The 144179-nt window shown below is 46.4% G+C and overlaps 4 protein-coding genes across 5 annotated transcripts in view; 3 read left to right on the plus strand and 1 right to left on the minus strand.

The window, feature by feature from the left end:
* Nucleotides 1-14538, plus strand: part of caln1 (calneuron 1) — a 159120-nt gene extending 144582 nt beyond the window's left edge. The window contains exons 6-7 of one of the 2 annotated variants that reach the window (XR_008810504.1): nucleotides 10920-11101; nucleotides 14460-14538. Coding sequence is in view for 1 of the 2 variants with exons in the window: in XM_056283212.1 (XP_056139187.1) it covers nucleotides 10920-11047 (128 nt within the window). In the remaining variant the exon portion in view is untranslated. Of the gene's footprint in view, nucleotides 1-10919; nucleotides 11144-14459 lie in introns of those variants that run through there. The other variant, XM_056283212.1, reaches the window with a different exon arrangement.
* Nucleotides 14539-34168: 19630 nt separating this feature from the next.
* Nucleotides 34169-74922, minus strand: galnt17 (polypeptide N-acetylgalactosaminyltransferase 17). Its single transcript, XM_056283725.1, has 11 exons — nucleotides 74676-74922; nucleotides 71252-71435; nucleotides 67879-68045; nucleotides 54858-55032; nucleotides 53648-53845; nucleotides 50775-50892; nucleotides 45763-45948; nucleotides 44793-44930; nucleotides 40704-40799; nucleotides 35459-35617; nucleotides 34169-34303 (listed from the first exon to the last, which is right to left on the minus strand). Exons 1-11 carry the CDS (start codon nucleotides 74920-74922, stop codon nucleotides 34169-34171), a joined length of 1803 nt encoding a protein of 600 aa, XP_056139700.1.
* A 32821-nt stretch (nucleotides 74923-107743) lies between these two features.
* On the plus strand, nucleotides 107744-125981 carry flot2b (flotillin 2b). The gene is made up of 11 exons (XM_056283166.1): nucleotides 107744-107893; nucleotides 111696-111777; nucleotides 114543-114633; nucleotides 115168-115291; nucleotides 115562-115680; nucleotides 118030-118143; nucleotides 119018-119137; nucleotides 119348-119562; nucleotides 120514-120697; nucleotides 121316-121465; nucleotides 123596-125981. The coding sequence occupies exons 1-11, from the start codon at nucleotides 107845-107847 to the stop codon at nucleotides 123632-123634; spliced, it is 1287 nt and encodes a 428-aa protein (XP_056139141.1). The 5' UTR covers nucleotides 107744-107844; the 3' UTR covers nucleotides 123635-125981.
* A 3382-nt stretch (nucleotides 125982-129363) lies between these two features.
* On the plus strand, nucleotides 129364-131613 carry fam222bb (family with sequence similarity 222 member Bb). Its single transcript, XM_056283732.1, has 2 exons — nucleotides 129364-129445; nucleotides 129563-131613. The coding sequence occupies exons 1-2, from the start codon at nucleotides 129364-129366 to the stop codon at nucleotides 131611-131613; spliced, it is 2133 nt and encodes a 710-aa protein (XP_056139707.1).
* Nucleotides 131614-144179: the final 12566 nt, after the last annotated feature.

Consider the following 144179-nt stretch of genomic DNA (forward strand, 5'->3'; position numbering starts at 1 on the left):
GAGACACCCTGGACAGGCCACCAGGCCATCACAGGGCCGAAACACACACGCACACACACTCACAGCTAGGGACACACACACACACACACACACACACACACACACACACATACATATATATATATTTAAATATATACATATATACACACATTCTGTAAAGGAAGGAAACAAACCCCCCCCTTTTCGTTTTTTTTTCCCCCTCAATTTTCCCTTTTTCCTGTACTTTAACTTACTTATTTTGTGTATGTTAAAAAAAAACTGACTATCCGAATCTCAATATAATCCCTAACCAATGAACAAATACCCAAATACTCAGACATTCGGGTCCAGCCTTACTCCGTTCACTCGCTCTCGCTTCCACTCGGGGGGGGGGGGGGGGGCACACCTGTGGGTTGGTATTTGAGCGTGCTCATCAAGAGTCACGGCTCACCAGCTGATTTATCGATCGAGGACGTTGACAGCGACGGGAGTCAGTTGATCACCCGTTAGAGGAAATATGCGTGACTCGCAAAAAAAAAAATGTCCGTCCTAGATTCACCAACTGAGCGACAGAGTTACTTCAGATCTTTTCCCGTTCTGATCCACGGGATGTGTTGAATGTTAACACGTCGATACGTCTCACACGGGTGAATTATACCTTCTTAGTGATGCGACCAGACTTTGGTGCAAGTTTGATCCGCGGTAGTTTATTTATTTATTTATTTATTTACTAAAAAGATAACGCTGCGTCTGTGAACCAGACCAAAACGTGTTTGGCTGATGACTTAAGAGGAGTCCAAACTGAAGAGCAAATAAAGCTTTGCCACACAAAATGGCTCTCACAGTCCTGCAGCCTGCTCAGTATTCAGCCCCAGTTCTTCCCAGGGAAATGGACCTGTCACACAACCACATTGTTATTGTTCTCACGAAACCGCTTCATTGGGAAATGATTCAACGAGCAAAGGCTTTTGTTTTTCTTTGTTCACAGTGTTGAACTTCGCTCCAAACACGCTGCCAACACCAGGCGACGCAGGTTCCATGTTTGAGTGCGAGGCTGTCAGAAAAATATCCATATGTTGACATGATCAGAGGTTATCCATAGCTGTGGTGGTCACATGCACACTATTTTTTGCACCCCCCCCCCCTTTTTTTCTCCCCAATTGCACCTGGCCAATTACCCCACTCTTCCAAGCCGTCCCGGTCGTTGCTCCACCCCCTCTGCCAATCCGGGGAGGGCTGCAGACTACCACATGCCTCCTCCGATACATGTGGAGTCGCCAGCCGCTTCCTTTCACCTGACAGTGAGGAGTTTCATCAGGGGGACGTAGCGCGTGGGAGGATCACGCTATTTCTCCCCAGTCTCCCCCCCGAACAGACGCCCCGACCGACCAGAAGAGGCGCTAGTGCGGTGACCAGGACACACACCCACATCCGGTTTCCCACCAGCAGACACAGCCAGTTCTGTCTGTAGGGACGCCCGACCAAGCTGGAGGTAACATGGGGATTCGAACCGGCGATCCCCAGGTTGGTAGTCAACGTAATAGACCGCCACACCACCTGGATGCCCTATGAAAAGGTTTTAACTACTCCTCTGTAAGCAATTGAAATTTCGGTTGGTTTGGGCCTGTTTATTCTGATTGAGGTTTCTTCCTATTTTTTATCCCTGTTAAAGGCTTTTTTTTTTTAAGGGAGTTGTTACTTATCCAATGCGAGGGTCTAAGAACAGGATGTTGAGTTGCTGTAAAGCCCTTTGGGAGAAATTTATAATTTGTGATATTGGGCTACACAAATAAAATCGACTTGGCTCCGTTTGGACTTTTAAACAGATTATAATCGGAATATTAGCTTCCATTGAAACGTGGCTCGTGACAGCATGTGACAGTGAGCGATGGCAAATTTTCATTCTGGTCAAGTTTTATTGTTCAGCATGACAGCTTGCTTATCAGGGAATTTGACTTGTATACTGGGGAGATGTTCCTGTGACAAATCCTTCTCAAGTAAGAGGGACAAGAGTGAATAGCTAAATATAGAGAGCAGTGCACTGTGGCAGCTGTTAGTCACACCATCTCGGATTGATTAATTAAAGATTTGATTTCTGGCATGTTGAAATTTTTAAGATTTCATATACTGTGGATGACAGAGTCACAGGACTAGCATTACAACTTTATATATGACAAAAAGAAACTTCGGAAGCAGAGCAGCTTCAGATATTAGAGCGTGCTCGCACTGTTCTGGTCACGTTTATGATGGTGACTAATGTAACGGAGTTAAAAAAAAACGCCCTTAATTAATTTCTTTATTTCTAATTAGCATTGTTGAATTTATTTATAATTTAACTTGTCCAGGGTGTTTCCCCGCCTTCCACCCTATGACTGCTAGGAGAGCCTCCAGTATCCCACGACCCTAATTAGGATAAGCGGCTTGGAAACTGGATGGAACTGGATTTAAATATTTGTGAATTTTATCTTATTGAGTTATTGTTTTAATTTACGGTTATTAATATTCCCTGCGGAAATGATGTTACTTCATGTCCCTCCTTCTGTACCTCTTGTGCTTCCGTAGCTTCCGCCTTCCCCTCACAGTGCCGTATTGCACTGATGAGGAGCAGAGGTGCAGAAGAGATACCAGAAGTGTGTTGTGTTTGTCTTCTGCAGAGCCAGTAAATGCTGAAAAACGGTCGTTGAGAGTTGCCTCCTTCTATCCCCTGTCCACATCCACTACACTGGTGCCGAGACCCGTTCGAAATCGTTACCATAAGCACCATGGACCAGATCCATCCAGGGCAACAGCATCCGCCAGCCCCGAAGGTCCACAAGAGGCCACCTGCCACACGAGCCACACCTGAATGTGCTCAGTAATCCAGGAATCAATACCCGCAGTCAAAAGCCCATTCACACACACACACGGTTCATCATGCTGTTCCATTGCTTATGGCCTCACCTTGCTGATATATTGAAGTAACAAAAGGCATTTTATTTTTCCCCCTACTTTAGTCGGAGTCAGGAATCAATACAGCACAGAGATGAAAAACAAAAAAAGGAGAAAGAATCTAATCGCTGATTCATCTACGCTGACTAGGCAGTGCTTCGCCACTGAACAAACTGCGAGGATAGATTCTGTGGGAGGACGTGTGTGTGTGTGTGTGTGTGTGTGTGTGTGTGTGTGTGTGTGTGTGTGTGTGTGTGTGTGTGTGTGTGTGTGTGTGTGTGGTGTAAGACTCGTCACGGGAGTGCAGCCGGCTGCCAAGTTAAATCGCTCTCTGATGTGCATGAAAATCAGCTGTGATCCATGAACGTCCCAGCTCTGATGCATCTTCTCTAAAATGAAGTTGGTGTCCTGCCGCGGATTCCTCATTTCTCTCGTTTGTGTCCGGCGTGCTGTGAATTTTGACATTTGTGTGTTTCTGATTGTATGTGTGTGTGTGTGTGTGCGCGCGCCTCGTTGGCAAACATCACACCCTTCTGTTGAAATGCTCTTAAAGTGTGCATTAGCATGTATGATTAAAGGTTTGTGGCACGGTGGTGCAGTGGGTAGCGCAGTCGCCTCACTGCAAGAGGGTTCTGGGTTTGAACCCCGGGGTAGTCCCACCTTGGGGGTTGTCCTGGGTCGTCCTCTGTGTGAAGTTTGCGTGTTCTCCCCGTGTCTGCATGGGTTTCCTTCAGGAGCTCCAGTTTCCTCCCACAGTCCAAAGACACGTAGGTCAGGTGAATCGGCCGTACTAAATTGTCCCTAGGTGTGAATGTATGTGTGTGTGTGTGTGTATGTCGGCCCTGTGTGATGGCCTGGCAGCCTGTCCAGGGTGTCTCTCCCGACTGCTGCCCAGTGACTGCTGGGATAGGCTCCAGCATCCCTGAGAACAGGATGAGCGGTTCGGATAATGGATGGATGGATGGATGGATTAAAGGTTTGCAGCATAGAGGCCGGTGCAGTTCGCTCACTCTACCAAACCCTTTCATGAATCAACAAAAAACTATTTTAGTATATTCAGGGTCCTTAGAAAATCAAAATGAATTTTGCAGTTAGACGTGGTTCTTCAATGGGGCTTGTGTGTGTGTGTGTGTGTGTGTGTTGTTGCTGAGTCACGCCATGTACTGAGAGTAAAATGCATGGACCTCAGATCTCCTCTTATCTCATCACATACAGCAGCAGCATCTGGACACATGGGACTTCAGGCACTACGATGCTTGACTCCAAAGAGCCAGAGCCCTGAATTATAAAGGACCAATCTGTGTCCGTCTGTCTGCCTGCCAGCCTGTCTGTCCATCTGTGTTTCTTTCTATTTATCTATCTAGATGATGTAACTGGTTCAGTAGGAGGGCAGGGAGACAGACACACAGACAGACAGGTAGACACACAGACAGACAGGTAGACAGACAGACAGACAGACACACAGACAGACAGGTAGGTAGATAGATAGACAGACAGACAGACAGACAGACAGACAGATAGACAGATAGATAGATAGATAGATGGACGGACGGACGGACGGACGGACGGACGGACGGATAGATAGATAGATAGATAGATAGATAGATAGATAGATAGATAGATAGATAGATAGATAGATAGATAGAAAGCTAAATAGATAGACAGACAGACAGACAGACAGATAGATAGATAGATAGATAGATAGATAGATAGATAGATAGATAGATAGATAGATAGATAGATAGATAGATAGATAGATAGATAGATAGATAGATAGATAGAAAGCTAGATAGATAGATGGACAGACGGACAGATAGATAGATAGATAGATAGATAGATAGATAGATAGATAGATAGATAGATAGATAGATAGATAGATAGATAGATAGATAGATAGATACTGTGGCGAGCCTGCGTGGAAGGAGTCGAGAGGCAGAGATATGTTTTTAATCACAACTCCCATGACCCATACACACCGGCCAGAACTGACAACAACATAACAACGTTCCCCCCCGATGTCGCAACTGCCCACATCAGTCTAAGTCACGGTCCCAAGGTCGGTCAGTCAGTAACAGTCCTCTACCCAGTCCGAGTCAAACCCCCAAACAAACAACACAATAACCAAAACATGAACACAACATGTACACATAAATCAACTCTACACCAACAGTCCCAAGAGCCCTTGCGCTCCCCCAGCGCAGAGCTACCGACAGTCGGAGCAACCGCCTCCCCCAGTCGCTACATAACCCCCACCTGAGGTGTCCGTCGTCCACGACGACCCCACTATGCAATACATAGTCCCTCAAATGTCCAGGGTGTTGCTGCTGGCAAACAGTCCACCCGAAACACTGTGTGTTGTATGCCCTCTTCTGCCAAACTCCGGAACCGGCCCAGGCCCAGCGGGTACAGGAGTGGCAGCAGTGCACGTGCAATGCCACGTCTCGTCGACAGCCAGGCCAGTAGAACCACCCCTGGAGGCAGTGGAGGGTCTTGGTGTTCCCATAGTGCCCCACCACCACCGACCCATGACCCATCTGGAAAACCTGAGGACTTGGCACACAGGGCACCAATAGCTCCATAAGGCCACTTCCTCATCCGGGAGCTTGCCACCTCCAATACGTCAACCCACCGTGGAGCTCAAAGTGGCCCATTGAGAGTGGTAGGCCTTTACCTCGGGCCCCAGCGCTGACACCTCTGTCCACTCGGGGTGCCGCCTTGTCTCAGTTGCTGTGTGGTCAACTGGAACCACCTCTCCTCGTTGCTGGCGGTCTGGATGGCCGCCACCATCAGCGTCATCTGACCCCGTTCTTCCCACTGCTGGCAGCAGCGGCACTCCAGTGCCACACGGGGCTCTGAGCCTGCTGTGCGGCAGCTACTCTGCAACTGGCTCGCCGGTCCCTGAGCCAACTCCTCCCCCAGCCAGGCCGGAGTGCCATGGTCTTCATGCCGAGGGGGATGGTTGCTTCTGACATGTTAACACGGGCTCCCCAGCGGGTCAGCAGGTCCAGGCCAATGATGCACACAGGTCTTGGATGTTGGTGAGCCAGAACTCGTGTGCTAGCTCCTGGTGTCCAGCCTGGACTTGCGGTGGCTTCTTCCCTCTCATCCCAGCCTTCTCTCCTATCCTGTCATCAGCTGGGCATTGGCTGATGACCATGCCACCAAGAGTGGGCCGGTGGTACCCCGGAGGATGCCAGGTCACACCAGGGAACTGGCAGACCCTGTGTCTACCAGTGCCCAGCAGGATCAACTGTCAAGTTGGCAGTCCAGATATAGTCCTTTGGTGTGACCTAGGTGGTCAACCAGCGTGCATCAAACTTGAAGGGGGGCTGGAGACTGGATTGGCGGTCCCCTCACTAGGCCACTCCGCCGTCGCTTCCCTGCTAGCTGGGTGACTCTGGCTTTCGGTGCTGGTGCTGGGCAGTTGCGGGCTATGTGACCAGGCTCATCACACCGGTAACAGTGGTCAGTCAGCCGGGGTGGATGTCACCTGGATGTTGGAGGCCATTGCTGAGACTGCTGTGGTGGAAGCCAAACTTGGTTGACCTGTTCTACCTCTTCCTCGTCATTGTCGTTGGCCAGCCTGACGTTTGGTTAGAGAGTGGAGGGGCCTTCTGGTGGGTAAGCCACATAGAGAGTACCACCTTAGCCCGTTAAGCTTCACAGAGAGTCTCACTGAGTAATTGAGGCATGGTGAGGCGAACATGCTGGCACAACCGCTCCGATCTGAGCCCCCGCAGGAAAGCGTGAAGGGCCAGCTCCTCTTGAGTGGCTGTGTCGAACTGTGGGAAACCATGTTGGGCATGTAGCTGCACATCTGCAGCAATGGTACCCAGGCTCTCTCCCTCTTGGTGGCGGCTGGCTAGCTGCTCCCTGCTCTGGCCAGTGAAGAGTCGTGACCCGAATCGCCTCTCCAGCACAATGTTTCGGGCTTGGCAGTCCCGCTGCTCCACTGGGGCTAGGTCGAGGAACACCTGCAAAGCCTTTCCCTCCAACGCCAGAGCCAGGTGTATGGCAGCTTCCTTGTTGCTCCATCCACTGTGCCATGCCACTAACTGGACTTGCAAGAGGTACAGCTCTAGCTGTGTCATCCTGTTGAACTTGGGCAGCTTGACTAGCATTCCATGCACAGCATCCCTCCCAGTCGCTAGGGGGCGGTCGGTGGCAGTGGGCAGCAGGCGTTCCCCTGTATTGGCCCTCCTGGCCTCTAGGGGGCGGTTGGTGACTGAGGGCAGCAGGCGTTCCCCTGTATTGGCCCTCCTAGCCTCTAGGGGGCGGTTGGTGACTGAGGGCAGCAGGCGTTCCCCTGTATTGGCCCTCCTGGCCTCTAGGAGGCGGTCGGTGGCAGCGGGCAGCAGGCGTTCCCCTGTATTGGCCCTCCTGGCCTCTAGGAGGCGGTGGGGCCACGGTGCACTGGAGCCATGGGCTGGAAAACTTCCATCTCTGGCAGGCTCCGTCTTTTGCCATGCCAAGTTTTCCAAGCACCAACAGGTCTGCACAAGGTCCCGCTGCAGTCTCTTGATGTCTCCCTCCATTCAGTCAGCTCAATCCCACTTCTCACGCCAATGTGGCGAGCCTACGTGGAAGAAGAGATCTCTTTTTAACCACAGCTCCCATGCCCCATACATCGCATGACCCCAAGAGTACTCTTTTATTTACACATCAGCCAGAACTGATAACAACATAACGAGCCCCCCCCCCCCGATGTTGCAACTGGTGACATCAGTGTAAGTCACAGTCCTAAGGTCAGTCAGTCAGTAACAGTCATCTACCCAGTCCGAGTCTAACCCCCAAACAAAGAACACACTAAGCAAAACATAAACACAACATTTAAAACATAAATCATAACAATTTCAACTCTACACCAACAGTCCCATGTGCCCCCGCGCTCCCCCAGCACGGAGCCGCCGACAGTCAGAGCGACAGCTTCCCCCGGTCACTACAATACTATGATACGGTGTGGAGACTCACTCACAAATGCTACCAAGTCTTAAGCTCCATGTGGATTCTTCTGTCAATTACATAACAATTCTAAACTGGTGTCACCTTCCAGCTAGCTAAATATCACTTTTTGCTGTACATTAAAGCCAGAAATGGCATCTCACAACCAGAGACTGCCAACTCAGAAGACACTGCTCGATGCCTCGGCCCTGCACGGCAGATGTTAGCAGTTGTTGTCTATGTCCCACTTTTCACATTGCATTCACTTTGAACAGCAGTCAGGAAGCATTTGTGATGACTTGGGTGCTTGCAGAATTGAAAGCTAAAAATGGAATGAGTGAGGGAGTGAGCCGTCTACCCAGAATTGTATACCTGCGGGTTTTTGGCCCCGGTCCCCCTAATTATCATGGCCCCCGTAACCCCCCCCCCCCCCCCCCGTCTCAGCCATACACAGTCTGCAGACCAGCTCCAGGGAGGCAGAGAGTTGCTGACTTACCAGTCCACAGCTCACAGTGGAGCTTGATTGAGCCAGAGTGATCTCATGTTGAGAGCCTGTGAGTGTGTGTGTGTGTGTGTGTGTGTGTGTGTGTGTGTGTGTGTGTGTGTGTGTGTGCGAAGGTAGATACATGCATAAATGTTGACTTGTGTTTTCCATGAGACTGTGCGTGGGGGAAGGCAGGGCTGTTTGTTTCCCATGCACATTCTGGTGTGTGTGTCCATATCTGTGTGATTGCGTGCACGCTCATGACAGTTTCCTCAAGAGGAGACGAGACGAGAGACTTTATTCGTCTTACAGCTCCACACTGGAACACACACACATCCATGCGGGGAGTGATGGCCGAAGAAATGTTCCTCCTGCAGTTTTCCCATCGTGCCGTCCTTCCTCCAGGGGCAGCCGGGAACCGTGGGCAGGCCTTTCCTTCAGCGCCCAGGGACCAATTCCAGGTGGACATCCATGTCGTGGTCAAGGACAGGACAGGAGAGTGTTCTGCATGTTTTTTATTGGAGTTCTTGGAGGAAACCCATGTGAGCAGGAGGAGAACATGCCAACTCCACACAGCGAGGCCCCTAGTGTACAGATAACCCACCTGAGCACAGGGAGAACATGCGGAGTACACACAGATAGCCCCTGCACACCAGCAGGCCTGGGGAGAACACGCAACTCCCCCAGTGCCCCCGCCGCCCCAGGCAGGAAACAACCCAGGACCTTCTTGCTGTGAGGCAGCAGTGCAAGCACCACACCACATAAGTGTCTCAAGTGTCTCAAGCCCTTATGTAAGTGAGCACATTTCGCTGTGTTCTCGTGTTTGTACTTGTTTTTGTTTTTTAGCCACGTCTTTCCCCATAAAGCACAACCCGAGTATGTGTGATGTGTGCGACAGGCCCAGCTTTAAACCTAAAACGATTTGTATGATACAGCACTTGGGTGATGAATTATAGATGAGCTGACTCTCCTTATTTGCAGGAGAAGAACGAGTTTTCCGTATCTATGGTGAAGAATAGGAATGGAAACTGAGAGAGTAAGAAACAGATGTTTGAAAACCATTTTGATCCTGTTATTTTTAAGGTAGTATTGCAGCGCGCTCCTCAGAATGCAGCACTTAAGGCCCGTTTACGGTCTGGCAATTTACGATTGTCCATCAGCGTCACCACAAGTCACCAGTGCACATCACCACCACCGCTCCGCTGTGGTTTCAGATGCTGCTGCTGAATAAAAAGTAGAAACACATGAGCTACAGTAGACCGTGTCGACCAAGTTCATTCATTTGCTCTGCAGACATGGAGGCGAACAAACGGGAGATGAATATGCTTTTTTGTGCATTTGTGACCTTAACATGAGCCCCTCGTGTGAAGATGGATGATGTGCAGAGCATGAACGGAACTGCAGCACAAAAACTGACCTATTTTTTATTGGATCAGTCTGGTGTAGCTGGTCCACAGCAAACAGGTACGGGAACAATAGGGTGGTGTTCATTGGATTTTCGACAACTGTATGAGCCCCCATTAATAAACAGACGATGGGGTGATTGTAATAGGAACATTCTGGAATGTTGTAATGGCAATTGAACAAGCGTTTCGGGTCAAAGTTCAGTCAAACTCAAATCTCGTACTGGGTGCATTGACCATAGCAACAATGACAGGTGGCTCATCGTTTAAAAGTGTTAGTAGGGGGCGTCCGGGTGGCGTAGCGGTCTATTCCGTTGCCTAGCAACACGGGGATCACCAGTTCGAATTCCCAGTGTTACCTCCAGCTCGGTCGGGCGTCCCTACAGACACAGTTGGCCGTGTCTGCGGGTGGGAAGCCGGATGTGGGTATGTGTCCTGGTCGCTGCACTAGCGCCTCCTCTGGTCGGTCGGTTGGGGTGCCCTGTTCAGGGAGGGAGGGGGAACTGGGGGGAATAGCGTGATCCTCCCACGTGCTACGTCCCCCTGGTGAAACTCCTCACTGTCAGGTGAAAAGAAGCGGCTGGTGACTCCTCATGTATCAGAGGAGGCATGTGGTAGTCTGCAGCCCTCCCCGGATCGGCAGAGGGGGTGGGGAAGCGAACGGGACGGCTCAGAAGAGTGGGGTAATTGGCCAAGTACAATTGAGGAGAAAAGGGGGGGAAAATCCCTCCCCAAAAAAAAGTATGAGTTAAAAGTCGTTGTGACTGACCATTAAATGTAATTATCACTGGTGGCAACGATCATAAAACATCAAACATCAAACTGACCTTGGACTTTTCATTCTGAAGCCACCAGATTGTCCGTGTTGCTGGTCTGTGGTCATCATTGTGGTCATCATTGTGGTCATCATTGTGGTCATCATTGTGGTCATCATTGTCGTTGTCGCTTTCCAGTGACGTACAGCTCCTTCTTCCCATCAGCCAGGCTTCTGATGGGAGCCGTCATTTCTGCCTAGCAACGCCGGGTCTCACCCGCTGATAGGCCGAGTCTGTGTTGGTCACAGGAAGTAGCACTTCTCAGAGCGCACGACAGAAACTGCCAAACCCTCCACCTGCCACCGGTTTGACCTTTTTAACCCTCCCTTTTGTTCCCCCTCCCCTTTTTTTCCCCCTCTCACTTTCCAGTGCACCCTTCCAAGAAGAACCGTCAGACATGCGTGAGGAAGAGCCTCATCTGCGCCTTCGCCATGGCCTTCATCATCAGCGTCATGCTCATCGCGGCCAATCAGATGCTGCGAAATGGCATGGAGTAGCTGCGCCCACTGTGAGCGGAGGGATAAAGCCAACCTGCATGTGCATGCCAGTTGGTGAGGTCACATCCCTGTTTATATGAAAAGAACTACAAATGATATCCCTCCACCCAACACCACCCCCCCACCTGACCAATAAGATCAAAGTATTTTGTTTTTTTGTTTCTTCTTTTGGACTGAGTGATACTCTCCACCTGCGTCCAATGAAACAAATGAGCCAGCACGAGGGGTCACGCGAGACTCCTCCCCCTTTACTCTGACAGGGACACTCAAGGGCTGACTTTACATGTTTAAACAGATTAAAAAAACAAAACAAAAACTCTGTCGTCTCTGTTTCCCTGATGCAATAACAGAAGCTGAAACCACAGGTACAGGAGTTCAGGACGCCTCAATTCCCCACTTTTCCACCTCCGGTAGGCGAGTTGTGTGTGTGTGTGTGTGTGTGTGTGTGTGTGTGTGTGTGTGTGTGGCCACAGTGCTGCCAACTTCAGACAAGTGGACAAGGGGGGATGGTAATTTGCCAAGGGGCCACAGTCCCAGATAATGAGTAAGAACCGGAAGAAGAGAATTGATCCTCTCATTATGGTTCCCTGAAGGGGGCAGTAGAGATCCCCTTCACTCACACCGGTGGCTCGGCTTGTGTCAGAACCGTAGACTGGACATCGCCCGGTGGTTTCTGAAGGGCCGTTTCGAAGCCTAAAGTTGGCTTTACGCTTGCCACCATATTGTCAGTTGTTGGGGCCAGAAAATCCAAAATTGGGCAATGGGGGTGGAGCACGGGTGGGACCTCGGCGGCCGCCAGGTTGACAGACCTGTCAATCAAGGCAAACACACCCAACATGCCAATTTTTTAATCCCTAATATCTTAACGGACAAATAATTTTTAGAAAAAAAAGTTATTGACTTTGTAATTGCAGGACATTTGCAACGTCCCCGAGGGTCGCCGCCTGGTCAGAAGGCCCTGCCCGTTAGCTCCGGAGACCCCCTATGATGCCACCATAACCATTTCTGACCATATTATTATGAATCTTAACCCCCACCCCGACCGTGGTCCTAACCTTAACTTTTTTTGTTTTTTATTTTTTTCTCCCCAGTTGTCCTTGGCCAATTACCCCACTGTTCCGAGCCGTCCCGGTCGCTGCTCCGCCCCCCTCTGCCAATCCGGGGAGGGCTGCAGACTACCATGTGCCTCCTCCGATACACGTGGAGTCGCCAGCCGCTTCGTTTCACCTGACAGACAGGAGTTTCACCAGGGGGACGCAGCCCGTGGGAGGATCACGCCATTTCCCCCAGTTCCCCCGACCGACCAGAGGAGGCGCTAGTGCAGCGACCAGGACACATAACCCACATCCGGCTTCCCACCCGCAGACACGGCCAATGGTGTCTGTAGGGACGCCCGACCGAGCCGGAAGTAACACGGGGTCCCGACCCGGCAATTTCCGTGTTGGTAGGCAACGGAGTAGACCGCCACGCTACCCGGATTAACCATCTGAACCAAATCCTAAACCTTACCCTCACCTGGCTGAAATGGCGTTCAGATAGTGTGTGGTAGGCCTGATGTGAGCCGCAGTGCGACCCCGCCATCCTTCCCGTTTCACATCGTGGCGTCTGCGGGCTGATGTTCAGCGTTCTTGACCGGCCGTGTGAAGGAGTGTGCCACGTGATAGCTGCGGGCGGTAATTTCCGGTTATCTAACGCCCATGAATATTAATATCTCCGTGGGGACCGCGCGCATCGTTAATATTCTGCAGCGTGTGTGGGTTTCACACAGCCCCGCGCCTCTTCGGCTGAACGTCCCAGATTTACACTCATAGGGGGCGTCCGGGTGGCACGGTGTTGCCTACCAACACGGGGATCGCCGGTTCGAATCCCCGTGTTGCCTCCGGCTTGGTCGGGCGTCTCTACAGACACAACTGGCCGTGTCTGCGGGTGGGGAGCCGGATGTGGGTATGTGTCCTGGTCGCTGCACTAGCGCCTCCTCTGGTCGGTCGGTTGGGGCGCCTATTCAGGGGGGAGGGGGGACTGGGGGGAACAGCGTGATCCTCCCACGTGCTACGTCCCCCTGGTGAAACTCCTCACTGTCAGGTGAAAAGAAGCGGCTGGTGACTCCACATGTATGGGAGGAGGCATGTGGTGGTCTGCAGCCCTCCCCGGATCAGCAGAGGGGGGTGGAGCAGCGCCTGGGGCGGCTCAGAAGAGTGGGGTAATTAGCCAGATACAATTGGAGAGAAATAAAGGGGGAGGGGGGGGTCCAGGAAAAAACAATAGACGCTCAAATTGCTGAACCTCTAAAAATTTCGACCCCCCCCCCACACACACACACACAGAGATGTCACTGAGGAGGCGTCTTCTTCTCGCAGGACATCAAGTCCACATTGTTTTCCATGCAAAGGTCGTCCTGAACTCCTCCACCGACTCTCCTTTCTAACACGCCAGACACCCGCGGGGTCTCCGAGGGTGGATGAAAAAGAAAAAAAGAAAAAAAAAACAGATCACCCACCCATGCTATCTACTGTACTGCATGCAACAGAGGTCAGTGTCGTCTGTAAATAACGTGTCCCATGTCTTTAGTGTGTAAGCGTGTTGAAGATGTACAGTCTGCCTGTATGTGCATGGTACTCTCTGCTCAAACCGGGTCAGAGGTCAAAAGGAGGTGCAAAAAAAAAAACGATACAAAAAAAGGTTGCTTCACAGCAAAATAAATGAATAAATAACATGAAAACGCGCACACACACACACACACACACACACACACACGCATACACACACACACACAGAGTCAGGACTGCCCCTTTTCTGTGTCGCCCTCCACCCTCTGGCCAAAGCCATACGATGTGCAGAGATGGACCCACACAACACAACATGAACGCTTTCTCTGTTCGCACCTGGAAACACACGCCATCAAACAGGCATTTTGTGTGAGGGGCGGGGTGTGGGGGGAGGGGGTGTGGGGGGGGTCAGGAACCATGTTTGCTCTACAGATTTTGGGGTGATCCTTTGGATGTTATTCCTTCTTTTGGTCATTGCACTATACCCCCTCATCCATAAAATATGGAGAGAGAAAAAACAAATGTCGACAGAGGTTATAAGTTTGTGCAAGATCGCCATCTAGGGGTCAAATTGGGAACTCGTAGAAACTCTCCATCAAGGTACATCTGTACTTGTAATTTTGTTCTCACTGTTATCGTGTTATGATTGGTGTGTGTCTCTCTGTCTGAGCACTGCTGGGTTGTGTTATCGAGCAGGATTGTCGTGGCATTACAAACACAATGTCGGGCTGATGTTAACGAAATGTTGAAAGGCACGAGGGTTTTTAGCTCATCTGTATGGGTGGGATTTGGGATTTGATGTACCAGCATAGTTGGTAAGGCAGCACTTGTATTTGAACACACATTTAAACAACCTGTGTTTATAGGAGTAGATCTCTCGCCCGTGGCAGAAAGAGAACACACAACTCCCTTTGACTTGTCAACGTTTTCATTCAGAGACTTGGGAAAAGGAGCAAGACTCGGGAGAATGCACACCGCAATGCTGTCTTCAATACCTTGTAGGTCACACTGGTAACTATATTTGTCTTTATTTTATTTTAAGTCCACCACCTCACCGTTATCGGTGGAAAGATGTCCACCTGATTTCCAGCAAATCCTCTGTTGTGATACTCTGGTTAAGTGGCAAAGCATCGCACCACTGATTTGTTCTCAGAGAACTCGTTTTGTAAGACTCGGGGACTGACAGTCGCGAGGCCGTCCCTCCCTCTTCAGTACGGATGCATGTCTTCATCACTGCATATCGGCTTGAAATAAGGGTGGAGAGACACGACACGTCTCTCCAGTAGCGTGGTGGTCGACTCCTGCAGTGTTGTTGTTGAATATCTTTTGTGTACATAGCTGGTAGGAAAACATAGCTGGTAGGAAAACATAGCTCGGCAAGCACACAACCTCGCATGTACAACATTTAAACGTGTAGACTAGAGGGCGAGACTTTCAGTTGTAATATTTATGGCAGGCTAAGTAATTAAGAATCTGTAAATAGTGAGATCTGTACAAAAGTAAATGGATAAAGCATTGATGCAATAAAACCGGTTTTTTTTAAACTGCTGTTTGTTTTGTTTGTTTTTTCTCCTCCCACTTTCCTTTTGTCGAGCCGCAGGTCTCGTCATCGATGGAGAACTGATTTCCGGCCCTCCGCTGTTCTCCCATTCTCTGGTTTGGTCTTTTTCAGCTGTGGTTAGTCTTGAAGCGTCTCGCTGACATAGTTCCCCAGAGCAACTTGAACTTAATGAGACAGCAGAAGGTCGGGGGGGGGTCCCGGGGGGGGGGTCCCCAGGTCATATCCTGTCCATTGACACTGAAGGAACTGAATCTTTGATATTCTGGTTGCAGTGTAATTTCTTTAGGGCACCCAGTGAATATCCCACCCCCGCTCCCCTTTTCTTCCGATTGTACTTGGCCAATTACTCCACTCTTCCGAGCCGTCCCGGTCGCTGCTCCACCCCCTCTGCTGATCCGGGGAGGGCTGCAGACTACCACATGCCTCCTGCGATACAGTCACTTCAATTCAATTCAAAACTTGATTGCAGACTCAGGGTCCATAACAGACAAAGACAAATAGGTAAAAGACAAACCCCAGACAATACACAGAGTAAACACAATAAAATAACACCGATGGAACAAGTCAGTGTCTTATAAGAAGGCAGCTACACCAGTGGTCCCACTGCCCGGATTGGTAGTGTGTGGCAGTGAGTCTTACATTAGTTAAACTCCTGACGATTACATCTTTAGAGTCATTGAACCGACAAATAAATGTATAAATGAGATTTCTTAGAAGAGCCTGAAAGGTGCTGACTCCTGCAGCCACAAACATTCCACTTGCACTACACCATCTGGGTCTTTTTAGCAGTATTTTCATAGCATCATTATAAGCTAAGCTTTATAAGCTTTTTTGTAGTTTGACCACAGGGGGCAGTATAGAGTGGTGTACAATATATAGTTTGACCACAGGTGTGCAGTATAAAGTGGTGTACAATATGTAGTTTGACCACAGGGGGCAGTATAAAGTGGTGTACAATATGTAGTTTGACCACAGGGGGCAGTATAAAGTGGTGTACAATATGTAGTTTGACCACAGGGGGCAGTATAAAGTGGTGTACAATATGTAGTTTGACCACCGGGGGCAGTATAAAGCGGTGTACAATATGTAGTTTGACCACAGGAGGCAGTATAAAGTGGTGTACAATATGTAGTTTGACCACAGGGGGCAGTATAAAGTGGTGTACAATATGTAGTTTGACCACAGGGGGCAGTATAAAGTGGTGTACAATATGTAGTTTGACCACCGGGGGCAGTATAAAGCGGTGTACAATATGTAGTTTGACCACAGGGGGCAGTATAAAGTGGTGTACAATATGTAGTTTGACCACCGGGGGCAGTATAAAGCGGTGTACAATATGTAGTTTGACCACAGGAGGCAGTATAAAGTGGTGTACAATATGCTCTGAACAGAGACATCTTCACACTAACTGAACACAGAGCAAACTTGCGTGACAGTGTTTGCTTGTGCGTACATCACGCGGCGTTGCCTATAAATATCATCGTCTGTCATTTGGTCGGTAATATAATGTCCCAGATATTTCCCCTTCTCACATACCCCCAAGATTATTATCAGCCAATTTAAACTCAGGATATTTTAGATGATGGGCCTCTTTGGTTCTGCAGATCATGACAACACTCTTACTAGCAGTGTATTTGATGCCGTGCTGCACACCACACACACAACATATATGAAGGAGCTGCTGGGGACCAGAGACCAGCGCCCGGCCTGCCCTTGCCGTCTGCATCTGGGTCCTGTCCTGCCCTCGCCGTGTGGAGCGGAGCTGGAAACCCACGCGTCTCTGACTGGTACATGTTCGAGTACCGCTACTTTAAGTGTTTATTGTATCTCCCCATTGTTTATAATTTGCCTTTTATTTTGTCTTGTTGCCCTTCAATTGTACTTCAGACCTCCCCTGTTTTGTAAGCCTCTGGTAATATGTCGAAGTCTTTTGTCATCTCAATAAAGATAATGTGAAAAACATAGATATTAAAAACTAAAGAATCCCACCACAGTAAAAAGCTCCATAGTTTTCACAACATATTTATCCCCCCCCCCCAAATGTTTCTACTTGCCTTTTATTTCAGAGGTAGTTGAGAAGTTATTCTAAAACAATTGCCTATATTGAAACCTCACCCTGAAATTCACTTGGATGTGTTTGTCTGCCAGTTTGTGTTACTTATTTTGCCTCAGTGACGAGCCCTCATCAAATAATCTGAAATCACATCAGCGCCACAACACGGCGGTGCGAGCTGCTGAGGTTGGGCCCACAGTGATGGAAAGATGTGCAGCCTTTTAACAGTAAACAGGCACGTACCACATCCAAAATGTGATATACACCAGCCTTGTAGTCAAGATCACCCAAGACCAAGTCCAGATTTAGTCTTTAGGGGTTAAGTCCAAGACTTTAAGGCAGCGAGTCCAAGTCAGTACTAATGGAGCCAAACCTTGTGTAAAGAAAGGCATCAGAACAGCTCAAGTTCAGTTAAACACCAGGGCTGTAACTGTAGTAGTAGTAGTAGTAGTAGTAGTAGGGCCATACTCTGTATTTTTTGTAAATCAGTCGAGAGGGGTGTTCAAATAACACATTTTGGTGTGTAGAACACAAATCTGAAGACTTGTTAAAATTCTGATAACCCTAACCTACATCAATTTGCATTTGATTATTATTACATTTTTGATTATTTTGCTATTTTTCGGGAAGAAAGAGACTAGGTTTTGGAGGGGGGAGGGCTTTTATTTTGATGTGGTTTTTAAAAAAATTAGCTTCTTGTTGGGATGGCAGTTGTAGCCATCTTGTTGCTGAAAACTGCATGTTGGGGAGGTTGGGAATCCTTATCCACCCGTCTTCTCTTCTCTTCTTGTGGGCATTGCCAGTCAGTACGTTTTGATTAGGAACCTGAGGAACAAATAGATAATAATCCATCCATCCATTATCCAAACTGCTTATCCTAATTTAGGGTCACAGGATGCTGGAGTTTATCTCAGCAGTCATTGGGCGGCAGGTGGGGAGACACCCTGGACAGACCGCCAGGCCATCACTGGGCTGACACAGTCACACCTGGGGACAATTTAGTATGGCCGGTTCACCTGACCTACATGTCTTTGGACTGAGGGAGGAAACCGGAGCCCCCGGAGGAAACCCACGCAGACATGGGGAGAACATGCAAACTCCACACACAGGACAACCCGGGATGACCCCCAAGGTTGGACAACCCCGGGGTTCGAGCCCAGGACCTTCTTGCTGTGAGGCGACCACGCTAATCACTGCGCCACCATGCCATAGATAATAATATTAGACATAAATTACCTTGTTTTATATTAGCTATATTTGTTAATTGATTTGTGTACTTGCCTTTTACCTATATATTTACCTATCCAAAAAAAAAAAACAAGCAAACAAAAAACATGCATGTTAGGGTTAATACTCCTGTCTGTGCCCCTGACCAAAGAAATGGGAAGAAGTAACTGGAGTTGGGCCCCAGGTGCTGCATGGCGGCTTCCCGCTGCTCCTAGCCACACAGCTAGGATGGGTTAAATGCAGAGAGTAAATCTCATGACTAATAAAGAGTATTCTGTTACTAGCCTGAGTTACCTGTGAAGGACAATAGGGACCTGTGAAGGGATTCTTTTATTATTTCAGTGTGAAGTTGTTGAAAAAAAATGGTTCAAGTCAGAACAAGGACGAAGTCAAGTTCTCATTTGAGTAATCTTGTTGGCACTGGGCGGGATCTGTTGGTGTCCGAACTGCCAACTGTGAGGGATATCCTGAGGTATGGCATCTACTTGAGGGAGCAAAGTGAAGATGACAGGAGGAACTACCCAGTAGACCAGATGGTGGGTGACATCTACCCTGGTCTGATTTGTCAGTGGAGCAAAGCTAATGCTCTTTTCAAGCCACCTGTTAGCAATAAAAAGGTTACCATCATGTCCAAGCTCAAGGAGGTCTGGAATCAGGCAGTAAAGTTTTCTCTTGAGAAAGGCAAACTTGATTCCAAAGAGAGGTTCATCGTCAAGTTAGACAAGTTATTTGATATTTTGACTTGCAAGTGTCAGATTACCAGTTGTGGGGCAGGAGGCTGTGAGTGTGAGGGCTGTGTGATCCAAGCCCACATTAACTGTTCCTGCAGTTAATCAACACTATGGCTATAAAATTGTCTGTAAAGTCAGGGATGGAGTGCTTCCTGCAAGGCTGGCTCTGTTGGAGATTGGACCAGTAAACCACAGCTGCTGGCTCACCAACACGAACAGACTTCTCAGGCTCTGGGTATCAAAGCGTGGACTTAAAGGAAAGAATCTGAAGAATCTGCAAGTCATTGTGGAATTCATCATTGAAGTATATTATCCATGTTGGTTCAACGTGAAGGTCAAGCACTCCTGGATTGAAGGGCCTAGGGCCTAGCACATCTTGTTTCAGCCGAACTGCCTCAAGTCCCAGAGGAAGGAGGTGCTGGACCTTGTGATGTCGACTGTGAGAAGATCTGCTCAGTGTGCCCACGGTGAAGCCATCCTCCAAACACTGCTGTGCTCTGAGGATCAAAAGGAGAGGAACAGGGGGTGGAGAGAATCCTGGCCATCATGGGAGAGGGGGACCCAGACACTCAACTGTGGGACTCCTCTGTCAGGACACCTGACATCAATTGTGATGCTTCCAGCATTGGCGACTTGATCAGCTGGTCAGAAGGTGTGTCAGAGCCACCTCTCACCTGCTCCCTAAGCACCTCAGAGGTGAAGAACTTCATCAACACCCTCATGGAGGTGTTCAACTGGCCTTGCCGCACACACACATTGAGAGGGTTGTTAAAATAATGGTGACTGAGGCTTCTGCTAAGTACTTCTCACAGGAAAAGCAGGATGGTGGGATCAGGGCTCAGGAGAACAGCAGGAGGCTGATGTCCAAGAATGACTCAAAGCAGGACTTGTGCAAACTGGCAAAGTCATGATACAATTACAAAGATTGATCTTTGTAATTGTATCCAGTGATATACATGCAGTTCACATGTTAATACATATTTAAATGTGATTTGGCTTTGTCAATATAAATGATTTCCCTTATATATTTTAATACCTTATAAATGGGTTCGAAATGGTAAGATTGGCAATTTAGAAATACAAAATGATGTAGGTTAGAGTTATCCTATCCAAAAAATAAACTCATATTTGAATTCCCCATAAAAACACATAATTTAGACATCCCACATGTCAGAATTTCCTTCAGATTCATGTTGGCACCTGAGTATGACCCGCCCTACTGTAGTAGTCTGCCATCATACTAAAAGTCAAAATTTCACCACACTGTAGTATTTATTTAGACTTTTGTTTTTACTGCACCAAGGAAGAAATGTTTCAGATGTCAGTTTTTCAGGGATTAATTAAATTAATGATAATATAAAAGAAACAAATTAGATTAGACTGCACTTTATTGGTCTCTTGAGGAGTTTGACATTCATTTCAGAAATCCTAAAAAGTAAATAAATGTCTTGGGCTCAACTGGTTTTACTATCACAAGTATGTGCTGTCGGAGAATTAAGTCAAGTCCGAGTCATTCCGCTGTCAAGTCTGAGACGAGACCTTCGAAATGCGGACTCAAGCCCGAGTCCATACTTGAGTACTACATCCGCCATCAGACTGCATGAATTCAGCTCGATTATGAAGGTCGGGAACGACGACCAGGCGTCTTTACTTTGTGTGGAGCGAAACACTCCCCGACGAGAAGTCTCTGGCGCGTCAGAATGTTTTGTATTTTCCCGCCCAGTCTTGACACGTGTTCCTTGACGTTGACCAATAGGATGACGGCGTGCTCTCCGGCGCGCATACGTAAACACGGCAGAGGAAGCGACGCGGCTGTCAGGCGGGACCAGGAAGCCGAGGAGAGGTTCGTTGAACAGTGGCGGCAGTACCCCTGAAGGCCTTCTGGACATTTCCTCTCGGGAGGACCACGACGGAGTCAGAAGAGACAGGCTAAATGTTGGCAAGAAATAACGGAGGAACTTCAGCAAGCCGGTGAGTAGCTGGTTAATCTATGCTAGGTTAGCATTCCCCAGTAGCGCTAGCCGCAACAGCGTTCTCAGTCGGGTTTTCTTTCTTTTTCGTTTCGGAACACGAGACCGCCAGCATCGCACGCAGCGTTTCTGTAGCCATGATTGACAGTGTCTCGACCCTCCTCCCTGACGACCTATGAACTCGCACAAGCTCGAGAAAAGCAGCATAGGATGATTGGTCGGGGTCAGGGCCGGCCCGTGGGTCTGCTGGGCCCTAGGCGAGATCCTGAAAATGCCCCCACCGCCAGGCGAGCTCTCGACCCCCCCCCCAAACTAATACTACAAATAAGATCGCACAGGCAACAATGATATTACTTATTTATTAATAGTGCTATAATGTACTATATTGTACAACATGTATGTATACTTGTATACTGAACTTTTTTGTTAATGTATACCTGCAAACTTTGTCAAAATAAAATAAAAAAAAATTGGTCACAAAAAAATAGTACTACAACGTATATTTGGCAGTATAACCCACAGTAGTTCCCAGTATATTTCTCAGTATAGCTCACTCAGTATATTTCTCAGTATAAATCACAGTATATCTCTCAGTATATTTCTCAGTATAACTCGCAGTATATTTCTCAGTATATCTCACAGTATAACTCACAGTATATTTCTCAGTATAAGTCACAGTATATTTCCCAGTATAACTCACAGTATATCTCTCAGTATCAATCACAGTATATTTCCCAGTATATCTCTCAGTATAACTCACAGTATATTTTTCAGTATATCTCAGTATAACTCACAGTATATTTCTCAGTATAAGTCACAGTATATTTCCCAGTATATCTCAGTATAACTCACAGTATATTTCTCAGTATATCTCTCAGTATAACTCACAGTATATTTCTCAGTATATCTCTCAGTATAACTCGCAGTATATTTCTCAGTTAACTCACAGTATATCTCTCAGTATATTTCTCAGTTAACTCACAGTATATCTCTCAGTATAAATCACAGTATATTTCTCAGTATAACTCACAATATACTTCTCAGTATAACTCACAGTACATTTCTCTGCTCGCAGACAGTGCAGTTCTCAGTAGTTACCAGTACAGCTCACAGTAGAGTATCTTTTAGATTTTGACTGCATATCTTTTAGATCTTGACTCTACGTGACTTCACAGCAGCAAAATCATTGATTACATCATTGCATGTTATTCTCTCACGTATTTTATGATTCACACTGAGAATTGCAAGGCCAGTGAGGCACTCCTGGGACATTGTGGGTCATAAGTACATTTTAATTAGTTTTAGCTTCGAAAAGTTTCTCTCCGCACTGGCAACAGTTACTGGTAGAGTTAATGCTATACGAAGAGCTGTCCAGAGATGAGATTGGGGTAAACCCCTTTCAAATGCTGGGTGTGAATGAATGAGAGGAAGTCCAGCAGGGACATATTGGGAGAAGGCAACTGTGGTAAGCTTCTAAACTCCTGGGCTAGCTCCCTACCATTGATGTCATGATCACAATTTGTTGTTAGAGCAGCACTAAGTGTCTCAGACTGAGTTGACAGTTCATCCTTTGTCAGATTAGTAAAGTTTTTCAGCACACTGAACTTGTCTTTCACCTCAGACAGACAGACAAACCTTTCCCCAATAGACGATTTGGCCGCATCTACAACAGTGTTAAAGAATGTCACCTCTAACCTCTTTAAGCCATCACAGATTTCTTTAGCTGTTGCTTGAGCTGCTGTGAAACCAGTGACTCTGTAGTCTTTAAGGGATCTCTGTGTGTCCCTGAGCAGATCAACAGCTACTGAAACTGCATTTCAGATGACTGCATAAGTTTGCTGACATGCTGGATCTTTACTAGAATGTCATACCACACAACCAAGCAAACAGAAAAATTATATGAGCTCACCTCTTCTGCCAAAGACTGAGCTTCAATCCGGATGTTTCCATCAGTGGCCTTATCCCTCACCTCCAAGAGGGCCTCCCTTACCTCTGCAGCCTCATAGCATAGAGCCGCTACACTTTTGATTCTGCTCTCCCACCTAGTTTCTGCCCAGGACTTCACACTAATTGGAACATGTTTTTTCAGGATTGCCCATCTCTGAACACTTGCTGAAAAAAAGGACATAGATCTTTTGGAGGTATCCAAAGTAGCTAACTGCATCTGTGGACGCTTTGGCTGCATCAGAAACAACTAAGTTCAGGGTATGTGCCCCACAAGGCACAAAAAAGGCTCAGGGATTGACTTCTAAGAGTCTGGCCTGTACACCCTTGTGTTTCCCACGAATGTTCGTTCCATTATCGTAAGCCTGACCCCTGCAGTCATAAAATGGGAGATTGTGTTCATTTAACTTTTTGAGTATGAGGTTTGCCAAACTTTCACCAGTGCTTTTGTCTGCCACAAGAAAACCAATGAAATGTTCCTTGATCCCTGGCATGTCATTGAAACCGACTATTCGAATTATTGCAGACATTTGTTCTTGGTGGCTTAAATCTGGGGTGCAATCTAATATGATTGAGAAGTATTTGGCTGCTTTGATTTCGGTCACAATTTCTTCCATTACTTTGCTACTCATTGCTGCAATTAGTTCATTCTGAACAGTTTTACCCATGTAATGTGGATGATATCCAACTGCACTTTGCACCCTTGCTATATGTTGCTGTATTACAGGATCAAACTTGGCAAGAAGTTCCCTCTCTTTCAAAAAATACCATTGTCTGGCTGGTACAATGCGTCACTTGATCATCTTGAAGCGAGGTTTCTCTGTGCTAGAGATTGGATAATGGCCACTAAACGAGTAAGAACATCCCTCCAGTGCCTCTTCTCAGCCTCTAGTAGTAACATTTCCTGCCTGTCTATAGTCGTCCCCCTTTTGAGATGCAACTCTAACTCCATCCAGGCTGCCATATGCTTGGTGTGTTCAGGAGAGCTCTCATGGGTTTTCAAGATAGGTTGTGTATTCTTCCAATCACTTACCCCCCATTTGACTAAATTATACTCTTTTGGAGAAAACAATTTGCAGCAAAAACAAAAAAGTGCATTGCTTTGGGGGGAATAAGTTAACTAGCTTTTACTCATTTTCTCACCATTTACCAATGTTCTAAAGACGTAGTGGTGGTGGCATGCTCTGCTATCTTCTCTTTTGGAGAAAGTGTAGTCAGATTTAGGCTGTAGTGGACCTCTGCTTACAAGATCAGTTCTTACTGTGTCTGATAAGACAGAGGGCCAGTCAGCTGGGTCAGAAGGTGGAGCTTGGCTGGCAGCTGGGACAGGAGGTGGGTGGGTGAGGTCTGTTTCAGGTACAGCCTGAGTAGAAGGACTTTCAAGCAGACATAAGAAAACACTATAAATATCCTGCAATGTCACACGTGACATGAAATAACACAGTGTAGACTATGAAACATTTTTCTCTTACCAGCAGTTGTAGGACAAACTTGAGTAGGACCTGAGTCAGGGTCCCCTTGAGTAGAAGGACCTGGGTCAGAGTCCTTTTGAGTAGAAGGACTTACAAGCAGACATATAAGACACTATAAATGTCCTGTAATGTCACATATGACATATAACAGTGTAGATTATGAAACATTATTTTTCTCTTACCAGCAGTAGTAGGACAAACTTCAGTAGAAGGACCTGGGTCAGGGTCCTTTTGAGTAGAAGGACCTTCAAGCATCATCATGTATGAGATACTATATACTAATAACCAGAAAACCTTTACCTAAAACGGACATACTGGATATCTGCAATGTCACACAAATAGCACAGTATTTTGAAACATTACTCACCAACAGCAGTAGTAGGAGACACTTGGGGAGGTGGCTGGGTTGTCACATCAGCTGGGGGTGGGGGCCCACTAAGAAATTTCAACAAAGCTCCAACAAGAATACAGAATTCTGGGTTAAAAATGAGCCCTATTTACTTACTTGCCAATGGCAGGTAAATTTAGTCATTGGCAAGTAAATTGAAGCACTAGGTAAAATTTTTGTCTTAAAATAACAGCTTCAAAATTATTTTGATGGAACACTGCCTTGTAATAGGGAGATTCAAGCCCCTTTCCTTCCCACTCACTCCCCCCAGTGCCTGGTTCTAGTATTTAACAGTATTTAACTTTCAGCCAATGGAAGTCAGTGGAGTGGAGTTTCACAAACATCCACTGGACGGCGCCAGTCCCCCTAAAATCACCTAAAATCGAGATGTTCTGTAGTGCTGTTTTAAGATCACTCGCCATTCTGTCTGGTTAAAAAAAAAAAAAGCAGCTTGGCTAGTTATGCTACTTAAATGGTCCATCACTGTTGCAGTTTATGAACCAAACAGGTACTTTGGCCTTGCTCTCTGTATCTCAGCTAAATTACCTAGCTAGCTAGCACTAGCCAGATATGAGGGGACAGAAAGTAGGCAGCCAGGCTTTTCAAAGTCCAGACTGCCGCTTGCAAGTCATCCTTGCGCAGGGGCCATGCTAATCTTCTCTAGCATAACTTGATTTCAGGCAAACAATGCCATTTCTCCTTAATAAATGATCCTTCCTGCAATATTTCTGCATACAGTTAATGTTACTTCTATTATTACTGCACACTGGGCTACTTGCTATAACTTAACTTAATATTGATGATGATGGATGGTAGCTAAATCTAGCTGGCTAGCTAGCTAACAACATTGCTGCTTAGCCACTTGTGCTAACCACTAACTAAATGATGAAATTCAAGGACATACATACCTCTACTTTTGGCTTTTTTTTCTTCATCTTCTTTTTTACGTTTTTTTTTTTTTGGGCGCCATAGGGATACTGCCTACCCGATATATTTGAGATGACCGTTGCATTGACAATCTAGCCCACCCAGCCCAGCCCACACCCTAGTCAGGTGACTGGTGAAATTAGGTGATTCGCCAGAAATTATTCCATCATCTTTGCAGACACCTCATTTCACCAGTCACTGTGTTTCTCTTGGACATTGGGCAACGCGGCAATTATTATTTGTAAAATAAATAAATAATAATAATCTTAACCCTTTCGGGGCCCTAGGCGACCGCCTATTTCGCCTGTAGGATGGGCCGGCTATGGTCGAGGTCATTCAGTCTCCCGGCCAAGACACATCAGGAATGTATGGTACATGATTGCCTAATCTGACATGGTGACTATTGTGAAAGACAAAAATATTAGACGTGTCCGTGTCCACCAGGTAAACATGTTCTCACGCTGACTGCCAGGGCCATGAGTCGCCACAGTACTGCCTTTTGGAAAGAGTCAAACGTAGAGCTTTCAGCCACATGACAGACTTGTGTCAGGCTCCAGCTTTCACAGAAAATTAAACAAAAGGAAAAGAAAACTACCAAAAGTGTCATTGGGCATACTGAGATGACACGTGGCCCCGCTGTCACAATCATGTAGTTCAGTTTCGGGATACAGAGCAGTCTCACCAACTGGCCTCCACTGAGAGAGATAAGATGTTCATTTTTTTAGTGCCGAGAATGGGTTTTGTTATCTGCTACCGGTGGTGATGGATAGTTACTGTCGCTGTGGAATCCATGACTGATCTGATTTTAAATGAAAAAAAATGGCGACAAACGCTGCGGGGTCATGCTAACCCTCAATTTAGTCTTAATAATGTTATTTTTTACCATAGCTAAAAAAAATTTTTGTTTATTTAATAATGAACGATGTGGCTGGTGTGACAGAGGAAGATGTAGACGACAGGAAGAAATGGAAACGGATGATCCGCTGTGGTGACCCCTAACGGGAGCAGCCAAAAGTAGTAGTAGTAGTAGATAGTCAGAGTATTCATAGGATTCAAATGCTGGAATCTGTTTACAGTTAGACATTTTTCTACGTATGTCCAAGTATTCCTTTCGCCTACGGACTACTCGCAATGAAATTCTTAAATTTGAAGTAAAGCGATCCACCTGGTATTCCTTTGAGGTTAAAAACTGTGTAATCTGCCAACCGTCCTTCTCACCATAAGTACTATACATGTACAAATAAACTTATGTACAAAAAATAACATTTCAACACGTCCCAGTTAAGTAGGCTGCCCACAGGCTAAAAACAGCTCTGCCAGGGCCCTTGTTTAAATGACTGACAGGCAGTCTTTGTGTTAGCATGCAGTTGAAGTCCTCCGGTGTGTAAATCCTCTGTCTCTGTGAGGAGGCAGCTTGGTATACACTTGGTATATACGTCATAAAAATAAAGAGTTTATAAGTGGTCACTAATTACTATTAATGTTGAGAACTCATCTATCAGTGTGTTAGAAATAAGATGTTGCCAATGAAATATGCCAATGAACGTATTGGCTCAGCTGGAGGAAACACGGGGATTCAAACTGGTGAGCCCCGTGTTGGTAGGCAATGGAATAGACCGCTACATTACCCGGGTGCCCCTGACTTGTATTTTTAATTGGTCTATCAACCAGTGTGAAGTAGCAGCATGCTTCAAGTCTGCAGTAATAATTCCTGTTCCTAAGAAGCCCATTATTAGCTATTTAAATACAGGCCCGTTGCCTTAACATCTGTTACAATGAAAGTGAGCGTATAGTATGTAAACATCTGTCCAGTATTGTGCTACATCCCATCAGTTTGCATGCAGGTCCAATAGGTAAGTGGATGATGCAGTATCTCTCTGTCTCCACTCTATCTTTCAGCATCTAGAGACGCCTGCCTCCTAGTCTTCGGTACTGTTCATTGATTATAGCTCAGCTTTTGATACAATAATACCCACAAGGGTGTATAACAAACGTATGCAGCTAGGTTTCCATCAGTCTCTTTGTCTCTGAGTCTTGGACTTCTTACTGGGCAGAACACAGGTTGTCAAATTCAAAAATAGATTTTCAAACTCGTTGACCATTAGCACAGGTGCCCCTCAGGGGTGTGTCCTCTCACCTCTGCTCTACTCATTATACACCAGAACTGTATTTCACATTCTGACTCTGTAAAAGTTTGCTGGTGATACAACACTGGTGGGGGACTAATTTCCTGTAATGATGAGACAGTTTATCGAAAGGAGGTCCCCTCTCTTGTCAGCTGGTGTAGCAAATAGCAATCTGGAACTGAACACCAACAAAACAAAAGAACTTGTGGTTGACTTCTGTAAAAATCAGGGAGAGCTACTACCACTGGCCATTAACAACAAGGTGGCAGAGAGAGTGGATCATTTAAAATTCCTTGGAACTACAATCACCTCCTCCCTGAAATGGGAAGACGACTTTACCACCATCCAAAAGAAGGCTCACCAAAGACAATTCTTTCTAAGGCAGCTTAGGAACGTTGGAGTGTCAAGGGTTGCAATGTTACAGTTCTACAGAGCTGTGACAGAAAGTGCTCATTTTCTCAATAACTATATGGTATGGCAATTCTAAAGCCCATGAGAAAAACTGTTGGACAGAGTCGTGGGCACAGCTTCAAAAATAATTGCCTGTGAACTCCCTACCGTTTCTGAATTGTACCATATTTTGCATTCAGGGGAAAAGTTTTTAAAAAATGAAATGACTCTTCACACCCTGCCAAGCCCCTATTCAATCATCTCCCTTCACGTAAAAGACTCCATAGTGTCAAGATCAGGGGCCTCATGTATCAATTATTACTATGGGCAAATTTGTTCTTAAACTCCCATGGAAATTTTTAGCCCTAAAGATTTCCTGACAGCCACTTCAAAGTGTGATGGTTATTTGTAATTCGCTTCCTCCTAACATCTGTTGTCTACCTCTTGCAACGAGCAATCACCCAGGCCTGCAAAGACATCAGTGTTGGCTAATCAGTGTCTAAATTCAGGGGTTACCCAGGTTCTGCACTGGTCTCTGAGACAAACCTCAGGGCTAAAAAATCCCATGGGTGTGTAAGAACAAATCTGCCCATAGTAACAATTGATACTTGAGGCCCCAGCGCTTCTACAATAGCACTTACCCCGCAGCAGTCTGCACCCTAAATGCATCACTGATTTTACAGATATAGTCTCCTAAGCACATGCACTTTAAGGGCATAGGAAATATGGTTGCTTTAACTGAATTATAATTGTAATAGTATGCTTTTGTGGACAGTCCTTGTATGTAGTGTGAGGTTATGTTTACTGTTATCTTTGAGCACACCGATACAAATTCCAACTCAACAGCAAAGTTGATATGGGATAAATTATTGAATCTTAGCTAACTAAAATGGAGGGATTCTCTGTCTGTCTGTCCTTCGATTTCCTCGGCAAACCGTTCATCCGGTCGACTTTACGCTTGGCAGGTGCGCCGTGGGTCTGGATAGTTTCATGCTTGTTTGTATTGCCACCTGTCCCTTAAAACAGTGGTTCTCAACCTTTTTGGGGTCCTGGACCCCCTGCGTATTTTTGATCTACCCTGAGGACCCCTCCACCTGATCTTGGGGGAGGGGGGGTTGCAATTTGATAGAAACAGTAGAAACTGCATTTTAAATTGCATTATAGCATTTATTCACTCTTTGGGGCAAAAATAAGAGCTTTCAGTTGTAACTTAGATATAGTTAACAAAACAGAGTTCTTATGCAGTAACTTTCAGATATATGTAACAAAACAGAATATGTATTCAGTAACTTTCAGTGATTGCTGGGATAGGCTCCAGCATCCCCGTGACCCTGAGAGCAGGATAAGCGGTTCGGATAATGGATGGATGGATGATGCGTTCCTTGCTGAACCGATACGGAGTGCGATTTGTTCCATGTTCTCACAACCAGAGAAGGGAGAAATATGCAGGCAGTCTCTCCGTATTTCTTCCTTCTCTGGCACCTGAAAATTGCGGCAGCTTACCAGAGCAGTTTCCCCGGGTAAGTCCTAAAGTTGTAGATTTATTTTTAAATCAAATAATACAATTTTGTTAAGAAATAAAAGACAGTACTACATTGTACACTTTTACAATAGTACATTACGTTCATTGAATTTATTTTGTGTGTTGCTTTTGTTTGCCGATAAAGCTCTTAACAGACATTATGTAGCTACATGTGTGTTTTCAACCTTTTCCATTGAGGTGGGGGTCATGGAGCCTGGGTAGGCGGTGGTGGGGGCTGAGATGGGACAAGGTTAAGTGTCCCTCATTTTTCTGAGCTAAAGGAGGCAACCCTACTGACGGGGTTCCCCATATGTGTCTCCGAGGCACCTCTGGCTTGCATGTAGGGTGACCAGATGCCAACAAACCTAATGTGAGACAAATAGTGTGTTTGTGTGGGACAATGCGCAACACATATAGACATAGCCCATACTTTAATATGGACTCCATAAGCATACTGCCTGCATTTAGTTTATGATGTTCTTTTTGACATCTGATGTGTTCATCAAAAAAGCACCGTGGCAACTCTTCATCATGTAGCAGGCCTGAAAGAGAGGGTGGGAGTGGGCGTCTTTAACTTATGTGTTAAACTAAAACAGTATTGCCTTTTTGCTACATGTTTTGATGCTTCCATTTGAGCTCCATGGTTTTAGAAGCACGGAGCGTGATGGAAGAGTTAAAAAGTGCAGAAACCTGTGTCAGGTCACATGGCAAAAAGTTTTTAGTTTGATGCTAAAATATATGTACTTCAACCAAAATATGAATTTTCAGATTTGAATACATAGGGAACGGAAGCCACAGAATGAAACAAAAACCTCAAAAGCACAAAAGAAAACCGACCCCCCCCCCTTTAAGAGTAGCTCCTTTGTTTTGTTTCTGTATTCTTTATTTCCTTTGTTTTATGAATATCTGTTGTTTGTCGGTTGGTTTATTTGATTTGTTTGGTTTTTTTCCAAAGGGTGGCACGGTGCCGCAATGGTTAGCGTGGTCGCCTCACAGCAAGAAGGTCCTGGGTTCGAGTCCCGAGGCAGTCCAGTCTTGGTGGGGCGTCCCAGGTCGTCCTCTGTGTGGAGTTTGCATACTCTCCCCGTGTCTCCGTGGGTTTCCTCCGGGGGCTCCAGTTTCCTCCCACAGTCTAAAGACATGCAGGTCAGATGACTCGGCTGTACTAAATTGCCCCTAGGTATGAATGTGTGTGTGTGTGTGTGTGTGTGTGTGTGTGTGTGTGTGTGTCTGCCCTGTGATGGCCTGGCGGCCTGTCCAGGGTGTCTCTCCGCCTGCCGCCCAATGACTGCTGGGATAGGCTCCAGCATCCCCTAGAGCAGGATAAGCGGTTCAGATAATGGATGGATGGATGGATGTTTTTTCAAATGATGTAAACGTCTCATGATCATACATTGTTTGCAACAATAACATGTACAGTGCATCCGGAAAGTATTCACACCCCTTCACTTTCCCCACATTTTGTTATACTACAGCCTTATTCCAAAATGGATTAAATTCCTTTTTTTCTCATCAATCTACACACAATACCCCATAATGACAAAGCGAAAAAGGTTTTGTAGAAATTTTTGCAAATTTATTAAAAATAAAAAACAAATATTGCATGTACATAAGTATTCACACCCTTTACTCAATACTTGGTTGAGGCACGCTTGGCAGCGATTACAGCCTCAAGTCTTCTTGGGTATGAAGCTACAAGCTTGGCACACCTATATTTGGGGTATTTCTCCCAGTCTTCTCTGTAGAGCCTCTCGAGCTCTGTAAGGTTAGATGGGGAGCGTCGCTGCACAGCTATTTTCAGGTCTTTCCAGAGATGTTCAGTGGGGTTCAAGTCTGGGCTCTGGCTGGGCCACTCAAGGACATTCACAGACTTGTCCTGAAGCCACTCCTTCGTTGTCATGTTGAAAGGTAAACCTTCGCCCCAGTCTGAGGTCCTGAGCGCTCTGGAGCAGGTTTTCATCAAGGATCTCTCTGTACTTTGCTCCATTCATCTTTCCCTCGATCCTGACTAGTCTCCCAGTTCCTGCCGCTGAAAAACATCCCCACAGCATGATGCTGCCACCACCATGCTTCACTATAGGGATGATATTAGCAAGGTGATGAGAGGTGCCTGGTTTCCTCCAGACGTGACGTTTGGCATTCAGGCCAAAGAGTTCAATCTTGGTTTAATCAGACCAGAGAATCTTGTTTCTCATGGTCTGAGAGTCCTTTAGGTGCTTTCTGGCAAACTCCCAAGAAGACTGTCATGTGCCTTTTACTGAGCAGAGGCTTCCGTCTGGCCACTCTACCATAAAGGCCTGATTGGTGGAGTGCTGCAGAGATGGTTGTCCTTCTGGAAGGTTCTCCCATCTCCACAGAGGAACGCTGGAGCTCTGTCAGAGTGACCATCGGGTTCTTGGTCACCTCCCTGACCAAGGCCCTTCTCCCCCGATTGCTCAGTTTGGCTGGGCGGCCAGCTCTAGGAAGAGTCCTGGTGGATCCAAACTTCTTCCATTTACGAATGATGTAGACATTTTTTGTACCCTTCCCCAGATCTGTGCCTCGATACAATCCTGTCTCGGAGGTCCAGAGACAATTCCTTTGACTTCATGGCTTGGTTTCTGCTCTGACATGCACTGTCAACAGTGGGACCTTATATAGACAGGTGTGTGCCTTTCCAAATCATGTCCAATTGATTGAATTTACTACGGGTGGACTCCAATCAAGCTGTGGAAACAGGATGAACCTGAGCTCAATTTTGAATGTCATAGCAAAGGGTGTGAATACTTATGTACATGCAATATTTCAGTGTTTTATTTTTAATAAATTTGCAAAAATTTCTACAAAACCTTTTTCACTTTGTCATTATGGGGTATTGTGTGTAGATTGATGAGAAAAAAAAATAATTTAATCCATTTCGGAATAAGGCTGTAACATAACTAAATGTGGGGAAAGTGAAGGGGTGTGAATACTTTCCGGATGCACTGTACATATACACATACAAATAACATCCACAACAACACAAACAACACCAACCAACCAGTTTATTCGAAGACAAACTTGGGAAAAAAATATAACCCGTAACACTGAATTATTGGACTACAGGACATCGGATACACCTCAGTACACTGACAACACTGGCCTTCAGTGTTGACTCCATCGTCAGATTTCAGTTTTTTCTTTCCCTTTCCATTCACCGTCTCCAGTTTCACTTTTGAGTCGCAGCCCATCAGCAGCATTTCCCAGTACAAATCCACTAGTTCTACATCATCGCCAACGCCTTGAACGAAAAGGTTCCCCATGTCTGTACTAACAATCATGCTACTACAATACATGTATTGCATTTGATGCTACAGAATCCTTTAGAAATAAAAAAAAGTCATTGCACAAACAGACAGACGGATGAGTTCCACAACACTTTAAACTGTAATTTAGCCTCATTGCTTCTCTATCTGGGAAATACGCCCCCTTTGTCTCCAAAAGGGTCATCGGATGGTTTACAGAATCTAATAAAAATAGAAATTTTATTCAAATATTCCTTATTTTAAGATTTTTTTTAATCTTTGTTGATCATCCCCCTTTAATAATGACTGTTTGCATCTTTCAAAAATTATTAACATGAAATTGCCCCTTTCCTTATCAGTGCAATACAATTTGTGTATTTGGGTGTATATATGTATGTACGGGGGGCTGAGAACAATAGATGTTACCTACAGTAAATTAATTACCAATTAATTTCTGACCAGTGCAAATGACTGAAATTCCAGTTTACGCATATTTTATTTCCCCCCACACGTCTTCATAAAAAACTATCATGATAAAATGCCACAGAGTGAAGTGAACCAGGTAAAATGGTAAAATATTTTCTTCACATGACAGACGATACCTGACAGAAGACTTTGTGTTTTGGTGAATTGAATCCCTGTCCATATACACCAACAGTGGATGTCACACGAGGCCACGGACACGCCACATGGGACGGGTGGTCAAATCAGGAGGGACAGAGGAGGTTCTCACCACATGCTTCCGCTGCTCAAATCCCTTGTTCAGATTTTAAATTTAAAAAGAAAAAAGACTTCCAAGGTGCTTCTCTAGCTGCGGCCTTCCTCCTGTCCAGTGAGGCTTTCTCTCCAGCCATCTTTCATTTCCCCCCTCCCCCACACACCTCCTCTTCCCTTTGCTTGAAAAGGTGTTGACATCAGCGCCTCCCTCATCCCGTCTCCGAAAGCGGAGCGATTGCACCTGCGCCCACCTGTCGCCGGTCCTGGTGGATTGACGGGGCCTCCTATTGCTTCATGGTGTTCTTGATGGTCCATCTCTGTCCGGTGCAGGGCTGGAGGACCAGCAGGTGACCGAAGTAAACGTTGGCCGGCACCACCTCCAGACAGCGCCCCGTGGCTCGGTTTATAATTGGTTCGTTCTGGAGGGCAGATTGAGGGAGAAGGTTTTGGTTTTTAAAGAGCAACTACACCTGATAGCTGGGTGAGGTGTCCTAATGAGCTAGCATTGACAAAACCTTTGAATGTAGTCAATGCTATCATTGCCACACCCAAATTAAATGGACCCATCATTAATTGTATTAGCTATAGCTATGTCTATCCTGCTATAATTACATCGTTTGCTCCTAAGATCAGCCCAGCACTCATAGATGTTTTTCCAACTTTAAGTGCCTGCTGCACACTACAGGATAATTGGCCCAATTTTAGGCCCAATTTGAACCATTTGAGAATTGGGGGGGGGGTGGTCCCGATTAAAAACCAATTGTCTCCCCAGATGATCCTCTAATGTGAGGTATTTAAGATTCAACGTTTAGCCTCCCGATGTCCTCACAAGCCAGTCGGAAACGTGTGATTTTACACCTGGAAATCCAACAGTGTGATGGCAACAACAATGGAATCTCGAGCAGGAACCCACAACCTCCAATGAGAGCCAAACTATATGGGAAGTGGAAATTTCTGCAGAAGAAGATGGATACAGTGTTGTCTTAGAAGACGACGTAGCTCCATCATATATAGGTCGTAGAAGAAGACTATGGAAAAATGGTTCAAATCAATAACTTAATTTTGCAGGATTTTACAAGTAATTTAGGAAACATTGGTTGGGAAAATTTGTTAACGCTAGACTAATGAGTACAAATTATTAGTGATCGGCTTTGGAGAAGGTGTATTTCCTTTTGAGAGGAGCTGCTAATGACCCTTGTTGAAATCCAGCAATTCAGCTAAGCTAGCCCAGCTTAGCTGAGGCATGTCATGCAATGTACCCTCAAACTACATGCACAGACATAAAAAAAAAAGTATCAAGAGTTTATCAGACTCTAAGAAACACAGTAAAATCCCCGGAAACTGAAATATCCCTTTAAGAGGCGTTCTCAATTCAATTCTGTTGTGAATGGCACACAGCCCTGATTCTTAGGTAGTCTTAGTAGAGGTTCTCAGTAACTATTAGCTTCTACTTGTGGAATGTGTCATTGTGTCCATTGTGTTTTCTGTGGGAGCATCCCCGTAAGTTGAATTTCTTTATGTGAAAACTCCCTTGGTGAACAACTGAGCTCAACTCGACTGAACTCGGCCCTCACCTGAGAGAAGTGCCACGTCTTCTGCTTGACGGGCACTTTGTCGCAGTTGAGGAGTTGAGGAAAGCTGCTGACTTGGTCGTCCACTACACAGCGTGTGTCCTCGCCCGTACTGCCAAGAGGCCCCAGGAACAACTGGCCCTCTTTGGTGTATCGCCCTAACTGGGAGAGGACAGACGGAAAGACATTCAACATTACAATTTATGAAAAATATGGGGCGTCTTTCAGTGTGCCATTTTCAGATTTAAGCTTCTTTTTTTTTTCTTTTGAAGGAAAAAAATTACCTTGCAGGTGTGGAAGCTAAACTAGCTTTGGAACATACTGGAACGTCGAACTTAAAATAATATGGTTGATATGTTTAGTTCCCGTTTGGTGGGAACGTCTTTACTCAAAAAACGATTATGGTTTGTTTCATTCTACTTTACATTTTGGGGACATCATGGAAGCGAATTTATCACCTTTCTGAACATTATTTCTCTATATGTTGTGGGGACAACTCTCCATTAGCTGCCATGATACGGAGCAGTCTTGTGTGTCTCTCTGAAAGTTGTGTCGCTGAAGTTGTGTTTGACAAAGATGCCACTTGCAGTCAAATCATTCATCTGTACACTTACTTCCTGGTCTGCCAATAGGCTGCATTGTATAAGAAAATGCAAATATTAATACAGCTGTGTAATGTAGCGTTAATATTCACATGTTTGCATTTACTTGCATCTTGACTTGTGTGTGTGTGTGTACGATTTTCCACGTGGTGTAATAATATGGCTGTGGCTTTAATGTGTTAAATAATTATCATTACTAGCCAGCTGGTTGAGAGGCACGTCTGCCAGCCTGTCTGGAGAAAAATGGAAATGGTGTTTGCAGAATTACTAAAAATTTTGTTCGCCCTCAGATGTCCTTCTAATAGCACTGTCTTCTTCTGTCCTGCTCTGGAGGGTTAGGTTGTGCTGTAATGTATTGGTGACAGTGCCGAGATCCGGGGCTTGTTTATTTTAGCACTCAGAGATCCAAGTGATAGAAGTTAAAAATACTTCATCGTTTATCAGAAGTTGCGAAGCCAAAAGAGCCGTGACCAGCACTTCCCACAAAGCATCTGTTCATCTGTTTTGCACTAATAGCTTTAATGAAAAAAGAGCAGCCTGGTGGACCCCGGGGCTACGCAGCGAACATTAGCTGACTCAAAGTTTTCAGTATAGGAAGGAAGTGCAACAGTGAATTTTATTTTATCCTGGTGGCAGAACTCGGTCTCAGAGGGGTTGTAGCCATGAGTTAGCACAAAAAAGAAGATTGCTGTCACTATGGAACACACTTTGATGAGTGTGTCATTTAATGAAGGTTTTTATAATGCTATGGTTTTCAAACTATGGGGCTGGGACCCACAAATGTGTAGCAGCAGAGGGTCAGGTAGGTCAAAGGACGTCAACAATAAACGCAGTTTGTTTGGATACAGAGGGGAAAAATGGCCCATTTTTCTTTTTTTTTTGCAATCAGATCTTCTATTATTTAGATAAAAAAGGGAAGAAAGCGTTTATTTTCAAACTGTTTTGGGGGAGGGGGATTTTTCCTCCTTTTTTCTCCCCAATTGTACACAGTCTCTGCTACACCCCCTCTGCAGAGCCGGGGAGGGCTACAGACTACCACATGTCTCCTGCGATACATGTGGAGTCGCCAGCCGCTTCTTGTCACCTGACAGTGAGGAGTGTCACCAGGGGGACATAGCGCATGGGAGGATCATGCTATCTCCCCCCAGTTCCCCCTCCCCCCTGAACAGGCGCCCCGACCGACCAGAGGTGGCGCTAGTGCAGCGACCAGGACACATACCCACATCCGGCTTCCCACCTGCAGACACGGCCAATTGTGTCTGTAGGGATGCCCGAACAAGCCGGAGGTAACATGGGGATTCAAACCAGCGATCCCCCGTGTTGGTGGGCAACAGAATAGACTGCTATGCTACCCGGACGCCCCTTATTTTCACACTTTTTTGAGTCAGTGCAAACAATGAAGTGATTTAATTGTATTCCGAAAATCACTACATTACTGTTTAATGCTGTCTGGTTAATTTGATAATGACCGGGTCATGACTGAAGGCTGAAAAGGGGAAACTGTATTGATGCACTGCGCAGAGAGAATTGTTAATTATCTTGCTTTTTGACAGGTATTGAGACTCTACTGCTTGTTTTACTGATCCCTGGCATCGCCACAAATGGGTCACGACTTGAAAAAGATGGGGAGGCCCTGTTCTGATATCGCTTTAACACACAAAACCCATGTATCCATCCATCCTTTATCCAACCACTTATCCTGCTCTCAGGGTCGCGGGGGTGCTGGAGCCTATCCCAGCAGTCATTGGGCGGCAGGTGGGAAGACACCCTGGACAGGCCACCAGGCCATCACAGAAAACATGGGCTAATGAGCACCAGTTCAACCTGTGTTTTTAACCTTTCATACAACACAATTATCACAGATCAAAACTGGGTTGTGCCATTCACCAAGACCCGGGTCTGCAACTAAAGTTCCAAACAAATCACCGCTAATCAAGATGGTTGCATTTTGACGTCTTGTAATAAGCTAGTGTACGTCATACTAGTCATCTCCGATCATAACCGATGAGATTCCTTGTTTGAAACCCACATGGAGTAAACCCATGATCCCCCTTTCACACCAAAGCTGAGTGGTGTCAGAGCCGCATGAAACTTGGGTCATGACCGGTGTTGCAGACTGGGACTGGATGACCCATGTTGAGCCATTCACACCAGGGCAAACACTGTGTCGTTTCGATGTGAAAGAGGTGTAAGAGCAACAGGGAAACTTTCAGGACAACGGACAGCGATACTGACCAGAGACAGTGAAGCCAGGACGTAGTACGATGGCTTTCAAACTGTGGCTCATGACCCACAAATGGGTCGCAGAAGGGAGCCAGGGTGGTCAGGGGATGTCCACACTAAATACAATTTCTTTGGAGACAGAGAAAAAAAATGCATGCAATCAGGCACGTGGGAAGATGTTTTAAGTAGGGGGGCTGCCAACTAAAACGAAAAGTATTGTGGCGAGCCAGTGTGGAAGAATGAGTCAAGAGGCAGAGATCTCTTTTTAATCCACCACTCCCGTGCCCCCATACACCGCACGACCCCGAGAGTGCTCTTTAATTAACACCGGCCAGAACGGACCAGAACTGACAACAACGAAACGAGCCCCCCCATGTACCAAGTGGCGACATCAGTCCCAGTCACGGTTCTACAGTCAGTAAACGGTCTCCTACTTAGTCTGAGTCGACCCCCCCAAAACAGCAACACATTAATAACTACAACATGAACATCACATCATTAAAACACAATTTTAAATCTAACATTAACAGTCCCATCAGCCATTGTGCTCCCCCAGCACAGAACTGCCGACAGTCAGAGCAACCGCCTCCCTCCCTTGATCCGGCAAGGGTAGAGAATTATAGACCTATTTCCAAACTTTCTTTCTTATCCAGAATCCTTGAACAAATTGTTGCAGACCAAATCCTGCAGCTGACTGAGGCTCATAACATTTTTGATAAATTTCAGTCCGGCTTTTGTCACAAGTATAGTACCGAGACTGCATTACTAAGAGTGTCCAACGACGTTCTTATGCATGCTGATAAAGGTGAATACTCTATTCTTATTCTCCTAGATTTAACTGCTGCCTTTGATACCATCTTACTTGATAGGTTGGAGAACTGGGTTGGCATTTCCGGTACAGCGTTAAATTGGTTTCGCTCTTATCTGACAAATAGATATTTTTATGTTTCTATTAACAATCAATGTTTCTATTAACAATCTTGTATCCTCGCCTGCGTGGAGTCCCCTAGGGGTCTGTTCTTGGGCCAATCCTCTTTCCTTATACATGCTTCCTCTGGGTCATTTGTTTCATCACTTTCAAGACATGTCATACCACTGTTATGCCAATGATACTCAGATCTATTTCTCTGCCAAACCCAATAACCTGAATCAACTGTCCTCCCCCCATGATTGCTTAGCTGCCACCAAAGACTGGATGTCCCTAAATTTCCTCCATCTAAACCCAGACAAAACTGAAGTTCTCTTAATTGGTCCTGAGAACTTTGCCACTGCACTTGATCAGTTTATTGGTCCACTTCATTCAAACATCAAACCTACCGCTAAAAGTCTTTGACCAGAAAATGTCTTTCAATCGTTTCGCTTTTTAGCTTGGTCTGTTACTCCCAATGCCATGTTTTTATAATAATTCAATTTATTTTATGTATTCATTCATTTTTTGTGTATGGAGTGTAAAGCTCTTTACAGCTTTGCTTGCTTGCTCCCCCGGTTGCTACAGTATGACGTCATGGTTTTGATTGTAAGGTGCGTGTGTAGCAGATTTGGAGTGGGGTGTTTACTCACTTTATTATTAAAAATGTACGCTCCGCACAGCCCCGCCCACTGTTTAAAATAAAGGTACGTTTTTGTTTTTGCATTTGTGCGTTAGGAAAAGTTAGGCATACTGTTGGGTCTAAGATGTTACACAGCCACCTGCCACTAGGGGGCCACTAAACTTTCCCTGTGCACTTCATTAAAAAGAAGGGGCTTGTGTCTTTTTTGCCCCGTCTAGCTTAGTTTTCATTATATCTCTTACTTTTCATTATATCTCTTATTTTTAATTATATCTCTCTTAGTTTTCATTATATCGCAGTTTTAATTATATCTCTCTTACTTTTCATTATATCTCTCTTACTTTTCATTATATCTCTTAGTTTTCATTATATCTCTTAGTTTTCATTATATCTCTCTTACTTTTCATTATATCTATCTTACTTTTCATTATATCTCTCTTACTTTTCATTATATCTCTCTTAGTTTTCATTATATCTCTCTTACTTTTCATTATATCTCTTGGCATACTTTTACTGCACTACTACCCTTCAAAGGTTTGAATTTGGACCCTTGAGTTTGCAGGCTGCCAGAAAACATTTTTGTTGTTGTTGTTTTTTTTGGCAAATCAGTGTGTGATGTTTTGCTTAACAGGAGCCATACTGGAAATAGTTGTTTGGCTATGCTAGAGCGGTTTTATTACTGTCCCAGGAGGGATTGTTTCTTTTAAGCTCTGTTGTTTGACTGTACCCTGGCAAGCAGGCAGATTCCTAATGGACTTTCTATTTTAACTGTCATCTTCCACTTTTTTTTTTTCAATTTCAACAAAGCCCTTAGGCCGGTGAGCTATTTACCAACAAGACAATAAGCTAAATAAAGGGATTTTTGTGCTTTACCTGAGGACCCCAGCCGTGGCAGGGGTGGAGCGTGGCCGTGTGATTCTCCTTCATACCCTGATCCATACAGAGGTGGCTCACTTTAGTGTTCCGGATCTACAGAGTAAAAGAGTATTTGTCAGTCACCCGAACGCAAAAACAGGATCACCAAACAAGAACTTAAGGGGCATCCAAGCAGCGTAGCGGTCTATTCGATTGCCTACCGACATGGGGATCGCTGGTTCGAATCCCCATGTTACCTCCGGCTTGGTCGGGCGTTCCTACAGACACAATTGGCCGTGTCTGCGGGTGGGAAGCCGGATATGGGTATGTGTCCTGGTCGCTGTACTAGCGCCTCCTCTAGTCGGTTGGGGCACCTGTTCGGGGGGGTAGCGTGATCCTGCCATGCACTACATCCCCCTGGTGAAACTCCTCACCGTCAGTTGAAAAGAAGCAGCTGGTCACTCCACATGTACCGGAGGAGGCATGTGGTAGTCTGCAGCCCTCCTGGATCGGCCAAGGGGGTGGAGCAGCGACCGGGACGGCTCGGAAGAGGGGGGTAATTGGACGGGTACAATTGATAATTGGGGACAGAAAAAAAAAGGTGTGTGTGGGGGGGGGGGTTTAAAAAGAAAAAAGAAAACAAGAACTTGCAAACTTGCACAAGGCTTGTTGACAAAGATCTGGGAAGCAACTCCACTAGAGATGGTGTCATTACAGATGGTATCAGAATCAGAACCAGAATCAGAATCCACAGTTTTAAGGCAGCATGGCTGCAGCTGAATGCAGACGTTTGGGAACAGTGTGGTGTTCAGTAATAAGTCAGGACAGGTACGACTAAATCGGTGCTTTTTAGACATTTGCATCTACACCGGGCATCACAGGTGCAGTATAGTGACGGGCAAACTGACTCATGGAAACTAAGACACGTGTGCTGCAATGAAACGAAAAATATCAGTATCGGTGTCGAATTGATGTCATCAAAAATTTATATTATTGGTCTTCTGAAGAAAAACTAAATATTGTGCATCCTTACTTTGTTCTATTCTAGCATTATCGTTATTACAATCGATGCAAGCTTGACTCCGATGCTTTTCATGGAATGTCAGAAGAAGTGGAGACGACTGACAAGCACCTGAGTGGTGGATCATCGTGTCAATCATTGTTTTCTTATTAAGCTGGTCTCCATATTGTCAACAAGAAACCACTAGATTCTACTGTGATGGATAATTACAGGTTAAGAGATACTACTACTACTTTCGGCTTCTCCCGTTAGGGGGCGCCACAGCGGATCATCCGTTTCCATCTCTTCCTGTCCTCTGCATCTCCCTCTGTCACACCAGCCACCTGCATGTCCTCCCTCACCACATCCATAAACCTCCTCTTTGGCCTTCCTCTTCTCCTCTTCCCTGGCAGCTCCATATTCAGCATCCTTCTCCCAATATACCCAGCATCTCTCCTCTACACATGTCCAAACCATCTCAATCTTGTCTCTCTTGCTTTGTCTCCAAACTGTCCAACCTGAGCAGTCCCTCTAATATACTCGTTCCTAATCCTGTCCTTCTTCGTCACTCCCAATGAAAATCTTAGCATCTTCAGCTCTGCCACCTCCAGTTGCGCCTCCTGTCTTTTCATCAGTGCCACTGTCTCCAAACCATATAACATAGCTGGTCTCACAACCATCTTGTAAACCTTCCCTTTAACTCTTGCTGGTACCCTTCTGTCACAAATCACTCCTGACACTCTTCTCCACCCTGCCTGCACTCTCTTCTTCACCTCTCTCCTGCACTCCCTGTTACTTTGGACAGTTGACCCCAAGTATTTAAACTCATACCTTCGTCACCTCCACTCATTGCATCCTGACCATTCCACTGTCCTCCCTCTCATTCATGCATAGGTATTCCATCTTGCTCCTACTGACTTGCATTCCTCTTCTCTCCAGTGCATACCTCCACCTCTCCAGGCTCTCCTCAACCTGCCCCATACTCTCACTACAGATCACAATGTCATCCGCAAACATCATAGTCCACGGAGCCTCCTGCCTGATCTCGTCCGTCAACCTGAAGCTTGAGAGATAATTCACCAGGTATTCTTCAGACACACACACACACACACTCTCACGGTCACACTCTCACCATCTGTGTGAGAACAGTTCAGTTTGGTTCAAAAGTCCTTTTTTCACTTGAAAACACAAAAGGTTTGCTGACAAACCAAAAGCAAGAGACTCAGCTGAACAGAGGACGAGAGGGAACGTGTGTGACCGACGTGGGTTTTTCATCGCACACAAACAAAATGACCATGTGTTGTTGTTTTGCATTTATATGCCTTTGCAAAAGAGAGCAGGAAACAGGCAGTCTCCCAGATACTAAAACATAATGATAACAACAAATCCATGCAATAAAACCACACGCTTCCCTCTCAATGACACACTCCTGTCTCCATCTCGCTCCTCCAGTCCATTACAGTCCAATCCAAAGTATTTATTGCCCAATCCGATCCGATCCAATTCAAAGTATTTACTGTAGAACCACTCAACTGGCAGGTACAGATAAAGAGCGTCGACAAGCAACCATGAACAAACGAACAACCTCAGACCACTCAGAACAGAAACATTATCAGTATTTATCAGGGTCGTCCTTATTTCCTTCATTTCCTTTACCTAATAGATAACCATTTAATGCTATCTATATCATTCTCCTCATTGATAAATATATATATATATATATATCAACACGGATACAGGAATAAAGATGTTAATACATAGCAGTACAGGCCTGTTTCGTGCAGCTCGCACTCATCAGCTGCTAATGTGTTTACACGAAGTATCATACAGCTTAGTTTGCCCAGTGTCACGCCCCTAACTTCGGTTGGACAGCGACCAATCAGATGGGGAAACATTCAAACTACGTGCAACAGCCAGTGGGGTAGGTACTTATGATGCACAGCAACCAGTGGAGGGGTAGAAAACATTACAACCAATGGGACTGGGGTTTGTTTTGAAGAGCATTTAGGGGCCAGGGCACTGTTGAAATGGCCTACATTAAAAATATAACAAGGTACTTTATGTGAATTATATATTGGGGTGGTGTTGGGGCACAGTTGGAAGGCCAGGCAGTTAAAATATATAAAAAAAAATTTTTTTACATTTTAATAAATGTCATATGTGCATCATCTAATGGGGGAGGGAGAATAATAAAGACGGAGATTTTTTTTCGGTGTCTACAACTGGTGGCCAATTCGTTTCTATTATTCAAGGTGGACATAACAGGTCTGCAAATAATAAAATACTTTTCTGCCAAGCACAGGTTAAAAGATGCAACCTGTGCTTGGCAGAAAAGTATTTTATTATTTGCAGACCTGTTATGTCCACCTTGAATAATAGAAACGAATTGGCCACCAGTTGTAGACACCGAAAAAAAATATCTCCTTTGTAACGATAAGTAAAACGTCTTTATTATCCCCCCCCCTTAGATGATACACATATGACATTTATTAGAATTTTTTAAAATACTTTTTTTTTAAAATATTTGAACTGCCCGTCCTTCCAGCTGTGCCCCAACACCACCCCAATATATAATTCACATAAAGTACCTTGTTATATTTTTAATGTAGGCCATTTCAACAGTGCCATGGCCCCTAAATGCTCTTCAAAACAAACCCAAGTCCCATTGGTTGTAATGTTTTCTACCCCTCCATTGGTTGCTGTGCATCATAAGTACCTACCCCACTGGCTGTTGCACGTAGTTTGAATGTTTCCCCATCTGATTGGTCGCTGTCCAACCGAAGTTAGGGGCGTGACACTGGGCAAACTAAGCTGTATGATACTTCGTGTAAACACATTAGCAGCTGATGAGTGCGAGCCGCACGAAACAGGCCTGTACTGCTATGTATTAAAATCTTTTTTCCTGTATCTGTGTTGATATTCCACTCATTAGTTGAGCACTTATAACACCGTTGACAGTTTCGGAAAAAAACGTTATATATATATATATATATATATATATATATATATATATATATATATATATATATATAACACACACATGTAATTAAAAACCCAAGCAGCCAGACTTCAAAATCAGTTCCCTTTTGTGCGACATGCAGGCTCACCTCTCCATAGAAGAGTGTGTTGTTGTACCTCCTCATCTCTGGATAGACGTTATCCAGGTACCACTCGAAGCTCTTACACTGCAGGCTCTTCCTCAGCGCCACCCGCTGAGAGATATCCCCGTAGTCGATACCATGGTTCTGCAAGTTTTTACACAATAGGGTTGTATGTTGGCGAGGATTTGGTGACACGATGCGTGTCACGATACAAATGTCACGGTTCAGTCTAATGTGACATGTTATGAAAACACAAACACAGCAAGATTTTGTAATATTTCATCGAAGTTTCAGAGAACTGTCATAAAGAAAACGTCTCCATATGCATAAAACCAGAGTAATCGGAGCCATCGCTAGTGTGGCACTGGCAATGCTTGCTGTTGTTGAGGTTCTGTGCAGCCCCGTCCCAGATAGCAAAATTGCTTTGGCCTGGACCCGTCCCACACCCGACACTTTCATCTGGCCCACGTACCGCGTGGAATGATGGCACTTGGGCGGTCCGCTCCTGTTTGCCAGATCTGGGCCAGAACCAAGCCATAACAATGCCAAATATTTGTTTTGTGATATTTTGGCGATATTCACCATCTACCACACGGGCCACTTCAGGGTCACATCCAGATTACATGTTGCCGAGAGCACCGCATCTTTGCCAAAAAAGGCCCACATTTGATTTGGCACATTTGGACCATATTTGCTATAATACATGTGGGCCACTTCAGGCTCACATCCATTTTGTCAGGGCCAGAAGAAGGCCATCAGTGCCTGAAGTAGCCCACATCTTGATGCTATCTGGGGTTATAATACTGCACCTGCTCCCTAGTGGTCATTGATATGAACTACACAATGTCGTAGTAGCACTATCACGTCTCTCTGGGTCTCTCTACGTCTCTTTATGAATCTCCAGTCTTTTCTGTATTTCAGAAACAAGAAGCACATTGAGTCATGCAATTCTGTTTCCCCAGCAGCCCTCGTTCACCTCCATTGGGATGTTCCAGGCCAGGTAGACGTTGGACTTGTACTCGTCCATCCATACCTCAGCCACACGCAGGGCATTTCGGCGGGTGTGGAACGCTATGTTGCTGTGGTAGGGTTTCTTCATGCGTGCAATATGAGCCACCCTGGAGCAAGGCAGAACCTCCATGCTGCCCCCACACAACCACACCTGCAAGCAGGGAAAGAGGGAATACAAAGGCTTTAAATAGAACATGTTAAAGGATGATTCCGGTTTTTTTTGTGTGTTTTTTTTTTACAACCTGGGTGTTATTTTCGTAATTTTTTGCCATCGTGCATATCAGCTCTGAAAAAATCTAACTCACCGCCTTCATCTTAAACACGGGACCACCGCTACTTTACAAGTTGTCCTAAAGACAACAGTGTTACCAAAACAACCAACACGATGTGATCTTTACGATATAATCGATGATGAAATATAGGATAATTTATGATATGATACATGTGACAAACGAATGTCGAGTAAACGACTCTTATTAACGAAAATTATCGAATGTCATTTTTAATGCATTCATCAAGCTTCTTTGCCAATGTGTGAATTAATCGCTCAGTGCTCAAGCGTCTCAGGGCCTTCAGGCTAGCATTGTCAATGTTAGGTGTAGTGCCTCCTCTGACTACTGGAAGGATTTGCTGGAAGTCTCCACAAAGCATCATTGGAATGCATCTTTAGCAAATACATCAGATTTTTTACTTGGTTTTTCAAATATTTTTCGAACTGTGCAATCCTTGGAAAGTGCTGATTCTAAAGATACCTTTCTTTTTGTTCTACAATGAGTATTTCTGGAGTTTTAAGTGAACATACAAACATACACTCTCGCTTTATGTATATAGATGATCGTTTAAGTTAGTTTGTGTTGTGTGTGAAGACTGTGTGACTGAAGAGGTCTCAGAAAAAATCATTAATTTACTCAAAAACCCATCTCAAAATTCACCAACTAAAAACACTCAAGATATGTCTGAACAGACAGCCAAGATGGCAACACACACTGAGGATATCCTAGCTAAAGTGGCTACGGAGCATCTCAGCCATTCTTGGAAAATCTGGCAAAAGGCATGACATGAGATATAGAGTGGAATTTTTGAACGACACCGTTAACAAATTTGGGAATCACAAAGGCCGGCCGGAGGATGACAAAGCTAAATGGAGCCCGGTGGTGGTGAAGCAAAACAAACTGCTGCGGGAAAGTTTATCCACGCTGGAGGGTTATTCCCGGTGCCAGAATATTCGGATATCTGGTGTCGAGCAGGGAATGGAGGGTCAAGATTTTGATGGCTTTCTCAAAACACTATTACATGAGAGCATGGAGATAACTGCAGATGGCTGGCATTAAGCGGATGGGATTCATGGCATGGGCTCAGCTCCGAATGACAACTCCAGGCTGAGACACATCATCATTTGGTTCCTGCAAGATACTGCAAAGTCTGCAGTGCTGGGAGCAGCAGAGAAAGAGGAAACAGGTGATGTGGAGAAATGACAGGATCTATTTTTTTCCAAGACTGTGCCCAGGATATATACAGGAGAAGAAGTGTGGAAGGAAGACGAATGATGAGGTGAGGCTGATGCTGCCAAAACATAAGATTGAATATGCTCTGCGATGCGAGGCCATAATGACCTTCGCACTGAGCAAGCAGTGATACGAATTCTCCAACCCAGGAGAAGTGGAAAACTTTCTCGGCCGCATGGGAGCAGTGAATGAAGCACAGGCTGAGTTGAGAGGAACTCGCGCTGACAGCGAGGATTGACACGGTTGCTAGTGACTGGAAATGGCTGATGTGTTTTGGATTACGGCAATGACTGACTGTTTGTTTGGTTTCGAGAGCACAAGCAGAAAAGACGGCCAGGACATAAAGCATGAATCTACAGGACTGCTTCTGTCGAGTGGAAGCACCAGCTATAAACTGCAACCAATGGACTTTTTATTTTTCATTCTGTCTTGCTAGACACAACAGGCTGGCTGGCTGGGTAAGTTAAGAAGTTGTTCCTCTTCATTGCAGGATAATAGGACTACATATACTTTTATTTATGACATGACATGCGAGTTCATACTTATCGGTAGGCTATCTCGTAGTTTTCTGTAATTTCTCATGTTTTCCACCAGTATGTGTATAGTAGGCTAGGTGAGGACGACAATAGCCTACACCATACAGGGGATGTTAACTGGTGCTCTCTAGCTGGTTTAATAATATTAATGGATTACATTTATATGGCACTTTTCTAGACACCCAAAGTGCTTAAGTGTACAGCACCTAGTATTCCCAAGCGGTCTCTCATCCAAGTACTAACCAGGCCCAACCCTGCTTGGCTTCCAAGATCGGGTGTTATCAGGGTGGTTATTCCTTTGTACTGTTTCTGAAAGCAGGAGTATATCAGCCATCATGTAGGGACTCTGGGAAATTAATGATCTATCAGCACAAAGGTGAAATGGTATGCGATCATTAAGTGATGTGTAAATGAGAGAGATTGAGCTGGTCAACCACTTATCCCGCTCTCAGGGTCGCGGCGATGCTGGAGCCTATCCAAGCAGTCATTGAGCGACAGGCGGGGAGACACCCTGGACAGGCCGCCAGTCCATCACAGGGCCTACACACACACATATTCACACCTAGGGACAATTTCGTATGGCCAATTCACCTGACCTTGGACTGGCGGCCTGTCCAGGGTGTCTCCCCGCCTGCCGCCCAATGACTGCTTGGATAGGCTCCAGCATCCCCGCGACTCTGAGAGCAGGATAAGCGGTTTGGATAATGGATGGACGATTCACCTGACCTACATGTCTTTGGACTGTGGGAGGAAACCGGAGCACCCAGAGGAAACCCACACAGACATGTGGAGAACATGCAAACTACACACAGAGGACGACCCGGGACGATCCCGAAGGTTGGACTACCCCGGGGCTCAAACCCAGGACTTTCTTGCTGTGAGCCGACCACACTAACCACTGCGCCGACTTTATTAATCCCTGTGGGGAAATTATGCTCTGTATTTAACCCATCCTAGCTGTGTAGCTGGTAGCAGTGGGCAGCCGCAGTGCAGCACACAGGGACCAACCCCAGTTCGTTGTGCCAGGCCTCGGTCAGGGGCACAGACAGCAGTATTAACTCTCACATGCATATCTTTTTGATGGTTGAGGAAACCGGAGCACCCAGAGAAAACCCACCGCAGACGGGGGGAATATGCAATCTCCACACAGAGGACGGCCTGGGATGACCCCAAGTTTGGACAACCCCAGGGTTTGAACCTAGCACCTTCTTGCTCTGAGGCAACAGCACTAACCACTGGGCCACCATGCCGCCCAATGAAAAGGATCTGAACGAAAATGAGAAGGAAAAGGAATCTGCTAAATGAAAAGATATTATGTTATTATGTTTTCCTCTAGAAAAAGAGGGGTGGTTATTCTTGTAAAGAAAAACATGGATCTTCAGGTACTGAATCACTTCTCACATAAAGAGGGTAGGGTGGGTGGTTCCAGATGTTATAATGGAAGGTCAAAGACTGACTGTAGCTAATATATATGGCCCAAACTCAGTATCCCCAGACTTTTTTTTTTTTACAAAGTCTAATGTAAAATTATATAATGTAAAATTAATTCATAACCGATTTGCACGATGGTTAAAACTATGAAAATAAAGATCCAGAATTATCCTTTAATAGGGAATAAATGCTGATCTTTTTACAGACCCAAATAGATATGTATAAATAAAACAATCCCAACTACTACTTAAACAAATAAGAACTGTATTGGACTTCTACTTTGATAATGATATCATGATTAATGATAAAGGAGAATATGCTTCTTCAGAAATTACAAAATGTCCTAAACACAAATGGTGAACTGAAAGTTAATTATCCCAACAAGTCCTCCAACCCATATGACCACAGAGGTCGTTTGTCCTCTAATACGACCCGCATGAGCTTTTCCTAAATTAGCGGCCCTACCGGCGGCAGGAGATACGCCACAGATACTTTTCGCCTCTGTGCATTGTGGGTTTTTAAAACAATTTGAGAACAGAATATGTAGACAGTGTGTGTGTGTGTGTGTGTGTGTTGTTTCACAGTCACAGTAAAAACCTGAGTGTTCATTCCATTTGTACACACTCGGAGTTAATAAACACCCAGGAGGTTAAATTAACACTCAGGATAGTAACTAAGATTGCTCCTGGCAGTATGTTTACCTAGGAATAACGTTATAAGAGCAAACTTAACATTAGCCACAATTCAGAAAGTCGGCTAGCATGGACATTATGACCGCTATGTGACATTAAACTTTGCTTTTATTAATGTTCGTTCTCGCGATAATTTATGGCAGGAGATCGCTTATTGTTACATGGAAAGTGATGTATTGTAATGACCACAGTTAAGTAGACTTGCTAGCCCTTGGCTAACGGGTCGGACCCGTTAGTCGACTGGTTAACGCTGTCGCCCGTGGCGCGAGAGATCCGGGTTCGCATCCTGGCTGCGGCGGTTCCCGGGTCGTATGGCTACCCCCCCCCGCCCCCCCGAATTCGCTACAGTATAACTACGGAGGACTGCGAGGAAGTAGCTTAAAACGTAACTGTAGGTCGTAATAAGCTGCTTGTACAAACGACCTACAGGGTCGTTTTTTAGGTGGAGGACCGTCTCTGTAAAGACATACTACTGAAAACAAAAGTGCTTAACAGCAATACCAGTTTGTTTGCTGTTGTGCACAGTCAACAAAGTGATCACACCTTTATCACAAAACAGCACCGATACAAAAGAAGAGGAGACATCTACCAAGAGCAGAATCCATCTCCCAGCTACCAGAGCATAAAATACCCAGAACCTCCTTCTGTCTGACCTATTTATCTCCATTGACCTCCTCTCAGCTGCACAGCGAGAGCCAGTCCTCCAGGACTGCTAATGGGGCCTCATCTATCTAGTGGTGCTACACTATGCTAGCTGCTGCCCCACTTTCATCAACGGGGGGGTGGGGGGTGGGGGTCGGGTGACACACAAACCCTGATCCCAAGTTCGATGTTCTCCCCTCCGTAGACATCCATGCCGGAGTCGAGGAGCCCCAGTTCTCCAAAGTAGTCCCGGTTGACCACGAACGAGCAGCCAATCATGGCGGGAGTCCTGTCACCAGGGAAATACCACAACAATGAGACGAGAGGAAAATTCTGTTTCGGTGTGTGTGTGTGTGTGGATGCGCATGAGTGTTTTGAGTGTACAGATATGAACATGAACCCTTATTTGTGCGATTGCCCTTGTGACAGAGATTCCCTGGTTTACTTCAGCAAGCAGCGGCTATACAGGCGGTCCCCTGTTGCTGCCACAGCAGCGCCTGCATGTCGTCGTTTGTCTGACAGATCATTACAGTCAGTGTCAGGGGCGGAGCACAAAATTCTGGGCCCTATACATAAGCAGTCTCAGTGGGCCCCTTTCCTCTTTTGTCTCTCACGCATCACTTTTTTTAGTTCTAGCACACTGTATATATACACACATATATATATATATATATATATATATACACACACATACTATATACAACATTGGAGAATGGCTACAGATGAGCGTAGTGGAGGTGGGGAGAGCTGCAATGGATAGGGAACGGTGGAAGAGACTCCATAGGTTACGGAACTGATGATGATGATGATGATGATGATGACGACGACACTGTACGTTATTCTTTTCTTTTCTGGAACCCAGATTTTGCTTTCTTTGGGAAAGACCTGACTCTGTGCTTGTGCTTGTGCTTGTGCTTGTATCAGCGGTCACTCGCAACAGGACTAGATGAGTCGCACTGAGGGATGGTCATGAGGGGCGGACTAAACCATTTTGCACCTTTTGTAAGGGGTGAGGGGCCTCCGAGAGGGGTGAGAGGGGCCTCAGAGAGCCTACACTATTTTCTTTAAGTCCCTCAACCGATGTATTGAGCCAATTTTAACTGAAGTTATGACACCAATTAGTTAGAAATAAAAATTTGCAAACCAAAACAAACTTTTAATTCCAGGCTCCCCGAGCCCCCCCCCCCCCAAATCCCTTCTTGGCCCTAGTAGGTCCTTCTCCCCCCCCCACCCCCCACTACGATGCCACTGGTCATTGTGTTTAGTGGTGCTGCTCTGTTTGCTTTACAAAAAGATTGCCCAGAACAACAATCCCTGCTGAAAGCAAAGACTCGGCACATTCGGGTTTTTGTTTTGCCGCGAAACACAAAACGAGGTTTTGTGAGGTTCTGCTGCCATTAGTGGCGTCTGGGTTTTTTTTGGGGGGGGGATTCCCCCCTTTTCTCCCCAATTGTCAATTGTATCTGGCCAATTACCCCACTCTTCGAAGCCGTCCCGGTCACTGCTCCACCCTCTCTGCTGATCCGGGGAGGGCTGCAGACTACCACATGCCTCCTCCGATACATGTGGAGTCGCCAGCTGCTTCTTTTCACCTGACAGTGAGGAGTTTCACCAGGGGGACGTAGTGCATGGGAGGATCACGTTATTCCCCCCAGTTCCCCCTCCCCCCTTAACAGGCGCCCCGACCGACCAGAGGAGACACTAGTGCAGCGACCAGGACACATACCCACATCCGGCTTCCCACCCGCAGACACGGCCAGTTGTGTCTGTAGGGACGCCCGACCAAGCCGGAGGTAACACGGGGATTCGAACCGGCGATCCCCGTGTTGGTAGGCAACGGAATAGACCGCCACGCCACCTGGACGCCCCCTAATGGTGTCTGATTTTTTGAGTCCAAAATGTGTGTATGAATGAGTATCAGTGTGTGTGTGTGTGTGTGACTGACTGACAGAGGCTATCAAACTGACTGACCTCAAGTGAATATAAAAAAAAAAACTTTCTGCAGTACTGAGTACATTTTATCTCATTATTTCCATCCATCTTTGCTACTGCAAAACTTCATAATGCTCATCAACATGTTGTGATAGAAACGTGACTGCTGATGTTTACATTTACACTGACAGCACTCAGAACACGACCTTTCCATAGGTCATTCTTCAATTTGGGGCACTTTTGGCTTTTGAAAATTTTTAAAAATAAATGTCTTTAAAATCTGTTTTTTTCTTTTTCAGAAGCGCTATTAAGTGGTGTGGGACAAATATCTTAGCATAGATTTGATCGTCCTACAAAGTAAGTTTGATACTATGATGCTTTTTTCAAAGTTGTAACAGCAAAATGATGGTAATGACACGTGATGGTAACGACAATTTTCACGTTTTGGAGAAAAACTTGGCTAAGTGTTAGACTCGCTAAGCTAACTTGTTAGCTAGCATACGATGTACAATGAATATACGTGAATAAAGTGAAATTTCTTATTTCTGAACTAAAATGCTCAGTTAGTAACTTGTCTGGTAATGACGCCTAATAAACATACTCTCAGACCAGGACGTATCAGTCTTCACATTGCTGATATTTGTGGACATGAAAAAGCCATGCTTCTTCCATGACTGCTCATGCACCTCTGGCACTTCTCGTTTCCGTGGCAACCACATTGTTGTTTGAAAAACGTTATTGCTATAAAATGTTGGGTGTGATGGTAATGACAGATGTATGAGGGACAGCGATATTTAACTATAAAAAATTTGCAAATTGCACGTATATATATAAACCATATGAATTTGAAATATGTCTTTTTACATTATTATGAGGAAATGCAATGTAAAGCTTTAATGAATTTAACAGTTTTTATTACTTTATTATAGAGGGGAAGTTAAAAAGTCTGGGTTGGGGACCAGCCCGAAACAGGGAATTTCTGGCACATTTGAATTTTCAACATACTGAAAAGGTATTAAAATGTCCTCATTGAGACACAAATCTTTTTTTCATAACACCAGCGGAGGACCAGAGGGTCCCGCCCTGTTCAGTCTAACAACGCTGCCACCTACCTGATGGGGGCAGAGGTGTCGCCCTCATCCCACCACTGCTTGAGAGGGTTGATGTACATGCACCAGAGCTCCCAGTTGTAGCCGTGGCCCGAGTTCTCGTAACGCTCCAGTTCGAACGTGTCGTGCTTGATGTTGTCGATGGAGGGCAGAATGACCCGCTTGTGGTCTTCTTTGATTCTGGTCAGAACCGGCTCAGCCCTGAGACACACACACATACACACTCTTGACTGTTCTGTTAAATGCAAACACACGGGCTCTTTAAGATTGTCTCCATCTCGCCGGCATCAGCGAGTCGGCTCCCCAAGTCGTGGCGGGATGTTAGTCATTCTGTTTGACGTGGTTCAAAGGGCGACCCTGGAGACGGCGTGCCTATTTATGCGGCGCCTGGAGAGCAGCGCTGCGTGTGCACTGTGGAGGCAGGGGCTCCGAAAATGGGGTCGGGGAGCGGCAGGGGTCCGCTTCCCCATGAAATGAAGACTAGTTTTCACTGCGTTCTGATTCTGTAGAAAGGATCTCTTTATAGGGGCGTCCGGGTGGCGTGGCGGTCTATTCTGTTGCCTACCAACACGGGGGATCGCCGGTTCGAATCCCCGTGTTACCTCCGGCTTGGTCGGGTGTCCCTACAGACACAATTGGCTGTGTCTGTGGGTTGGAAGCCGAATTTGGGTATGTGTCCTGGTCGCTGCACTAGCGCCTCCTCTGGTCGGTGGGGGCGTCTGTTCGGGGCGGGGGGGGGTAGCGTGATCCTCCCACGTGCTTCATCCCCCTGGTGAAACTCCTCACTGCCAGGTGAAAAGAAGCAGCTGGCGACACCACATGTATCGGAGGAGGCATGTGGTAGTCTGCAGCCCTCCCCGGATCGGCAGAGGGGGTGGAGCAGCACACGGGGGCAAGAGTGGGGGCAACTGGCCATGTATGATTGGGGAGAAAAAGGGGGAGGGGGCTTAAACAAAAAATATAAGATGAAGTTGGTAACACTCGTGTCCCTGTGCTGACGAAGGCTTCCGTAGCTGATGAATACGGGCACATCTTCATCTTTTTTCATGATATATTTCTGAGCGCCGCCATCTTTACTGAAGCTTCCCTTCTCTGACGACTTCGTCCTCGTTGGACAGCGAGGTGAGGACTGACAACATGGTACCTCATACACGCCGGGATGTCCCCTATAGCCATTTTGTTGAAATGGTCTATACTGACCCGTCTTACTCACCAGGACGGTGTGAACTCCACGTGGGCATCAAAGAAGCCCGTGACCTCGGCGCTGGCGACCTTCCAGCCCTCGATTCTGGCGCGGATCAGCCCCTCCCGGTTCTGGTTGCGGACGATCTTCACCAGGCCTGGGTAGCGCTTGTTCACGTACTCCTCCAGCGGGCCCTTCAGTTGCTCTGGGGAAGCACAGGGCAGAGGTTACGTCGTACACACACTCATGAAACTGTGTGTGTGTGTGTGTGTCTGTGTCAATTTGTGAGCTTTGCAACCCTTCATTAGTGGGTTTTCATACTTACACAACAATAAAGTGTCGCCAGTTATAACACAAGTACACAAACCAGTGGTTTCACACTCCTGGTAACCCACTCCTGCGGAGTTTCATATTGTGCCTTTAAGAGACATTTGGTGAATAACTCGAGATTTCTGAAGCAGTTCACAGTCTTTAAGAACAGTATATGGGGGGGGGGGGCGGCGTCCGGGTAGCGTAGCGGTCTATTCCGTTGCCTACCAACACGGGGATCGCCGGTTCGAATCCCCGTGTTACCTACAGACACAGTTGGCCATGTCTGCGGGTGGGAAGTCAGATGTGGGTATGTGTCCTGGTCGCTGCACTAGCGCCTCCTCTGGTCAGTCAAGGCGTCTGTTCGGGGGGGGGATAACGTGATCTTCCCAGTCGCTACGTCCCCCTGGTGAAACTCCTCACTGCCAGGTGAAAAGAAGCCGCTGGCGACCCCACATGTATGGGAGGAGGCACGTGGTAGTCTGCAGCCCTCCCCGGATCGGCGGAAGGGGTGGAGCAGAGACCGAGACGGCTTGGAGAGGGGGGGTAATTGGCCAGGAGCAATTGTGGAGAAAAAGGGGGAAAAATCCCCCCCCCCCAAAAAAAGAAAAAAGAAAGAACAGTATGTAGGTGGCGTGTGTTATGTGTGCAGTTACCCTCTTGTGTACAAACCTAGGTAGGGTATGTTGTTATGGGGGGGGGGGGTTACGGCCCTAGTGCCGTGTGTCTGTAATTTTGCCTCTCCAGGTAATGCCCCGCCTCTGGGGGAGCTGCTGGTTGAGCCCAGGTCCTCACCAGCTGGGGACATACCTCGGGAGAGAGACACCCAGCAGTGCCAGTGGGCCATTGTTGTTGTCAGCCAACTTGTTGTTGTTCTTGTTTGTTTCTTTTGGTTTGATCGGAGTTTGTTTTGGTAGCTAAGCCTGGGGAGGTAAGAGCCAGCATCCTCAGTGGCCTTCTCTTATTGTAGGTAGGGCGAGTTTTTGTTAATAAATCGGTTTGTTTTTACACCTGGTTCCACCTCCCTCCTTTCTTTTTTTTTATAAGTTTATTTCTAGTTTTCCCCCTTATCCCACCCGTTAACCCAATGGCATATGGCCGGAACTCTTGTGGAATAACTCCCCTGGCTCACGTTTCCACAGGAAGGAGATAGGCGTAACACCAGCTTCCCTCAAACTGGTGTCGGCTGCTCTCGCTAGTTTACACGTTGAAGCCTCCTTGCATGGACTGCATCACCTTCAGGCCGCGAAGGAGGCGTAGGGAGAATGCCCTCAGTCGCTTGGCTGCAGGCGCCCGGGTGGGCCAGAGGGGTCGCTGGAGAACGACGAGTCCCCCAACACTACACCGAGCTACACCCACTATCCCTCGGGTAAGGGTGGCCTAATGAATGCCTTACCCCGTGGATGCTCTGGCCGGGACCGGTTACGGCGAGTCTGGGATACGAACCTCCCAGCCACGTGACGAGCGGGTTGCAAGAACGGCGGGTTATGCCGCTCGGCCACCGGAGCGGCCCACCTCCCTCCTTTCTTATTCCCCCGGGGCACTTTCCTTTTCTTTGTTACTGCCCCTCATCCCCTGGACCGGCGGTTCTGCGCTGCGGGAGTGCAATGGCTGATGGGACTGTTCATGTTAGATTTAAAATTGTGTTTTAATGATGTGGTGTTTATGTTGTGGTTATTATTGTGTTGTTGTTTTGGGGGTTCGACTCTGACTAAGTAGGAGACCGTTTACTGACTGACTGACTGTAGGACCGTGACTGGACTGGGACTGATGTCACCACTTGGGACATGTGTGTGTGTGTGTTTGTGTGTGTGGGGGGGGGGGGGACTCATTACACTGTTGTCAGTTCTGATCCGTTCTGGCCGGTGTGAACGCCGGCTCGCCATGATTCTTTTCGTTTTAGTTTGCAGCCCCCTACTTAAAACATCTTCCCACGAACCTGCACACACACACACACACACACACACACACACACGCACTTACACACACAAACACACACACACACACACACACACATTTACATACAGATACACATGCATGTGCGCACACAGTCTCATAAATAGACTCATAGACAGCAAGGTAAACAAACACACACATACCTGCACAAACACACAAAGACAAATTCAGAGAGTCGAACAGATAAACACAATCCCCATGCCTCATTTCTCATGCCTCTGTCCATTCAAATGCAGGGAACATTTTAAGCAGTTTTTTTTAAAAAGTCTAAAAAAAAAGAAAAAAAAGGAAATGCAAATCAGTGTTTCAAGGTAATTAACGATCTCCTTGTGTACCAGCATGTGAACAGATGACGTCATCAAAAGAAACCTGACTTGAGGAGACTGTAAAATCTTTTTTAACACTACACGATAAATCTCGATTCTGTTAACGAGGCTATCATCGGTCAACTGTATCTGAAATACCATCACGGTTCCTCGAACACCTTGCCTTTAAACTCTGGTCCCACTCCCTTGGTCACTGCCATTAGCTACCCCCCACCCCCACCCCTGAGCCAACCCCCTAATTTCTCTCTTAGTTCTCTGGTTTTCTGACCCAGCTAGGTGCCATTTCACCTCCCGTTCTCCTCCTGGGTGATTTTAAGATCCACACTGATGACACCGAGTACAAATCTGTCATAAAATTCCTGGAACTGCTACAAAGCTTCAACTTCACGCAACCTGTCAACTTCCCTACTCATAGCCATGGTCACATGCTGGACTTGGTCTGATCCACTGGTCTCACAATACATCGACCCTCCAGCCTCGACCTCCATATCCCTGATCACCTGGCATCACCATGAACACTGACATCCCTATCTTCACCCCAAAAGTAAAATGCAAAATATCCTTCAGAAATCTCAAATCCATCTCCTCCTCTGCTCTTTCTGCCCGTCTTGCCAGTAAAACATCTGCATCCCCTCCTCCCGCTGTCTGATAATTCCCTCCAATCTTGTCAATTATTATAATGAAACACTCTCCTCCTGTCTCGATCAGCTGGTCCCCATCAAACCCAAAATAGTCTCATTCACATACTCAGCCCCCTGGTATACTCCTGGACTCCATCGAATGAATTCTCATAAGAGCCCGCTCAAAAGACTCACCAAGAAAACTGCTTTTAACAGTGCATCTCCAGGCCTACAAAGGCTACCATCAACAATATAATACAAAGCTCCCATCACAGCCCAGCCCAGCCCAGCTGCTACTCACACCTCATACACGCCACCAACCCCAAGGCTCTTTTCCACAATAAACAAACATCTCAAACCCCGTGACAATACCTCAAATTCCTTCACACCTTTCATTTCATTTTTCCAAACTAAAATTGACCATCTACAGCAATCTGACCACCTCCCCTGCCCTCTCCACCCCCCCCCCACCACCACCACTCAACCCTTTGTCTGAGTTCTTCCCTGTGTCCCAAATGAAGCTTTCCAACCTTACAGTAGGAATGAGAAGCTCCACTTGTTTTCTGGTTCACATCCATCCATTTTTGTTAAGGGCCATCTCCCAGCTATCTTCACCGAAATCATTAATGCCTCTTTCAGCTCTGGTTCAGTCCCCCATATATTGAAACTGACTGCTATCGCCCCCATCCTCAAAAAACCTGGACTAAACCGTGATATCATGACCAATTTCTGGTCCATCTCTAATCTCCCCCTTTCTTTCAAAAATACTGGAATGTGTTGATGCCTCCCAACTCAAAGCTCACCTCAGCTCCAACGACCTGTTCGAACCATTTCATCTGGTTTCTGCTCATAGCACAGCACAGAAACGGTCCTCCTTAAAGTCACCAACAACCTCCTCTCCTCAGACTACGGCCATTTCACCATTCTCATCCTTCTCCTCCCCGCTGCAGCTTTCGACACCATAAACCACACCATTATTCTCTCCTGCCTTGACTCTTCCCTCAACGTCACCGGTACTGCCCTCTGCTGGCTAAAGTCATATCTCACAAACAAACAACAGTTCATTAGCATCCACAACTGCATCTTCTTCACACTCCTCTGTCCCAAGGCATCCCCCAGGGTTCAGTGCTTGGTCCTGTCCTGTTCATCCTTTACATGCCCCCCCTTGGTAACATCATATATGTGTTCATGGTCTCCAATTCCACTGCTATGCCGATGATGTCCAGCTCTACAGCGCCACTAAATCTATCACTACAGCAACTCACTCCACTCTGACCTCTTTTCTGGCCTCACTGAAAATAAATCATGGATGCAAGCCAACTTTCTCAAACTAGATTGCGATAAATCTGACATGATCATCATCAGTACCAAATCACTAACCAAAACCATTCACGTCTGCCTCACCATCGATAACACCACTTTGCCTCCCTCCCCACACATCCACAACCTTGGAATCATTTTCAACAGCAAACTCTCCTTTGAACACCACTTCAATCAAATCACCAACACTGCCTTTTTCCACCTAAAAATATAGCTCGTCTCCGCCCATCACTCCCCTTCTCTGCTGCCAAAACTTTGATCCATCACATCCAGAACTGACTACTGCTACAGCATTCTTTGACGGCTCATCGTCCAAAGTCCTAAACAAACTCCAGTACATCCAGAACACTGCTGCTCGCCTGCTCACCCACGTCCGCTCCCACGACCACATCACCCCTGTCTTCCAGAACCTCCAATGGCTCCCTGTCCCACAACAGATCCAATTCAAAGTCCTTCTCCTCACTCACAAAGTCCTCCATAGCCAGGCCCCCACTTGCCTCACCAACCTGCTCCACTACCATACAGCCTTTGCTTCTCCAATGTCAACATCCTGTCTCCACCACACAGGACCACGCACCGGACCTGGGGCGACAGAGCCTTCTCCACAGCTGCCCACTCCCTCTGGATCCCCCTCCCCAAATACATCAGAGACTGCACCGATTAGTCTACTTTCAAATCACTAATCATCAAAACTCACCTTTTCAGAATTGATTTTAATGTGTGATTGTTGTGTGTTTTGTGTTTTTGGTGTGTTGCTTTTATGTTCATTTTAACTTATGTAAAGCGTATTTGAGTACTCTGAAAAGTATTCTATAAATAAAATGTGTTATTATGGGGTGTCTGGGTGGCGTGGTGGTCTATTCTGTTGCCAACCAACATGGGGATTGGCGGTTTGAATCCCCGTGTTACCTCCGGCTTGGTCGGACGTCCCTATAGACACAATTGGCCGTGTCTGTGGGTGGGAAGCTGGATGTGGGTATGTGTCCTGGTCGCTGCACTAGCGCCTCCTGTGGTTAGTCGGGGCACCTGTTCGGGGGGACAGCGGGATCCTCCCACACACTATGTCCCCCAGGTGAAACTCCTCACTGTCAGGTGAAAAGAAGCGGCTGGTGACTCCACATGTATGGGAGGAGGCATGTGGTAGTCTGCAGCCCTCCCCGGATCAACAGAGGGGGTGGAGCAGCGACCGGGACGGCTCCGAAGAGTGGGGTAATTGGCCGGATACAATTAGGGAGAAAATGTGTTATTATTGTTATTTATTATCAAACTAACACCAGGAGCACACACACACACGCGCAAACTAACACACACACAACCAGAAACATTGATAAATAGCAATGTAAACATACAATACAAGCAAAGAAAAGAAAAGCACACACAAAAATTGCAAAATGCACACACAAGTCAAACAAATGCACACATTTCACATGATTAAATTCAAACACTTAAACAACCACACTGCCTCGGCTGGTTGTATTTGTGTTGCCTTGGGTGTAGTAGTGTAACTCGCTGCAGAGCGAGAACATTACAGGACACTGGGCAGGATTCTCTCTCCCCCTCTCTCTCTCCCTCTCTCTCTCTCTCTCTCTCTCTCTCTCTCGCTCTCTCTCTCTCCCTCTCTGTCTCGCTCTCTCTCTCTCACTATACAAATAGAAGAAGTCAGGGGGTCGGAGTCTACTCTTGATATACGGTTATGACTCCGCCCTCCTGCCCTCCACACCATCGTTCATCCACATGAGCGCCGGGCCTCGATCGTGGCGCCGGACCCGGCCTTCGCCGTAGAGGCAGGTTGTCATATTGACAGGGACCGGCCACGTGTCCAACGACCGCCGCGTGAAATACATCCCAGTCGACAAACCACACGAAAATCCTGTGTGTGTGTGTGTGGGGGGGGTTATATATTTAGCTGTGTTACAGCACACACCAGAGGTCGCCTTCAGTAGACGAGAGTCTTTTGTGTCACATGGATGACGGGAGTCGGCCCTCTGAGCAACCTCAGCGGCTTGCCTTCACTCCAGCCTCCAGTCCATAACAGCGAGTTTGTCTGCTTAAATAAATGATGTGTCCTCTCCTACACAGGACAGTAGACCCTGGACACACGTCCTCCTCTGTGTTCAGCGATAAGTTAGTACGTTGGGTCAGGGCGTTAGCTTGTCGTCTATCTCGCACATTGTTGTGTCTTTGCTCGCTCTGGAGTGCGGCGCGAGGATTTCTACCTCACATCTCGTGGGTCCGTTCAAAACACATAATGGTTTTGTGCGCTTGCATGTATGGCGATCAAATATTTATAGGATGGCAAAAGGTTTGTGTTTTCAAAGCTATTTGTGCAATGTCGTAATTTAGTTGCATGTGCCCTGCATGAATATTGATCACGAAGAATGAATATAAGATGCATCACAACTGTAGACATAAATCATAAATGTGCAAGACCAGTAAAACACAAAAGCTAAGTGTTGGCGGCTGCCCGCTACTCCTAGCTACACGGCTGCCCACTGCTTCCACTGTGTGTGTGTGTGTGTGTGTGTGTGTGTGTGTGTGTGTGTTGGGATGTGTTAACGGCAGAGGATACATTTAAATTATTCAAATATTAGAATACATCTTATCTTATCTTGTCTTGTCTTGTCTTATCTGAATAGCAAAACTTTCACAGACTCTTCAGCCACCTCTCCGGGGTAGGACCGCGGTGGCAGCAAGCTAATTAGGGCACTCCAGACGTCCCTCTCCCCAGCAACGCCCTCCAGCTCCTCCTGGGGGATCCCAAGGCGTTCCCAGGCCAGATTGGACACGTAGTCCCTCCAGCCAGTTCTGGGTCTACCCCGGGGTCTCCTCCCAGTTGGCCGTGCCCGGTAAACCTCCAAAGGAAGGCACCCAGGAGGCATCCTGATCAGATGCCCGAACCACCTCAACTGGCTCCTTTCGACGCAAAGGGGCAGCGGCTCTACTCCGAGCTCCCTCCGGATGTCCGAGCTAGGGAGAGGAGCTCAGACATCCGGAGATTTTGGTCATCTCTCATTTAAATATATCAAATAATGAGCAAATATGTGGCTTCTACCAGGGCTCTGGTCCTCAGGAAAACCTACTACTGCTGGTTTTCTATACTGCCAAGTAATTCATTATAATTACCTGTTGAGCCAACGCCGGTTGCGTTAACCTTGAACTTTCTGTCATTTTACTGAAAGTGTTGATGGACAATTCCTAAGGCCATCCGTCATTTTGATGGCATCAACAGAAGGGTTCTGCTTCGTTGGCTTTTGGACAAAACTCTGACCTGTCCCTTACTTAGGGTGCAAATACACTGGAGTGGCGTGAATACTGTGAAATGTATGCAGATATAATATACTGTATCATACAACACTTGTACAGCTAATACAAGTGGCACAGTGCTTGCACTGCTGCCTCACAGCAAGAAGGTCACGGGTTCGTCTCCTGCCTGGGGCGGCGGTGGCACTGGGGGAGTTTGCATGTTCTCCCCAGGCCTGCTGGTATGCAGGGGGGCTGCTGTGCGTGTAAACTCTGCATGTCCTCCCTGTGCTCAGGTGGGTTATCTCTACAGTAGGAACCTTTCTGTGTAAACTCTGCATGTCCTCCCTGTGCTCAGGTGGGTTATCTCTACAGTAGGAACCTTTCTGTGTAAACTCTGCATGTCCTCCCTGTGCTCAGGTGGGTTATCTCTACAGTAGGAACCTTTCTGTGTAAACTCTGCATGTCCTCCCTGTGCTCAGGTGGGTTATCTCCACAGTAGGGGCCTTTCTGTGTGTACTCTGCATGTCCTCCCTGTGCTCAGGTGGGTTATCTCTACAGTAGGGGCCTTTCTGTGTGTACTCTGCATGTCCTCCCTGTGCTCAGGTGGGTTATCTCTACAGTAGGGGCCTTTCTGTGTAAACTCTGCATGTCCTCCCTGTGCTCAGGTGGGTTATCTCTACAGTAGGAGCCTTTCTGTGTACTCTGCATGTCCTCCCTGTGCTCAGGTGGGTTATCTCTACCTACAGTAGGGGCCTTTCTGTGTAAACTCTGCATGTCCTCCCTGTGCTCAGGTGGGTTATCTCTACAGTAGGAACCTTTCTGTGTAAACTCTGCATGTCCTCCCTGTGCTCAGGTGGGTTATCTCCACAGTAGGGGCCTTTCTGTGTGTACTCTGCATGTCCTCCCTGTGCTCAGGTGGGTTATCTCTACAGTAGGGGCCTTTCTGTGTACTCTGCATGTCCTCCCTGTGCTAAGGTGGGTTATCTCTACAGTAGGGGCCTTTCTGTGTACTCTGCATGTCCTCCCTGTGCTCAGGTGGGTTATCTCTACAGTAGGAGCCTTTCTGTGTAAACTCTGCATGTCCTCCCTGTGCTCAGGTGGGTTATCTCTACAGTAGGAACCTTTCTGTGTAAACTCTGCATGTCCTCCCTGTGCTCAGGTGGGTTATCTCTACAGTAGGAGCCTTTCTGTGTGTACTCTGCATGTCCTCCCTGTGCTCAGGTGGGTTATCTCTACAGTAGGAGCCTTTCTGTGTACTCTGCATGTCCTCCCTGTGCTCAGGTGGGTTATCTCTACAGTAGGGGCCTTTCTGTGTAAACTCTGCATGTCCTCCCTGTGCTCAGGTGGGTTATCTCTACAGTAGGAGCCTTTCTGTGTGTACTCTGCATGTCCTCCCTGTGCTCAGGTGGGTTATCTCTACAGTAGGAGCCTTTCTGTGTAAACTCTGCATGTCCTCCCTGTGCTCAGGTGGGTTATCTCTACAGTAGGAGCCTTTCTGTGTAAACTCTGCATGTCCTCCCTGTGCTCAGGTGGGTTATCTCTACAGTAGGCGCCTTTCTGTGTGTACTCTGCATGTCCTCCCTGTGCTCAGGTGGGTTATCTCTACAGTAGGGGCCTTTCTGTGTAAACTCTGCATGTCCTCCCTGTGCTCAGGTGGGTTATCTCTACAGTAGGAACCTTTCTGTGTAAACTCTGCATGTCCTCCCTGTGCTCAGGTGGGTTATCTCTACAGTAGGAACCTTTCTGTGTAAACTCTGCATGTCCTCCCTGTGCTCAGGTGGGTTATCTCTACAGTAGGAGCCTTTCTGTGTGTACTCTGCATGTCCTCCCTGTGCTCAGGTGGGTTATCTCTACAGTAGGGGCCTTTCTGTGTAAACTCTGCATGTCCTCCCTGTGCTCAGGTGGGTTATCTCTACAGTAGGGGCCTTTCTGTGTGTACTCTGCATGTCCTCCCTGTGCTCAGGTGGGTTATCTCTACAGTAGGGGCCTTTCTGTGTGTACTCTGCATGTCCTCCCTGTGCTCAGGTGGGTTATCTCTACAGTAGGGGCCTTTCTGTGTAAACTCTGCATGTCCTCCCTGTGCTCAGGTGGGTTATCTCTACAGTAGGCGCCTTTCTGTGTACTCTGCATGTCCTCCCTGTGCTCAGGTGGGTTATCTCTACAGTAGGAGCCTTTCTGTGTGTACTCTGCATGTCCTCCCTGTGCTCAGGTGGGTTATCTCTACAGTAGGGGCCTTTCTGTGTAAACTCTGCATGTCCTCCCTGTGCTCAGGTGGGTTGTCTCTACAGTAGGGGCCTTTCTGTGTACTCTGCATGTCCTCCCTGTGCTCAGGTGGGTTATCTCTACAGTAGGAGCCTTTCTGTGTAAACTCTGCATGTCCTCCCTGTGCTCAGGTGGGTTATCTCTACAGTAGGAACCTTTCTGTGTAAACTCTGCATGTTCTCCCTGTGCTCAGGTGGGTTATCTCTACAGTAGGGGCCTTTCTGTGTACTCTGCATGTCCTCCCTGTGCTCAGGTGGGTTATCTCTACAGTAGGAGCCTTTCTGTGTACTCTGCATGTTCTCCCTGTGCTCAGGTGGGTTATCTCTACAGTAGGAGCCTTTCTGTGTGTACTCTGCATGTCCTCCCTGTGCTCAGGTGGGTTATCTCTACAGTAGGGGCCTTTCTGTGTACTCTGCATGTCCTCCCTGTGCTCAGGTGGGTTATCTCTACCTACAGTAGGGGCCTTTCTGTGTAAACTCTGCATGTCCTCCCTGTGCTCAGGTGGGTTATCTCTACAGTAGGGGCCTTTCTGTGTGTACTCTGCATGTCCTCCCTGTGCTCAGGTGGGTTATCTCTACAGTAGGAACCTTTCTGTGTAAACTCTGCATGTCCTCCCTGTGCTCAGGTGGGTTATCTCTACAGTAGGGGCCTTTCTGTGTGTACTCTGCATGTCCTCCCTGTGCTCAGGTGGGTTATCTCTACAGTAGGGGCCTTTCTGTGTAAACTCTGCATGTCCTCCCTGTGCTCAGGTGGGTTATCTCTACAGTAGGAGCCTTTCTGTGTAAACTCTGCATGTCCTCCCTGTGCTCAGGTGGGTTATCTCTACAGTAGGGGCCTTTCTGTGTACTCTGCATGTTCTCCCCCTGCTCACACGGGTTTCCTACAACCTCAAAAAGATCCCAACTGGGCCTCCGGGTAGCGTAGCGGTCTATTCCATTGCCTACCAACACGGGGATCGCTGGTTCGAATCCCAGCGTTACCTCCGGCTTGGCCGGCTTGCCAGATGTGGGTACGTGCCCTGGTCGCTGCACTAGCGCCTCCTCTGGTTGGTCAGGGCGCCTGTTCAGGGGGGAGGGGGGACTGGGGGGGAATAGCGTGATCCTCCTATGCGCTGCGTCCTCCTGGTGAAACTCCTCACTGTCAGGTAAAAAGAGGCAGCTGGTGACTCCACCTGTATCGGAAGAGGCATGTGGTAGTCTGCAGCCCTCTCCAGATCAGCAGAGGGGGTGGAGCACGGAAAATAGGGTAATTGGCTGGATACAATTGTGGAGGGAAAAGGGAGGGGGGGAAGAACCCCGACTAAAAAAACAACAACAAAAAAACACGCAGAAAACTCTCCTGTCCTGTCCCTGACCATGACATGGATGTCCACCCGGAATTGGACCCGGGGCAATGAAGGAAAGGGCTGCCCACTGCTCCTGGCTGCCCCTGGAGGAAGGACAGCAGGATGGGAAAAATGCGGAAGGAACATTTCTTCAGCCATCACTCCCTGCATGTGTGTGTGTGTGTGTGTGTGTGTGTGTGTGTGTGTGTGTGTGTGTGTGTGTGTGTGTGTGTGTGTGTGTGTGTGTTCTAGAGTGTAGCTGTAGGACGAATAGCCTCTCTTCTCTTAAAGCATTAAAGCATTACCAAAACACAGCCGACATGGTGGGTAACTATCTTGCGGTCTATGTGAGCTTCCAGTAGGAATAAATTGCCATTTTTCTTAATCTTTCCATGACTTAACATTTTTTTGTTGAGCCTTTTGTGATATTGTAATAGACACACACACACAAACACAACACAAAATACAAGATGGGTAAGATGAAAACAAACATGATGGGTAAAAACTGAGCAGGACGGTATTTTTACAGCCCCCTCTGTGTGTCCCTGTGACAGATTATGATTAAATATAGCGTGCCCTCTGCCAGCCAGAGTCTGAAAAGTGCCTAAAACTCGAGCGTGGGGTCCTCAGGGATACCGTCTGAAAACCACTGACTTACAACTTCCTCCGTTAGTAGTCTGCATACCCGGGTCATAGAGAAGTTAATATTCATACGCCGGCTGCATAGTTGATACTATGTAGCCGAAGCAACACACTGACTCATTAGCAAGCCCGGTGACCGCTCAAAGCTTTAGCTTAGCGGCTAACTCTCCCTTCATAACCTTTTAATCCTGAGTACGAAGGGATAAACAAAAAAAGACAAGTGAATACTTTCTTTGGTAGGTGGTCATGCCCTGTGACGGCCTGGCGGCCTGTCCAGGGTGTCTCCCCGCCTGCCGCCCCGCGACCGCTGGGATCGGCTCCAGCAGGAGACCTGGTTTGGATAATGGATGGGAAGTGATCATTTTGGATTGTGTTGAGATCTTTTTTTTTTTTACCCCCCCTCCTTTTCCTTCCCAGTTGTACCTGGCCAATTACCCCAATTATCCCGGTCGCTGCTCCACCCCCTCTGCCGATCCGGGGAGGGCTGCAGACCACCACATGCCTCCTCTGATACATGTGGGGTCGCCAGCCGCTTCTTCTCACCTGACAGTGAGGAGTTTCGCCAGGGGGACGTAGCGCGTGGGAGGATCACGCTATTCCCCCCAGTTCCCCCTCCCCCCTGAACAGGCACCCTGACTGACCAGAGGAGGCGCTAGTGCAGCGACCAGGACACGTACCCACATCCGGCTTACCACCAACAGACATGGCCAATTGTGTCTGTAGGGAGGCCCGACCAAGCCAGAGGTAACACAGGGATTCAAACCGGCGATCCCCGTGTTGGTGGGTAACGGAATAGACCGCTATGCTACCCGGACGCCCGTGTGTTAAAATCCTTTCAGGCACACCTTAGAGTGGGTTATCCCTGAAGTATGTATTAGGTCTAGCCATGAGTATACAGAGAGCCAGCTGCCCTGCAGGTTTTTCAGTCTGCCTGGCTCTTATCTGTAGGTTAACAGCACCACAAATGACCCAAATCAACGAGGGAAACGACACATTCACCCTCCTCATCGGCGTTTCGGAGGAAGAGGAAGGCCTGACATCCGACTGACCGTCATCGCTGTTGTCGTCCACCAGGATGATCTCTTTGAGCAGGTGAGCCGGTGTGTGATTGACAGCCGAGTGCACCGAGCGGAGGATCACGGACAGCGCCTCGTTGACGAAGATGAAGATGAGGGAGATCTGAGGAAGGTCCCTCGGGTGGCTGACCTTCCTGCATCTGCACAGAAGAAGAAAAAAGACACAGACGTGCGTTCAGCGGAGCAAACAACCCCGTGGTCATTAGCAGGACCTTAAAGCCCCGCGGCGCCCACGGCGCGTTGCACAACACCAGCGACGTGGCCGGATGAAGCCCCTCACGCGCCAAGTCGTCCAGCTGCCTGGCTGTCAAACCCGCGTTCTGCGTCTCACACGCCCCACACGTCCTCGTAGAGACCAGGCCGCCGGCATCGTGCTCAGCGAGGCTGACGGGCGAACCCGGAGCCCCGTCCTGCTCTTGTCGGGCCGCAGTCACGACGCCGCTCTCTTTCTAAACTGCCATGTTCGCAGCCTGTCTGCTGCAGATAGCGGCCCTATTTTTACCCGCGCCTTTGTCTCAACGGGCTCGCGCTCTAATGAGGCGCGGGGGTGACGAACTGGGAAGAGTTCAAAGTACGCGGCTCCATTTCCTTATCTGTCAACTTCCCCCGGTTGACTTCTGTTCGCCAGATTCCACTCGTCTCATCTCCGGGGGGAAACGTACGATGTTTGCTCCCCAAAACAGCTCGGCGGAAACGGGGCGTGTAAACACTGGGGTTCGAACCGGCGATCCCCGTGTTGGCAGGCAATGGAATGGACCGCTACGCTACCCGGATGCCCAGCTGGGAGCACAGGGAGGACATGCAGAGTTTACACGCCTAAGACCCGACAGGCGACGGCGCAGTACGGCCCCGGCGACCCCCCGGCGACCACCTGGCGACCCCCTGGCGACCCCCTGGCGACCCCCCGGCGACCACCTGGCGACCCCCTGGCTCCAGCTGACGCGTGTACTGTGATGAACTCGGAGGATGAGCCGTGATCGCTTATCTCCCGTTTCCACACTCTTTTGGCTTAATTCACAATTAGAAGACCCCCTAGGGCTAAAATATTCACCCCCTCACCGGGGGGAGAAGCATCCCTCACCGGGGGGGGGGGCATCCCTCACCGGGGGGGGGGAGGCATCCCTCACCGGGGGGGGGGAGGCATCCCTCCCGAAGATATCGCCACACTAGTAAATGTATAAATTATTTAAGAAATACTTTTCTCACATCAGGAATCATCTTGCAACCGCATAAAGGCCGGCCCCATGACCTTGTGGAGGATCTTGATCCCCAGGAGGAGAACCAGTGAGCACGACAACTGCTAGGGAAGATGAGACGTGTTGCTGTGAAGCCTCCTCTCTCCTCTGTTCTTTATTCCGGTTCGTCTCTAAACACCACCACCACGGCTGCTCACCACATCCGGAAGGATTCAAGTGGGGTCGTTTCAGGTCAACGGCGCTTCGCGTACCCCTGCTGCCGCTGCAGTTGTTATCGCCGCAGCACGGTTCTTTAAGGTGCCGCGCCGTGTAGGGACACACAAATATAAAATGACGTTTGCTAACCGCTGCTTTTGTTTTGGATTCCCTCCTTTTTCTCCCCAGCCGGGTACGACCGGGGAGGGCTGCAGACTACCACGTGCCGCCTCCGATACATGTGGAGTCGCCAGCCGCTTCTTTTCACCTGACAGTGAGGAGTTTCACCAGGGGGACGTAGCACGTGGGAGGATCACGCTACCCCCCCCCCAGTCCCCCGCCCCTCGAACAGGCGCCCCCGACCGACCAGAGGAGGCGCTAGTGCAGCGACCAGGACACATACCCACATCCGGCTTCCCACCCGCAAACACCGCCAATTGTGTCTGTAGGGACGTCCGACCAAGCCGGAAGTAACACGAGGATTCGAACCGGCAATCCCCGTGTTGCTAGGCAACGGAACAGACCGCTACGCCACCCGGACGCCCGTTAACCCCCTTTTCCACCAATTTCCCAGAAGGAACAGAAAGCAGGTGTGCAGGAGCAAATGTCACGTGACGTGAACAGTTGCTGTCCATCCTGACAAAAAGCCGCGCCTCCCCAGAATGACGTGAGCGGCTGCAACGTCTGATGTTTCCGTAGCTAGCCTCATTTCCTGCTCCTCGGCTCCCCGTTATCAAAAAGACCCTCGCTGTAAACGGAAGACCCGTCTCAGACGCCAGCTCACATTCTGCAGCTAAACCCTGAAGCCGTCACACCCCAACAGGCCTCGCGGACAGCTTTCATCCCCGCAGCACAACCCCCCCCCCCTCGAGAAACAAGACCAGCGAGCTGCAGTTCGGCTTCCTCCCGCCGGAAGCCAAGCCGCTGGTGACGGGGGGGTGGGGGGGTGGAGGGGGGTTGGAGGGATTTTGCCGCCTTGCAAATCAGGAACTGCTGCTCATTTGCTCATCCAGGGCGGAAATGAGCTCTTGCTTTAGAAGAGTGTGCGGGGCTCATCTGCACATGCGCGGGTTGGAGTGTGTCGTCGTTATATATTGCATCCAAAGCCATGCACGCATATATGAAATACAAACCAACACGCAAGAGCAACACAACGCTGATAAACAAACTCACTCTGAGACATGTTGTTCACAATACGTGTAGTGCATGTGTCCTCGGGGTTCAATAGCCAAGAAGAAAGAGATAGAAGAAGAAAGTGCGCGCAGAGGCGCCTCATATCACCCCGGTACAGATGGTATGAGTTATAACACTGCAAAAGGCGGCCCACATCCAGTAAAGGGTTCTTTGTTTCTACAGGTTTCTACAACTTATCAGTGATTTTTTTTGCCCCCCCCCCTTTTCTCCCCAATTGTACTCGGCTAATTACCCCACTCTTCCGCGCCGTCCCGGTCGCTGCTCCACCCCCCCTCTGCCGATCCGGGGAGGGGCTGCAGACTACCACATGCCTCCTCCTCCCATGTGGAGTCACCAGCCGCTTCTTTTCACCTGACAGTGAGGAGTTTCACCAGGGGGACGTAGCGCGTGGGAGGATCACGCTACCCCCCCCCCCTCAGTTCCCACTCCCACCTGAACAGGCGCCCCGGCCGACCAGAGGAGGCACTAGTGCAGCGACCAGGACACATACCCACATCCGGCTTCCCATCCGCAAACACCGCCAATTGTGTCTGTAGGGACGTCCGACCAAGTCGGAGGTAACACGGGGATTCGAACCGGCGATCCCCGTGTTGCTAGGCAACGGAATAGACCGCTACGCCACCCGGACGCCCAACTCATTATTGAAAATTGTGATTTTTTTTTACGCTGTTGAGTGAAACAATTCTTGTTTAAGTCTGGATCATGAAACCATGAGCGTAAAATCACAGCTGGTGTTCAGTCCGTCCTCTCCTCCAACTCACTTGCTGGGGCGGTGGTCTGGGATGGTCCTGTCCAAGGAGATCTTGTCACTGAGATAGGCGTTGTAGCCGTACTTCTCCCGCAGGTATTTGGCATCGCTCTCCTCGGCTGGGGACAGCGAGGCAGGTAGGCCGCCTTTGCCCCGACCTCCGAAGCCCTCAATCAGGCCCAGCGACTTGGACAGACCTGGGGAGAGACGGACAAGGGAAGATTAGACGCCAGAAACACTTCGTCTTGTCTAGTCCCTCCTCTCTCTCGCTCTCTCTGTAGCTGCTCTACGGTTATAAATACAGGTTATAAACACAGGTTATAAATGCAGGTGTTTGTTTTTACACATGCTGAACAATGGAAATGCAGCGGACCTTCTCTACAACAGCATGCCGTGGAGGACGCGTGCTGGTTTTTCTTTCCAGCGTGCGCTACGCCACCTCGTTTCAGCCATCAGTCCTCCGCCCCCCGGTGGAAGGTGTGTTAGTCCGTGAAACCAGTAGTGTTGCGTAGAAGGGGAAACTCTGCAGATACGTTGCCCTCCGTGGCAACTAATTGCCCAGATGCAGCTCAGTTGGGACACTCGACCCACCCCAAAAACACAGGGTCCAGAAAGTCCAGCTGAAGGGTGGGCACTCGGTGAAGCGAACAACGGTTTCCTTTGCAACAACACGTGGTCACTGTCGCGTGACCCCTTTAAGCCTGAACTATCCATTATCCGGCACTTCTTTTGCTAAAGTCTACTGCAAAGCAATGGTGTCCAATCAGGCTCCTGGGGGGCTACCGTCCCTGTCGGTTCTCCCTCCATCCCTGATTCAACACAACCAGCTCGCTTAACTGAGCTCGTGCACCGAGAACGTGCAGTTTGACACCGACTGAATCGGCGTGTCTGGATCACGTGGTCAGCCGATCCCAGAGTGAACCACGACCGAAGACCTCAGGCAAGACATGCAGAGAGAGTGGGGCTACGCAACTCCGGGTGGAAGTTAGAAAGCGCAAGCTGTGTTGCGAAAACGTCCCGCAAACGAAACCGCCCCCTCACTTCCGCCTAAGACCCGTGCTGATTGACAGCAAGTCGGGACCAATGGAGGAGCCAGCTTGCAAAGCGCTCTCCTGATTAGCTGAAAGGAGCAGGTCCAGAGAAACGTTCTGCCTCTGATAGCGGGGGGGGGGGGGGGGTCACAGAGACCTCAGTGCGTCTACTTACTTGATAGCTTTCGGGATGCAGAGCGATTTTGGCCAAATATTTTAAAAAGTGCTCTAAATTAAACTTCGCCACTTCGGCCAATTAGCCACTTTGAGAGATGACATGGTGTTAAGGTCGTAATTGTGGCGGAGCGTGGTGCAGATCAGCCGCCCCGAACGAGCCTCATTAGCTTGGGGACAGATTAAAGATGCGTCCAACACCACATGAAGGGGACTCAGAGACGGGGGGAGGTGGAGACGTGGATCCCCTGCAGATGTCTTATTTAACTTGTTTTCTGGAGTTGCTAATCTTGTTTTGATTAACGGGCTGTTGAGCCCTCATCTACCATCTCTGTCTCTGTCCACGTGTCTGCGCAGGACAGTCTCGCCACAGTCCTGTCTGCTCATCAGATGAGTGGCAGGGGTCGCCTTTGGGCCAGGAAATGATCCTTTTTTTTAAAGTCAAATGAATCAATCAGTCAATCAAATGAATCAATCCGTCAGTCAAATGAATCAATTTAGATTCGACTCTTCACTCTTGGCCAGTTGGAAAGAATTTCGTTTGCTTATAAGAACCGGACTTCCCATCACTACCGTCCAGGTTCACTCTGTCAAATCCTACCTGGAATGAAGCCACGTGGACCGTGGTGACAGAATACAACGGAAAGAGGCTAAGAGAGAATTATGGCGGAGGTGCAGGAAAATTCTTACCAATGAGGATTATAATGTAATTAAAAAAAGGACTTTAACGTTTTATAATAGCGTATTTTGGAAGGGTCGGTGCAGTGCCCCCCCCCCTCAAAAAAAACTACACGGATGGTTCAGCTCGGCCAGTGGGTCTTTTTGTAGGTTACGGTGGTCCCCCTCTCTCGGAAGCTTCGTGAAGCCCGCGCTCCGAAGAGACTTATGAGGATCTGCGCTCTTCCGGATCCACCGATGTAACCGAGCTCATTTTTTCTGCTCTCTGCGGGATTCGATCCGCGGTGTACTGCGCCACAAGGCGACATCGCTAACCGCTCGACTAAAGAGGGCCGACCCCCCCTTGGCGATCGGCTCGTGAGTCTTTTTGTAGGTTACATTAGTTTAAATTGGATTTTAACTTAATCAACGTGGATTAAGGGCAGAAATAATTCTGATTACTAAAAGTATTTGGAATAGGTTCAAAGAGTAAAGGAGTCTAGAGTCCATAGCGCCACCTTCAGTTCATATTTTGGCACAGCTGACGCTATCACGCAAAACCAAAAGCAAGGCAGGGGGTGATGACGATGATTCTGTTTGCCTACGTGAGCGACGGCAGTGCCAGCTCTGTAACCACCCCGCCATCGGAAGTGGTACACGCAGAGATGCTGCGTGGTGGTCAGGTCACATGACCATACGTACTTCATGGTAGCCTTACTGGCCCTAGACGAGCATTAATGCAATTCTAACAACGGAGACCTTGCAGTTGCAGACCCTGAGCTGGTTTCCGGGCATTTCATTCCTCTACCTGTCTGCAAAGACCGTGACCACCGTCCAGCAGCATGGCTGCAGCAGTACTTCCGGCTCTTCCACTTCAAGCAGGTTTCTCCGTCTAGCATACCCACATAGCCATGTTCATTAGTTCACCAAGTTGTGTCTCCTCGTCCTCTTCTAGTCTGCAGCTGTATTGCTGGTGCAGCTGTGTTGAGCAGACCAGGGCTGTAGGCAGCCTGACAAAAGCGGAGGATAGTCCACACTTCAACACAACATAACAATGACCTTATTGTGTTACTACTAAGGAAAGCCTGGCCGCCACTTCGTTTAATTGTTGGACTTTTTGGATCTTTTGTTTTTTGAGGGGGTCGGTCGAACGAACCCCCCTTCCCCCCCTTGGCTACAACAATGATATGTAGGCATATTCGGAGTGCAACCCCCCCCCCCAACAAAGAAATCCCTGCTCCATCTTTACCCACCCAGTTCACCATGTTCTGCGGGCGCCACTGTACAGGAGCGCGCTCTGCGTCGTGCGTGCGTCGTCTCTCCAACTGCAATCCGGACGCGAAAAACTCCGAAAACACACAACAGGAGAGACACACACAACACAACACAGCACAACACAACACAGCACAACACAACACACCACAACACAACACAACACACACGCCGCAACTTCTCCCCAAACGAGCCTGCGCACGCACGCCTCTCCACTGCACGGCGTGCGATAGAATACTCTCGCTTTTAACGCATGTGGCGCGCGAGCGCGCGCGTGCGTGTGTGCGTGAAAGTGCTCTGTACCGTTTAATTGCCTGTACACCACGTCCTCCAGGGAGCCCAGTCTCCTCAGCAGCACCTCCTGGCTGATGCCGGAGTCCGGAGCCGTGCCGTTGCTGCTCTGCGTCTGCCGCTTCCCGTCGGCCGCCGGATCCGCACCCGCGGCTTTCACGCTGCGCGTGTTGCACTTGGCCCAAAAAGTCATGAACCCCGCGACCGCGAGCACGTTCAGCACCAGCAGGACCCTCCATCTTCTGAACACAAAAGCCATTAAAGTCGCCGATACGTCCGGAATCCGGGGGGGGGGGATGGGTGGTGGTGGTGGGGGGTGGGGGACACTGTCGTCTTTGAGAAGGTGTCACACGCGGCTCAGGGCTCGCGTGCCTTGCGACGTGCGAAGAGCCGCGAGGGAGGCGGATGGCTTAAGTCGACAGACCCTTTGCATATTTTAGGTATTGCAAGAAAAAAAAACAAAAAACCCCCAAACGATGGTCAGTCTGCGCTGGCCCTCCCGTCCGCAGGCGCGTCTCTCTCCCCCCTCTCGCCACCTGGCGCGGTCGGGGTTTGGGGGTTGCAGCCCCCCTGGCGAGGAACGCCGGCGCTCTGGCCAGCGGCTTTGGTCCGTGTCGCCGCCAACGGAGCCCGGTTTAAACGCCACGCCACGCAGCGGAGACACGCGAGACAAAGACACCACCACGCACGGGGCGATCTCGAACAGTCCGTCTCTCCTCCTCCTCCTCCCCCCTAGAAGGGACGCGGCAGGAGACGGCCGAGCGCTGCTCTTCGCGTCCCACAGCAAAGCCGGCTGAGATGCGATTTGTGGAAGACTGCGCGCAAGCGTCCTACCCATGCACCGACGTGTAGGCTCCGATACCGTGTCAATGACCTGCGGAGTGGGGGGGGGGGTGGGGGGGGTAAATCCCGGGAGACGGACGTAAACCCGGACCACTGAAAGGCGTTCGCTTGGTTTCTGTGGTGGCCTATTGGCACGCCGCTCTCATCTCACGCGCCGCGGAGCCGCGTGCATCTGGATGCGGAGCGAGCACAAAGCTCCGCACACTCCCGCAGCATCCTCGGTGGATGGAGGCTTCACCGGCACGGCGGCGGACGACGACAGCGAGCAAAGTCGCCCGGAATAATCCGGGTTTTTCTTACAGCTCCCCTACCTACACCCACAACTACACACACACACACACACACACACACACACACACACACACACACACACACACACACACACACACATATATATGTATATAGTTGTTATTCCCCCCGCCTTTTTTACCCTTGATGGTTGTGTCTTGTTATTACCTCTCTACTATTCCCCTTAATATAGCGCTCCGTATTAAGGGAGCGGAGGAAAACCCGGAGTGGATCTGAGAAGACCGAGCGCCGCGCTGCTGCAAACGGTTCAAACCCCTTCGGTGCAGGTGGGCGGGCGGGGCGGGACGGCCGCCAATTATCTGTAATTAAAACAGCTACACCAGTCCTGGTCCGTGAGAGCCTGCAGGACTCCGTGTTTGTATTCTCATCTGCGCACTGGTGACGTTGATGTGATCTCCAGTGGCGAGTGGTGCTAAAAATAATTGGGGGGGGGGGCGAATTTACCTTGGCGCAGCACACCTGACAGCCAACCCGGCATCGCGCCAAAGCGGGTAACACACCCGCCGGTCCAACGTGTCAGTGTCCCGGGCTGTCATGCGTTCATGTCCACACAGTACAGAGTTATTAACAAGGACCATCTAGCCTGTTTTATCAGGGTTCTCAGATGGTGGATGATTGACAGTCGAGACGAGGCGTCGTGGTGGGTGTGAACATGATTGACAGCCACTAGAAGTTTCCAATCACATTAGATGGAAAAACTTTAAAACAACACCGATTCGCTGCCGGTAAAAGTGGGAGTGTTGCGCCCCCTGGAAAATCTGAAGAAACCGATCAGACAGCAGCCTCGGGTCACCTGCTCGCCACAAGTTTGAGAGCTTACATATGGCGTCGTTTGGCCGGCGCCCCTCACCCAGGAAGTACATGTATTCAGACATGAAGTATATGTATTCAGACAGGAAGTACATGTATTCAGACAGGAAGTATATGTATTCAGACAGGAAGTACATGTATTCAGACAGGAAGTACATGTATTCAGACAGGAAGTATATGTATTCAGACAGGAAGTACATGTATTCAGACAGGAAGTATATGTATTCAGACAGGAAGTATATGTATTCAGACAGGAAGTACATGTATTCAGACAGGAAGTATATGTATTCAGACAGGAAGTACATGTATTCAGACAGGAAGTATATGTATTCAGACAGGAAGTATATGTATTCAGACAGGAATCAACCAAATACCATTTGAACCAGTATTTAATGGCTGCTGACAGGCGCTCACAGACTGAACAATACATTTATATCATAACTATTTGCATTACTACTACTACAAAGTAACGGGGAGTGCAGTAGAGAGGTGAAGAAGAGAGTGCAGGCAGGGTGGAGTGGGTGGAGAAGAGTGTCAGGAGTGATTTGTGACAGAAGGGTACCAGCAAGAGTTAAAGGGAAGGTTTACAAGATGGCTGTGAGACCAGCTATGTTATATGGTTTGGAGACAGTGGCACTGATGAAAAGACAGGAGGCGGAGCTGGAGGTGGCAGAGTTGAAGATGCTAAGATTTTCATTAGGAGTGATGAAGAAGGACAGGATTAGGAAGGAGTATAGTAGAGGGACAGCTCAGCTTGGACGGTGTGGAGACAAAGCAAGAGAGGCAAGATAGAGATGGTTTGGACATGTGTGGAGGAGAGATGCTGGGTATATTGGGAGAAGGATGCTGAATATGGAGCTGCCAGGGAAGAGGAGAAGAGGAAGGCCAAAGAGGAGGTTTATGGATGTGGTGAGGGAGGACATGCAGGTGGCTGGTGTGACAGAGGAAGATGCAGAGGACAAGAAGAGATGGAAACGGATGATCCGCTGTGGTGACTCCTAATGGAAGCAGCCGAAAGTAGTAGTAGTAGTAGTAGTAGTAGTAGTAGTGGTGGTAGTAGTAGTAGTAGTGGTGGTAGTAGTAGTGGTGGTAGTAGTAGTAGTAGTAGTGGTAGTAGTAGTAGTAGTGGTAGTAGTAGTAGTAGCAATAGTAGTAGTAGTAGTAGTGGTAGTAGTGGTAGTAGTAGTAGTAGTAGTAGTAGTAGCGGTATTAGTAGTAGTAGCAATAGTAGTAGTAGTGGTAGTAGTGGTAGTAGTAGTAGTAGTAGTAGTAGTAGCGGTATTAGTAGTAGTAGCAATAGTAGTGGTAGTAGTAGTAGTAGTGGTAGAAATAGTGGTAGTAGTAGTAGTGTTTTCCCCATTTAAATGCACTATTCTGTATAATTAACATCCCTGATCATTTTAATTTGATGTACTACTGTGAATTGATGTAACGGCGATTTATGTCAATCATAAAAAGGGTGGTTAGAAATTAAATGAATAGTTTTTTTTAAGTCTATCCCTATTTTATACTCACCGAGGGGGAAAGTAAGTAAGTACATGTACTCTCATTACAGTACTTGAGTAATTTTTCACTGTTACGGTACTTACCAAAAAATCATTGCACTTTATAGCTTTGAGTGTTGTACTCCACTGTCATTATCTTAATGAACTTTTCAGATTAATAAGAACTGGTGACATGAAGGAACAGCTTGACTAAGTCTCAGGTTTTACTGATACTGGGCCTTTCTGGAATTGACTTTGGCGATGTTTGTCTAGGCTGCTTCCGATGATATTTAATATGTCAGCTAAAGGATATTTCCATATTGTTGAGCTGCAGCTCTGTTTCTACACATGGAAAGACCAGACGTAATTAACACACTAATTACTCAAGTACGTTTTCAGTAAAAAACTCATTTACTCTTGCTTTAGTCAGTTAAACCTAAATCTGATACTATTACTTGCACGCGAGTAAGTCACCTCAGTAGCAGTAATTTTACTTAAGTAGTAATATAATTTACTTAAGTAGTAATACTTTACTTAAGTAGTAATACTTTACTTAAGTAGTAATATACTTTACTTAAGTAGTAATTAATTATCAGTACTCCCTCAGCCTCTGCTCACCGCTCGTGGAAGGTTTCGCGTCGTGATGCACGCGCAATAATCCAGGTAGGAACATCTAAGAAAGGTGATGGGTCATCCGGATACAATGTTTACTGAGAGAAACGTGCCGTCACTCCGCCGTGAGCGCCCTCTCCCGGCTCAGCTGGGAGAGGGCGGTATACCGACCGAAACCATCGATCGGTTCTTATGCAAATTACCTTGACCATTAAGCAGAGTTTCAGCGGTCATGCGCAATCAAGTCGAGTCAGCTTTAGTTGTGTAGCCCAGTATCACAAATTACAACCTTGCCTCAAGAGGCTTTACAGCAACACAACATCCAGTCCTTAGACCCTCGCATCACAGCATTGTAAGCTCGTGACAGATGTACTTAGCCCCCCCCCCTTCCCCCCGGTTCAGGGATGGTCGCTCCCTCTTCACATAGATGGCCTCTTTGACTCCCCGTTCAGACCAGCCCTCCTCCCTCCTCCCTCCTCCCTCCTCCCTATTAAGGATGTGCACATCCTCATCCTTGAAAGAGAGGAGAGGAAAGCTCTCACGAATCTCAGTGAGGACCATAACATCATCATCCTTCCGGCAGACAAAGCTAGAGGCAATGTTTTATTCAACCAGACAGACCATCATGAGAAAGTTATGATGCTACTTAGCCACATAAACACTTATGAGCCCCTGAAACGAGATCCGGGCAGTGGCTACGAGAAAAAAAGTGGCAGATTGTTTGAAGCTGTGAACAGGAAATGCTGCTCACAGAATTACGTGCCATAGACTACACCCAGGGGAAGCTGCACCTGGTCTGTAGGCTTCACCTAAAGGACATAAATAGGATGTGGCATTACGGCCTAGTGTTTGTATGATTTACTCCAACACCTCCAAGTTCCTTGCACCTCTTCTTCATCGGCTGCCAGGCAGTACTGAACATCACATCCAGAACACTGTGGATTTTGTGGACAAGGTGAGGGGCATCGTCATGGAGAGGCAGGAAACAACGGCCTCTTATGACGTCAAGTCTCACCTCACGTGCGTTCCTGTTGATGACGCAGCGGAGGTAGTCCGTATGAAATTCCAGGACGACCCCACCCTTAGCAACAGGACCACCCTTAACACTGACCAAGCGTGTCTGCTCCCGAGGCTGTGTCTTCAGTGCACATGCTTCACATACAGGGGGCAGTATCATAGGCCGAGACATGGGTGTGTTATGGGCTCATCAGTCTCACCTGTAGTGGCCAACTTGTACATGGAGGACGCGTAAAAGACGGCTCTGATGTCCTACCCAGGCACGCCCCCTAGCCGCTGGTCCAGATTTGTGGACGACACCTGGTTTAAAAACAAATCTCAGGATGTTCCCCATGTCACCGACCACATTAACTCTGGACAGCCACATCAGGTTCACCAGAGAGGATGTGAAAAATGACAGGTTAAAGACCGACCAGGGGGGGCGCTGGTGCAGCGACCAGGACACCTACCCGCATCTGGCTTTCCACCCACAGATACGGCCAATTGTATCTGTAGGGACGCCCGACCAAGCCGGAGGTAACGCGGGGATTCGAACCGCCGATCCTCGTGTTGATAGGCAACGGAATAGACCGCTACGCCACCCGGAAGCCCCCCCCCCCCAATCGTGATGGTATCACGATCGAAAGTCCGTGCGACTGGGTAGGTAAATCCATATAATTTTATTATCCTGTCAGTGGCGGTTCTAAGGGGGGGCAAGGGGGGCAGTGACCCCGTAATATTAAGCCTGGACCCCCCCTCTGGCCCCCCTAACTGTGCCGAATATTTTCGTAAGGCAGAAAAAATTAGTAAAAATGTGGAACCAGAAAATAAATCATGTTGTACAGTCGAACCGTTTATGTGACGGACCCCCAACTGGGGCAAAAGTTTGTCTTTTGGAGAACCAAACCTATGGGGGGTGGGGGGTGTTATGCAACAGTCGTGCTTAATATATTTGGTACCCCTAAAATCGCATGTGGCTCCATCCTGCCCCCCCAATTTGAAATGGTGTAGAACCGCCGCTGTATCTTGTTTCAATGTTGCATCACACAACCAGAAACACACACCCCACTGTTGCATCACACAACCAGAGACACACACCCCACTGTTGTACCACACAACCAGAAACACACACCCCACTGTTGTACCACACAACCAGAAACACACACCCCACTGTTGTACCACACAACCAGAAACACACACCCCACTGTTGCATCACACAACCAGAGACACACAGCCCACTGTTGTATCACACAACCAGAGACACACACCCCACTGTTGCATCACACAACCAGAGACACACACCCCACTGTTGTACCACACAACCAGAAACACACACCCCACTGTTGCATCACACAACCAGAGACACACAGCCCACTGTTGTATCACACAACCAGAGACACACACCCCACTGTTGCATCACACCACCAGAGACACACACCCCACTGTTGCATCACACAACCAGAAACACACACCCCACTGTTGTACCACACAACCAGAGACACACAGCCCACTGTTGCATCACACAACCAGAAACACACACCCCACTGTTGCATCACACAACCAGAAACACACACCCCACTGTTGCATCACACCACCAGAGACACACACCCCACTGTTGTACCACACAACCAGAAACACACACCCCACTGTTGTACCACACAACCAGAAACACACACCCCACTGTTGCATCACACAACCAGAGACACACAGCCCACTGTTGTACCACACGACCAGAGACACACACCCCACTGTTGCATCACACAACCAGAGACACACAGCCCACTGTTGTACCACACAACCAGAGACACACACCCCACTGTTGCATCACACAACCAGAGACACACAGCCCACTGTTGTACCACACGACCAGAGACACACACCCCACTGTTGCATCACACAACCAGAGACACACAGCCCACTGTTGTACCACACAACCAGAGACACACACCCCACTGTTGCATCACACAACCAGAGACACACAGCCCACTGTTGTACCACACGACCAGAGACACACGCCCCACTGTTGCATCACACAACCAGAGACACACAGCCCACTGTTGTACCACACGACCAGAAACACACACCCCACTGTTGCATCACACAACCAGAGACACACAGCCCACTGTTGTACCACACGACCAGAAACACACACCCCACTGTTGCATCACACAACCAGAGACACACACCCCACTGTTGTACCACACGACCAGAAACACACACCCCACTGTTGCATCACACAACCAGAGACACACACCCCACTGTTGCATCACACAACCAGAGACACACACCCCACTGTTGCATCACACAACCAGAGACACACAGCCCACTGTTGTACCACACGACCAGAGACACACACCCCACTGTTGCATCACACAACCAGAAACTTCCACAGAGAGCTGAGATCTTCCACGGCGGGCCAACGCTGAAACACAAAGCGGAACGGGTCACGTTTAAAGCGGGTTTAGAGGCAGCAGCCGAACCACAACAGTCACAGGCCCGGTGCACCAGCGAGCCTTCCGTGTTTTAACCCAGGAGTCGGTGCGTAAATGGGTGACCCAGATAAGGAAGAGTCAGGGAGCTGTGTAACACGGCAGCCAACCGAGAACCACGCCATCTCTGATCCTGCAGCTCGCGAGGAGGAGGAGGAGGAGGAGGAGGAGGAGGAGGAGGAGGAGGAGGGGGGGATCAAAACCAGCGCGAGACCGTGTGAGACGAACGAAAAGACGAACCGAAGGAATCATCAAGGGGGAGCCGAGGCATCAGTAAAAACACACTCTCTCTCCCTCTCCCCCCTCCCCCTCCTCTCCCCCCCCCTGTCTCTCGCACACACGGAGGCAGTGATACAGTGCACATAGAAAAGGGAAACGAGAGTTGGTGAGAAAGGCGATAGGAGAGTAACGACACCGGAGAGAGAGATAAAAAAGGAGAGGATAGAAATTCAAAGGGGGAGCGTTTCCCAAGCAGTGGAGAGGCAGACGAGCCGAGATGCCGGAGCGCACAAAAGGGAGAAATGACAAGAGGAGGCGATTGTGTGACTGCAGCACACAGGAACACAAGAAGCGAAAGAGAGTAAAGGGGGAGGCGACTTGCTGTTCGCTGAGCGGGTGAACATGACAGTCGAACTCCTCAAATTACTGTGGAGGAGCCAGGAGTTACTGTAGAGGAGCCGGGAGTTACTGTAGAGGAGCCAGGAGTTACTGTAGAGGAGCCAGGTGTTACTGTAGAGGAGCCAGGAGTTACTGTAGAGGAGCCAGGAGTTACTGTAGAGGAGCCAGGAGTTGCTGTAGAGGAGCCAGGAGTTACTGTAGAGGAGCCAGGAGCTACTGTAGAGGAGCCAGGTGTTACTGTAGAGGAGCCAGGAGTTACTGTAGAGGAGCCAGGTGTTACTGTAGAGGAGCCAGGAGTTACTGTAGAGGAGCCAGGTGTTACTGTAGAGGAGCCAGGAGTTGCTGTAGAGGAGCCAGGAGTTACTGTAGAGGAGCCAGGAGCTACTGTAGAGGAGCCAGGAGTTACTGTAGAGGAGCCAGGAGTTACTGTAGAGGAGCCAGGAGCTACTGTAGAGGAGCCAGGAGCTGCTGTAGAGGAGCCAGAGTTACTGTAGAGGAGCAGGAGTTACTGTAGAGGAGCCAGGAGTTACTGTAGAGGAGCCAGGTGTTACTGTAGAGGAGCCAGGAGCTACTGTAGAGGAGCCAGGAGTTACTGTAGAGGAGCAGGAGTTACTGTAGATGAGCCAGGTGCTACTGTAAAGGAGCCAGGTGTTACTGTAGAGGAGCCACGAGTTACTGTAGAGGAGCAGGAGTTACTGTAGAGGAGCCAGGAGTTACTTTAAAGGAGCCAGGAGCTACTGTAGAGGAGCCAGGAGTTACTGTAGAGGAGCAGGAGTTACTGTAGATGAGCCAGGAGTTACTGTAGAGGAGCAGGAGTTACTGTAGATGAGCCAGGTGCTACTGTAAAGGAGCCAGGTGTTACTGTAGAGGAGCCAGGAGTTACTGTAGAGGAGCCAGGAGTTACTGTAGAGGAGCAGGAGTTACTGTAGATGAGCCAGGTGCTACTGTAAAGGAGCCAGGAGTTACTGTAGAGGAGCCAGGAGTTACTGTAGAGGAGCCAGGTGTTACTGTAGAGGAGCCAGGTGTTACTGTAGAGGAGCCAGGAGTTACTGTAGAGGAGCCAGGTGCTACTGTAGAGGAGCCAGGAGTTACTGTAGAGGAGCCAGGAGTTACTGTAGAGGAGCCAGGAGCCGCCGGCCGGCTAAATGTTATGCTCCAGCACACGCACAGTGCTACTGCACACTATGTGCACATTTTGTCTTATCAAGTCACATTTGTATGTGTGTGTGTGTGTGTGTGTGTGTGTGTGTGTGTGTGTGTGTGTTTACATATACATGAGAACACACACCCACCTGAATGCTTTTAACACTAGAATGACCGGAATTTCACTCCTACCTAAAACGACCATGGGTGGTCATAATGACTGCCGGTTTTTAAACTCTATATTCTGTCAAAAGAAGTAGCCAATTGAGATATTAATGCATTGCACATGTTAGTGTGTCTGCTAGGAAACGTCTGACACCAAAATGAATGTAACCCACTGGTGCTGGAGCCTCGCTCCACACCCTGGGACTCTGCGTTGTGTTTCTTTGTTTGTAGTGTGGGGTATTGTGCGGAGAGAAGAAGGCACCGGGCACGGGGGCTCTGAATTGTGGTTGAGACCGGGTGGCGTTTTATTTGCTCACAGCAGCTGCTGGTCCATAACCTTACGAGGTAGTCAAACAAACTAAGGCCAGATGGCGTCCCACACGGAACACATATCAGAATACAGTGTCCTGCAAGAGACAAACAGCGACGATTACTGAACTCTCAGGGGAAAAGACAGCGCAACATCGACCTCCAGTGGCCCACCCAGGCTACTGCCTTACATCAAGATTTTAACAACTTTTAATACTGTCACGTGCATGGATAAGTAGACACGTTGGCCGCTGGCCGGCGAGTCTGACCCTTTAGTCAAGCGGTTAGCGATCTCTCCTGCGGTGCGGGCGATACGGGTTCGCGTCTCGGCCGCAGCAACTCCTATGGCTGCCCCCCCCCCCCTGAATTTGCTATGATACTATTTTTAAACAATTTAAACTTCAGAGAGACATGGCCGAACTTGAATAGCAAAATGGAAAAAGTGAAAATATACCTGAAAACAAAATGGAAAAAAAAACATATTGCTAATCTGACAAACGTAACAAGGCCCATAAAACGTGAAACGTAAAAAAAAAGAACTGAAAATAACCACTGAAGCAATCCCAAACAACGATGGAACTTAAAAACCCACTAGAACGACCATGGTTTTTAAACGCTATATTCTGTCAAGATAAATGTAATGCTATGTGCCCACTAGGCCGGTAGGTGGCAGTACTGGTATATCTTGTTTATTGTAGAGGGTTAAAGTTCATGCGCAGAACGTTGTAGGGCCGGAACAAGTTACAGCCGTTGAACAGACAAGGCGAGATTAAATACACAAGAGACAAGATTCACTTGTCAGCTTGATTTATTACAGAACATCACGTGGTACCAGGAGTGAACCGGGCAGGAAATGGATGCGATAAAAAAACCACCGGGGACTGTAAAGTTACCTGGAAATGTAGACGCGAACTGGAGGAATGTCAAGCAGCGTTTCAAGCTGTATGTGGCGGCAACAGGAGTGGCGCAGGGGCGTCAAATGAGCGAAAGACCGCCATGCTGGAGCTGACGCGCCGGAGGTGTCTAACACATCCGCGTTTGCAGTCGAGGGAGACACAAACAAGCCGGGCGAAGGCGTCAAGACATTCGACGAACGCTGCCTGTCAAAACAGAAGGAGACTCAGGAGAGGTGTGTGTTTAGATCGCGGACGCAACGCGAAGGAGAGACTTTTGATAGTGTGTTATTTTCTTGCCCGGTGCGGGATTCGATACGGGCTGTACTGCACCACAAGGCGACATCACTACCCGCTCGACTAAAGGGTCAGACCCGTTAGCTAGGAGCTAACGTGTCTTATTAGTAGTTTACAGTCGTCACCCTCCCCGGAAGCGCGCCCTCGCGCTGTTATTCCCGCGCTCCGAAGAGGATCTGCTTCTGAGGATCTGCACACTTCCGGATCCCACCGCTGCCACCAATGTAACCGGTTATTTTCTTGCCCGGTGCGGGATTCGATACGGGTGTACTGCACCACAAGGCGACGTCACTAACCGCTCGGCTAAAGGGTCAGACCCGTTAGCTAGGGGCTAACGTGTCTCATTAGTAGTTTACGATAGTTTTCTCACAGACCTTAAGCTAAAGGCTAGTACCCGTAACTTCAATGGACTGAACGGGTCAATGATTCGCGATCAAATTGTGTTCGGCACATGTGACGAAGAAAGTCAGAGAAAGATTGTGAAGAGAAGCGGAACTCAGTTTGGACAGCGCTGTGACAATATGCCAGGCCAGCGGGTTAGCTAAACAGCACGTGGAAACGCTTGAAGGCGCCGCTAAGGGACTAGCTTTAGCTCTGCCAAGTGCGGATGTAGACGCCGTTTCGTTCAAGGAAAATGGGCGCGGAAAATACCGACGCGCTCGAAGGAAGCAAAATAACCAGACCGGTCGCCTCCTCTTTACGTGTGTATGGACACGCTTCTGCAAGTCACTTATACGTGTTCATTGACACGTATCTCACAGATGCCGCTAGGGGCGCCCTGTAGCCTACTAGGTCTGTCATGACCATGGTCGTGACGTAATAGAATGTCAAAAATATTGAACAAAGATGGCGGAGCGAATGTTCCTGACTGCTGTCTTTGCCAACTTCTCCCAGAAAGTACAGCTGTTTAACCTCTTCAGTGACGTCTCTCACCTTTTTAGAGTGACATACACGCTCCCAAGGTCCCTTTTTATGACAGTTGTTGCACTGTTCATTGCAGGACACTTCCGCTCATCGGTGTGCTGCGTCTTGCCGCACCTCCCGCATTCATCTACTATGTTGGTTACAGGACTGCTGCCACCATGACGCTGTCCGCCCTTTTTCTTGCGCCCCCAGTGGCCAGAAGACGGGATTGCGGCCCTAGTGGCAACTAATACGTGTCCATATACACTCACTGGCCACTTTATTAGGTACACCTTGCTAGTACCGGGTTGGACCCCCTTTTGCCTTCAGAACTGCCTTAATCCTTCGTGGCATAGATTCAACAAGGTACTGGAAACATTCCTCAGAGAGTTTGGTCCATTTTGACATGATAGCATCACGCAGTCGCTGCAGATTTGTCGGCTGCATTTCCATGATGCGAATCTCCCGGTCCACCACATCCCAAAGGTGCTCTATTGGATTGAGATCTGGTGACTGTGGAGGCCATTTGAGTACAGTGAACTCATTGTCACGTTCAAGAAACCAGTCTGAGATGATTCGAGCTTTATGACATGGCGCCTTATCCTGCTGGAAGTAGCCATCAGAAGATGGGAACACTGTGGTCATAAAGGGATGGACATGGTCAGCAACAATACTCAGGTAGGCTGTGGCGTTGACACGATGCTCAATTGGTACTAAGGGGCCCAAAGTGTGCCAAGAAAATATCCCCCACACCATTACACCACCACCACCAGCCTGAACCGTTGATACAAGGCAGGATGGATCCATGCGTTCATGTTGTTGATGCCAAATTCTGACCCTGACATCCGAATGTCGCAGCAGAAATCGAGACTCAGACCAGGCAACGTTTTTCCAATCTTCTATTGTCCAATTTTGGTGAGCCTGTGCGAATTGTAGCCTCAGTTTCCTGTTCTTAGCTGACAGAAGTGGCACCCGGTGTGGTCTTCTGCTGCTGTAGCCCATCTGCCTCAAGGTTCGACGTGTTGTGCGTTCAGAGATGCTCTTCTGCATACCTCGGTTGTAATGAGTGGTTATTTGAGTTACTGTTGCCTTTCTATCAGCTCGAAGCAGTCTGGCCATTCTCCTCTGACCTCTGGCATCAACAAGGCATTTTCGCCCACAGAACTGCCGCTCACTGGATATTTTCTCTTTTTCGGACCATTCTCTGTAAACCCTAGAGATGGTTGTGCGTGAAAATCCCAGTAGATCAGCAGTTTCTGAAATACTCAGACCAGCCCGTCTGGTACCAACAACCATGCCACGTTCAAAGTCACTTAAATCACCTTTCTTCCCCATTCTGATGCTCGGTTTGAACTGCAGCAGATCGTCTTGACCATGTCTACATGCCTAAATGCATTGAGTTGCTGCCATGTGATTGGCTGATTAGAAATTTGCGTTAACGAGCAGTTGGACAGGTGTGCCTAATAAAGTGGCCGGTGAGTGTACACGTATGTCGGTCTCGCAAAAACGTGTCCTCTGACACGTACGTATTGTGATGTAGTGTAGGTCTGAAATAACACGTTTAGCTGCAAACGTGTGGAGAGAATCACAAACCCAGACAATGCCCAGCATTTGGTAAAACGTGCTCCAGGTGTAAGGGACAAAACCACTATGCAAAAATGTGTTTTTCAAGAGAAAGGAAGGAACGCAAGGTGCATGTAGTGGATGAGGACAGTGATTCACTGAGTGATTCATTTTTAGTGAGCATGGTTTCCTGTGACTCTCAAAAAAAATGTGCAGCCAAATGAGAGTGTAGACACCGGACATCAAGTCAGTGCAGTGGGAACAGACAAACCTCTGTTAGTTAATGGGACAATGGTGTTCTTCAAATTAGACACGGGGGCAAAAGCCAACCTGATCTAAAGACAATAAAGCATTTAAAGAGAAGCCACAAATGCATAACCGGACAGTCCCACTGAAGGCATATAACGGACAGCCAATAGAAACCAAAGGGGTGTGCAGGTTGAAAGTGAATGTGAATGGGAAACAACAGAACCTGATGTTCGTGGTTGTTCCTAATGATCATGAGTCACAGCTAGGAGACAAAGCATGTGAGGACCTTGAGCTGGTCATGAGGGTCTATATATAATCAACAGTGAAAAGGTGGTTCTTAAGACTCACAGCGACACAGTAACTGGCATTGTGCAAAAGTTTCCTGATATCTTCACAGGCCAAGGGAAAGTGCCAGCACCACTTCGAGCCTGCTTAAAGAAAGAACTCAACCGGATGGTGAAATTGAGAGTCATACAATGTATTGAACAAGCGACAGACTGGGTGAACTCCATAACATATGTAAAGAAACCCAATGGCGAGTTAAGGGTGTGCCTAGACCCCAAAGACCTTAACGACAACATTAAAAGAGAGAACTACCAGATACCGAAACAGGAAGAAATCACTAGTGAAATGTCAGGGGCCAAATCCTCCAGTAAACTAAACTTAGCACAAAAAGTAAGGAAATGTGTGTTTGGTAGATTATTTCTTTGTTGTAACAATGCTTCTTGGCAATAAATCTTATATCAGGCACCTGATTGTCAGCACCTGGGGTACCAGAAGCTCAAAACAAGAGTCAATAGCGACAGCAAAATAAGCTGTTTGGCATTGGTAGAGAAGATTTGGCAAATTTTTCACGGGCGCTACCCACATACTCAGCTCTGCTGCTCATCCCACAAATGCATGTTCCTTACAAATGTGGCACCATTTAAAAGGGAAATAAACAGGCTTTCCAACGGTATAAGATTTATTGCCAAGAAGCATTGTTACAACAAAGAAATAATCTACCAAACACAAATTTCCTTACTTTTTGTGCTAAGTATAGATGCATCTCATGGTTTCTGGCAACTGAAATGGGATGAGAGCAGCAAGTACTGCATGTTCAATACACCATTTGGCAGATACTGTTTTCTTAGACTTTCATTTGGAATCAAATCAGCTCCCGAAATCTATCACAGAGCAATGGAAACAATCATTGAGGGTCTAGAAGGCACCTGGGTTTACATTGATGACTTAGTTGTGTGGGGCTCTACATTACAACAACACAACGAGAGACTGTTGAACCTCCTACAGAGAATCCAGTTGAGTGGCTGACGACAATGACAATTGGAGACCAGTGGCAAATGCGTCCAGAGCAATGACAGAGACTGAAACACGATACTCCAAATTGAAAAGGAGACCCTAGAGTTAGTGTTTGGATGTGATAAGTTTCATGGCTATGTCTATGGACTACCCACCTTTACAGCAGAAACAGATCACCAACCGCTCGTTTCAATCTTCAGAAAAAACCTGAACGACATGTCTCCGTGGATCCAGCGGATGATGATGAGGCTGCAAAGCTATGATAGGGATCTAATCTACACACCAGGTAAATACATCATTCTGGCTGATGCACTGTCCTGAGCACCTGCACCAGTCACAAAGACACAGGTCAGCACCATCTCAGTGGATGTGGAAATGCATGTTAACTTGATTGCTTCCTCCCTCCCAGTGCCAGACATGATGCACAAGAAGACTGCACTAGAAACAGAAAAAGATGTGACATTGCGGACAGTGATGGCCAACCTCCAACCTGGGTGGACAAAGGGTAAACTCTCACAATTCTATCCTATCAGGGCAGAGTTGAGCGGGGTCAATGGCCTACTGCTGAAGCAAAACAGGATTATCATTCCAGAGTCTGCGCCAAGAGATGCTCAGCCAGATCCATGAGGGAAGCTGTTTATTGGCCAGATATCAATAGAGACATTGAGACACTGATTAGTAAATGTGACACATGTCAAAGACACAATTACAAGCAAACCAAAAAGCCAATGCGGATTCAAGACATGCCAAGCGAGCCATGGCAAAAACTAGGAACATATCTCCTACATCTGAATGGAAAGCACTTTCTCTTAGTAATAGACTATTACTCAAACTATCCTAAAATCACACAGCTAAACAGCACATCTGCAAGTAGTGTCATTACTCACCTGAAATGCATCTTTGCCAGACACGGAATTCCTCACACAGTGCAGAGTCACAGTGGCCCCCAATATAGCTGCTGGGAGTTTCAGATGTTTGCAGAACAGTACGGGTTCCAACACACCACATCAAGATTTCTCCATCCACAGGCAAATGGTAAGGCAGAGAAAGGAGTGGAAATTGTCAAAAGACTCCTGAAAAAGGCCACTGAAACCAACTCAGACCCTTACCTGGCATTGTTGACCGATCGATCCTCACCTCTGGCATGTGGAGCATCGCCTGCGGAGCTCCTCATGAACCGCAAACTGCTCAGTTTTCACAGGCATGCATGGCAGTGAAAAAGGAAAACAGGGAACTGACACATAAACACATGCAGCTCAAGTGGGAACAGAAAAAGAACCATGACGAGGCTGCCAGGAGTCTGAAACCTCTTACAGGACATGATGTGGTCGAAATTGAAGAGCCCTCCGCATGAAACAGAAAGGCAATAGTCCTGAAAGAAATTGTTCAACAATATAAAATGGCCGCTGTCCAACGCCTGTAAATACGGCGTCTGTACCCTGACATGTTGGCAGTAACCAGAAATCAAGTTTAGATTATTACTCTGCACTGGAGAGCGCTAGTGTGTTTCTAGGACGGAGCAATGAACTTCCCCAAGGAAATGACGCAACCAACATGCGTCATAAATAGTGACATGATGTGCACGATGACGCGCAAATTACGCGCGGTCATTTTAACCGCTCGTGGTCGTCTTAGGTACAGTTTATCATAATTTTTTGCGCAATTGATCTAAAACTCATTTTAATGAAAATATGTGCAATTTTAGGGGCATTCGGGGAGGGGCAGGTCTGTATCTTTTTTTTTCTTCACACAGTTATTAAACTTTAAAATCCCAAACCTCCAAATTGACGGCCGTGGTCGTTCGAGTTTAAAGTGCATTTGGGGATGTATGGTTGAAGGTTTGCAGTCTAGAAACCAGCGTAGTATATTTTCTAAACGTCTCCTCCACAACGCTGCACAAAATCAAGTGTTAAAAAACACTTGTGCGTGTGCGCGTGCGCGCACGTGTCTTGATTTGTTTGTTCATGCATTCATATTAATTGCTTCTGTGATACAACAACGTGATCTCCCATTAAGACCACACACACACAGACAGACAGACAAGACAGTCAGAGAGTTCTACAAATGCAACGACAGAGGTAGGTTAAGAGGGTCGGGGTACGTGCACTAAGACACACATGTCAAACGCTGCAAAGCAGAGCGAAATATGTGGGCGCTTCGCGAGTGCATCTAAATATGAAATACACCATCTTGGCTCTTACCCACACCATCTGTGTGCTGAGATCATTTAGGCTGAAAAGAAACGCATGTACGTTTATTTACATATATATATATATTACATATTCATATATACCCCAATACATGCACATGAGAGCAAGGCAGGATAGATAGATAGATAGATAGATAGATAGATAGATTTTCCCTTGAAATCTAACTGATGTGAGCAGGTAGAGATCTCATCTCCATGGAAGAAGTCCATATCTAATCAGCCACAATGATGTTATTGTAAAGTGCACCTTAGGACAGTCTGAAAACCAGACACCTTGATTTTACCCCTGTTGTTTGAAGCTGGTGCAGGCATTCTGTGCCTGTGTATGCCAGTTAGGAAGAACCGGCATTTGCCTCTTGCTGGAGATCTGAAGCTGTTGCATATCCTTTGATAACAGATGCGGCGGATGAGACAAGACACCGGCTCTGAAAGGGCACAACACTGCAGCAAAACTAAAAAGCAGCTGGCAGACTTAACCGGCTGCACGCTGTGATATTGTGTAAGCACACGGTTCAAATGTGGAGACGAGGTAAGCGCTCGTTTATTCCCTGCAAAACAGCAAGAACATGTGGAATTAAATGATAGCTCGGCACCGAGCAGGCTTTAAATATTAGATGAACATTTTAACCAAGGGTTTCATCTTGAAACATCTTGCCGAGGATACTTGGGGCAAACTGTGGACTCGTAGTCAACATACAGACGAAAGAAAGAGCCACATAATATCAAAACAGGATGAATTTTGCTATCATTGACATCCCAGAGCTAAACAAGAGGCTTCTTAATTGAGGAACAGGAAGTCCCACTAAGCAGAGTTATTGGGCAGGGAAGAAGAGGGGAAGTTGAGAACAAAGTCAGGGAGATTAATTATAAGTGGGAGGGTGGGATGGGAAGGATGGAGTGGAGGAGGGGGGAGGGGGGGGGGTTCACCAGATTATCCTATAAATAGTGTGGCAAGTTCCTTCAGTCGTCAGCTTCAATGCAGAAGTCTGGCACCCAAGTGATAAAACTGTCCTTAAAAGTGGTCCTGAGCTTATACCTCTACACCCGTTAATACCATTCTCCACGAGACTGTACGAGACACTGAGCAGGATTTGAGTTTGATGAAGTAAAACTGTGGTGTAGTGCAGAGGGGGGTGAATAAAAAAATGAGTCATCCGAAAATCCGGCTCTTACTTCTACCAAAAGCCTTTCTCATTAATGCAATGGTGAGTTTAGCAGCCCCATGAGAGATGATGTCTCTATATAAGCACTAATCCAAATACGCCCGTGCGTGCACACACAGCCCACTGTGGGGTTATGCTCTCCACTGGCTTTGGCGGACGCTGAGGCGAATTGACCTTCACGTTGGATTGGACTGATGGTGTTTCTCCTCCCTGTGGGATCTGAGCGAGCAAGTAAAACTTAGTAGGAGACCAGAAATGTCATCACGCCTCTGTGGTGCTCAGTCACCGGTACGAAACCCATCTCAGGATGGTAAATATCAAGTTTTCAACCCACCTATTATCCTTCCTGCCTTCTAACGAGGAGGTATGTTTACAATGAGGGCGAACCGTCCATCCATCATCCTGATCTCAGGGTCGTGGAGATGCTGGAGCCTATCCCAGCAGTCATTGGGCGGCAGGCGGGGGGACACCCTGGACAGGCTTCCAGGCCAACACACACACACATAGGGACAATTTAGTATGGCCGATTCACCTGACCTGCATGTCTTTGGACTGTGGGAGGAAACCGGAGCCCCCGGAGGAAACCCGCACAGACACAGGGAGAACATGCAAACTCCACACAGAGGACGACCGGGGACGACCCCCAAAGTTGGACTACCCTGGGGCTCGAACCCAGGACCTTCTTGCTGTGAGGCGACCGCGCTAACCACTGCACCACCGTGCCGCCAAAGGCAAACCTGCCTTAAATAAAACCAAAGCCACATGTCACCTCATGCCGACATGTCTGTCTGATGTGGGACATGGCTATCTGATGTGGGACATGTCTGTCTGATGTGGGACATGGCTATCTGATGTGGGACATGGCTGTCTGATGTGGGACATGGCTATCTGATGTGGGACATGGCTATCTGATGTGGGACATGTCTGTCTGATGTGGGACATGGCTGTCTGATGTGGGACATGTCTGTCTGATGTGGGACATGGCTATCTGATGTGGGACATGTCTGTCTGATGTGGGACATGGCTGTCTGATGTGGGACATGTCTGTCTGATGTGGGACATGTCTGTCTGATGTGGGACATGTCTGTCTGATGTGGCTTCCACTGTTGGTGCTGTGACGCTATGAAGATTTGTAAACCACTTCGGTGTCTTTATAATCTGTGTTTTAGGTCATAATGGTGCATGTACTCTCTGACAGCAAACCTCAACAAGCCTTTCCTCAACACCACCCCTTGTACACAGCTGAAGACATGATGTTAGGAGGGGGATGTAAAGAGAGGCAGTCATCAAAAACTAAAAAGAAAAAAAGGAACAAAAAACTCAGACATAGTATAGTATCTGTTTGCAAAGAATTTTTAAAAATTACTTTGTTTTTGTTATTTTCCTGTAAATTAGAAGACAAAAGGTAACTATAGATGACAAAGACTTCATAGAGAACCCCCCCCCCCCCACTATCCTGACGCTAACATCTGAATTAGACACCGTCACAACCGGGGGAAAAACACACGTAAAAATAAAGTTTGGATTTAAAGGACTGAACAGACTGAAGAGCTCGAGATGGAGCGTACGGTTTAAGGAGCTCAGACAGGTCAGATGGGGCAAGCCCATTTAGGATTTTGTAAGTCAGCAGAAGCACCTTGTGTTCTGATCTAACATGGATGGGAAGCCAATGAAGGGAGGCAAGAATTGGTGTAATATGGTCAAATTTCCTAGATTCAGTTAGGATTCTAGCTGCAGCACTCTGAACCATCTGAAGCCTGTTAGTACCAGCATGTGGCAGACCTGAAAACACAACGTTACAGTAATCAAGTCTGGATGGAACAAATGCATGTATTAGTCTCTGCATCAGCCATGGAGAGGAAAGACCAACTTCCAGCCATGTTACGTAAGTGAAAAAGGCAGTCTTGGTGGTTTCTTTACTGTGCTTACCAAAGGAAAGGCTGGGATCAAACGTAACACCAAGATTTTTGGCTGCCACGCTTCGTGAAATCAGAGTCATCGATTGTTATCATTACTTGATCGAATTGGTGTCCTCTTCAGTCTCAGCTGACTGCAGGTATCCCCACCCTTATAAACAATACCGTGGTATAAGGACCGAAAACAACCATCAGTTTCGTATGCAGAGTGCCTTGACCATTAACTGGATTTTCGAAGGCCGTGTGTCCTATTCACAGAGGATTTGGGAATGGTTACAATCGCAGCATTGTAAGATGGCGACAAATGTACCCCCCCCCCCGGTTCAGGGATGGTCGTTCCCTCTTCACATAGATGGCCTCTTTGACGCCCCGTTCAAACCAGCGTTCCTCCCTATCAAGGATGTGACATCCTCATCCTTGAAAGAGTGGCCGCTGGCCTGTAGATGGTGTAGATTGTGGAGTCCTGGCCTGACGCGTCAGCTCTCCTGTGTTGTGCCATCCTCTTGGCCAGAGTCTGTTTGGTTTCTCAATGTACAAGTCATGACAATCCTCCTGGCACTTAACAGTGTGCACTATATCGCTCTGTTTGTGCCGGGGGACCTGATCCTTCGGGTGGACCAATTTTGGCGCAGCGTGTTTTGGGGTTTGAAAGCAACTGGGACGTGGTGTTTGGAAAATACACATCTCAGCTTTTCCGACACTCCCACCACATACGGAGTCACCACTGGTTTACACTGAGACAGCTGTCGTCCTTCTCCTCTCTCAGATCAGCTGGTGAACTGTTTGGGCGTCTTCCTGGCTTTGATAAACAGCCAGTCAGGATAACCACACTTAACCAGGGCCTGTTTAATGTGGGATTTCTCCCCTTCCCCACCCGCTGTGGCAGTGAGGACGTTGTCAGCTCGGTGGTCCAGTGTCCTGATGACTCCTAGTTTGAGCTCCAGTTGATGATGACAGTCAGACCTTAAGCACTGATCAGTATGTGTTGGTTTACATAAACATCAACAATCAAATGTCCCCCATCACCAATAGCAATGTCAGTCTAAGAAGGCTAACCTGTCATTTTCCACATCCTCCCTGGTGAACTAGATGTGGTTGTCCACAGAGTTAATGTGGTGGGTGAAATGTGGCACGTCCTGAGATTTAATTTTAACCCAGGTGTCGTCCACAAATCTGAACCAATGGCTAGGTGGTGTCCCTGGATAGGACATCAGCGCCCTCTTTTCCACTCCCTCCATATACAAGTTGGCCACTACAGGTTAGACTGGGGAACCCTTAACACACCCATGCTTCTGCCTATAATACTGCCCCCTGTATGGGAAGTACGTGGACTGAAGACACAGCTTCAGGAGCAGACACACTTGGTCGGTGTTGTATATTTACACCATACATGCGTTCTGAAAATGTTAAGTAAAGAGGAAGTTCCACTCGGCAGGTTCACCAAATAAAAGGTTGTGTTTTTATTTAACATTAGCCACCATTAACACCGGCCGTAGTCTCTGAACCCAGAGCCACACCCCCAAACTCTCTCTCTTTGATGCAACTCGCATAACCAATAACTGCCCCTCCACGACGAGGTCACCAATCATCAACAGCTTGGACAACATGAACCAATCAAGATTGTCCACCCATCCTGTGTTGAGAACAGCACAGTCAGTGTTAAGGGTGGTCCTGTTGCTAAGGGTGGGGTCCTCCTGTAATTTCACACAGACTACCGCCACTGCTTCATCAACAGGAACGCACGTGAAGAGAGACATAACATCATAAGAGACCATTGTTTCATCTGCCTCCATAATGATGTCCCTCGCCTTATCCACAAGATCTATAGTGTTCTGAATGTAATGTTCATTACTGCCTACCAGTGGGTTAAGAACAGATGTGAGAAACTTGGAGATGTTATGGGTCACTGAGTGTAGGTCACTGAGTTAATCATACAAACAATAGGCCGTAATGGCACATCCTGTTTATGTGTCTTATGTAAACCATACAGTCTATATGTAGCTTCCGCTGGGTGTAATCTATGGTACACAATTCTGTCAATAGCATTGTCCTGTTATAACAGCGTCAGACTGTGATAACGTGTTCTTTATGAAAAGATGTAGTTTCACCGGATTCGGGTTTACCGATTTTATTCAGTCTCACGGAACAGCGTACAGATTCACGTGTTGTCATTTCAGTTATCACTACTTAATCTGTATGTCTCAACTCATCAACTTGATAACCCTAGGGGTCAACTGTACCTCCTTAGGGTGTGGGGTGGTACTGCAGGTAAGTATACTATGAACAGGTAGTCAGTATGCCACACAGACAATCTGTCACCTTTTTCTTGTAACCACTGCCTGGATCTCGTTTCAGGGGCTCATAAGTCTTCATGTCGCTAAGTAATGTCGTAACTTTCTCATGATGTTCTGTCTGGTTTAATACAACAGTGCATCTGCCTTTGTCCGCTGGAAGGATGACGATGTAATTGTCCTTACTGAGAGTCGTGAGAGCTTTCCTCTCGTCTCTACTGATGTTGGACGGCAGCACCTTCGCATTGCTGAGGCTTCCGGGTCCGTGATGCTGGATCGCTGATTCCGTGGCTGTGATCAGTTCCACTAGCGGGATTTCCCTCGGCGTGACAGCAAAATTCAGCCCCTTAGCAAGGATGTCTTTCTCCGCCAGGGTGAGTTGTCTATCGGACCGATTCTTCAACCACTTGTCCACATCACCAGTGGGTGTCTGGCGTCCATCTGTCTGTCTGGAGTCGAGGGCGCAGTCTGTTGTCTGCCGATGTCTCTGGCGTACAGCAAGTAGGTCGAACTTCTTTTGCTGCCTGTTTTTCAACTTTTCGCATTGAGCTAGACGGGCCTTATCCGTGAACTTAATCACACGTTGGAAAGTGGTCTCACGTAGAAGTGACGTGAGTCTCTGTTGGATCTGTTCCCCTTTGGCTTTCAAAGCATCGATGGTAAAATTAGCTTGTCCCACCCGTTCATTCAACAGCGGGCTCTGTGCCTTCTGGAGGATCTTGTTAGCTCGGCGGCCCTTGATAGAAGATTTCATCTGGTCAGTGGACATTAAGTAAGTATATCAGAGTGGTTGGTTGTCAGCCTGTGGTCTCACACACAAACTGTCATTTTGTTTCAGGTGACATTGCACTGATGCAGAGGCTGGGCCTTGTGGATCTTTTGTTTATCAGTTCATCTGATCTGGTTGTCTTTTCACTACCCATTAAGTGTTATTGTTCTTTTTGTACAGTTATGGTTACAGACTCCCTCTCCACCCCCTACACTCATATTTTGAGTGTAATTCGTTTTCCCAAAAAGAGACAAATGCTAGCGAACATCTTAATGATGTTTACACCAAAACAGCCGTTTTTTGTTTTTGTTTTTTTTTACTTTTTTTTACCAGAAATGCTATATAGTTTATACAGTATAGTCAAAAGACGATTTGAAGAATCTCTGTTTCTGTAAATGAGCCAGTGGAGGAAAATGAGATTGTTGAAGAAGCAGCATGTTTGGTCAGTGTTTTCAGGGTTGGGTTTAAATGTGAAAGTGTTGCAGCAGCTCAAACCACATTGATGGGACGTACACAGTGAGAGCAGCAGGTCGGTGTCACTCTCTAAACAGGGATTTAAATTCATTTAAATTGTGTTTTCTAATTCAGCAGCATTCCTTTGTTCATCTTTCGGACCCTTTGGTTGTAGTTTTTGTTTTTGTTTTTTGTTTTGCTTGCACGATTTGTTGTACAAGATGGTAGTGAGACCAGCTATGTTATATGGTTCGGAGACAGTGGCACTGACGAAAACACAGGAGGTTGAGCTTGTAAATGACCTTTAATGTGGCCCAGCATACTCCCAGTATCTATTACATTTCATGTTTACTCGTTTTTAAGTGTTTTTGTAAGTTTAAGTCATTGGTATATTCATGAAGGTCGAGGCTCTTATTTTGAAAGGTTAATGTCACGCAGTGCCAAAAACCTGTTAAATGAACCATAAAGGAGCGAAAAAGACGCAAACAAAGGAATGGTGTACTCATCGCCATGTGTCTGCATAAACCAGAGTTGCTGGCAAATTGTGAAATAGCTTAAACATTTAGCACCTGGCTGATAAGGACACAAGCTCTTACGATGTGTCCATTAAGCAAAAAGAGACAAGGAAAGAAAAGGACATTGTTTTATGCAAATACACTTCTGTGAACCATCAGTGAAAGAGTCAGACCATCATTCAGCCGGGAGTGCTACGGTAAGAGCTTCACCTCATTGGTCCCACCCCATTCATAATCAACGTCTACAGAAGCCACAAAAGGGACTTGATGTGATGGTCTAAAGTGTAACTCACCCTCACAAAATGGAAGCATCTGATAATATGCCAAAGAGTAAAGACCAGGAAACGGATACCTGTCGGGCCAGCGAAGGAGGTGAGCTTCACTGCCCTAGTCACACCTGGAAATCCACAGAAAGGATGCTTGCATATCAGGAGGAGGAGGCTCACAAAAAGGAGAAACAGCTCATTAAACTGTATGAACAGTGGAAGACGCACGCACATAAGGCCAGAGAACAATTAAAGTCAAAAATCCCGCTAACATCCGCCTTTTTACATTGACCAAAGGCGGACATTAGCGGGTTTTTTGATGGTGTTTTGGCCAGTGGAAAAAGGGTATTAGAGATCACATTACTCCTTCTAGTGACACAAGACGTCGTATTGATGCATGTGAGGCAGTGACAAAGGACATTGTTAAAGTTGCCTATGAAAGGATAGCAGCACGGTGGCGCAGTGGTTAGTGCGGTCACCTCACAGGAAGGTCCTGGGTTCGAGTCCCGGGGTAGTCCAACCTTGGTGGGTCATCCTGGGTCGTCCTCTGTGTGGAGTTTGCATGTTCTCCCCGTGTCTGTGTGGGTTTCCTCTAGGGGCTCCGGTTTCCTCCCACAGTCCAAAGACATGTAAGTCAGGTGAATTGGCCCCAATAAATTGTCCCTATGAATGAATGAATGTGTGTGTGTGTGTGTGTGTGTGTGTGTGTGTGTGTGTGTGTGTGTGTGTGTGTGTGTGTGTGTGTGTGTGTGTGTGTGTGTGTGTGTGTGTGTGTGTGTGTGTGTGGGGACACCCTGTGATGGCCTGGCAGGGTGTCCCCACGCATGCCGCCCAAATTAATGCTGGAATAGGCTCCACCGACCCTGAGAGCAGGATAAGCGGTTAAGATAATGGATGAATGGATGGATGAAAGGATAGCTGGAATTGATGGTGACAACAACAGCGAAGTAGTTAGACGACGTCTTCGTGAGCTGCTTGACAGAGATTATGCTCACTCCATTTATGGATCAACAGCCTCATCTTCAAGTCTGCACTCCAGTACCGTTCCCAGCCAACATTATGCATATTCCATTGTAGCAGCAAAAAGGGCAGATGCTGCAGCAGAGGTGGCAGCAAAGGAAGCAGATTATGAAGTGCAATTGGAGGGCAAAAAAACAAAAAGAAAAGATTCAACTCCTTGAGGAAAAGCAGAGGAGAGAACTTGAAGCTCAGAAATGTGAGCTGGAAAGACTGAAGGCAGAAAAGAATGTAAAAGCAGACTGGTAACATATGAACATGAAGTAAGGCAGGATGATAGTTTAAGTCCTTCTGATCTCATCGCTGGAACAAAGCAGCATGTAGCTCCACAGCAACCTATGTCTTCAGCTTCCATTCAACCATCCTCTAATGTCACATTAACTACAGAATCTCCATCACCTCCACAGGCAGATGTGCTTTACCTTGCACATGCAGTTCAAGACAGCATAGCCCTGAACAGACTCCCAATGCCAGAGCCATATGTATTCACTGGTGAGCCAATCCAGTTCATTGAGCGGAAGGCTTCATTTATATCACTCATAGACAAAAAGAACATTTCTCCCGCAGACAAACTGTATGATTTGAGAAAATATGTTGGAGGTCCTGCCCAAAAGACACTTGATGGCATCTTTTACAGAAATGATGAAGAAGCCTGTAAGGACGCATGGAACCGACTTAATCAGAGGTATGGTCAGTCCTTCATCGTGCAAAGAGCATTCAAAGAAAAACTGTCAAACTGGCCAAAGATCCAGCCAACGGATGCTGTGGGATTCAGGACATTTGCTGATTTACTGAGTGCATGTCAGGAAGCTGTGCCTCATATTAAAGGTCTGGGCATTTTGAATGACTGTGAAGAGAATCAGAAATTAGTTCAAAAACTACCTGACTGGGAGGCATCAAGGTGGAACTGTCAAACTACTCAAGTCATGAAAGAAAAAGGAGAATTCCCAAAATTTGAAGATTTTGCCAACTTCATGACAATGGAAGCAAAGGTTGCATGTAACCCTATCATCTCCTTTCACGCCCTCCGCTCCTCAGACTCCCCTACAGGTAAAAAGCTATTTCAGAGAGAAGAAGCCTAGTTCTACTGTTCTCCACACACAGACAATCACAGAGACTCAAGGCCACATAAAAACAAGTTTAAGACAGCTATGCATGCGTTGTCACAACAGTAAGCATCGCCATCGCCAGTACTGCTGTCCAGAGCTTGAAAGAAAATCTCTTGATGAATGACAAAGGTATGTTAAAGAAAAGAAACTATGATATGGTTGCCTCAAGCCAGGCCACAGTGCAAAGGACTGCAGACACAGACTCACATGTGAAATATGCAAGAAAAAAAACATCCTACCTGTCTCCACGATGACAGCGACACAAAAGTTACACCAGTGGCAGTCCTAAACCCCAGCAACACAGAGGAAGCAGTAACCACACTGTCTCTTAGTACAGAGACTGAGGAGCTTTCTTCCAACACCTCCATGATTGTGCCAGTATGGGATTCTTCTATGAGTCATCCAGGTATGGAAAAGCTTGTTTATGCTCTTCTTGACACACAAAGTGACACAGTTTTTATTGACCAAGAAGTTAGCAACAGTCTGAAAATCAAGTCAACTCCGGTAAGGCTAAAGCTAACTACAGTGATCGGAAAGGATGCTTTAGTGCACAGTGAAAGGGTCTCAGGCCTCAAAGTGAGAGGTTACAACTCCAAAGTCATCACTGAGCTCCTTCCTGCTTACACCAAAGATTGTATACCAGTGAATCGGACACACATTGCTACCTGTGACACGGCAAGGCATTGGAATCATCCCAACACAATAGCAGATGAAATTCCACCACAGCCGGAGTGTGAAATTGGCCTGTTAATAGGCTACAATTGCTCAAGGGCACTGGCACTACAGCAGGTAATCTTAGGAGGAGAAGACAAATCCTATGCAGTTCTCACAGAACTAGGATGGAGTATTGTTGGTTTTTCCTCATGACTTAACAAGCATCACCAACATGTACCACAGAGTCGCTGTCTAAGAGCTCCCTCCAGTGACTCCAGCAGACGCTATTAAGGTTCTTGAGTCTGATTTTAAGGAAAACAGCAAAGATAGCAAGACAGTTTCTCAGGATGACATCATCTTCCTGAACATGTTAAAGGAGGGAATCCACAAAAACATGAATGGATACTATGAAATGTCACTCCCCTTCAAAGAGAGACCCTACCTCCCAGACAGCAAGCAACTAGCCACTGTCCGGCTCAGTCATCTCAAAAGAAAACTCTTAAAAGATGCCAAGTTTAAGGAACGATATGCGAAATTTATGAATTAAGTCACTGAAAAGGGTGACGCAGAGGAAGTTCATGAAGAGTGGAAATAAGGAGAAAAATGGTATATTCCTCATCACAGGGTCTATCACCCTAAAAAACCTGAAAAACCCCATGTGGTCTTTGACTGCTCTTCTAAGTACCTGGGAACAAGTCTGAATGATCACCTACTGACAGGCCCAGACCTGCTAAATTATCTGAAAGCTGTTCTCATCAGGTTCAGACAGCACCATATTGCACTAATGTGTGATATCGAGTAGATATTTCACCAATTCCATGTTCATGAACCTGACAGAGACTATCTACATTTCCTCTGGTAGAAAAATTGAGTCCTGAATGCTGAGCCACAGGAATTTCGCATGAAGGTTCATCTATTCGGTGCTGCGTCCTCACCTGGATGTGCCAATTATGGATTGAAACATCTTGCTAAAGAAAATTAGGCTCCGTTTCCCCTTGGCTCACAGTTTATTATGAACGACTTTTATGTTGATGGCGGTGTAACAAGAACGACAAGCACAGATGAAGCACAATGCAAGCCATTCATTGTTGAGCGCCCAGCGCAAAAGCTGGTCCTGCTCTTAGAGACTGTGTGAATTCCCTCTTCACTTCACAACAGTTTCCTTAATCCTTTTTTGTTTTGTTGTTTTTTTTGGTCTTTCTTAAAAGCACTGACAGTGTTTAATATGTACAATGTTTAATAAGCCTTACCAGATAGAGGTCATTGTTGACTGTAGATATCCTTTGCGCTTTACATTCCATACTGTCATTTAAAGTCCCTAATGATTTGGTGGGAGTGTAAATGACCTTTAATGTAGCCCAGCATACTCCCAGTATCTATTATAGTTCATGTTTACTCGTATGTACGTGTTTTTGTATGTTTAAGTCATTAATAATGTCATTAGTTTATTCATTAAGGTCGGGGCTCTTATTTTGAAAGGTTAATGTCACGCAGTGCCAAACACCCGTTAAATGAATTGTAAAGGGGTGAAAAAGACGTAAACAAAGGAAGGGTGTATATATCGCCATGTGTCTGCATAAACCAGAGTTGTCGGCCAATTGTGAAATAGCTTAAACGTTTAGCACCTGGCTGATAAGGGCACAAGCTCTTACGGTGTGTCCACTAAGCAAAACGAGACAAGGAAAGGAAGGGACATTGTTTAATGCAAATACACTTCTGTGAACCATCAGTGAAAGAGTCAGACCATCATTGAGCCGGGAGTGCTACAGAGCTGGAGGTGGCAGAGTTGAAGATGCTAAGATTTTCCTCGGGAGTGACGAAGAAGGACGGGATTAGGAACGAGTATGTTAGAGGGACCGCTCAGGTTGGACGGTTTGGAGACAAAGCAAGAGAGGCAAGATAGAGATGGTTTGGACATGTGTGGAGGAGAGATGCTGGGTATACTGGGAGAAGGATGCTGAATATGGAGCTGCCAGGGAAGAGGAGAAGAGGAAGGCCAAAGAGGAGGTTTATGGATGTGGTGAGAGAGGACGTGCAGGTGGCTGGTGTGACGGAGGAAGATGCAGAAGACAGGAAGACATGGAAACGGATGATCTGCTGTGGCGACCCCTAGCGGGAGCAGCCGAAACTACTATTACTAGTAGTAGTAGTAGTAGTAGTAGTAGCTTGTTGTTTTGCTTTTTTGTAAAGGGCTTACTCATTTCAAGGTGGAAGGTTACATTAGAATGTAATAATTCAGTTAAGATTAGATAAGAATATTTTATATCAGTTTAGTTTTTATCTATTCTATTGATCCCCGTGAGGAAATATGATAAAGCCAAGAGAAAGTAGAACATATCTATCTATCTATCTATCTATCTATCTATCTATCTATCTATCTATCTATCTATCTATCTATCTATCTATCTATCTATCTATCTATCTATCTATCTATCTGTCTGTCTCAGCAAAAAGCTACATTGAATATATTACGACATCATAAAAATAGACACATGTCAAATTAAAAGATTAAGATTATGGATTATGAGACTTTATCAGGTTATAATGTGCATGATATTCTGGACAACTGGACAGCATCTGCACCAAAAAAAATATTTTAAACCAGGAATTTTATATAGTCTATGTTGCAGGTATATAGTATTTTGATGGTATGTAACGTATACAGTAACTGTGTATACTTTATAACTTTATACAGAACCTGTATGAAAGAGCAATTGATCGATTGACTGATTGATTGATTGATTGATTGATTGATTGATTGGTTGATTGGTTTGGTTGATTGCAATTTATATGAATTGAGCTTCTCAGTCAGCGAAGGAAACTATAAAGGTTAGTGCAGATGATTTTGAATTAAAAGTAAAGGAGATCAAAGTCCAGTCCAGGTCAGGGACCTCAACTCTTCACATCATCAGACCTATTGTGAGACGTTGCCTTTGGGGACACGAGTCGAAGAGAAATGTAGGAACAAGCGGAGCCATCGGTGAATTCAGACACTTTGGAAAAGCTTGTTGTTGGGTCTGCACACCCGCCTTTTATGATGTACCTTTATCAGAAGACTGCAGCAAACGATGGCCACTTTGTTTAAATCTTAATATCTGTGTTTGATTTGAAGATATATAAATATCAACTGCCACTGTGTGGACTTGAATATCTCACTAAACAATTAATGAAGTGATTCTCATAATTGGTTTTTTCTTGTGTTTACATTGGACAATAAGTTTTGTCACTGATGCAGGTAGTATTTTGTAAAAACTAGCATGCGGTATAACTGGTGTAGTATAGGTATAGGATGTGTATTGGTCTAATTTAAACTATATTAAAAAAAACTATTGATGTCAGTGTTCCTCAAATCTGTATATTTTCCTGTTGAAATCACAGAAAGTTGGATCAGCTCATCCGGACACAGCGTTTATTGGGATGAACTGATCCAGATGAAATGATTCAACTTCCTGTGATTTCCTTACCTAGATTATGGAGCATGCATCAAGACTTCCTGTTGATATGTTTCTTACAGGTGAATTAGCCCACGTGTGTGAACGCAGACTAAGCGATGCATTCAAAACTTTTATCCCCTTCATTTTTAAAAAATCTCCTTTAATGTCAAAGTCAAAACCAAAGCCTGAGATGTGCGTTGACATACTATTGAAGATAAATAAATTCCTTGCATTTTTGGGGGGGCCCCCCCGTATTTTTCCTCTCCATTTTCACACAAATACATGAGAATTTTTAATTCCAAAACTGAGATTGCCTTTTTAAAGCTGGAGCCCACATCGAGAATGATTCGCCCCCATAAACCTTTACTGAAATGGGCCTAAAAAATTAATTCTGACCAAGACCTTTACCATTGCCGAGAGTTTTGGATGTTACTAATTAAAATAAATGATATAGTTACTTTAATCACGACCTTCATTTTCAAGTAATCTCTGTTGCTGTTTTGTTTTTGTTTTTTGTCTGAAAGAAATCCCCAGAAACGGCACATAAAGCGGTCTTGTATTGTGCCACTAGAGGGCGCTGTGTCTGAAAACAGATTTTATCGTGGCGCAGGAAGCAGGTGATTAGTCCAGATGTGAGGCGTTGTATGCGATCGCGCAAACAACCCCGCAGGCATTATCCGCTGTCTTTAATATTACCTGACGTGCTTTTCGCCACCTAAATATGCCACTCGAGTTGGAAACGTCATTCAAACTGTACACATTTCAGCTTCTTTGAGAGATGCGCGCTTGCGTTCGACTTTGACACTTTTTCAAATATTCAACTTTTTGTAATTTTTTTTTTCATAATATGAGTCAGTTTCTCTATTGGACCAGTAGATACAAGTGTTACATTCTAATAAAACCTCGAGTGTTCGGGGGCCCAGTAAATCACTGGGACTGGATTGTGATTTAGGGCTATGCAAATTAAATTGGGCTCGATTTGCCTGTGTGGTGTCTTTATCTCGCAGCCAACAGAGAGACAGACGGCTGCGGTAGAAAGGGGATCGGTGAAAATCAGCGCATTACAGTTTCATGACACACGAGAAAAGGAAAACTTAGCAGGAGGCTCCCACTTTCACTTGCGGGATAATAATGGCGTCTTATTTCACACGTTTATTGTTTTTGCTAAATTGGGGGATGTAATAAGTAATTTCTGCTCTACCGGAAATGGTGACACCTTGGGAAGTGCTTTAGAGCAGTGGTTCTCAACCGGGGGTCCGCGGACCCCTAGTGGTCCGTGGTGTAATTGCAAGGGGTCCGTGAAAATAAAATATCTTTAAAAAAAAAGATCCTATGACATTTATAGAAATAGGATTATTTTACTCAAATGTGACTGAGACCTTTATCTACCTAAACTATGAAAAGGGTAACAGGACTTTTTTTTTCTCTAATTACATCTGTTTCACAAGTGTGATTTATTGTATTTTAATGAGATCTCGCTCCCGTTTGCATTGTTAAAAGTTACTGCATAAAAATTCTGTTGTTACATATATCTGAAAGTTACTGAATACATATTCTGTTTTGTTACATATATCTGAAAGTTACTGAATACATATTCTGTTTTGTTACATATATCTGAAAGTTACTGAATACATATTCTGTTTTGTTAACTATATCTGAAAGTTACTGAATACATATTCTGTTTTGTTACATATATCTGAAAGTTACTGCATAAGAACTCTGTTTTGTTAACTATATCTAAGTTACAACTGAAAGCTCTTATTTTTGCCCCAAAGAGTGAATAAATGCTATAATGCAATTTAAAATGCAGTTTCTACTGTTTCTATCAAATTGCAACCCCCCTCCCCCAAGATCAGGCGGAGGGGTCCTCAGGGTAGATCAAAAATACGCAGGGGGTCCAGGACCCCAAAAAGGTTGAGAACCACTGCTTTAGAGAATGTCCGTCTGCGAATAAATAATTTAGCAGATGGGTTATTAATAAGATTAACCACGCATCCAATGGTGTAATAATCGGTTATTTACTTGACGGTGCGGGATTCGATACGGGGTGTAATGCACCACAAGGCGACGTCACTAACCGCTCGGCTAAAGGGTCAGACCCGTTAACTAGGGGCTAACGTGCCTTATTAGTAGTTTACACTATGGTAACAGTAGATGACCATGTTAGGGTTAAATGTGTATACAGGGGCCGTGGCGGCGGCGGCGGCGGCGGCGGTGTGGTCATGTGACGCGTAGGGCCCGCTGAGCGTAGGGCTAGATGGGGCGGGGCTTCGCGGTGCTGACTTCGTCGTGGGAGAGCAGATTTGTGAGGCGTGTTTCCGCCCAGTGTGTGGAGCTGACGGACGCCAGGTATCTCGTCGAAAATATTCACCTCGCCGACTGCGATATATAGAAGGAAAAACAATGGGAGGTTGCCTTACGGTCGGACCAAACGAAGCCCTGGTCGTCTCCGGTAAGTGCTTTTTTTCCCTTTTCTCGGCTGCCTTGCTAACGTTAGCTTACTTGGCTAGCAGCTAGCTTAGTTTAACACGGTAGACCCAAGAGACGAGCTGAATTGCGCCGAAGCGTCTTCGTTCATTCGACGCTCGGATTTCTAACCAGTCAAGCTATCCACTGACGTTGAATCGGCTTGATCCTTCAAAAGGCGAGAGCGTAATCGCGACTACGATAAAAATGAACCAACACTGTATGGTTAAAGTCGTCCAGCGGGTAGCGTCAGGTTAACTAACCTGGCGTTGCCAACAAGTTGGAACAATTCGGAGAGGGTAGCAAACGGGGTTTGAGCCAGCAGCCCTTGCTGACAGTGCGTCTGGCAGCCAAATATGTAAGCTAGCCAACTACAGGATGCGTTAATTACATGTTATAACGCAAGGTTAGAGGACAAATAACATTACAGCCAGAGGAATACAAACAGTACCTCAAACCAACCACAGATGACACCTAACAGTTTTAAGGACATGCGTGTCAGATGTAAAGAGGGGACTCTCTTTTTAGAGAGTTCCTTTTATGAATAAAGAACTCAGCTAGTAAATTAAACAGAGCTACAATTTATTGTCAATAGGCCCGTGAATTTGTATAACAAGAGATGTCAAATTCTGTAAAATTTAAAAACAATACGCAAAGGTGTATTCCCAGATCTGTTGAGAAGACCTCAGTGTGACACGCAACTGAAGAATAGCTAACTCCAAGTGAAACAACAACTCAGTCTAGTTAAGCTATGTGATTATTAAACCCTTGTTATGTAAAATGGATGTAGTTATTAGTATTGATTTCATACACATCTAGACAAGGTGCACAGGCTTTTACTCATTGCTAATCTAAAATGGTTGAAACCCTTTCTTTCAACCTGCCTACATTTAAAAATAAAGCTATTGAGAATGTACACATTGTGACGTGATCACAACATAACCCAGGCCAAGGGCTATCAAACCAATTCTCAGGTACCACCAGTGCTACTGGAATAATTGAAAGAACAAAAAAAAAAAAAAGAAATGACAGGTTAGCCTTCTTAGACTGTGAAATTGCAATTGGTGATGGGGGACATTTGATTGTTGATGTTTACCATAAACCAACAAATCAGTACTTAAGGTTTGACTCTCATTATCCACTGGAGCACAAACTAGGAGTCATCAGGACGCTGTACCACCGAGCTGACAACGTCCCCACCGACACAGCGGCCGGGGAAGGAGAGAAATCCAACATTAAACAGGCCCTGGTTAAGTGTAGTTATCCTAACTGGCTGTTTGTCAAAGCCAGGAAGACATCCAAACAGTGCACCAGCTCATCGAAGAGAGGAGAAGGACAGCAACTGCCCAAAAGTAAAGCAGCGGCAATTCTGTATGTGGCGGGAGTGTCAGAAAAGTTGAGACACGTATTTTCCAAACACTGCGTCTCGGTTGCTTTCAAACCCCAAAACACTCTGCACCAACATTGGTCCACCCCAAGGATCGGGTCCCCCGGCACAAACAGAGCAATGCAGTGTACACTGTTAAGTGCCAGGAGGATTGTCATGACTTGTACATTGAGAAACCAAACAGATGCTGGCCAAGAGGATGGCACAACACAGGAGAGCTAACGCGTCAGGCCAGGACTCTGCAATCTACACCCATCTACAGGCCAGTGGCCACTCTTTCAAGGATGAGGATGTCACATCCTTGATAGGGAGGAGCGTTGGTTTGAACGGGGAGGCAAAGGGGCCGTCTATGTGAAGAGGGAACGACCATCCTTGAACCAAGGGGGGCTAAGAGTACTTCTGTCACCATCTTACAATGCTGTGATTGCAACTATTCCCAAATCCTCTGTGAATAGTACACATGGCCATTGAAACTCTATTTAATGGTCACGCCTGTTTTCCTATGAAACCAATCATTGGTTTTGGTCGTTATGCAACTGTATTGTTTATAAGGTTGGGGGACACCTGCAGTCAGTGAGACTGACGAAGTCACTTAGATTAGTGCTGAAACATTTCTGCCACTAAATGTTGTCTCCAGATGAACTGTTTGACCTTTCAGTGATATGAAAGAACAGAACTACCTGGCAGTATTAAGAACCAGGAGCTGTATTACAGAAACTTTCTAATGTTCAGGTCCTATCTTGACTGTTTTGTAACCATGGTAATTAGGGTTAGGACCTGAAAAGGCCATTACAGATTAACAGTTCCCAAGTCAATGTATAGTCAATACCCCAACTTAAGATGGGAAAAAAAATTATCACACAAGCATCCTAACTTCCCAAAATCTTCAACTCTCTAAACTTTGGGATAACCATTAAGCTGTCCCAACTTTCACTTTTCCACCAGGTAGTGTTGGTCAATCACAATTAAAATACTTTTTTCATGTCAGATTGTTTCCTTACTCTGTGCGTGATTCTTGCAGTTAATGCAAAGCAATACTGACATTTACATAAGACAACAAGCAGTATTTATTTTCTCTCGATCATCTTTTTTTAACATAACAGCATTGGTCACACTTTATTTGAAGGGATGTGCATAAGACATCCCTTCAAATAAAGTGACACTGGTCATAACCATCACATGTCACCCATCATGATCATGAAGGAGTCTTTATGAATGTTTGTGACTGTTGTCATTAAGTGTCATTCGGTCAATGATGTCATTTTTTACCCCTTTGTCCCCCCCCCCCCCAATTGTATCCGGCCAATTACCCCACTCTTCGAGCCGTCCCAGTCACTGCGCCACCCTCTCTGCTGATCTGGGGAGGGCTGCAGACTACCACATGCCTCCTCTGATACATGTGGAGTCACCAGCCGCTTCTTTTCACCTGACAGTGAGGAGTTTCACCAGGGGAACGTAGCACATGGGGAGGATCACGCTGTTCCCCCCTCCCCCCTGAACAGGCGCCCCAACTGACCAGAGGAGACGCTAGTGCAGCAACCAGGACACACACCCACATCCGGCTTCCCACCCACAGATATGGCCAATTGTGTCTGTGGGACGCCGGACCAAGCCGGAGGTAACACACTTGTGTAATTTTTAATGCAAAGTTGACATTGTTTGAGATGTCTTCGTTGTAGCAACCCGAGTGCGAAAGATCCGCTCGATTTGATATATTTTGTGCGGCTAGCTCGAAAACATACATCTCAATGTCAACTGTGCATTAAAAATTACATAACTGACTGAATGACACTTAATAACAGCAGTCATAAATGTTCATAAAGTCTCCTTCATGTTCATGACAAGTGTCATGTCATGGTTATAACGGTGTCATGTGAGTCTTATGCACATCCCATCAAAGCGTGACCAACAGCCATCTTCAATCGAAAATAAGTCAACCAAAAGTTGTGATGAAAAACAAATTTAGCAGATCCTCTTTCAGTGAACACCATGTAATAAAACAATTACTAAGAGCAGTGGTTTTCCTTGTGTTGTTTACTAAGTAATCCCCCCCCCTCACTGATTTCTGGTTTTGTAAGTGTTGCCATGGCCTTCTCACATGGTTTCTTAACCAGTCGTATTCAGTCTTATGACTGGCCGTTAGTTTGGCTGCACTTACAAAGGCCATGTGGTAAGCATCCACAGCTAGATATAATGAGTCAGACTGCTGCTCAGTTTTCGACCAAGTCTTAAGACCTGGGCGAAAGACAAGCCCACTGAGTTCCTCTATGCCTTGACTTACCCATCATAGTTGGCTACTGCTTAAATTCTAGAAAAACACTGTAGTCAGGCATGCATAATTAAAGGAGTATTGTCTTAATGGGATTACCATTCAACATCACTGCCCCATCTCTTCCCCTAGGTGGATGCTGTGGCTCTGATCACAAGACCTACGTGGTCGGAGGGTGGGCCTGGGCCTGGTGGCTCATCTCTGACACTCAAAGGTGACAACATCTCGCCTGAGCAAAGACATCACACTTCACTGTCATAGCATGGCTTCAGCCCCTTTTAGGATTTTCCTCAATAAGTTTTGCCTAAAAGTAACGTGCGGATCTTCATGGATAAGTGGATTAAACTCACAGGGCCCACAAAGTATTCTGTTCCCGCTCATTTTGTTAGCACTAGAACGAGCAAGGTAGTCATTTTGACCGTTTTGGATTTTCAAAGTTTAATAAGTTTGTGAGAGAAAAAAAAAGGATACAGACATGCTGATCACTGAGTGGTTCTAAAATTGCATATATTTGCATTAAAATGAGTTTTAGATCAATTGCACAAAAAAAGTTATGATAAGATCTACCTAAAACAACCATGGGCGGTCAAAATGACCGCACGTAATTTGCACGCGATCGTGTGCGTCATGTCACTATTTATGACGTGTGTTGGTCGCATCATTTCGTTCAAAGTTCATTGCTGTCTTAGAAACACACTAGCGTTCTCCAGTGCAGAGAAATAGTCTAAACTTGATTTTTGATTATTGCCAACATGTCTTGTTACAGACGCCGTTTCAGACGCAACATGACTACCACCGCGGCATTGCAGTATTTACAGGCGTTGGACAGTAGCAATTTTAAATTGTTTGAAAAATAGTATTAAAGTTGTTATAATGTTAATTTTGGTGTCAGTCGTTTCCTAACAGACATACTAACATATGCAATGCATTAATATCTCAATTTGGGTATTTATCTTGACAGAATATAGAGTTTAATAACCGGCAGTCATTTTGAACGCCCATGATTGTTTTATGTAGGAGTGAAATCCTGGTCGTTCTAGTGTTAAAAGGTGTGGGAATTTTTACACCACAACCAAGATCCAGGGGCTGTCATCAAACAATTGTTTCTGAGTTCGCACAGTGACTTCATCTCGGCTTTTGTAATTGCCAGGTAGTTTAGAAACAACAGGAGGACGAAGGCCTTTTTCCATAGCCTTTAGCTGAGTGAGCGACACTGTCTGTGACTTCAGAGTGTCTGTAATGGAAACAAGTTTTAAAGGTCATTTGGCCTTTTAGGCCTGAGTTACACACGCACTCCATTGTCCTTCTTTTACATATCGGATAACAAAAACTGCAAAGGTTAACCGTGTTACTCAGGTTAACCTTCTTACAGTAGGCCCTGACTGTTGGCATATATTGTCATGTCAGTGTGTCAAGGAAGTGTTAGCCTGACAGGCAGTGCTTGTCCCAAACACAGTAGCTCAAGTAATCATTCTATTGCTGTTACAGGAATGTACAGAATTATGAAACTCTTTATGACTGATGAGTAACATAGGCCAAATATCACTATCTTCCAATATTCCACATTGTGAATATTCCCTTTACCTCTACACGTTTTTGTTCTGTTGTGGTACCTTAAATATGTCTTAAATCTTGGAAAAATCCTAGGCAGCCGGGACACGAACCCGGGTCTCCCGCACCACGGGCGACTACGTTAACCAGTCGACTAAAGGGTCCAACCCATTAGCCAACCGGCTAGCGAGTCTACTCATTCATGATCGTTACACTACCTCCCTCCTTCGGGAAGCGCGTCCCTGCACTTCAGCGTATCAGCTCGCTCACATCTCTGGGCGCACGCGCTTCTGATGGCCTCACAGTCTCACCATCCCACTTCTGACACCAGTGTAGTGAATTCAGGGGGCAGCCGGGAACTGCTGCAGCTGGGATGCAAACCCGGGTCTCCCGCACCACTGATGACTATGTTAACCAGTCCACTAAAGGGTCTGACCAGGGTTCGCATCCCGGCTGTGGCGGTTCCCGGCTGCCCCCTGAATTCACTACATTGGTGTCAGAACTGGGATTGTGAGACCATGAGGCCATCAGAAGCGCTTGCACCCAGAGGCGTGAGGGAGCTGATATGCTAAAGCGCGGAGATGCATTTCGTGAAGGGGGGTAGTGTAACAATCATGGATGACTAGACTTGCTAGCCCTTGGCTAACGAGTCAGACCCTTTAGTTGACTGGTTAACGTTGTCGTCCGTGGTGCCTGAGATCCGGGTTCGCGTCCCGGCTGCCCCCTGATCCTTCCCATGAATGAGGGTGATTTGATTCCCTTATCCAGAGTGAATTTCAGTGAGTCCAGGGTTTGATGTTAGAGACCTTCTAGTGTCTTCACCAGTTTAATGGGCATCATGTTGGCACAAGCATACGTGAAACCTCCATGGTCCTAAGTTGTGATCTTTTGTTACATGTTTTTCCCCCTCTTCTCTGCTCCAACCCTCTTGTCAATCTCAGTTTTTACAATCCAGTTAAGCTAAACTTTTCTTACGAATTGTTCTAAAAAAAGTAGTTCAGGTTTTTATTGATGGAAAATACATCAGCAAGTGCAAGGACTTAGACTTGTAATGTTCACATAAAAGACATAAGGGACATGACAACATTTTAAAAGTGGGAAGACCAAGAGTGTCTTAAGATGACCTAGAAAAGAGAGTATCTGTGTATCTAGAAGTGGTACATGGGTGGGTGAGCAAAGTAATATGGGTAATACTAATTTGTACAGATAGTCTTAAGAATATTAATCTGTCAATCTCCATTAACATTATGACCATCAACAGTAAAGACTGGCGGGATCCTCACTACCCAAAGAATGGAGCCACAACACCCAGATATAATATGCAAGGCACTATTCCACCATTTAGTCATTCCATCCTCAGTTTGTTGCTCTCATATCCTCGTCTGCAGGATATTGCAGTAATGCTGTCTTTCTCACACCACCCTTTAGGATAACCCTAGAAATCATGACTTTACAGCCCAGATGTGAGGATGTGGAGACTGCAGAAGGCGTAGCCATCACGGTCACGGGAGTAGCACAGGTAAATGGATACACCTGAGATAGTCGAGTCCATCAACTAGAGTTGTGTGTGCCCGCTGGTCTGCGGTTACCAGGGCTTCCGCTAGTGTCCTACTCATTTGTGTTATAATGTCATGTTTTAGATATAATTGTGTCCTTTGTGTTCTTGCAAGGTACTTTATTTAAAAAAAGTTTTGTTAAGATGTTTGTTCTTTCATTTAGATGCTTTATAATTTCTAGATTATTTAGCAATGTGGCCAAAATTATCCTTTTCAAGACATGTACCCACTCACGTACAGCCTTTTGCAAATACTCAAGAATCTTTTTTTTAATTTTTTTTAATTAGCGGGGAAATAATGCAGTTGTCAGAGGTTTAATATTCGTTATTTGTTGAGAAGCATCAGCAACTTGCTATCTCCGAAATCCCCCACTGTTTTGTTGTGGATTAAAGGTGTCAGTTTCTCCAAGACTCAATACCATTCACATTCTCAATTAAGTCTAGTTGTTGCCTTTGTAACAGACAAGTAGAGCTGAATTTCCCATCTTCTTTCTTCAGGTGAAAGTCATCACTGACCACGACCTGCTGGCGGTGGCTTGTGAGCAGTTCCTGGGCAAAACGGTGGTGGAGATCAAGGCAGTTGTCCTGCAGACCTTAGAGGGACATCTGCGCTCTATTCTTGGTAGGAGCACATTTCATTATGACATGCGGATGGGGGTGGGTTTTTGATGGCTCGATTTGTGCGTTTTTAGGATATCCACTGTCAACAAGTAACTCAATCCGCTTGTGACTGGTAAAGTCACAATTTTTTCGATGATGCTGTCGGGAAAGTGGAAATATGGTATATACAGCTGCTGTAATCATGCACATGCTGTTAGCTATTTTTTGATATGTATACCTGTCCTCTAGTGTGATTATGTATTAAGATGCTCATCAAGTCCCCTCTATTCAGGTACTCTTACTGTGGAGCAGATCTACCAGGACAGGGACCAGTTTGCCAAGCTGGTGCGGGAAGTTGCAGCCCCCGACGTGGGCAGGATGGGAATAGAGATTCTCAGCTTCACCATTAAGGTAGGTCAACAGGGACAAGAAGAGCCAATGAGAACTATCCTGTTTGGGCCTTGTTTTCATATCTATAAGCATAGATAATGTCACTGTTACATAAAATATGGTCAGGTATGTTCTACAAGATGTGTGTTTGCTAGTGAGCAAGAAAACAATCTGCAATTTTGTAATGCATTTGGGGCTGGATATTGTCTCTAATCTACTACTACTATTTTCGGCTGCTCCCGTTAGGGGTCGCCACAGCGGCTCATCCGTTTCCATTTCTTCCTGTGCTCTGCATTTCCTGTCACACCAGCCCCCTGCGTGTCTTCCCTCACCACGTCCATAAACCTCCTCTTTGGATTTCCTCTTTTCCTCTTCCCTGGCAGCCTCCATATTCAGCATCCTTCTCCCAATATACCCAGCATCTCTCCTCTACACATGTCCAAGCCATGTCAATCTTGCCTCTCTTGCTTTGTCTCCAACCATCCCAACTTGAGCGGTTCCTCTAATATAATCGTTTCTAATCCTGTCCTTCTTCATCACTCCCAGTGCAAATCTTAGCATCTTCAACTCTGCCACCTCCAGCTCCACCTCCTGTCTTTTCGTCAGTGCCACTGTCTTCAAACCATACAACATAGCTGGTCTTGCAACCATCTTGTAAACCTTTCCTTTAACTTTTGCTGGTACCCTTCTGTCGCAAATCACTCCTGACACTCTTCTCCACTTCAATATTGTCTCTAATATAAAGTGCAAAGTGGCATGTGTAATAGCTAGAATAAATCTATGTCCCTTCTTTTATTGTACTCAACCAAGACAGCTGGTGGATTTGATGTGTTCTTATAGTGATGATGTTGATGAAAATAATAACGATTATCATAATAAACTTTATGGGCGGCATGGTGGCGCAGTGGTTAGGATGGTTGCCTCACAGCAAGAAGGTCCTGGGTTCAAACCCTGGGGTAGTCCAACCTTGGTGGTCATCCCAGGGCGTCCTCTTTGTGGAGTTTGCATGTTCTCCCCGTGTCTGCGTGGGTTTCCTCCGGGTGCTCCGGTTTCCTCCCACAGTCCAAAGACATGTAGGTCAGGTGAATCGGCTGTACTAAATTGTCCCTAGGGGGGGTGGGGTGTGGGTGTGGGCCCTGTGATGGCCTGGTGGCCTGTCCAGGGTGTCTCCCCACTTGCTGCCCAATGACTGCTAGGATAGGCTCCAGCATCCCCGTGACCCAGAGAGCAGGATAAGCCGTTTGGCTAATGGATGGATGGATGGCATTCTACTTAAATGGATTTCATCAAGAAGGCAGGAAAGATTTAAGAATGCTAGAAAAACAGAAGCTAAGCCAAAACATAATTATATAGGGAATATAAACAATACTATTCAGGACATCCTGTAAAAGCAAGCCTATGAAAAAAAAACTTTAAAAGAGTGAGTTAAAATTTTGATATTGATCCCAATTTCATTGCTAAATTATGAATTGATCAAAGCTTTTATCAGGGACATTACTTTGCCGCTGGGAAGGATGAGCTATTAATTTCAACTTCAACCAGGACATTTAACTGGCTTTTTCAACTCTCTTAAATATTCATACTTGAATAAGATTTTAAATATTGCTATCCCTTCACTGTAATGGAGGCTGCAGTTGATTTTGAGCACACAGTATTGTATTTTTAACCTAACTAAAATCAACTATTTCTGTTGAGTAGGACATGTGTACTGGTGTTTCATGGTGTATATAGTCTGTCTTCCAGGGCCAGACTATATGGGCCCCATACATAATCCAGAATTCCACCGAGTGGCAGGAGGAGTCCATTTTTTCCGTCCTGACTGTAGTTCAGTAGAACAGTATGAGCCACATTGGCGACACAGTGGCTAATCATGGCGCTTTGCTTGAGGCACGTAGTCTATCTCTGTGACGTCAATCTGATCTTGATAGTGCCTGTGATACTGAGATCAGTTAGCTCGCTTATGATTGCAAGCCTTCAAGCCTAAATTAATTTTGGGCTGTTTTTCTTGTTTTAATTAGATTTATCAGCCTGTTTGTTCATCAATATCTGTAACTCTGGATCTTTTTGTGCGGTGTTACTTTTGTAACTCGAGCTTTGACCGTGCCATTCTCATACTGCAGCTACTTATGTGAGAGTAGCAACAACCTGAGTTGCAAGTGAGCTACGCTAGCTGCGACAACAGTTATGATCACTGGTGCATTTGCTTATGCCAGCAACTCTTTCAGCACTATCAAGTAAGATATCATCATACATGGATAGAGGATGTTTTCTGACATTATTGTTCTCTGAGATTTCAGGCTGTAAATGGGGAAGTCTAAACCACACAGCATCCTGAAGATAACCTCTGGTGTGTGTATGTGTACTTCGCAGGATGTATATGATAAACTGGATTATTTGAGTTCCCTGGGGAAGACTCAGACCGCAGCAGTTCAGAGGGACGCGGACATTGGTGTGGCTGAAGCAGAGAGGGATGCTGGGATACGGGTAAGAACCCCCCATCCCTATTGAGCTACAGATTTGTTTAAAGTTTCTTGTTAAGTGCATGCAATTTAAAGTAAGCCAACTTTTTAATTTGTGTTTTGTCGAAGACCCCATTTACAACTGGTATTAAAATGCAATCTGTATCCAGACACGTTATCCAGATAAGGAAAAACCATGTTAATGCAAGGTGTAAATGCATCGTGATCGTAATGTGATCAGATCTTCCTGACCACATCTGGAGGCTTGCATTGTGTTCAGATCTTAGGCAAGTCTCAATGCAATCCGTATAATATGCTGGCATCTGTACCTACGCAACATCAATGTCCTAAGCCAGTCATTACTCTGTTCTCTCATCCACAGAGACCAAACCACTGTCGTAGCATTTACAGTAGCCGCAAATGTAGTTGCTGCAAACGGGGCCAATCTTCTTTTCTGTTTACGCCTAACAGAAAAACTTTGGAAATGACCCCTTCCTTGACAGAGGAGAAAGTAGAAACAGGCAGCACAGTAATAGCATCTCTGGCAATCTTACACCTGCCATGTTGACAGTTAGCCTACAGCTGCTTTGCCGCCACCTCAAATTACTCATGCACAGGATTTGCTGTGGAGAACAGAGATCTGATCTCAATTAGGATAATCAGAACTTATTAAAAATACCAGGCGTAAATGCAGAGGCGAGATCAGATCATTTATTATCCAGACAACATATCCGGATACAGATCGCATTTTAATACCTGGTGTAAATGGGGTGTAAGTGTCACTGTGAGCAGCTTACTAAGTTGATGTGAAGAAGATGTGAAAGATGTGAAACCTTAATTTGCAAATCAACCAGATTCTGTCATGTCTGACTGCATCCTGCATCTCTCCTCTATGATAGGAGGCAGAGTGCAAAAAGGAGATGATGGATATCAAGTTCCTGGCGGATACTAAGATGGCTGACTCAAAACGAGAACTGGAACTGCAGAAAGCTGCTTTCAACCAGGAAGTCAACACCAAGGTTAGTAACTGAGGTTTTAGATTTTTGAGAGCCTCACATGAAGTCTGGAGGTTGTGGTGGGAGTTGAGGGCGGCTGGAAAGATGCAACAATGACTAGTTGATAGCTAAATAAAGTGGCTCTGCCTCAGCTGTTTCAGCTGTTTATCTGTCAACACTGGGCTGTGGCTTTGTGTGTGTGCGTTCCTCTGACTCTGTCTTTCTGTCTATCAGAAAGCAGAGGCCCAGCTTGCCTATGAGCTGCAGGCAGCCAAGGAGCAGCAGAAGATTCGTCTGGAGGAGATCGAGATTGAAGTGGTGCAGCGGAAGAAGCAGATCACCATTGAGGATAAGGAGATCAACCGCACTGAAAAGGAGCTCGTCGCCACGGTCAAGAGGCCCGCTGAGGCAGAGGCCTACAAAATGCAGCAGCTGGCTGAGGGACAGAAGTGAGTGAGGTTCCATCTATTAAAATGACTTTTTTCTTTTTGTCTTTTGCCATGTCTTCCCCTGGGAGGTAGTAGAGCAGCGTCAAGGGGGTTTAGTGCCTGGCTCAAGGATGCTTTCACATCCCATCAATGGGGGCTTTCAACTAGGCCCTCAGTCTGAGGGGTTGGTTCCCTGCAATTCAGTGTGCTTCGACTATCTAGCTTTCATGTAGCTGATCTCTGTGATTTTGTGCCATATTCAAAATGGTTTCTTTTTAAGGACTTCTTCAGATCACTCTTAAGAACTCTTTAATCTTTGTTCACTTTAATGCAAATTCTAGTTTGCCATTTGGGATGCACCAGGGTCTATAGTTGACTGAAAGATGTGAAGAACCGGTAAAGAATGGTGTACAATGGGCATCCGGGTAGTGTAGTGGTCTATTCCGTTGCCTACCAACACGGGGATCACCAGTTCGAATCCTCGTATCACCTCCGGCTTGGTCCGGCATCCCTACAGACACAATTGGTCGTGTCTGTAACTGGTGAAAATCAACACCAGTTTAGAGCTGTACAAGAAGTTAGTTACAGAATAAGAGTTATGCACAGGGTAGTGCAGGTTTTATGCAAAGTGTCCATATACAAAGAGTACAGTAGGGAAGATAAAAGGGGATGGGGTTGGGTGGGTGTCAATGTCAGGATCGGTGGGTGTCTGGGAGCTTGTTTGAAAGGCCTACTGCTGTAGGGAAGAAGCTTCTCTTGTGCTGTGAGGTTCTGCTGGTTTTTATAGACCTTCACCTGCCAGAGGGGAGTGTTTTGAAGAGACCATGTCCTAGGTGGGAAGGGTCGGCCATGATCTTTCCTGCTCGCCTCAGTAAAGAAAACAAAAATAAAATGTCCAGTAAATACTGAAACATCACGATTGATGAATCCATTAATATCTGTGTTTTTGGTTGTTTTATTTACTTTTATCAGAATGAAGAAGGTGTTGACAGCCCAGGCTGAGGCAGAGAAGATCAGGAAGATTGGTGAGGCACAGGCAGCCTCTATCGAGGCTATTGGCAAGGCAGAGGCTGAGAAGATGAGGCTGAAGGCTGAGGCCTATCAGCAGTATGGTGAAGCAGCCCAGACTGCCCTGGTCCTCGAATCCCTACCCAAGGTAATTCACAGACATGTATCATATGTTGAAATGTCACAGATTGGTTCATGGGCTAGGAGATGAATGCGGCATCTTTTTTTTTTTAAAACTTTTATCCATTCATGAAAAGGTAACTTGGCATGGATGCTTCTTTCCACCAATATCCCACTTTAGACTTGACTTCACACATTTTTCACTTATCCACATCTGGAAACTGCCTGGTTTAGGCTCAAGCTGCCTCAGGATTTGGTTATATACTCGCACGTGTGTCATTGCTTATGTTTTTCTGACTGAGCAGCTTGACTGAAGTAGATTAGGTTTAAATGCCTTGCTCAAGGAAATAAGTACAGTGAATGTCACGAGGATGCATTTATTACACATTTCCCCCACCGATAATTGTTCCAGAATATTCAGAGGGTCAGTCAGTCCATGTCCATGTTGCCTCTCAGGCTCATAGCTGGATACGCTGGATTCAAAGAATTTGACACCACCTTACTCTAGATTAGGAATTCCAAAATAGCTACATCTTGAGTGACTGTTTGGTCATGAACCCATACCATACAGCATAATCTCAACATATGACGTAGAAGGCAATAAATGTTTCATATTCAGAGTAAACAACTGAGCTTCTCTTTACAGATTGCTGCCAAGGTGGCCGCTCCATTGGCCAGGACCAATGAGATTGTCATCCTGAGTGGTGAGGGCAGTCGTGTGACGGGGGAGGTGAACCGCCTTTTGGCTGAGCTGCCCGTCTCTGTCAACGCTCTTACTGGAGTTGACCTAACCAAGGTAACTGGGAACTGTGGCCTTCTAGTCTGTGAGGTATAAGTGTTGCTGCGGCCTTTCACAATAGGCAAAATAGTGGTCAAATCTCTTAATTCTAAAATGTTGTTTCAAAACAACCAATACTGACCAAGTTGTGTACAATTTAAGGAGAAACAACAGGCAGAATTAATAAATTTACACAGAGACAAATGTGAGACAAACAGCCAGGTCAAAGAGACTCAAATGCTGAAGAGTATCAGTGATATAATTCATTTCTTATTACCACCCACAGTGGCTGGTAAATCCTATATTTCACAAGCCACTTCCAGTTTGTTACCAGTCAACTGGATTCTCAAAGTGGATTAGGACCTTCAAAACATAGTTAGCTACATGGTAAAAATAGTAAATGGACTGCACTTACGTAGCACTTTTCTAGTCTACCGACCACTCAAAGCGCTTTACAGTGGATGCCTCACATTCACCCATTCACACACACACACATTCATAAACTGATGGCGGAGGCTGCCATACAAAGGGCTAACCTGCTCATCAGGAGCTGTTGGAGGTTCAGTGTCTTGCTAAAGGACACTTAGACACGCTCTCTGTCGAGGGGCCGGGGATCGAACCAGCGACTTTCCAATTACTAGATGACCCGCTGTACCTCCTGAGCCACGCTGCTCCAACATGCCACAATTGCTGGTAGAATAGACAACCACTATGGATACATTTACCAGACTAGCTGGTAGCATGCTAACGAGCTAGCCCTGGCCCGTCCTGTCTCATAATACCACTTTGTACCTCAAGGAGCGATATTGAGTCACTGTAGCGTCCAGTCTGCACTCAACCCAACATGAAAGGATGAGGAAGTAGCACTGCTCTGAGGGTACTGGTAAGCACCCTCCAAACAAATGCTCGTATCTCAAAAACTACACATCGCACTGCTTAGATTTTCACACCATTAGTTTCAAAAGAAGTGGGTGAACATTTTGATGTACAATGTGTCTGAAAATGGTGTGAGTTGAGGATGTTACAGCGACGTAAACACGGCGGACATTTGGAAGATTTAGTGTCTCAGCTAGAGTGCGCCATATATGGTCATGTACTCAGAATCAACTTTATTGGCAAAGTGTGTTTATGCATATGGGGAATCTGACTCCGGTTTACAGCAGTTTCTAGTACTAACGTATATCACTCGGTGGCACGGTGGCCCAGTGGTTTAGCACTGTTGCCTCACAGCAAGAAGGTCCTGGGTTCGAACTCCAGGCTGTCCCAGGTCCTTTCTGTGTAGAGTTTGCATATTCACTTGCCGCTAGGTTCAGACATTTTCTTATATTTCCCTGCTTTTTTCCACGCCCCCCCCCAGGCCTCACACTTTGAAAACCACTGCCCTACATTATTTTCAGGCTGGACATTAGGGTCCCCAAAGCCACAGGTGTCATAGCCTGTTACCGGTGCAGTAACGCAGCTATAAAATTATTTTTGTCAAAAACATTCACAGAGAAGGCAACAATCATTTACCAACATAACAACTGGCTAGATGGACTGACCCACTAGCGGCGGTGGTGTTTACTGCTAGCAGACCAGTGCGTGTGGGAATGTGGCCCCATGGTTCTGCGTCATGGAGTTTGCGGCTCTGATTAAAGGCTGATTTCAATCACCTCATGTTATTTTGCTGACAATGCTCCTAACACAAACAAAAGACTATTGAACCTTGCCAGACCAGAATCAGGCAAGCAACATTTGCGGGCTGGCTTTGTGAAGCTAGTAGTTCTGAAGGTTAAAGTTATGGTTAGGTGCTAGGGAATGAATGTAGTCTATAGAAAAACAAATGTATGTGGGCCTTGTGATGGAATGACGAACTGGAAACCCCCCCCCCCCCCAATTTGAAACAAATGTATTGGTGGTAATTCTCATTGCTGGACTGCCATTTGATTGATAGTCAAACTCCATAGTTGGTCATATTTGTGGTATTATGTTTTGTAAATGGTCACAATGTGTGATTGTTACTGATTTGGCTTTCTAAGCCTACAACTGGAAGCTCTGTAGAATACAAGAACAAGAAGAATGATACAGTGGATAACTTGCCATAGGCTTCTACCGATACCTTTCATCTGAAGGAATTTTACATTTTGTTTTTCTGCTTTTTCCAAACAGATCCCCTTACTGCAGAAGATGGCGAGCACTCAGGCTTGAAATCAGCTGACACCACATCACTATGTTGTATGCACTCTCATAGACTGCCTTTAATACACTTGAAGAGTTTTGTTTTTTTATACGTATATGAATATATATAATATATCCAAATGGATTTTTGGAAACCTCTGGTGCCTTAATTCCTACAGGACCAGAACATCTGCATGTACTGCTGCTCCGGAAAGGACATCCATTTTTTCATTTCATTTTTAAATGGAAAGTTCTTAGTTGTTTTTTGTCCCTCCAATTTTTAATAGCAACCCGCGGCCCCAGTCCTATGAAATATCACCTGATAGGAGATCTGATGTGATTTAAGTCTTGCATTATAGTTTGTTCATTTGTTAAACTGTTCATACTGTTTGAACTGACCACTAATCTCATCTCCTATTGGCTGGTGTTTATACATGGGGGGGCCTGACTGTATTAAACAAAAAAGTACCAAACTTCCCCTTTCAGCCTTGGCATGTGTCAGACCTACATATTGTTTCATATGCCTCTTCCTCCTTTGTCATAAGCCCACGAGCAACCTATTTTCCTCATTTTAGCACTAATGCCAAACTATATTGATCTCCAGAATCTGTTATTGACAGTGTTTCACTATTTCCCCACATGTGATTTGAAGATTTATTTATTTTATTTTTTTGCATTGTACATGCTATATTTTTTTTAAGTCTAAAATGTTGAAATCGTTCAGGGTTTTCTCTCTTTTTTTCCCCCGTTTCTATTCGTTTCTCAGTGATAGATTTTTACACTGTAACTTGGTGCTCACATCTCTCACACAAGCCCCTTTCACTGTACAAAATCCACCTTAAATCCTGTCCATTTATGTAGTGATTCTACATCGTTTCTTCTACGGGAGTGACCATTTGATAGATTGGAGTGTGATTTTTATTCGTATCACACGCAAAGGAAGGGAGTTAAAGTCTTGTGCTGATATAGTTAGCTTATTGTATAGTAATATAATAGTCAAGGTGTTGCTATGACATGTTAGTAAGATTGATAAATGAGAAGAAGGAATAAGAGTTGGTGTAGTATTGGCGTGATTTTCTTTGAGGGGAAAATGTCAAATAACCTTTTTTTTGTAAGGGTGTACGCTATCTAAGTAGTTAGGGAAAAGCTTCATGTGAATTGCTTCATTTAAAAAAAGAAAAGAAAAGCCAAACAATTTAAGATTTCTCTTTTTCTTCTGAGAAATGGTTGCAGAAAGAGGGACTTTGGCTTCAATAACAAGTGAATATATTTGATTTCATTCTACCGATAGACCCACACTAGATCCATGTTTGACAGCACCTCAGGGTCTGTTGACAAACTTTTTCTACTAGTGTCAGAGAAGCATACTTATTGTTCAGATAGCATTGGTAAATATCTTAATTTGCTTAATTTTATATTAGTGAAATGGGTTACAGATGTGCACTGTTGTACTTTAGTAAATAGGCTCTATACCTGTGAACTTACATTTGCTTGAAACAAATGTATTTGCTTTAATTCTCACTCCGAGACATTTGGTGACATTCCAGCTTCATATTTCATCATTTTTGTGGTATTTTGTAAATTATCACGCTTGATTCTTTGCTATGTTAAGTGTAAAACAAGAACAGGAAAAAAATTCAGAAGGGACAAGTCACTGTAGACGTTTGCCAATACATGTTCCTATGTAGCAGCATAGCTCCAATGTCCGAGGGAAAACTGGACTGTGTGAAAGTAAGGAGCGGTTAAACTGGTGGGGTTCGTCAACAGGTGCTCATCCTATCACTTAGGTTTATCATTGGAATTCATTTTATTGGTATTTAGGCAAAACAACCCCTCCAGAAGTTCAAATACCATCAAATATAAAATCCTGACATCCCATAAACACTCCCACCGTTCTTCACACCCGCTCCTCAGCACTGGTCCGACCAATACTCGCTAACAGTATCTGGACACTACTATCCAACCGCACACTCAAATCTCAAACAGGCGAACCAATCCGGTGGGGGTTGGGGGGGGTGGAGGCCTTGCAAGAAGGAGCCAACATACAAATACTTTATTTTTTTTTGCTTTTTGCTGCTGTCATTGCTGCCATATTTACTTTTATTCGCATTGATTTCTTTGTTGTTTTTTTGCGAGTGAAGCTGTTTTTGAACACCAACTTAGGATATTTGTAATGTAGATTTAGCTTCTACAAAAATGAAATATGTTTGTGAAAACTAGAGTTTTTCATGTCCTCACTGTGACTTACACCATTTGTATCCTTGCATATGACGTCTCAAATTGCCACGGGAGCCCAGTATGTTGTTGGCGCATGCCATCCATGTGTAATTAATGTCATGCCGTCACGGTTCACTCTTTTATCTGTTGTTCTAATAAATTGAAATGTAAAACTTGTGCCTCCGGAGTGACTTTGTTGTAAGGAGATGACTCTTTTAAGACTGCCCTTTTTCCAGTGGTACTTTTCTCGCTCGATTAATCTTTTCTTGCCTTTCTGATTTATGAATATATTTATTTATCCATTAATGCATTTATCTAAAAAACCTAACAGTGACTGGGAAAGGAATGAAGGTGTGAATGTGAACAGATGGCGGATGATGATTAGCCCCACTATCAGTGGCGTAATTAACCATTAAATCCACGTCACATTCAGTTAATGTTTAACAACCTGAACAAGACGAGCGTCTTGTATAACGACGAGAGCCGAGCAGTAAGTGAAATTTCAAGAAAGATTAAAAATAATAATAATAATAATAATAATAATAAAGGTGCTTATTATTCATGCAACCTTTTACAGCCTACATGTGCACCAGCCGTTTCTCGTTTAGCGTTCGGTTTAACGGTTAAAAATACAAATTAGACCGGCGTTCAACACGGCCACCCATACAGAACCGAGGTCCTCAAACATACTGTCTTCTGCGCAGGCCCCAAAAAATGCTGCTGCCGTAGTCAGCGGCACGGTGACTGCACCAGGGATGTCGGATTTACTAACGAAAATATCAATCTTCAACCAACGCAAAATGAAGTTTCCGTATTCGTGAGTTCCGGAGAAGTAAGTGTTTCCCATGATAACAGTTGGCCATCATGTATTTGTTTCCCCGTAATCGCGAAATCGCTAACATTAGTGAACCGCTGGCCTGGTCACAATAAGCACAAAGAAGCGTCCCCTCTTTATTTATTGTGGCGCTTGACTCGAGGTAACCTCTGTAATGCTGCAACTTCCACGGTGGTCTTTGTCCGCCGGGGTCCGGCTGCCTCGGCCGGGCTGCCGGAGCCCTTCGGGGCGTGTGTCCGGGGGGCATAGAGCCGCTCCGCACTGTACACGAGAATGTTTTCGGTGAGCTGTTTGAACAGCAGCAGGTTTGAGCTGGATTGCCAGACAAATGGCTAACCTCGTCCAGCCACACACTCCTATCTGGAAGTTTTCACGGTGCGATGCTTCACGGTTTACCACAAAAGAAGGAAAACGTCTCCCCGAACAAGACTCCCTTGAACTGCGAATATGGGGTCGTGGCTCCTCATACTATTTGCTCTCCAGTTTATGGAGATCTCTCTTCTTTCTCTTTTTTTTCTTCTTCTTCTTCCCTTTGTGCCTTTGACTTCACGGACTTGATTATGTGCTCCCTGCAGCGGGCACGCCTCGGTATGCGTGCCTGCACCCTTTGAAATGACATCTCGTGATACCGGCTCTCTGCTCTGTCTCCAGAATAAGTTGTCTTTCAAAAAAAAAAAAGTATTTTTAATCCTCCAGTTTAGCAACATTTCATAGACGCAGTGTTTCTCAACCCAGTCCTCAAGGACCCCCCTATCCTGCATATTTTCTTTGCAACCCTGAGTAGGTACCTGTTTGTAGTTATTCAACCAATCAGCAATGAATTTTGTCAGATGTTGCACACCTTGCATAATTAAGTGCTGCGAGATGATTGGCCGAGTAAGTACAAGCAGGGCTACCTATGCAGGGGTACAATGAAAATCTGCAGGATAGGGGTTCCTTGAGGACTGGGTTGAGAAACACTCATAGAGGTTCATTGAGTGAGTGTCACAGTCCAGTGTGGAATTCATCTTGATATGGGGTGACATGGTACTGACAAAACTGATACGTTGGGATTTTGCTGTTATAAAACTGATGCGAGGGATTATAACCCCTCTGCCACGTCTGATTCATGTGTCATACCGCTGATCAGCAGCAATATAACAATCAAACGGCGGAATACTTGCGCAAACACTGGGGCCCAGGCACTAATTCTGTTGAAACATTCTGAGAAATTGATGGCAACTTTGGCCTCGCCCTTATGAACCCACTTCAACATTTGATCTGTGATTATGCAGTTTGTAAATGTGTCATAAATTGAAGCGCAGGCCCAATTTATTTCATTTTTTAATGTGAGATCCATAACTAGTTTTCTACCGCCTTTGGAAATTAATGTTTAACTTTTTCTGTTTACTAGTGTGTGCCACAGACCCAGTGTCCTACAAGATATAGGATTGGGTTTACAGGATCCAGTAGCTAACGTGCGATGTCTTGGACATGTATAGATTTGCTTTTCAACAAGACTTATGTCTGTGAATGTTCTCATTCATCCAGGCCATGGTTATCCAAAGGAATTGAATCAAGTACAACTGGACATAACAAGACTTATGGTTTTGCAACTTATTTTGTTTAAAGTGCTTTACTCCTAGTTTTTGTATAGGATCAATTCTTTGCCTCAGCTTGAAAATGCCTCTCTCCTAATTCTAACCGACATAACCACATCCCAGAGTAGGGCTGGGCAATATAGCAGACATTTTTTATCACGATAATGTGTTTCATTCCAGTAGATAGATAATTTTTAATGACCCATTTTTAACCAAGACCAAAAGAGAAAAGGTTGAATTCCCGCTCTTGGTTGGGACGGTTTTCCTGCATAGTTTACGCACAACGGTGTTCTGATATCGGTCAGACTTAAGAAAAGAAAAGAAAAACTGCCATACTGGCGAGCCGACCTGTCCCTTCTTTATTAACAATTTACTCACCGTCTGCACTAATTTTCTCACGCCACGCTGTTTCTTTTGTTGTGTTACATGTCGATGGTGCAACCGAACAACACACCTGTTAAATTATTTGCTGTTTGCGTGTCACTCATAGCACGGTCCATTATCATGGGATATGACGGGCTGTTCATAAGCCAGGGAGGGCGCGCGCTTGAGGTTTGTCTGTTAAATGATTGGCTGTTTGCGTGTCACTCGTCACACGCTCCATTATCAAGTGATATGATAGGCTGTTTATGAGCCAGGGAGGGAGGATGTGCTTTCATAGGGGTTTGCATCTAATGCATTTAAGTGAAATTATCGAACATTCTATCGAACAATTTTCTCATTGCTATTGATGAAGTGTCTATCGCCGGTACATATCGCTATCGTTTTATTGCCCAGGCCTATGCCAGAGAGGAAATTGCACTTTGATACAGCATTCTGTAAGATTGGAGGAGACAGCTGGTGGTCCTGTAGCCTGCCATCATGCTCTCTGTGCTGTTGGGTTCTCAATAGAAAAAAGGCTTTCTTCAACCCTGGCCCTATTTCAGGCTAGCTTCAGTCTGAGTACTGTGGGTTTTATTTCAAATTTACATTTGCAAAAGATCACCCAGCACGGCACATGAATAGAGACAGTAAATAAGTAATTTCACAACAACTTGTCTGTCAATGGCTGCCTCATACCTAGTCTGTCTCTCTCCCACAGTATGGTGCGGAGAAAGTGTCCCATGCTGCATTAGTGGAACAGTGACATGCTGGCTTGTCTGCCAGCCTCAGGTGACCCTACCACCCGATTTCTCTCCCGTACGCAGATGAACACTGGACTTCAGAAATGTAAGTGCTTCCTTCTACCATCTTGTGCTTGTAGTTCCACTGAAGTGACTCATTTCCTGGCAAGCCAGTGTCCTGTGCTCAGCATTCTTTTACATCTGACTTTGACGCACATTGCAGGGGAAACTACACAGAAGATGAGATCTGCCAACTATCCAACCCCAGCAGAGTTGGATGCATATGCTAAGAAAGTTGCCAACAACCCCCTGACGATCCAGATCTTCCCAAATAGTATCAAAGTACCTCAGAGGAAGCACATTCGGCGCACAGTTAACGGGCTTGACACATCCTCTTCCAGCCAGCGCCTCAGTCCTTACCCTTCTCAGGTCAGCGCCAGAGCAGGTCTTTTGGCTGTCCTCCGCGTGCCCGCCAAAGGCACCATCAAAGAGTCAGACGGCAGCCGAGCCCGGCAGCTGCACAAGGCCATCATGAACCCTCACAGTGGGGCGTATGCCACTCAAAGCACTTTAAACCTTTCTCAGCCTGCTCCTCACTTGCAGGGCCTCTCCCAGCCTCAGCCCCAGGCCCAGGCCCTGGTTGCCCAGAACAAGGGCATGGTTCACTCACAGGCGATGAATCAGCAGCAAGGCGAGGCCCACCCAATGACTTTACAGCAGGCTCAGACTATGCCCAATCCACATGCTTTACAGCAAAGGAACATGGCTCATTCACAAGCTCTTCAGCGACAGCATAGCCTGTCCCAGATACAGAATTCCCTGCAGCAGCAAAGCTTGGCTCATCCACAGGGCCTCCAGAGGCAGCAGAGCCTGCCACACACTCATACTCTACAACAACAGAGCCAGCCACGTCCGTCACTCGGACCCCCGCAGCAGCAACAGCTCTCCCATCTGCAAGCTCTACAGCGTCACACGGCTCCTCATCAACAAGCTTTACTGCAACAGCAGGGAGTGACTCAGGATCTGCGGCACATTTCTGATGGAGCCCGACTTCAGAGCCTGCAACATTCCCAGGGCTTAGCTGGATCACAGCCCCTTCCCCAGGCTGCAGGTTTGGGACCTACTGCTGCCCCCAATGGCCTCCAGCAACAGCCCCTTCCCAACGCCTATGGGCCTCGGAAGCCACCTGATGCAGATGCCCCGCCGAACATTACCGTATCTACCTCCACCATCCCGCTGTCCATGGCGGCCACCCTGCACCAGAACCGGCCCAGTGACCTGAGCAGCATTGTGCACCAGATCAATCAGTTTTGTCAGGCGCGGGCTGGCATGGGATCCACCTCTGTTTGTGAGGGCCAGATCGCCAACCCCAGCCCCATCAGCCGCAACCTGCTGATCAACGCCAGCTCCAGGGTGTCCACTCACAACCCAGCCATGGGCTCTGGGCCCTCCTGCCTCTTGGTGGGGCCCACAGACAAGCCCACGACTCAGGCCTCCGCTGCTGCTCTCCATCCACAACCCAACTTGGCTGCCATGAACAGTATGCCCAATTTTCACACAGATACTGAAAAGCTACAACTACAGCAACAGCTTCACCGACAGTTACAACAGCAGCAGCAGCAGCAGCAACTACAACAACAACAACAATTACAACAACAACAACAACAACATCATCAACAGGCACAGCAGCTGCAACAGCAGCAGCGTTCCTGGGCCCAACACCAACTTACCCACATGCAGCAGCCCCCTGAGGGTGCCCACCCTTGCAAGAACCCAAGGAGAGAGCCTCCCGCTGGCCCAGGGTTCCCCTCCAGAAACCTCAGCTACCCCCACAAGCTGCCCAGTGCTGCCCAATCCTTTCCTTTGAAACACCCCACAGAGAAACCACGATCATCATCGCCTGTCAAGGGCCCAGGAGGCACAATGCCTTACACTAATGGTAACTTTATGCAGCCGCAGTGGAACAGCATGCCATCCACAGCCAGTAACAATGGCTCAGGTCTGCAGGAACTCCCCCTGCCCTTCAGAGAAGCTCAGCCGGGGGCCTCCACAGACTATATCCCTGGGAGTAAGTACAGATCAGAGAAAGGTGGGCCTGCTGGCCAATCCAAGCTGATGCCGAACATGGATTTCCTTGGAAGGGACTTCCAGATACCAAGCTTCCATGAGCAGAACCTGGATGTGATTGACAGGATGCACAGGCCCCCCATGGGCCAAGGCCAGGAGCCGAGCAATGGTAGAGGTGTCCATGCTCATCACCCAGGCTACAACTAAAGCTTTTGCTCCATCCCAATTTGGTGTGTTTTCAGTTTGGGATGCCAAACGGCTAAATTCCACTTCTATGTTTTCCCCAGCCAAGATCTTGCAAGTGATCTATTTATGCTGTTCAAAGCTTACACCTTCAAAGCTTAATTTCTATAGTCAACAGGTGTTGATGTTTCAAAGTGTTCCTCAGGTCTTGAGTTAATGTCTTACCTTTGTTTCAGATGAAGGGTTATTTTAGATTGTTGCTCCACTGCTGAAGAACGTTTCTGTTCTCAGCATTAGCGAGGATGAGCTGCTCCCTGTATATATCTTATTCCAAAATATTCTTCTGTGGCTGAAGATAGGTTTGCTATGTGTGATTGTCACAGTGTTATGCATAGTTAACGTGAAACAACTACTTCTTCTCTCCTAGCATCCATGGCCTTACAAACCTTGCCCTGAGACGAGACTTGGGGTTTACTTCTTTTAAGTTTATTTTTGCAATTATTTATCCTATTACAAGTTTGTGATTAACCTAAACACGATGGGTTATGTTTAAATGTATTCAGAATCGAAGTCGGGCTGTACACTGGTTTAAGGGCATCATGAAGTGTATTGGTCATGCTAACAGGAATTGGGAGTTTCTGAGCTGCAGCGCAGACATACGTGGTAGCTTGCATGATGCTCCTTGGGTAGATTCACAGCTAATCATCACCCATGTTGAGAAGATTATTGAATTTAAGTGAAAAGAGGTGATTAATGCCCCTCTCTTGAGAAAGCCCTTAATTAATGATTATGTTTTTACTGTTCTACCATCGGCAGGTCTAAGGCACTGTCGTGTATGGTAACACCTTATGTAAGAAGTCCTTTTTTGAAGTAGTTTTGTTTTATATTGCAATACATGTCCTGTTACTTTATGTATATTGTTCCTACTTGAATTTTAGAGAGGACTTTTAAAGCTAAGAAAGCAATTAAGACTTTAAATGTTATGGTTAGCGTGGCTGAGAAAGGAGCAGAAACTCCAATCAGAACCCATCTTGTTATGGGCTGATGTGAAATGAAATGGTCTCCCAACCATTACCAAAACGAGTTTTGTATGTGTCAGTTGCGCGAAAACCAAACTGATCACTTGGCGAGCACACGAGTATAACAGACAATGCAATTAAGGGGGAAATGCTTCGTTTGTCCTCCCAACACCGGTTCTCACCACTGACCATGAGAGTGAACTGATGTGGAGCGGACCCATGTCGGCACATTGGTGAGATTTTCATTTGGTTAAAAAAAAAAAGAAAAAGAAAAGAAAAAAAAATAGCCTTACCCTGTGTTTCACTACATCGACCCGGACAGGATACGTCTCGTCCATCCGTGTGATGCAGGTTATATGTTGCTGGATGTATCTAGCCCGGGTTGTAATCCCCCCCACCCCCCCTTCCCCCCATTTATTTCTTTTTCACCTATAGTCTTTGCTGGGTTGATGGTGCCTTGGTGCACATTGCTCTGTTGCTCCTTCTCAAAAGCCTTTTAGGTAAAGAAAAAGAAAAAGAAGAAGAAGAAAAAAAAAAGAAAAAAGCCTTAAATGTCATTTTAGTTATATACTACTTAACCCATAGCTTAAATGTTAACTGACTTTTTCTTTTGCTGTGATTCAAAAGAGGATATGGTTTTAAGTGTGTGAATTGGAAAAGTAGTTTAGCTTCTGTCTCTTGTTTATTTAAAGATGCCGTCAAAAGGTAACATCAGCTCACAAGGTCATGTCAACACTGTAGGAACCTGCAAGTGGTGGAGACGGATTTATAGCCCTCCATCCATCAGGAATGGGAATTGGCAAATGGGGCACAAAAAAAAAGAAGGCCCATTTAGTCAAACACGACGGACAATTGTACACTATGTTGTCGGCTATTTGTTCCATCTCCGCTGTCACAAATATCACCTGTGTGTCTTGACCTTCAAGAGGATAATGTCTAAGGGGGTTAGAAAGTAGGAGTAGTGTTTAGCGAAGTTCATAGGTGTGTAGAACAGGGCTGTAGCAGTCTTTTTAAGGTCTTGACTATGTTTCTTTAGTTGTTATATTTGATAAAAAGCCTGATTTTAGTTTTATTAATTTATTCTTCTGACCACTGCATCCTGAAGCCATAGCTGTTTCCATGTTGGGTGCCATAAGTGAAGCTTACAGACCTACACACAGCATAAAAACAGACCCGTCTGCACTTGAGGCAAACAGGGTTTGCAGCCACGCTTTAATCTGGTGTCTTTCACAATGCTTGGCGCTCTCCCGTTGTTAGAAAATGAAATAAAAAAATATATATATATAAAATAAAACACACAGTACAGGTCAAAAGGGAGAGGCATTGGTGAGAAAGTGCACTGTCTCCAAGGAAGGAGACTTGAGATTCAAGCCTTAGCTTTTCTGGATTGGGGGTCTTCATACTCGATGGCAGTAGACTCGTTTTCTTCCCGGCTCTCATTTCTCATGTGCCTGCCCCTTAAAGCTGCTATTGAATTTAATCTTAACACACACTAGTGTGATTTGTGTGTGTGTGTGCGTGCGTACGTGCGTACGTGTGTGTGTGTGTGTGCATAGTAATGACGTGTGGGCTGTATCAGTGGACTTAAGTTCCCGTTTATGTGATTGGGATTGGGGGTGGGATCCTGTCACATGCCAAATGCTTGAAAATTTTTGGCTATTGCTGGTAAGCTTGTCAACCCCGCCGGCTATTCTGGCTGGTAATCAGCCATTGCTCGGAGGGTTTTTCTCCACTGAAATCACTGTTAAAAAAAAAAAAAAAAAAATCTAACCGGGTGGCAAAATTGAGAACCTTGTAAGAAGAAAATGGGGAGTTTACCAGCGACTGTGGCCTGCAGATGGAAGAAACACATTTCCAGGGTCGGGGAGGAGTGGGTGTCTTCTTTTGAAAATGCAACTGTATCTACTATGGGGTAGACCCCTCCAGTCACTACTAAGAGACTTAACAACATATGACTTGAGGAACCTGTCCTGGTTTATAGAACTGCCACATTACAGCCCAGACAGAAAGTCAGGTTCTACAGTTTCATATGAAGTGCCTCCACTGGGCTTGGTATGATTAAATGTGTGCGCACACAAGTGCGCGTGGAAGCGTGTGTGTTTGTGTGTGTGCGTTTGTGTGCATGTATGTATGTATGTATGTATGTGTGTGTGTGTTAGGCTTAGGTACTTGCACACAGGTGTGCACGCTCACAAAAGGTGCACTAAGTTAATCTCTGTCAGGGGACCAAGCTACTTACTGTAACTACTGATAACTGTGTCACAGGCTGAGGTCCTGAAGTGTGCCACTACTCGTAAACACTGTTGGGATGTGTAAACTGTTTTGCTGCTGACTCACTTACCAAAGTGACCAAGCGTCCCTCCCTTCGACCACCCGGGTATCGGGAACACGTTGTCTTGCTCCTTCAAGGAAATAAAGCAACAAGGTGGTGACCTAAGGACAGTTTTAAGTTGAGCCTGTGAAATTGAAATGTTAAAGATGTGAACAGAGTATTGAAAGAAAAAAAAAATCTAGAGGTCCCCCCCCCACCCCACCCCCCGTCTACACAATTGTCTCATTGAAAAGCTGTGGCTCTAACCAGGAATTGAGTTTCTGAGATTTCAGTGAGTTAAAACGGTATCTGTGCATTACCACGTTTGCACTTAGTATTTTCCCCATAGTAGGGGGCGGTATAAGCAGTGTAATAATGGTTTATTTACTACAGTAAACAGCAGAAGGTAATCTCTGTTGATGCCTTGTTTACTTGGAGGCAATATTCACCAGAGGAAAAGAATATACCATAACTCTCTAGATTTTTTTTCTTCTTTTTACTCTATGGGGTGTGTAGCCTGGGAACCAGACGAATCTGTGAGCTCGTGTTTTATATTTGCCCTGGCATATACGTCTGGCCACCCTCCCGTTCAGATTTCCAGCCAACTTGGCCCGGGTCGAGCCAGTCACAACCGTTTAATATGGAGCGGGTTTGATATGACATACAGCCTTGTTTTTTGCCCACCTGCATTCCAGGAACTCTGCCTCTGATTGGCTAGTACTGGTTGCCTCCGTTGGTTAGGTTGGTTAAGGTTAGGGCTAGGGTTAGCCAATCAGAGGCAGAGTAGGGGCCTTCTGGCTGTTGGCTCCTGCTGATATGGAATGGTCTGCTGAATCCGCTATCGCGACAGTGTCAAACAGAGCTGGACGGTATATTTCCTGTAAAAGAATAACAAACAACTGCACTTAAAGCTTTTGTTGACGAGACAGACGTGTTTGCCGTACTTGGGACAGGATCTGGCAAAAGTTTAAGCGCTACGTCACACGTTTTGTTGCTCTGATTGGTTGTAGGTCTGTCCAGTTGCGTCCAAAGGCATTTTGGTCTGCATCCGTTGATAAGGCCCTTTGGAATGGAAAATGAACCGAGAGGTGCCAGACTGACTGGCATTTGCGAATTCGTCTGGTTCCCAGGCTATGGAGTGTGATGATCTCTGATACAAAAAAGATCTGTCGTGATGAATAGTGGTGGTGGGGGGCTCACTTTCTCTACTTTGTGGAAATGTGATATTCCAGTTTTGCCTATCCTTCAGGAACGAAATGTCTTGCACAAACATTCCCCCTAACCAAAATAAAGTTTGCAAATGCAACGTATTCGAGTGACTGTTTTGTGTAGCCTGTCCATGGATGTGGTGTCTCCGTTAGCAAAGCATTTAACGTAGACTGAATTCTTTTCTCTTTCTTGATATCACAATGTAGAGCAAAATACTAGTAATTCCATAAATGTATTTCTTACTTGTGCAAGGTACTCCATTGTGGAACAAATTTACCTCTCCCTTGTACATGGGTGAATTCACAACAAAAACTAATTCTTGATACTTTTTTGATGGTTTTTTTTTCTTTCATATTTGATATTTCCTGTTTTTTTCCCCCAGCATTACTAAAATTAATGGACAATTACTGTATCTTTATAGGCCAACAGCATATTTTGTATAAAAACGCGGGGAATGAGTAGAAATAATGTTTCCTTCAATGATCAAGGTTGTAGAAAAGGAAAAATGAATGGTAATGTCAACTCAAGTTCATTCGTATAGCCCAAAATCGCAGTCACACAAGGCAAATTGACAAAGTGTTTTAACAGATCAATAGAGAAAACAACCTTCTACACTGAGGTATCTGTAAATTAGATAGTTCAGAATTTATGAAGTCTATCCCTATTTTATTCTTGTAGTTAGGTGGGTTTCATGTTCAGTCATCCATCCTTTTCTTCATACTGGGCATGCGGCTCCATCGGCAGTTTAATGCAATTAATGGAGGACAAACCACTCCATGAACCACGGAGTGGTTGTTTTTTTTTGTACTGAGTGAGGATTGTGGATTTGCCCCTCATTAATACATTGAACTGTAGATGACAAGCTTGAGTGACAGTATCAAGAAAAGTATGGATAACTATAAAGAATAGTGAGTATAAAATAGAGACTTAAACCTGCAGTGTGAAACTTTCATCTCACCCCTCTGGCAGTGAGAGTAATTACACAAACACTGTCAGCATGTGCTTAGTTGACAATTACAAAAATAGTTACAAGCATGAAACCGTACAGACCCACGGCGCCCCCGCCAAGTGTGAAGTCGATCGGATGAACAGTTGACGAGAAAAATCGAAGGACAGACAGTCAGACTCTTCCCTTTTAGTTAGATTATTAGGGACAGTACTAAACGTCCCTACCAAGCGTCCGTCTCAGATCGACTATGAGTGAGTGAGTGACCACAATTTGCGCCGCACTGCTGTGGAAAAATACAAAGAAATTTCCACAGTTCCAACACAATCCATTATTTAGAATAAATGTAATAGCTACATAGCCTACTCCAAAAATTTTACAAGTCATCGTCATTGGCGGTCACTCAGGGTCGAGTATGACTGTCCTCCTTCTGGGTCCGTCTGGGTCTTCAGGTGGGCGTAGAGGCTGATCCCTGAGCTACATAATGGAAGGACACCTGCGCGTGACGGCTTTTTATGTGGAGTAGCTGATGCCCCTGCAGCCACCACACGGTCCTTGGAAGGGGGTGGCTGGTGTCCAATGGCATGGAGAACCAATACGATTGGGGAACACCCTCTGTTGCAGCTTTCAGTGCCGTTGTGACCTGGAGATATCTTCCGCCAGTTCCACTGTTGAGGTTTCTGTTGGATCGCGCTTAGTCTGGAACTTCCCCCTTGACCTATCCACCTTGCCACCTTGCCGTGGTCTAAATCAGTCGCACCCTGAGTTGGGCAGAAAAGAACTACTGTGTCACCCGACACAAGCTGCTGGCAGTGGTTCTGGTGGTACACTTCCAGCTATATTTGCATGGCAGCCACTTCCTCATTAACTTTAAACATCCTGAGGTCCAAGTGGCCCGATGGCTGGAGACCCTTCAAGGGTATGACTTTGAAATTCAGCATCGCGCGGGACGACATCATGGCAACATCGACACACTCTCCCGGCACCCCTGTGTGGCATTGGAGTGCCGCTACTGCCAGCAGTAAGAGGAATGGGACCAGGTGATACCAACAACAACAGGAGGTGGTCCCCATTGACCACGCAGCAACTAAGGCAGCAGCAGCAGGAGGCACACATGACCCTGGCACTGTAGAGGGGCTGGCTGGAGACAGGGTGGCACCCCGAATGGACAGAGGTGTCTGCACCAGGGCCTGAGGTAAAGGCCTACCACTCGCAGTGAGGCAAATTTGAGCTCTATAACGGACTGGTGTACCAGAGGTGGCAAGCTCCCGGATGAAGGAGTGACCTCTTGCAGCTATTGGTGCCCCATGTGCTCTCCAGATGGTCCATGGCTCAGTGGGGGCAGGGCACTGCGAGAACGCCAAGACCCTCCACTGCCTCCAGGGGCGGTTCTACTGGCCTGGCTGTTGACGAGACATGGAGGTGCACATACACTGCTGCGACTCCTGCACCGCCCAGAAGGATCCAACCCAGCACTCCCACACCCCACTGCAGCAGTACTTGGTGGGGTCCCAATGGAGCAGGTAGGGGTGGACATCCTTGGGCCTTTCCCTGTCACTGACTCTGGCAACTGCTGTGTCCTCGTGGCTATGGACTACTTCACAAGGTGGCCAGAGATGTATGCAGTGCCAGATCAGAGCGCCACCACGACAGCGGAGAGGCTGGTGGGAGAGATGTTTACCTGCTTTGGAGTTCCTGCTGAGCTCCACAGCAACCAGGAGCGGAACTTCGAGTTCCAAGTCTTCAGTGAGGTCTACCAGCTGCTGAGGTTGAAGAAGATGAGGACGACACCGCTCCATCCTCAAAGTGACAGGGTGGTGGAGCGGATCAACCATATCCTGGCCATTCAACTTGCCATCCACACCAGTGAGACTGGGACCGCCACCTGCCCTTGGTCCTGTGGTCCTACCAGACTACTGCCCGGAGTCCCGCTGCCTTCATGTTTGGGTGGGAACTCCGGACACCAGTGGACTTGGTGTTTGGGACCTCGCCTGAGCCCGAGATTGCCGGAAGAAAAGAGATGGACAACCTCCAGAGACTGAGGAATCACCTGCAAGTCAAGTCAAGTCAATTTTATTTGTATAGCTCAATATCACAAATTACAAATTTGCCTCAAAGGGCTTTACAGCAACACAACATCCTGTCCTTAAACCCTCGTATCGGATAAAGAACAACTCACTAAAAAATAACCCTTTAACATGGAGAAAAAAATAGGAAGAAACCTCAGGGAGAGCAACAGAGGAGGGATCTCTCTCTCTCCCAAGAGAAAGTTGTCCATGACTACACCCGCCGGGTCCAGGCCAACTCCCGGGATATGGCAGAAGAGGGCCTATGACACTCGGTGCCTTGGGCAGGCCTTCGTGCAATGGGACAAGGTATGGGTTAATTGTCCCGTTCGCAAGAAGGGGATTTTCCCCCAAGCTTCGCAGCCACTAGCAGGGACCCAGCAAGGGCATGGGCCAGCTGTCTGAGGTAGTGTATTGGGTGTGCATGCCCAGCCAGGGGCGCAATGTGGTGCTGCACATACCGCCCTGTAGCGTCCCAGTCAAAAAAAAATGGAAGTCTGGACTGATGGTCCTTGCTCCGCCTGTTGTTGGGGCCAGGGGTGACAGTAGCACCCCATATCCAAATCAGTGTGCTTTTCCCCCAGTTATGCTTCCTGTAAGCCCCAGGCAGCCTGTTCACCAGCGATGGCCCCCTGGATATTTGAGGGACTATGTCTTGGGTGATGGGGTTATTGAGGACAACTGAACCCTGAGGTGAGGGTTATGTAGCGACCGGGGAGGGCGGTTGCTGCACTGTTGATGGCTATGTGCTGGGGGAGTGCAAGGGATTATGGGACTGCCACATTCATGCTCAGATCATTGTTTTATTAAAATGTGTCATGTTTTGATTACTGTTATATTGTTTGTTTGGGGGTTTGACTCGGACTGGGTAGATGACCATTTTACTGACTGTAGGACCGTGACTAAGATTGGTGTGTTCAAGAGTGACATGGTTAGGGGAAGCCGTTGTTTCGGCAACCATTGGGAAGGGGCAGAATAAAAATGCACTCCTGGGATTGTGTGGTGTATGGGACATAGGAGCTGCCATTTAAATAAAAATCTTGCCTCCTCCTTTCCCATCAGCTCTGTTCAGTTCTGATGGTGTGTTAAACAAATACCCACTGCATCATGCGGTGTATGGGACACGGAAATTGCGATTAAAAAAGTTCTCTGCTTCTTATTCTTCACACAAACTCACCACAATATTGCTTTAATATAATCACACTTTAGTTTCATATGAATTCATCTGGATAACTAAAATGACACTATCATTATACAAAACCTATTATTTTGCCTCATGATTTCATTCATTTTAGTAAACCAGAGATACTATACATGGAGTGGCATCACATGGGTACTGTAGGCTGATCATGCAGACCAACTATAGTGAGAAACTGGACAATGCAACTGCATCCTGAATAAATGTAATTGTGTCCCTGGCTGGCTACCCTGGCTGGCCATGCACCCTGGCTGGCTACTTACCAGTACAAATTGCCAATATGAAATTCCCTCTGCTGTCTGTCCCTCATCATCATGAGCAGCCTGCGTATGTTGCTTAGACTCAACTGCCAATTGGCTTGCAACACTCTCGTCCGGTAATGAAGTAACCCAGTGGTTACTTAAGTTGATTCAGTTTTAACAGTTACACTGTCTCTTTAAGAGTCACGACTATGAGCACAGCTTTACAGCTGTAGAGTAGATCTCAGAGCGGGAGAGTTCGCGGGTTCATTTGATTAAATGGTAGAGAAGAGATACGTCTTAGCCAAGTGTTGCCAGCCTCTAGCTTTTCTTACTGTCAAGTCACTGCTCTCTGTCAGGTGAAAAGAAGCGGCTGGTGACTCCACATGTATCGGAGGAGGCATGTGGTAGTCTGTAGCCTGTAGTGTTTCAAACACATAAACATTTGTTGTCTGAGGAGGGAGAATTTATTGACTGATCCGGTGCATCAACATGGAACTTCAAACTGAATAAAAAAAAAACGTTACTCCTCCCTCGACTGGAACTGCTTACTTGAAACGTCACGCAACATATCAATGCGCTCTTATAAAATAGTGCCATTACCACACACCTCCCTTTCTCTGAGTCTTTTAAAACATGCACTTAAATCACAGATTGATCATCAAACTTGTAAACAATTAAACATAGCTAATTCAGTAACACATTCTGCTTTTATCCAACACAAGTATTAATGAATATATGTTACATTTCACCTTCATTTTTCCTTACACTCCTGCTTCCACAAGTAACATTTCTTTTCTTACCATTTACTTTTAATCAGGCTAAAATGAACATATTAACCATTTGTTTCTTAAGTGAACTGGCATAAATAATTAAATCAATCATTTCCCATGCGAAGTGGGTGGACAACCAGTCAGTCACAAATGCAGAGGTTTATTTTGCCACTCTCAGAGCAACCAGGTTTAATTCTAAACATATTCCCCATATCTGTCCGGTGGTTTCGCCGTTCTGCTACTGCGTCTCAGATATTCTCGAATCACTGGTGCAGTGACAGTGGGTGAGACATGAGGTTGGTCTCTGTCGGTAATAGGTCAGTCAGTTTGTGTATCACAGTCCCCGTTTGTCTTAGTGTTGCGTTCCATCTGTACTTGTTCTTCTGAAGGGGCCTCTGGAGCCCTTAGGATTGGTCTAATGTGATGCCTTTTCCTCTGGAGCTCTCCTTTATCCATCTGTATAATGTATGACCTCAGTGTGTCACACTTCTACACAACTGAAGCTGATTTGGTCCAGCTCCTCTGAGTTGGCTTAATATCCTGGCACTCTCTGCAAGTGCTGGCAATTCCTTGAATGTTTTTGCTTATTCCGAGCCACCATACACTACACTTTGCTCTCTCACGGAACTTTATACCTTGGTGGCTGTCATGTGTCCTTTCCAATATCTCAGTTCTCATGCTCTGGGGCATCACAATCCTGTTGTTGTACAACACCAGCCCTTGTGATATTGTCAGGTGATCTTGGTGTGAATAGAAGGCTTTTACCTTTAGCGGTACATCAGCAGAGTACTTAGGCCCCCATCAGTCACGTAGTGTTTGACCAACTGCAGCTCAGCATCCTGCAGTGTCTGCTGTTTGACCATGTCAAGCCTGCTGGGTGTAATGGGCCATGCCTCCCGGTCAGCATCCTCGTAAGCCTCCAGCTCACTGGTCAGCTCTATGATTTCATGCAGAGCCGTGGTCTGAGGGTGTCTGGACAGGGTGTTCGCAATGACAAGCGGTTTCCCTGGAACATACTCAGCAGTTGGGTTATACCGCATCATATGAAGTAACAGTCTCTGACATCTCATCGGTACAGAGTCTAGGTCTTTGCTGTTGATGAGTGGAATGAGTGGTTTGTGATCACTCTGTAATGTGAATGAATCTAGCATAGTGCTTTTCCGCGTCAGTCAATATTCTGGAACAGTATGCTACTGGTCTTAATTGTCCATCATGTGTCTGTAGTAGAACCCCACCCAGCCCATAGCTACTCTCAGCACTGACAACAGTGTGTTGTTGTTTTTTTTACATCAAAGAATGCCAACACAGGGGCCTCTGTAACGAGCGGTTTTACTTTCTTAAAGGCCTCCTCCTGCGCTGCCCCCCAAGTCCACAGTACTTCAGTCTTAAGCAGGTCAGTCGAGGGCTTTGTGACATCAGAGAGGTGTGGGAGATACCTGCCTAGGTAGTGAATCATGCTCATGATTCTTCTGAGCTCATGTACGTTGTTTAGTGGTTGTAGCTGAGTGATGGCTTGGACTTTGGGGTCATCTGGGTGGATTCCATGCTCGTCGATGCAATGGCCCAAGTAGTTGAGCCGCCGCTGACGTAACAAGCACTTGTCGTGGTTTGGCTTTAACCCTGCTTTCCTCAATGTTTCCAGGGTGTTCTGAAGCCTCACCTCATGCTGTTCGGTGGTCTCGGAGTAGATCAAGATATCATCCATGTATATGGCCATGCCCTCTAGGTCCTTTAAAAGCTCTGTCATCCCCCGCTGGAAGATTTCCGGGGCATTCGTGATCCCAAATGGAAGACTATTGAAAAAGTATCTTCCAAATCATGTAATAAATATGGCCAATTTAACGCTCTCTGTGTCTAATGGTATCTGCCAGAAACCACTAGCTGCGCTGCATCCAGCAGAGAAAACACTTTTGCATGAGCTAGCTTAGGTAAAATGTCCTCTATCGTAGGCAGCATATATTTCTCTCTCTTCACTGCTTTGTTTAGATTCTTCAAATCTACGCATATTCTAGTCTGTTCCTTATTTTTCTTTGGTATGGGTGCCATTTACGCACACCACCCTGTAGGCTCTTTAATTTCAGTGATTACGCCACTGGCTACCATGTGATCTAGTTCTTCTTTTACTTTAGAGATCATGGGCACTGACACACGTCTAGCCGTCGACACACTGTATAGGACTGCGCCCACCTTCAATGCTATTTTTATAGGTTTTATCTTCACAACTCCTATTTCTCCTGGACAGGAAATTTTGCTTTGCTCTGAGTTTTTTTATTTCTTCAATGCGCCTAACTAGGCCCATTGCCACAGCTACATTTCTCCCCGGGAGGTGACTGCCATCCCTACGAATTACATTTACTTTGAACCTGAACTGTCTCTGGTTTCTCTGGTTGTTGGCACTAAAATACCCGAAACAGCTCAGTCTACCCCCCCGGACTATCAAGTTTTGTCCCAACTTTCTTCAGTCCTGGCTTATTTCTCATCAAGCAAACAGTCTTTTCTAATATAAACACTTGTAGCTGCCCCTGTAAGTTCAGAAGGATACCACGTATTGGCAGTTTTACTGTCCAAGAATCATTGGAACCATTCTTACCTCATTGACGATGCATGAACGGCAGACTGCAGCGAAGTGTCCCATCTATTTACGGGCGTGGCATTCAGCATTCCTCGCAGGGCATCTGTTTCCTTTTGCACGTGTTTTTCCGCATCTGTAACATTTCTTTCCCTTCCAGGGTTGTGCTGGTTTCACGTTGCCCCGGTTCCCCTGAACATGGCTGCGCTCTGGCTTCGCTGCATGCTGCACACGCTCGGCAACTTCGTTGAGCTGTGTGC

The sequence above is a fragment of the Lampris incognitus genome, chromosome 7 (genome assembly GCF_029633865.1).
Source record: "Lampris incognitus isolate fLamInc1 chromosome 7, fLamInc1.hap2, whole genome shotgun sequence".
In the NCBI taxonomy this organism is placed as follows: Eukaryota; Metazoa; Chordata; class Actinopteri; order Lampriformes; family Lampridae; genus Lampris; species Lampris incognitus.

Excerpts from the sequence above, each read along its gene's own strand:
- flot2b (XM_056283166.1), top strand. The coding sequence starts at position 107,845 with ATGGGAGGTTGCCTTACGGTCGGACCAAACGAAGCCCTGGTCGTCTCC. Across the intron at positions 107,894-111,695 it reads CGAAGCCCTGGTCGTCTCCG|GTGGATGCTGTGGCTCTGAT; the intron begins GTAAGTGCTTTT and ends CTCTTCCCCTAG. Across the intron at positions 121,466-123,595 it reads CTGGAGTTGACCTAACCAAG|ATCCCCTTACTGCAGAAGAT; the intron begins GTAACTGGGAAC and ends TTTTCCAAACAG.
- fam222bb (XM_056283732.1), top strand. The coding sequence starts at position 129,364 with ATGCTGGCTTGTCTGCCAGCCTCAGGTGACCCTACCACCCGATTTCTC. Across the intron at positions 129,446-129,562 it reads GAACACTGGACTTCAGAAAT|GGGAAACTACACAGAAGATG; the intron begins GTAAGTGCTTCC and ends CGCACATTGCAG.
- galnt17 (XM_056283725.1), bottom strand. The coding sequence starts at position 74,922 with ATGGCTTTTGTGTTCAGAAGATGGAGGGTCCTGCTGGTGCTGAACGTG. Across the intron at positions 71,436-74,675 it reads GGTGTACAGGCAATTAAACG|GTCTGTCCAAGTCGCTGGGC; the intron begins GTACAGAGCACT and ends GTCTCTCCCCAG. Across the intron at positions 40,800-44,792 it reads ACACACTCTTCTATGGAGAG|ATCCGGAACACTAAAGTGAG; the intron begins GTGAGCCTGCAT and ends TTTACTCTGTAG.